The sequence below is a fragment of the Colossoma macropomum genome, unplaced genomic scaffold, assembly GCF_904425465.1.
Source record: "Colossoma macropomum unplaced genomic scaffold, Colossoma_macropomum, whole genome shotgun sequence".
Taxonomy (NCBI): Eukaryota; Metazoa; Chordata; class Actinopteri; order Characiformes; family Serrasalmidae; genus Colossoma; species Colossoma macropomum.
Window position 1 is genome coordinate 32,585,303 of NW_023494801.1, and position 125,513 is coordinate 32,710,815.

Genomic DNA, 125,513 nt, shown 5'->3' on the forward strand with positions numbered 1-125,513 from the left:
GCATGAAAGCGAGACGTGCGAGAGGAATTCCTCCTGAGACTCCTTGAGTGCTGATGAAAAACACATCAGCGTCTGCTCACGTATTGCAAAAATTCCTGCGAAGCTCCTCAGAAACGGTGTCATGAGCACAAGCTGCTGAACGGAATTCCCCAAACCACCACGCAATCTCTAAATTCCTCTGTTTAGGGCTGAATTCGCCGCTCATTCCTCAGTGTACACTCTATTCTCACTCGAGGGAGTCACCTGCAAAACCCAGACACATTAACACACCCATTTAGGAGGGCAGTTGTATTTATTTGGGAAAAACGGAGCTGACACAAATTCTCCCTCAGCCTCAGTCTCGGGCCCTCAGAGTGCTTCAAGAACAAACTTCAGCAGATAGAACAGAGTCATCTGGCAGATTTCTGAAAGCGTGACTTCGCAAGATTTTTCCCTTCCTCACCCTCGCTTCCACCAAGTTTCATTTAGTCTGCGCAATGCTGGGGTGCTCCTAGCACGGCCAGCTAACACTGATCACCCAGAGATGGCCTGATGAGGCTGAAGACGCTGAAGATGGTGGAAATCAAGATCATCAGCCACATCATCAGAGCACTTTTTATTTATAGAAATCACCATGAGATCTCTGTCCTCTTTTAAAGCACACTTAAGACCTGCCACTTAACTCACTCCTTTAGCTGGTGTTTACTTTATAATGTGTACTAAGTATGAGCAAACTAAAAAAATCCAACACACATGCACTATATGGACAAAAGTATTGTGACGCCCCATTCTAAATCCATAGGCATTAATATGGAGTTGGTCCCTCTTTGCAGCTGTAACAGCTTCCACTCTTCTGGGAAGCTTCTACAAGATTTTGGAGAGTCTCTGTGGGAATTTTAGCCCGTTCATCTAGAAGAGCATTTGTGAGGTCAGACACTGATGTTGGACGAGAGAGTCTGGATCACAATCTCCGTTCTAGCTCATCCCAAAGGTGTTCAATCGGGTGGAGGTCAGGGCTCTGAGAGGGCCAGTCAAGTTCTTCCACACCAAACTCACCCAGTCAGGCCTTTATGGAGCTGCTTTGTGCACTGGGGCTCAGTCATGCTGGAACAGGAAAGGTTCTTCCCCAAACTGCTCCCACAAAGCTGGGTGCAAAGAATTGTCCAAATGTCTTGGTGCTGAAGCATTAAGATTTCCCTTCACTGGATCTAAGGGTTCTAGACCAACCCCTGAAAAACAACCCCATATCATCATCCCTCCTCCACCAAACTTTACAGCTGGCACAGTGCAGTCAGGCAGGTAACGTTCTCCTGGCATTCTCCAAACCCAGACTCGTCCATCATACTGACAGATAGAGAAGCGTGATTCATCACTCCACAGAATACGTTTCACGATAATAGCACTTACAGTTGACCGGGGCAGATCTAGCAGGACAGAAATTTCATAAATTGACTGGTGGCAGAGGTGGCATCTTATGACAGTGCTGCATTCCTTTTACACAGTCCAGAGATTCCTTTTGGATTTAAATGATAAACAATATTATGTAAGAGGAGATCGAGAACCTGCAGTGCTTCTAGGAGAGGAAAAGTGAGATATGAAGAACAATCCTAATGGCTCTACAAACGTTCATTTCTGAAGGCTTACCATAGACAGAACTAATTTGAAAACAAAAAACATATAGTAAAGAACCATCGACATAAATGAACAGAGGTGACAGCTGTACAGAAAAATTATGCAAATATGTACATAACATAACATAACACCCATGGATGCCTTTATATACTGAGAACAATACATGTACCAAAAATACAAGCTACTAATTTGGCTTGTAACTAGTGGAGTAATCGAATATGTTCCATACAACTGTGTAACTAAATTGCACAAAAAATCTGTTGCGTGCAACTTACAACATGCAATTAATTGCATGTAAGTTTCACCATGTAAAGCCAGCCTTAGCTTACATGGATATAATGTTGGCCTAACAAAAACACTTTAGCATTTACTGTTAATACAAAACTCTGCAGTTTGATAATACTTTGTGCGCTAATCTGCCAAACCTTCACACTATTAACATTAGTTTATAGGAAGACTTGTGGTAGTCAATTAAATTTAACTGTTTAATTCATTAGATTTATATCAGTAGAGTATAAATGAACTTGACATTTATTTGCACTCTTACTGTGACGCATTCTACGCAGTACAGCTGTGCTCGATACTCTATTTGCTACATGATGCAGCCTGATAAGATGTTCATAATCCAACTAATAACTCAATCGGATGGGTAATCCTGCAAATAATCCGTTAAATAGAAGTATAATATCCGTGTAAACGCCTGTATCTGATTACATTCCCTATCATAAAGTCTAAGTACGTTCTGATCATGTTCGTCACGTCATAGTGAAAGTTTATACCGTTCAACATGGCGGAGCAGAAACTGGTCTGCAGAGGAGACGAAGTTTATGCTCTGATCTTTAAAAGATGGCGGTGGGACGGACGTCCAGCTTATGTGTCTCAGAACACGACGTCTTCCTCTCGGCCTTCTTTAATAAGGACATGTGAAGGACGTTTCCCTGAGTCTGACATCATTTTAAAGCAATTAAAAACACAAGCACTGCTCACTGCTGCTCATCTCACTCTGACTGGACTCACGTGATGCTGGTTGTCATGGTAACGTCCACACTAAGTGGTTCTTTATGCATGCACGTAATTTTGGATCTGATTACTTGTAGTGAGCATGTAAACAGAGATTTTCCATCAGATTGTTGAGTAGAGTGAGAATATAAACACTTTAGTTTTAATCTGTAATCAGAATGTTTTCAATTGGAGAAAATCTCTGCATGTAAACACAGACACTGTTTAGCCTGCCTACCTTCAATTAGCTATAACAACACAGTCCAGCTTGTTGGCGTAGCATTTTTAACTGGAAACATTATGTAGTCACTCAAACATTATAGCACAGACTTGTGCACTATTATTGCTTATTATTTTTATGGGACTTTCTCTGTAAATCTTGTCCATGCTTGCAAGAGTTGCTATGAAAGAACATATTTGTGGGTGGAGCATGAAATCATTAATTGAATCAGCGAGTCTGAACCGAAATCAGGCACTGAGAGGTTGGCCAGCGTCCCACCTCACACCGACGTGCCTGCCTGTGTGCACCGTGAAAGACTCTGAGGAAGGCTGAATAATAAACAATAAACAAAATGTTTTTCTGCTCGTTTCTTCTATTTCCAGGTTTGGATATCAAAAGCTCTCTGTGTTGCTAACAGAGACTGTCAGTGTGAGACTGTCTGCAGCACAAAGGAAACACTACTCGCACATCAAAACGTCCCGTCGTACCAGCCGAATCTCATCTCATATCCTATTTAAAACTGGCTGCACAAGCAGTTTAGAGGCTTTGATTTGATTTCATGTCTTATTATAGGTCTGTAACTATACCTGCATCAGGATTCCACTCGCTTTATTAGTTTATAATTTGTTGATTATCTAGGTATTTTTTTCTTGTTTTCTGCACTGCAATTACTTACATTTGTTTAACTTTTATTTCTTTTCTTGTTCAATGTTTTTATTACTTTTTAATTTTCACCTAAATTTGGGTGGGAAAGTAGACTGAGGCCCAATCCCATTTCAACCTGTATTATGGTCCTTTTCTTCATAACAAGCATAAAAATTTCCTGTTCCACCTTAAATGGTGCAGCAGTTACATTCTGGGGTATCAGGCGTCAGAACTCCATTTAAGGTGGAATGGGAAAATTTGAACAAGAAGCTGGTGAATAACTGACTTCATCTTCACATCACTGAAGAATTAGGGGTGGGCGATAATAAATAACTGTCCCCCCCTTTGAAGGCATATGATGCCCTAAATGTAACTAAAGCCCAGCAGTGAGGAGCTGAACTTTACCCTCCTCTGCTGTCACTGCAGACTGGCAGGGTCGCCTACAGAGCAGCGCTAGCAGCTGTTTATGAAGCAATGTTCTTCTTTATTTGAGGTTTGTTCCATTTCATAGAGGAAGATTTCAACCACCACCCCTTATAATTCAGTTCCGAGTGACAAGATGACACTCGAAAACAAGTGGTAGGGGTAAAAATAAGAAATGGGACTGGGCCTCATTAGGGTGGGAACACACTGGCTACGTTTACATGCAGCCTGGTAATCTGTGAATAATCTGACTAATAGCTAAAACAGAATAGAAAATATTTATATATACACCTTAATCGGAATTGAGTAAACCGACTGAGGCCAATCCGAATTAAACCTCTATCCAATTCAATGAGGTGGGTAATCCTGTAAATATCTGTATCCGATTACATTCCCTATCAGTCATGACAGAAGTCTAGCAAGTTCAACGTGGTGCGTGAAATTGGCCTTTCGGCGAAACAGTTCATGCTTTTGCTTTAACTCAGCAAGCCAGTTCAAAAGCTTCTTCATTTGGAACCTTCATAAGTGGCTTGATTGGTGACTGTACCATCCCTTTGCAGAACACATTTCTTGATGGTGCTTCTATGGATGCCAAACTGGTGGGAGATAACATGGTGCACAGTGCAGAAGCCTAGCTTGTACAAGCCAACAGCAACAAACACTATTACTGGTATTTAAAATCTGGGTAACATGCTGATCAAATACTCATCGCTTACTCTGCCTGGACTCACATGCTTACTGTTGTTTACACTAAATGCATTGGATGCATCAGATTAGATGCAGCGTGCATGTAAATGGAAATTTTCACAAGGTTGCTGAGTTGAGTGTGCATATAAACGGTTCAGTCGTAATCCACAAGCGGAATGAATTAATTCGGACTGGTGAAAATCTCTGCATGTAAACACAGACGCTGAGTGTGAAATTTCTAAACTAATCCAAGGAGGAGCTCAGTAGGGGCCACTCAACAACACTGTCAGACAGACAGGAAGCCTCCTGTTAGAACATACATGTAATGTAAGATAACACGGCTGAAAAGCCCCCCCAAAAACCTCTAATTAAGCATGTAGATGTGTGTTGCGTGTTTTCTTGCAAGGAAAAACAGTTCCGTTAGCTGAAAAGGGCGTTTTATTAGCTAGCTTGTTTTGCTTGAAAATCTTATAATCAGTGCACAACCATCTCAAAATGGGAAATATTAGATCTTTCAACTAGATATAAGTTCATTTCACTTGATAAGATACCATTTTTTGCAATGTATCATTTAAGTGAAACAGTGTATTAATAATAGTGTTCACTCGGGTAAATTTAGTTTTTTAAATATGTTTAGAGACGCAATCAGTAATACATTAATCAGTCTTATCACACTGGACTCAATACAGTACAGATGACCTTTAACATCTTTACCCATATCGCTGTCTAATGATGTGATATAAAAATGTAGGACGATTTCAAGGGCCGCAATAAAATAGGGACCCACAAAGATTGTTTGCGTTGCCACCTCTACTCACTTTACTCATTTTATTAGCTAGCTTGTTTTGCTTGTGTTACGTATTCTATATTAAGGGTGTTTTCACACTTGAGAGTCGGGACGAAGGCCCGAACCAAGGCTCATGTTTGTGTTACATTATATACATTTGATCTGTTTAGTTTTGGTTTCACACTGCAGTTTTATCGAGCACGCTAAAGAACTCTGCATGACGCACCTGTGTCCTGTCGTCATCACCTACATGAGCTGTGTCTCCCTGTACTTAACACTGATTGGTTTGTATAGGAGCATCTGATGTTGGTGTGTTGTCAATTCAGCAGGCGGCCTTTTCCATTTTAATGGAGAAAAAATAATATCCTCTCTCATCCTCTCAGAAAATAAGGTATATACGTTTTGGCTTATTTGTGTTTTTTCAAGTTGACTTTTGACTCTAAATTATAATTAAGTAATCCGTTTCCTCCTGTTCCTGTGAGCAGCTGCAGCTCATTTTTATTTCTCTTCCAGTTCTTTTTCTTCTTCTGTTGTTCAAAAGGTGATGACAGCCCGACTCAACGTCCTATAATTGGTCCGAAAGTCCGAACCATCCAAAAAAGTGGTTTCACCGAACTATGGTTCAGCTTGAGCTGGACCGAAACTGCCTCATTTGGTCGCGCCGATTTTTTCGGTCCGGACTGTGGTCCGAGGCACCTTTCACACCTGCTATTTTGGTTCGGACCAAACTGAAAAGTCCAAAGGTCCAGACCAAACAAGGTACGTGTGAAAGCTCCCTCAAAGAGCACACGCTAGAGCACACGTGTCAGGCTGCAGTCCTTGCGGACCAAAACACTGCAGACTTCAGCACGTCATCAAACACACCTGATTCAGCTCATCAGCTACTTAGCAAGGCCTTCATCAGCTGAATTCAGAGCATTAGATGAGGAAAAACGCTGATTTCCACAGTACTTTTGGCCCGGGAAGGTCCCCAGTTTGACATGCCTGCAGTAGAGAAATTTTGGGGGTGGGGTTTAGAAGGGGCGTATCCTTCTTAGCAGCAGATGTCACTGCAATCCAGCAAGTTTAATAAGTTGTCCCCAGATGAGTATTCTCATTACGAGAACATCTGGCGCCACGAGACTGTGTTCTTTCTTAGTAAAACACTTTCAGCTGAAATTCAATGTATGAAATATTCAGTAATAATAATAATAATTACTACTATTTTTATTATTGCTATTATGAGCTCATTATTGTATCTGATTACCTAAAACTGAGAGTGATCAGTATCCAACAATATACAGTCTCCAAACGGAGCAGTTAGAGGTTTTAATTATTGGGGTTAATTACAGCAGTGGGATGAGTAGGAAACTCTTTCTGAGGCGAATCTGTTTCCTCTATACCTTCTCCTGCCACTCTTTGGGCTTTTGCTGCGTCTGCTATCTTCTCCCTCGTCCTTCAGAAATAAAAGCTTTATCTGTTTCTCCCACAGCCACTAAAGCGTAATTAGCGTAATTGTTTTAATTAAAAGGCCTCGGAGCATTTTCAGACAGTCTGCCATAGCAGATTGAGTCCGCACACCTAAAGTAGGAGCGTCACTGACAATTAGCCAAATGATCCAAAACTGTTCAGGCTTGTAGAGTCGGAAACTGATTTAGTCCATTTACAAGGCTTAAACGTTCTACACAGACATTCTGGCAGCTAATAGAAAATTTTACAGAGCACCATACAGGCCATGTAAGATTCTTACAAACACGTCTCATGCAGTCCGAGGAGGTTACCTTACCAAATGTATCAGCATATATTAGCATTGGTATTGCAATTTGCATTTTATTCTGATTGGTTTTCATACAGTGCAAAAATGGTGCCTTGTCAAGTAAAATTATCTTAAATATAGTCAGTAAATCTAATATTTCTCCTGTTGAGATTGTTGTAAACTCAATATAGGATTATTGCCCTTGTTTCTAGACATTTTTACTTAGTTTTAAGTGATTTCATTAAGTAAAGTTATCTCAAAAATGTACTTGAAACCAGCAAAATGATCTACCAGTATGGTGAGATAATTTAACTTAATAAAATAACCTAAAATACGTAAACGATGTTTCAGAAATAAGCTAAAAAATCTTAGAATCAGTGCACAACCATCTCAAAATGGGAAATATTAGATCTTTCAACTAGATATGAGTTCATTTCACTTGATAAGATACCATTTTTGCAGTGCATGATTAAAGTGAAAACTGTGGTAATAAAAAAGCTCACAGTGTATTAATAATAGTGTTCACTCAGGTAAATTTAGTTTAGGTAATTTAGTCTCATCACACTGGACTCTGAATCTGGAATACAGAACAGGAGATGACCTTTAACATCTTTACCCATATAGCTGCCTAATGATGTGATATAATAATGTAGGACGATTTCAAGGGCCGCATTAAAATAAGGACCCACAAAGATTGGGGTTTTCTTGCATCACCACGTCTACTTGTTTCACTGATTTTCAATCATTTAAGTACGTTTTGAGAGGTTGGATAGTTGATAGCATAACAACTCTTCCCTTAAAGGCACAACCACCCGCCCCACAGCGAGGTGGAAGCCAATGATGTGGCAGAAATCTTGGAGTGGTATCTGGGGTGGCCAGTCAGATTTTAGAGAAGGCACTGGACACCTCAGCCACATGCTTACGAAAAAAAGGTAGTAAACTGTCACTGGTTCTCTCAAGGGTACATCTCAGTACCTTCAGTCAGGGAACATAACTGAACCATAATCCACTGAAATGATATGTTCTAAGCTGTACTGACTCCACACACCCCGTCTCGTCTCCAGGCTTTTATTTTACTGCTCTGTTTTAAAACATTCAGTTATGAAAAGGTACTAATACGAACTTTTCACCTGGAAAAACATATTTAAGGGTCACAATCAGACCTTAAAACCACTGTTGGACCTTTGAGGGAACATTTACATTGTTTGTACCTCGATGAACGAAAAATGTATCTGAACAGAACCTTTATTTCTGACAGTGTAGCCAGATTCTGTGGTCAGCACTAAGGAAGCTAAATCAACATTTCTTTGCAGCAGGACAGTTACATGTAAATGGGTTTCACTCGGTTTGAAAGGTTATGACGTTTAGCCAACTGGCTGTTTCTAAATGTACTCAAAGACAGACTTTTGCACCTAGCAGGCTAGCTGACAGCGAGTGTGTTTACATGCACTCAAAAATCCGATCATAATCAGACTTCTGCAGTTATCTGATTATTCAAATGGTCATGTACACACCATAATCCGATCTAGAAATCTGATTAAGAAATCTGATAAAGAGGCTGGATTTTAGCTCAGTAATCAGATTTCTCAGTGCATGTGCGGAACAGACAGCTGTACCGGAAATAAGCGAGCAGCGTCGCCACGAGACGCAGCAAAACACTTTTGGAGCGATGCTGAAACCAAATACATTCTCAATGAAATTAAGGATCTAAATAATCTTTGTCTTCTAGATGATGTTTGTTCATATTTTCAGGTAAAGTGACTCGATGTTTTTTTAAGGAAAGCCGTAGCTTTTGAGTTTTACATTATGTTTACGTAACGTCTTCTTCTGTGAGTCTATTGGCTGGTTGTAAAGCCAAAATCTGATTACTGTCTGACTCATGTAGACATGGAGTTTCCCCATTATCTGATTACTCAAGTGCATATAAGTGCATACATTACTGACAAAATCTGATTTTCTGAAATTATCGAATCATTCAGTGCATGTAAACACACTCGGGGTTTGCAGATTAATATCAATAATCACTATTCACTAGTTGAACTATAGATCTTAGGTAGGAAGGATGTGGATTACAGTACTTTCAGTTTCCAAATCTGAAGGACACTTAGGGGGTTAAAGGCTGGCATGTAACTTTCATCTTGATCAAAAAATAATCTGACAATATTCTGATAGAAATTTGATACCAATAGGAATATGTAACACAACTAAAACGTAAAAAAGCCATATCAGTGCTGAAAACTCCATTGAATACAGCATGAATTGAAAGATATTGCTTTTATGTTGTTGACACCCATTCAAAATAGGGCTCCTCCACCTCCACAATCCCAATCGCTGGGCCCTAATTTAAAGTATATTTAGATGAGCCATACGAGAGACAGAGAGAGAGAGAGAAGTCGGAAAGGGAGACAGGAAAGGTAGGAGAGAGAGAGAGATTTAAAGCAGGGTTAGCTGAGCTATATACCGTTTGTTTCTTCCTTCTCTGTGTCTCATTTGGTTTCTATACTGTAATTACACGCCTCACAATCCTCCCTGTCTTCTCTCTCTCTCTCTCTTCTCCTCTCTCTCTCTGAATTCATGTATAATTACTTACATAATTATAGTTCTCTCCATCCCACTGTTACAGGACTTTCGGTCTTTGTCTTACCAAAGCTCTCTCTCTCTCTCCATCTTTTTTATCCAAGGGCGTGAGATGTTCCTTGCCATCATTTATTGAAAGGGCCCCAATAGTTCCCCTTCATGTGGATCTCATGTGCCTGGAGGAGTCTGAAATGTATGTGCTCACTCATTTAAGTGCATTGGGCCTTTGTTGTGCGTTTCTTTGCATCTTTATATGTTGGTCGGTGGAACATGTGTGATGGCTTTTTTCCTCCCCATGTAATTTTTATGGAGAGAATTTGCAAATCAAGTCCCAGCAGGTGCAATTAGTATGACTGCCTAGCAACGGAATGTCACTTCAGCAAGATGAGATAAAAGGAGCCCGAGATGCTCAAACTAGGGAGCAACCAAAGGTGCGTGATGAAGTTTGGTGGTCATGAATGCTTGTGCCGAAGGTCGAGTCGTATATGGCCACTTTAATCGTTTAAGCCCTAAGCCAGGGGTCGGCAACATGCGGCTCCGGAGCTGCATGCGGCTCTTTTTCTGTCCTGTTGTGGCTCCACAGCAGAATCAGATTTGTAGGTAAAAATAAAATAATCCTCCTTTACAGTAAAATAAAGCTCTGCTGATCGTTCAACACAGTTTAACAATAAATGGTCTGCTAAACTACTAATTCACCCTTTAACCCTGATGATTGGCGTGCAGACGGCTGGTCACCATAGCAACGCAGACAACAATCTCGCCTAGCTAGAAGCTAACGAAACAGCAACGGAAAAAGATTCAATGTGAACCAATAATTTGGAGACGAATAGACGTATTTGTGTTTATATTCACTCCAGCTGGTTTCCTGATACGTTTAATCTGCAATGAGAAACTGGCAAACACTAAAGTCGCAAGGCTCAGGTCAGCTTCTTGTTCGCCATCTTCTTAGTCGAATTTCCCCGTTCCACCTTAAATGGTGCAGCAGTTGCATTCTGGTGCCTCAGGCATTTAAGGTGGAACAGAAAAATCTGAACAAGATCCCGGCGAATAAGAAGCTCACAAAAATTTGAACGTTGAAAGACATTTTACAAGAATCTGTTCTACTTTTGAGGAAAAGTTTCCTACTGGAGATGCAAGAAAAGCGGCTATAGCTGTTCTAAAGTTTAAGGCAGAGCAAAGTAAGTCTGTTTTCATTTATATTTTTAGTCTATACTAGAACATCAGCCCATACTGAGATATATTTACAGCCAAGATGGAAAAACGTTACTTCAATAACATCAACATAAAATGTTGAGGCTCCCAAGGTGGTTTGATTTTTGGTGAAAGGACAAAATGGCTCTTCTTAACATTCGAGTTGCCGACTCCTGGCCTAGACTTACTAATCAGTTATTGATCTTATAAGGCCTGTCAAGGAAAACTTTCCTGAAACAAGAGTTTGATCTTGTATTTAAACACTGCTAGTTTTAAAATGTAACATTCACTGTCCCGTCCCTACAGTCCATATATGGAGGCTGCAGCCCTATTTGAAGTTTCTGTGATGTCACCAACACATTCACATACATGCACTTATTCATCATACAGCAATATAGCTCCACCCATTTGTGCTGAAGTTATAAGGAGTGTTGCAGTCTGGACTGCATTCTGAATGATGCACAATACAGGGCAACCAGTCAGAACAGAGCTCATTTAAATAAATCAGTTTTACAGGCACAGTAACACACAGCCTGTTTAATTCTAGGGATAAAGAGCGGATGGAAAGTAGTCATGTAAAAATGAATTATTGTTTTTGGTACATAAATCCACACAAATGATCTAAGTGGGTCTCGGGGTGGTGAGGGGGGTAATAAAACGAAAATATGGGTAACATGCTTGTACAAGTATGGGTCCTTTCAGGCTTTGTGTACAATAACTACTGTAAATCACTCAAAATCCAGTATACATGGTTCAGTAACTACAATTAATGTTTCTGTAACTACAATTATTATTCAGTAACTGATCATGAGTTAATGTGTAAGTTCTGTTGCTATGAGAGTGACGAACTGAAGTGTGAACCCACACAGACCGTTATGCCATGTTTACGTTATGATGGGATGGTCAATGGCAAACTGTGTATTCCATAGTTTTCAATTAAGTGATGGAAATTCTGCCACCATCAGCAGCAACAGCAGAATGTTTCATCAAAAGTTAGATTTTCCCAACTTTTGGTGAAATAAACTAGATGTTTTTTGGAAAGAGAGATGCCAAACCTCTCCTTGTTGAAGTCCAGGAGCACCCAATATTACACAACAAAAAACTTGCATGTAGAGAGCATCATTCTGACTTTTTAGACAAATAAAAAACAGTCACCACTGCTAAACTCTCCTCTGATGGTCATCCATTTTTGCCTGTAACACTGGGACCATGGCAACATTTTCATGGCTGCATGCCAGTGAAAGTCAGCAACAAGTCATTTTTTTTCAATAGCAACATGTAAACGCAGCATTAGAGTTTATGGGTTAGGTATTGCGCCAGAAAGCTACTCCAGAGGGATCAGGGGCCGTTTTCCAAAGTACATACTTAACCCCTTTACAGAGTTTCCTTTCCTTGGTGTGTCCTCATCCTAAGGCTTATCATCCAGTAATATCACGGAAACCAATGAAAACTGTTACTATTAAAGGGGAATTCCACTATTTTTTCTAAATGTCTGCATAACTCAGTGGTTGAAATGTAAACAATGTCATTCAGAGGGTTTTGATGCAAAATGGTTCATTTGTAGAGAAACTTACTGACTATTTATTTACAGTGGTAGTGATAGGAACCAGAGGTCCTGATGTATACTGCACAGCTATAGACATTTATTTTATATCCCAAAACCACCAGCTTACACACATCTTCTGAGGTCTTTATATGTAATGTTGATGCTGGAAAAAGGGGAAAAAAAGTTTTCTTTGGGGCTATTTTGTCTCAGAACAACCTTAATGTATCCCTCCACCATCAACAGATTAGAATAAATTGATTAAAATGTTTTAGGCTGAAACTTCACAAAACTGCTGTAAAACAGGGTCTTAGACATCAGGCTGGTTCCTATCACTACCGCTGTGTCTCTGGATTTAAGCATTTTGCATCAAACTACTCTGAATGACTTTGTTTACATCTTAACTATTTAATTAGCAGCATTATTTGAAAAATTGGTGGAGTTCCCCTTTGAGCTATAGGAGTGAGAAATGGAAGTCCACAAATGTTGAAAAGGTAACTTGAAGGTCAAGTGTTCCCCCGTGTAACCCTTGCCTACTGGTTACTTCTTTACACACACACACACACTTCTTATATACATCAGCCTATATGGAGATTATGGAGTTGCAGAGAAATGATAAACCATCCCGAATGATCAGTTTATGAGGTTAAAGCGGGTGTGCTGGAGCAGGAAGTCTCTATAATGTGGAGCACAATTGGGACATGTTGCCCTAGAGCCATACACATGCCTCCTACTAAGCTTTTCATGTTCTGAAGCCTGGCTTTGGTCCTGGAGGAATTCAGTCCAGCACAGTTTGGTGATTTCGTCTCTCAAATACACCAGACTCAACTCAGACATATTTTACTGGGCTTACTGGGCGTGTTTGGAAAGGAAAATCACAAAACTAGGCTGCACTTACATGAGGTCTTAGTTTTCTCAGAGAAGGAACTTGTTCATGCAACTAGGCTATGTTTATGTGGTTCGTGTCACATTCAGGTTGTGAAATGGTTGTGGTCGTTTATTAGCTTGTAATCACCTGGCATCTGTTGTTTTGGCCTCTTTTATGAGCGCTACTGAACACAAATGATCAGAAATAAGTGGTTTTAATTGTAAATTTTTAAGTGATTATCATTAATTAACTGTTTGTACAGCTTTATTACAAGCGATTATTCCCTGTTGTACTGTTTGCTTCTTTTCTCAGCCATAACGAAAACCGTGTCAACATCACTGCTCGGCCAGTTTGCACTGCATCAAAAACTTTGTGTCCTTCTTCATCTGAGTTTGAAGGGTGTTCATGCGGGAAACTTGCTTTTCCAGTAAAACCAAAATCACTAAAACCAGCACAGGAGAGGAACTGGGCTAACTTTGGGCAAGAACTTAGTGTGCTTTAGCTTTACCTTGAAGGAGAATTTCACTGCTTTTTTTTAAAATTTCTATGAAATTCAATCATTTAGATGTAAATAAAGTCATTCAGTTTCAGTGTGAAATGCAGAAAGATCTACTGACAGATATCAGGCGGAGATATAAACCAGAGGTCAAGATGTCTACAACACAAATGCAGCCATTTGCTACTCAGAATCACTAGTGAACCTACACTTGCGTTTGTTTTAATGAAGGTAAAATAGTCGTAAATCAGAAAAAATGGATTTTGCCTTACAACACCCTGCAAGTACCTCTCCACCATAAATGGATTAAAAAAATCTTCAGACGTCTGGTTCCTATCACCACCACACTAAACAACTCTGACTCTGTAAGTTTCTCTAGAATGAAGCATTTCACAGCAAACAAGTCTATTTACATCTTAGGAAGTGAATTATGGTGAAATACTAAAAAAATCAAGGACAAGGTGCTTGTTAATTAGTTCGTGAGTAGAACCACGTATGCTAGATGGGAGAAAAAAAAAAAATGTCCAGAGCAAGGGGTTCCCAGGCGGCAGTTGGGGACTTCCGTCAAAGACCTTTTCATCCTAGTATTTCAGCATACACTGAATAACACATACAAATCTGAAAACACTGCGAAGACTGACTTCACTTCTCCTCAAACCCATAAACTGTTCACTCAGGGTCGTTTATAGTTCAGAAGTCTTCATAAACTCTGAATTACAGCCTTGTTTGAGCAAAGGCCTGTACATCCAAGTCCTGTTAGGAGCTCTCGCCCTCTGGTGGTCACTTTATGTCAGAGATTGAAAATCCTACAGGCTGCAGTAACTGGGTTAGTCTCAAATATTAATCTGCGCTCTTGACAACATTTCACACCATGTAATTTTTTCATGATGGGTAGCCTAAATGTAGTTTAATTTAGGGCACGTTAAAAAAAATGGTTTATTTTGGGAGCAAAAGTCTGCAGGTCCTATTTTGGTCCTATGAGACAATTTTTTTTTTTATTTCAATTTAAGCAATTACAATAAGTAAAACAAAATTGTTACTTATTATTATTATTTATTATTATTATCATTATTATTGTTGTTTGGTTTATTCAGGGATGTGTTTTTTTGTACCAGTTAATGAAAGAGTATGAAGCACAGTTTTTAGGCCTCTTGTGAAGCTACTGTCCATGCTGTGTCCTGTCCAGGTCACAGAGCTACAGTCGTGATGGAGTTAGACCCCTAGGCGTCCCTCCTACCACAACTCCTCCCGGTGGGGTCGGTGCTCTGTTTGTTTTCTGCTGTGTAAATTAGTACTAATTCATTTGCTCAGTAATGACGTGGGAGAAGCTAATTAGGGCTGTTTGTTAATTAGGCTCTAGTGGGTTATGCTAATGAGACCCTGATTCTCCCTTTACACCTCTCTCTGTCTATCCCTCTCCCTATCTCCCTCTTTTCTCTTACTCCTTTCCTCTTCTCTGTCTCTTCCCCTTTTCTCTTACACTTTCATGCAAGTGGATGTCCATATCAGCTAATGTGTCACATTTATTTAATTATTATCTGTTTATTTTAAAATGCCCTACATTTAAGAGAAACGTTTTCCCTCACAACGTTCAGCTTCAATTTGGCCACTGCCGCTTCACGTTACACACCTCCATGCATGTCAGCCCCACATCCAGCACCTCCATGCTGGAACATGTAGAAGCTCTACATTCATGAATTCATAATGTCCACAAAGCTGCCGAACACTCAAAGCAACACATAAGTCACCAACAATATTGCAGACATGAATTATTATTGTTATTATTACTATTTCATGAGTGTTCTCTGACATGCACAGACCTGGCAGATTCATAAACAAGGCACATAAATGAAATATATGACCAAACTGCACTAATTTCCATTTTAATGCAATATTCCATTAGCCTATATCCTGAATCAAAACACTGGCTCATATATTAATCATGGTTTGAATAAAGACAGAGATGAAGACTTTATTCTAAACTACAAATCTCAATATTTATTCCCCTTTGTTATTCCATCCGATTCCATTTCTCGCTTCGTCTGGTGCCGTTTGATGTCATAATGTTCATTTCTTCGCTTCCTCTTTTCCTTTTTCTTTTATGACTGTAAAAAAGAAAAATGAGATTTGAGAGCAAATTAAGGAAAAAGAGAATAAAAAAGAAGGGGCAAGAAGAAAAGAGAGGCGAATCTAAAGTTTCTGAAATGAGGGTGGCCTTCTGAATCAAAACCGCTCACTTCTGGTATCTTTGGATGAGGGATGACGGGGTTAGAGCTGCACAATACATTGTTTGTCAACTATTGTGATATTGGGCTTCTCAAAATTGCTAATATTAAAGCTTTGGTTTTGTGACTGAGGCCTCCATCCAGCCCATAGTTCCAGATGGATTTCTGTGGGTGTTTGAATGAATTAAATCCAATTTTTTAACAGAATAATACAGGTCAATGTTTCACCTTGTGTGACAAAGCCCACGTGCTGATTACTGATAATGAGGTATATTGCAATAGACAAAATAAATGATAGTGTTGCAAAATGTGCACAAGAGCAATGTCACTGTATTTTAGTCAAACACCAGAGATTTTTTTAGAGATGCTGAGCAGCCCTGGTTTCAGAACAGCCCACTACACTGTTACATTATGGTTATTATGCTGCACACAGGATCTAGCACACCCATGTTTTTTCAAAAACAGAATCCACAAAATACCAAACCACAAACACATTATTGCAACTACAAAATTACAAAATTCTGAACATGACATTTCAAACAATATCATGATAATACTACAAACTGTAATAAAAGGTTAGTTAATTATTGTGATGCTAAATGTTTACATATTCCCGTCTACCACATCAGTGGTCTCTGTATCAGTGGGTTCAGGCCTGTACTTTCTGTTCATTTTGATGTCAAGAAACACCATTCACATGGCTTATAATAAAATCTCATTTTCTACTTGCAAACAAATTTGCAATGAATTAAACCTTCAGAATTTGCATTTCTCTGCTCGTTTGAATGAGCTATGAGAAATAATTAACAAAGTTAAAAAATGCTTTTTTCAATTTTGATTTTTGGTGATGAATGCAACTTCTAAGGGTTAAAGAGTAACTCCACCCCAAGACCTTTTTCTTCCATTAACAGCTGAAATGCTCTGCTCTGTAGTAATAAAATAAACCAGACTTGCTTAAAATGTGAGCACATATTTTCAAACTGTAAAAAGTTCATTTTTATCGTGGCCAGTTCCGCCTCTGCAGCGCCCCTCTGGTTCAACTCTGTTATAGGCGCGGATGACAAGTCTTCGTACCGAAGTACCATGACAGATCACAGTATGCAAATCAGTCAAACAAGGTTACCGCCCCCTGATGACACCCTACTCGTGCTGCGCTCATAAATATGAAAACACAGGAGCTGAGAGCGAGGAGATAATCAAACTCACGCACTGAGCTAAAAACCCTCACCTCACAAGGCTGCGATATGGCAGATGTCTGTACCAACTGTAAATAACGCATCATAAACATCTTCATTACAAACTAAGCTTAGATTGACTAAGTGAGAATTCTTGTGAGTCTCCATAAAGCTGCCGGTGTTGCATCCGATTCACGTTTCCCTTCAAAACTCACCCTCAGGCGCCGCACTCACTGAACAGAAATCAACGGCAAGCAATGCTGGAACTACAGAAAGCAAAATGGCTCAGGAAAAGTTAACATTAAATGGCCATTGTTAGTGACTCTGTCAACCTCTCATCCGTACAACCTCTCTCAAACTTTTTTCCCGCTTTTTCCGATTTCCAGTGCTGAGTTTGCGCCCAAGAGTTTGATTTTGAACATGAATTTGAGAGGGAACTGAATCAGATGTAACACTGGTTAGTCCCATGAACAGCTTCCAGAACGCAAGGATTTAGGGCCACTGCAGCAAACCCTGGTTGACCGGTGATGCAGTCTGCGACTTTGATGTCAAACTGAATGAAACTTAGACAGTGTTCAAAGAAATCCACTTTGTTCATTCGGAATTTAGTGCATCTAAGATATCAGGACTTGGGTTATATTGAATACGGACCTGCTGAACAGATACATAGAAGCTGTCGCGGTTTTAGGGAATGTTCTACCATTCGGACACCTCTCCCACTCGCTGTTAATCATTTTCTGGTGCTACGTTAAATCTTCAGCAGCTTGAGTCAGCAGCTCATACTGTTAATGCTCAAGACACACTGTCTGATCAGAAACACCTTCCCTCGTCGAAGATGGAGACGGTTGTGGAGAAAAAGCAGCAACCTTGTAAGACTCTCACTTGCAAAAGTGGTGTTTGATTCTGTGACTCACCATATTTTCTGGTCACTAACGTACGCTAGCTTCCCTCGCAGCCCCACCTAAACCTAAACATCACTGCAGAACCCCTCCCAACATGCCCCTCCCATTTTTGAGCATTTTTCAAAGTTGAGCCTGGGGTGGAGTTACTCCTTAATATACTTCTAGGCAAACTGCAATCTCAGTATGTAACAGTGTAATCATAATATATGTATATTTTTTGGAGCCCTGGATGGGATGTGTGTGTTTTTAGGTTGATCACCTCGGACCTCCAGCCTGCACTCCACCTGGTCCTCTCCTAGTTCGTTTATGGCCTTGCAGATGTACATCCCCCCGTCAAAGAGGCTGGGCTTACGGATGTTCAGAGTCAGCACTCCCTGGTTGTTCTGCATGAGGAACTTGGGATCTGCTCCAATTATCATCTTATTCTTCATCCAAATGATCTTGGGCTGGCCGAGAGAAGATAGATAAAGAGGATAAGCAAAAGTGGATTTAAGGGTTTTTCCTTAATTGACCATTAGCTGCAGTATGGTGCCCTAAGGTTAGATGAATCTATCTACATGCCTAGACACACACACACACACACTTACCCTGGGATAGCCACGGACAGCACAGCTGATAGCAGTGTTGTAGCCTGCAACGACAGACCTGTCCACAAGGGGTGTTATAAACTTGGGAGAGCTGTTCATGTCTCTCTCTTTGAATGGCTGTGGCTTATGTTGAAGACCTAGAGGGAAAATGTAGAGAGTAAAATTTCAGACAAAAACAATCAGTAAAATTACTTAAGTAACGTTTATTACAAAAAAGTGATTCAAGACTATAATGGTAGACGGTAACACTTCACATATGCCACATGCCACACCTGCCGTGACATGTTCATGGTTTGTTTATGGTTGTGTTATTTAGCAGGGTACAAGTGAAGTGTTCCTGACTACTTACAATATAAACAAGGTGTGTGTCTTTGTGCACCAAATAAACCTAAACGTTCACCAACAACAGTCCTATTCGGATGGGATTTATTTTTCATGGGGAGGTGGGGAGATGTGGTGTAACACCAGTTTACCACAGGAAGTCTGTAATATTTATGATCAATTCGCTTTGGATAAGAAATCTCAGCATAAATGACAGAGACGGCAGGGGCTACACAATTTACGCACCACCTTTACTCCAGAAATAACTATAAAACATGTTAAAACATTTATATTAGTCATTATTTCGTTTACCCTAAATATCCATCTTGCTGTCTTTTACCATTTACCAGTTACCATTAGCTTGGGAATTCACAGCCAACAGTCAACTTCATCACAAAAAATCACACTTTATTTTTAAATGTTCTGAGTTGTACACTTGAGGCAGGACAGTAATGTAACATATCAGCTTGATCTGAGCCAGAGAAAACACAAGTCGACTGCCTCAATACTTAAGGAACTACTTAAGGTAAAAATGATTGACATGGTAGGTTTGGACAGGGCTAAAATCACTGAGAAACGCACAAAAAATACAATTATCCCACCTCCTCATGTAAAACTAATCCTATCTGAATAACGCTAATGATACAAGTCAGAGATGGTATGGAAAAAAGGAAAATGTACTGTTCTTTTCCCAAAATATTATGATTAAAATGTTTTGGGGAAAAAGGCCCACATTTTGGACAACATTTCTGAGAATGATTATTCATAAAATCTCTCTTGCATGGCTGAACAGCAGCGCTTTTAGCAAACTTCACTTTGTAACAGCACTGTGAGATTATTAGTTACAGGTGCTGTAAAACAGTGAAGTCTGAGGACAGCATCACATGTATTTGTTTAAATATCACATTTGTCCAAAGAAGTTTTTATAAGTTATTAAATTTGTTAATAAATCACAATTTGTGCATTATTTTTTCCCTTTTACAATCAATGCAGCTGCATAGGAAACAATTATAAATGTTTGCAGAGAAAACTAATGAATTATTACACCAGTAACACACACACACACACACACACACACACACACACACACACACACACACACACACACACACACACACACTACAATCCTGTTCCTGCAGCACTCCTGCCCTGCATATTTCTGGTGTATTTTGGCACAGCTGGTGTTTGTATGCTCTAAAACAGTTGACTGATCTAATCATCTAATCAACAAGCCGTTCTGAAGTTAGTGCATGAGGAGTGCATGTGTAACAACAAGTAAAACAAAAACAGTATAATGTGCAGGGCAGAGATACACCAGGACCATAGTGGGAACCATATTAAGCCCACATGCATCTATGTAACCTGTTTTGCCGATGACGGCCGTGTTCTTGCTGACTCCTGCTTCCTCACTCAAGCCACAGATATTTTCGCTGAAAATGCGGAACATGTATTCATTCCCCATCACCAGGTCAGAAACAGTGCAGCTGGGCCTGCGGTTGTGTTCATATACAGTGAACCACTCCTGCACAAAACCACACACAGAGTTCACTACACAGATCATAACTCATGCAGGGCAGAAACAGTAACAATCAGAGGTGTATATAGGACATAATATTTATTACTTGCAAGCACTAGGCTTCTACATGTCGTCGCTGTCGGGAAAAACTTTGTATTTCTATTTCTATTTTTGTTTTTCATACAAAAAATCATAATTTGAAAACAAGAGCTACCCTTTACATAGTGTTAAAAGTCTTAATGAATGGACCAATAAAAATGCTCCAAAATTACTTATAAAAAATCTTGTTCCATTAACTGTTCTGAAGTTACGAAGGTTTTTTCCTTCTTTTGTAAAGTAACTTTTTTTGGAGTTTTCCTCCTGACAGCGATGATACATAAACTACATACAGAACATGTTAGTATTATACATAGGTACTTATATAAGTATACGTATATAAGTATGTATACGTATATAAGTACCTATACGTATATATATATATATGCATGCACACACACACACACACACAAAATATGGGAGATATTATTGCATATAGGCACATACATATGTATAGCACACAGGGACACAATGTACAGGTACATAATGTAATGTATAGGTAATTATTTATAAATAACACATGACATATCTATGACCCTACATGCTGATAAACTATAAAACCAGTTGTGTCTGTGTGTTTTCTGTCCTGACCTTAGTCTTCTTGTCAGCCTTCTGGACAGTGTATCCAGTGATTTCAGTGTTGCCATTGTCTCTGGGGGGTTTCCATTCCAGGGCAGCATTAAAACCCCAGACATCAGTCACTGTGACAGCTACAGGGGGGCCTGGCTTCTCTGTGTCCATAAGGAGGTGTGTGTGTGTGTGTGTGTGTGTGTGTGTGTGTGTGTGTGTGTGTGTGTGTGTGTGAGAGTGAGTGTGATTTGGGAAAGTGAAAGAGGGAAAAAAAAAAGAGACATCACTACACAGCTAAACATAGACGCAGTGTCCTCATTTTAACCAAGACACAGGTTGCAGTGAGTTAATCGAAAGAGAAGGAGATGCAAAGACTGGGAAGAGAGCATGAGAAGGATGAAAGGAAGGGATAAACACGTTTAGGGGAAGAGAGAGACAGAGAAGTAGAAAGCGGTGTGGGGGGAGTGGGGGGACGGGGTGCACAATGCACAAAGGAGAAAAAAAGAAGACAGTAAAATAGAGAGACGCAAAGATGGAAACAGAGGCAGGTGTATGATTATATACACACATTTCTATCTATCATCACTGCTGAAAACTCTGTATCTCCAAAATTTGTGAAGGAAAAAATATTAACGTGTAATGGAAGTTAATGTTTTCAAATTATGCAAAAAGATAGAAGTCAACAAATTTAGACACTTTTATATATACAGTGCCTTGCAAAAGTATTCAAACCCCTTGAAGTTGTACTCTGTAGCTCTTTAAAAGTGACTGTGAGCCTCTCTGTGGCTTCCCTCACGACTCTCCTTCTAGTTCTGACGTTGAGTTTTAAGGGACAGCCTTGTCTAGGCAGAGCCTGGGCGGTACAACAGCGCTTCCATTTCCTCACAACTGATTCAACAGTGCTCACTGGGATATATAAACACTTGGATGTCATTTAGTAGCCTTTTCTTATTTTGTGCATGTCTATAACTTTATCTCTGATTTCCTTAAAACACTCTTTGGTCTTCATTCATTCATAAACTGGAGGACAGTCCACCAACCAAAAATATCAACCAAAATGTGGACCAACAAAAATCTGTGTTTAAGTGAGTGGACAGTGAGTGGATTAAAAACTTCAGCAGTACTGCTGTGTCTGACACACTCGTACCAGCGCAACACAGACTAACACACCACCACCAAGTCAGTGTCACTACAGTGCTGAGAATGACCCACCACCAAGATAATACCTGGTCTGTGGGTGTCCTGACTATTGAAGAACAGGGTAACAAAGTATGCAGAGAAACAGATGGACTACAGTCTGTAACTGAACTACAAAGTGCTCCTTTTATGGTCAGTGGAGCTGATAAAATGGATAAAGATGTAGATACAAGAAGGTGTACTCAATGAAGCAGCTGGTCAGGGTATATACACACATACACAGACACGCATATACCTACAGAAGGCAAAGGGGGCTGATATGTGAGTGTGCGTGTATTTGGCATTAATCCTAGATGTGCTGCAGGATGCTGGCAGCTCAGTGTGACTAAGTGGCTGTCTGGCTCATCAGAGCGGTTTCAGCGCTCTCATTAGCTCCTCTCCCAGCGGGAAAAGGGAGTAAGGGTCCGTTAATCCTGTCCTAATCCTACCCTACACCCGCAATAATCCCAACCATTCCCTGCGGAATAATCCTCACAGGCACTCCGACCTATCCCACCCACTGCTCTCGCACAAGTGTGACTGTTAGAAGTCAGAAAATTCAGCAGGTGGGAAAACAGACGTTTTAAAAAATGTAAGCGACCATCAAAAAAAAAAAAAATAATAATAATATATCGCCTGCGTTAATAAAACCTGGCCTGACACCAGTCTGTTTAAGTAAATGTTGAAGGAACTTTTGAACTTCACTGTAAAGCCACAACTCGACTGAGTTCAAAGAAAAATCTGTAACCCATATTTTAAGCAGCGGTATGTCAGAGGAGGATCTTTTGAAAAGCTGATTTAGAAACTTGCAAGAGTAGTGAATGAATGACTCTCAGATAGCAAATCCACCTGGTTTGCTATGATCTCTTAATGATTTCTGAACTTAAAAGTCCTACCCACAGCCCAAGACACTTGAGTCTATGCACCTACCAGATACTAATAAGAGAAAATATAATTATTACAGATTATGAAATAAATTATATTGAGTCATACTTATAACCACGTTTGTTTAAAGAACAACACTGCTTAAAAATAATATTTTAAAGAGCGTGATCAATATAATATTTCTCTATCTAAAACTATTTCACTAGATTAAATGACAGGAAATCAGTTAAGTAATCTTTTAATATCTTCATAATGGCAAAATAAGAAATGTTAGATATACACTGACTAGATTTAAGATAACTTCATTTAACAAGATACTGTTTTTGCAGTGCTTTGCTGCGCATGCAGATCTACTGACTTCACACATTCCTGTAGGGTCTTTTAAAATTTTACATTATTGAAGGCAGTGAATGTCTTCATTCCCAACACCACTTACCTACGATTTGGATCTCAATGGTGGCTTTGTCCTCCATGTTCTCTATCTGCACAGACAGTGTGTACTGTCCCGAGTGCTCTCTGGTGGCCTGTCTGATGAAAAGGATGGAGTCCACCTCACTGGTGCGAACGGTGGCCAGTGATGGGTCCATCGGGGCCCCGTCCTTAAACCAGTTCACCACAGGGCGCGGTTTACCCTGAGAGGGAAGAGAAGACACTGAAGGTGAAAACGAGTGGACATACTATATGTCTGAGGCTCCACATGGTGTGCTTTCAGATACTGCTTAACAGTATCTGATGGCACTGGTTACTGTAGTCATGGTTATTGAGGGCTGACCAGCCCACTGCAGGCAGGAGCAGGACAAGGCATGCATGAAGAGAAATCCCACAAATTGATTTATCATATAAAATGGAGCTGTCAGTCTGATGGCCACAGCTGCCCAGCAAAACACCAAAAATAACCATTCTGTGGTTTGATTCTTGCTTTGGTGTTTAACAGGAATAAATAGCGTATGGTGAAGCCTGATGACCATGACTGCTGTGTTATTTCAACAGATAATAAATGTACTTGTGAACAGACCATGTCAAATATTGGATGTCAGTTCATTATGACAAAATTGCACGAGTGGGAGTGGGACAAAATGCTTTGTTGATGGGCGGGAGTGGGACAAACGATTCCGATTTTCTGTGGGAGTTGAATGAAATCTTCTGGGAGTGGGCGGGCAGACCCCCACAGACCTCTAAAAACATAAGACCTGTGACACAGTTAAGCAAAAAGCATTTGTATCATTTCATCCATGTAATGTGAATTTACCCCAACTCTTCTCCTGGAGAACTACTTTCAAAAGGGCTTAAATAGCTGTATCAGGTGAGTCAGATGTGGGACTGTGCAGGCAGGTAGAATTATATGGCATCTCCTTAATTAGCTGGATCAGGTGAGTCAGATGTGGGACTGTGCAGGCAGGTAGATTTATATGGCATCTCCTTAATTAGCTGGATCAGGTGAGTCAGATGTGGGACTGTGCAGGCAGGTAGATTTATATGGCATCTCCTTAATTAGCTGGATCAGGTGAGTCAGATGTGGGACTGTGCAGGCAGGTAGAATTATATGGCATCTCCTTAATTAGCTGGATCAGGTGAGTCAGATGTGGGACTGTGCAGGCAGGTAGAATTATATGGCATCTCCTTAATTAGCTGGATCAGGTGAGTCAGATGTGGGACTGTGCAGGCAGGTAGATTTATATGGGATCTCCTTAATTAGCTGGATCAGGTGAGTCAGATGTGGGACTGTGCAGGCAGGTAGATTTATATGGGATCTCCTTAATTAGCTGGATCAGGTGAGTCAGATGTGGGACTGTGCAGGCAGGTAGATTTATATGGGATCTCCTTAATTAGCTGGATCAGGTGAGTCAGATGTGGGACTGTGCAGGCAGGTAGAATTATATGGCATCTCCTTAATTAGCTGGATCAGGTGAGTCAGATGTGGGACTGTGCAGGCAGGTAGATTTATATGGGATCTCCTTATTAACTGGATCAGGTGAGTCAGATGTGGGACTCCGCAAGGAGGGAGATCTCTATAACAAGGGCCTTTGACAACTATAGGCTCAGGAATGGACAATAAACACAGAACAAAAATCTGAAACTGCATAGAGGTTCAGTACATGAAATGATCAATGTGCTGACCTGGAAGGGAATGAGGAGGTTGACCTTCTCGCCCACCTTCCTGATAAACTTAGTCCTCAGCTGCCGGGGAAGACGAATCTTTGGACGTTCTGGGAAGGAAAATAAGGAAGAACACATAGGGATTATTTTAGATTTTCACACAAGAACATAAATGAATGCATGTACAGGGATTTGTTACACATAGGAGTCCTATGATCAGTTTACAAAGTTATGTTTTGATAAGTGCTATAATCAGAGTTTCAGGCTCACTTGATTGCTAAATTAATTAAATTGCTAAATCAGCTGATTGCTATATCTTTTGTCTTGGATGTTTACCCAATTTTCTTCCCAATTCTGTCATGTCCAATTGCTACCAAGATGGGAGGTGAGGGATAGCATGTACTTCCTCTGAGAGACGTAAAGCTCCACCACATCCTTTAAAACTGCTGCTAACGCAATATCACTGGACAGCTCAACACTAGTGATGTCAGATGAGATCAGTAACGAAATCTGAAATCTTCCCTTGTTTGTTTGTCAAATATTGAAATATATCAAAATTTTACTTTGCTCCCTACGTTATACATCTCAGTCCACATTCAGAGCATTGGAAAGTCTGCTGTCTACGCAGATCGTTCAGTTATCTTACACAGGTACATATTTTACTCATTCTAGTTTTTAAATTAAACATTTTGCCAAATTTAGAATGATCAGATCAGATGTTTGAAAATATCCCTATAGAATGTGATGTCTCAGCAGAGCCTTTAAACATTTTCTGCATTTTAATGTGCATATTTCTTTGAATCTGACAAATATTTGAATGTTGAATTTTATTTTGTAAGCCTCACTCAGCTCGCTTTGAGAGGAACGCTAACTTCCGATTCTATTCTGTCAGCTAACAGATGCCCAGCCCATGTTGGCTAACATCGTGCTGAGTTAGGGAGGGAGAACCATCCTACCCACCCAGGGACAGCAATCTTGGACTGCTAACCACGAATGGCCGTGATATCATCGGGGAACTCACTATGTCCTAACTGAAAATATACTTATATATATATTATTTTTGTATTAAAATATGAGGAACTTGGACAGTTGAGTGTAAGAAAAGAAAAGCAGACCATGTAGTGCTTAAATGTGTCAGCATTTGTTTGTTTTTCAATGATGAACACAATATGCCTGTGGGAGAATGTTCATCCATAGAAGAAATGTTTGTCAGTGCGAATATGGAAGGAAAGAGAGACAGCGAGAGAGAGAGAGAGAGAGAGAGAGAGAGAGAGAGAGAGAGAGAGAGAGAAAGAGAGAGAGAGAGAGAGAGAGAGAGAGAGAGAGAGAGAGAGACTCCCTTACCGGTGATCTCTCTAATGGTAACTCCTTGTTTTATCTCAGCCGGAAGGCTGCGGCCTGCGATATTGACGGCTGTCACCCGGAACACATATTTCTCTCCAATCTGCAGCCCCCGAACACGATACATATTCTTCTCCACTGGGACCTCGTTGGCCTGCACCCACTCACTCCCTAAAACACACACAAACACATGTGCATAAATACATACACATGCATAAACAACCAAACAAATACACTTTTGCATTCACTGAATAAAAATAAAGCATTTTTCCTAAGGGGGCAACATCAGAACCCTCATGTGAAAAACACATCACGCACACAAAAAGCCAAGAGGCTAATGAGCAGAAATGAAGACTGACATTTCACTCCTGTACATATAAATCCTAAGATGGTGGTGACGTCTACTTTCCTATTTATAACCTCCTCAGGCCTGAGGCAAATTACTCAAATGTTATGGTACTGAAGATGCACAGACTGAGGGCAACTGTTTCTATGCAGATTTACTCAAGAATCAGGGCATCACCAGGCTGATGGCCTCTATTGCAAAGTGCTGATAAACGCTGTGTTTTCACATGTAGCTATATTTACCAGGATGTGAAAGGAAAAGGCAGGCCTATCAGGGTGAGAGGTCACATTAAAACAGTCCTAAAGTCCTAAAACAGTCATTGTCATCCATGAGCAATATTTTTAACATGTCTAGGGTGCATGGCTACTTTTTGGCTTAATAGGCTTAGGCTTGATAAATTTCCTATATCAGTGGTCTCAAACTCAATTTACCTACCTCGTCGCCTACAATAGTATTAAAATATCTGAAATATCAGTCAACTTCTGTCTCTGATGCTGATAACTTTCTTAAGCAATTACCTGCTGATACTGATAATAATCCAATATCATTGTGCATCCCCACTCGTTACCAATGCTTTTAATACAACCTCAGCCTCAACGTTTAAACCCCTGCCTCTTAAGTTGAATATTCTAATAAAAAAACTTACTTATTTATCAAATTCATTAGCATTCACACTGACCACATCCTCTGCCACTTAGACATCACGTCCATGACCCACACAAACTCCTGGTTCTCACCTCCTTCAAGGCAGTACTCGATGATGTATCCATCCACCCCACCTGCACCAACCCTGTCTGGGGGGAGCCACTTCAGGGCACACGTGTCATCAGTGATATCATCCACCACCAGCCTGGTTGGCTCACTGGTCGGGGCTGTAAGTGACAGGAGATGGAGGAAAAGAGGAAGAGAAGTGCACTTATTAACTAGGCTTATGGGAGAATAGGGGTTTCTCTGACAATTCGAATGATAATGCTCTAATGACATTGGTCAGATTTGTTAAAGTGTTAAAGCATAAAAAACACAAAAAACGCTGTGGAGCTAAAACACTCTACGTACCAATAGGCATGAAGGGTTTGGAGGTGGCACTGGGCTGGGAGACACCGATGCCATTAACAGCAAACACCCTCATCTCATAGAACACGCCCTCAAGCATCTTCTTTGCCTCATACACGGTCGACTCGTAGATGTCAAAGTTAAGCTTAGTCCATCTCGACGAGCCTTTCTTCTTCCTCTCCATCAGATACCCTAGACACAAGTTCCAAAAGCTTGTACCAAAACCAGATTTTTAACAAATAAAATATATTTTATCACATATGAAGTGTGGAATCACTGTTTTCAATCACATAAAACAAACTCCGCTGCAGACACATGAATACAATTATTTTAACATGTTGGGATTATTTTACAGGTTTCAAATTATTTGCAGGAAGCTGAAACATTAAGAAAATTTTGATGATGAATGGAGATGATTCCATTATAACTGAGAAATCTGTGGAACGGCAAGAATGAACTTACAATAAAATTAACGAGACCTCATTAGCCACATTTACATGCAGCCTAATAATCCGATAATAATCCGACTAATAGCTCAATCAGAATAGAATACGTCCATGTAAACACCTCAATCGGAATAGTCTAGTCCGATTGAGGCCATTCGGAATACAATTTCTATCCGAGTGAACAAGGTAGGTAAACCTCTAAATAATCCATTAAATAGAAGAATAATAACCATGTAAACGCCTGTATCCGATTACATCCCAATCGGAACGTGTAAGTACGTTCTGCGCATGTGCAGTTTATACCGTTCAGCATGGCGGAGCAGAAACTGGTCTGTAGAGGAGACAAAGTTTATGCTCTGATCTGTAAAAGACGGCGGTGGGAGATGGCGTCCAGCTTATGTGTCTCAGAACACGATGTCTTCCTCTCACCGCTTCCTTTATAAGCACATGTGAAGCACGTTTTTCTGAGTCTGACCTCATTTTAAAGCAATTAATAACACAAGCGCGCCAACTGGAAACTCATCTCACGCGGACTGGACCCCACGCGATGTTCGCTGTCATGGTAACGTTTACTCTAAGCACTACTCCACGCATGTGCGTCATTTTGCATCAGATTACTTGTAGTGCGCATGTAAACGAAGAATTTCCATCAAATTGTTGAATAGAGTGTGCATATAAACACCTCAGTCTGAATCTGTAATCGGACTGTATACAATCGGATTGGCAAAAATCTTTGCATGTAAACATAGCCACTGATCCAAAAGCTACTTATCGTAATTTTATGACAAGAAATTACAAATTGATCATTACAATTAATTATTTAATAACTTTTGCTATTTTTCTCTTCATCATAATTTCTTGCTCTTCCCAACATACTTTAAATTCTGAACAAACTTTAGCTGCACGTTTTGGTGCCTGGTTTTTAACCTTCCAATCTAAGGTATGTGCGTTAGTACTGAGAAACATTTACTAACAATACAAGTGATTGTATTGTGATCCAAACTTTTGAATGGTAGTGTATCTACAAATTTGTTCGATTAAAACTGGAATCCGTCTTTCCTCTCTGGGGCTTAAAACATCATCTCTAAGCACTCTGATGATAATTAGATCACCACAGTAGGAAGCTCTGGTGTTTATCTTCTCTTCTAGTGTTTGGTCTGTCAGGTGAAGAAGCTTGCCTTTGAGTGGGGCTCCACCATCAAATTTGGGTGGATCCCACAGGATGGAGGCTGTATCCTCTCCAACTCCGGTGCATCGGACATTCTCTGGGGCATCTGGGACGTCTACATACAACACAACGCAGGAGGGGAGAAGAGAAGACCTGAATGTAAGAACTAAAGGAAATATATACTAAGAAAGTGAGTGAAAGATAGAGAAAGAGAAAAAAGGTAGGGTCAATCAGCCAGGGTTAATGTCTGTAGTTTGCTTCTTTAGTTTTACATTACAGAAACAAAGACAGTGGAAGATAAAAACTGACAAAAGTAAACTGCATTAGCTTTGGGGCTGAAAACTGACATTAATGTATATCACAATAATTTTCTGATATTTCACAAATTATTTTTCCTTCATTCTCTTTATGTGCCACAAGATTTTATCTTATTGCTTCGCCTTCATTTAACCATTCCTTTTGTACAAGCATTCTAATCTATGGGTACTTTAAAAATGTATACAATAGAAAAGACTACACAGAACGTCTCCAGCTGATTAACTACACTTGGAAGTTAATCAACACTTTGACAGATTATAAATGCAGACTCTCAGTCTGGCAAAGAATGCTGGGAAACATGCAAATGAAACAAAAGAAACTGCAATAACAGGAGATCAAAAGAGGGGTAATAACCACTGCACAGCTAAAAATAGTAGCAGCAACCTTCTTCAGCCTTTTTTTGTTCGGACTTCCCTATTTACAGATAACAGTCATATTAGAAATCCCATCTTTAACAATGACCAATCACAGTCCCAGTTTAACCAATAACTATAACTGTGAGGAATCTGCTAAGTGTCATTTCCTCCTTGCCCACCAACACAACTCTAAAACACAAGTGGGGCGCCAACATGCCAGCTTGACATTTTAATTTCCGACAAAACAAACACAGAGAACCCGTGGATGTTAACAGAGTTACATGCCATCTGTGCATATTATAATTAATATATTATCATTTTTTATAATATAGTAACATTAGAACATAGCCCAGATGGTAAAAGTGTGGAAATTGTATTATCATCAGGCAAAATGCAATGTCTGTAATGTACACATGGTACTTTGTAAACGAATGTGTCACATTCATTCACATTATCATCCAAGCTGACACTGTATAGCTAAAAATAGTAGTAGCAGGCTGAATTTCGTCCGCACTTCCATATTTATAGATAACCGTCATATAAGGTCAAAAACCACATAAGCAAGCCTACTAGGAATTACTGAACAACTCACACAGATTGCACAGTGCTAACTGGTGGGGTATAAGCCTTACCTTAGCCTCATAATACTCAGTGTTAAACTAAGAAAACTTCAGACACCCAACATGTCTTGGTTGGTTGACTACATTTGGGGTAACGGGAGGACGTGAATCTGATTTTATGCTGAACTGTATCATCAAGTTAACAATGAAGACTAAAAGCACCACAGTTCCTTACCCACAACCCTGATGTTTAGGTCAGCCTTGTCCTCTCCCGCCGGGTTGGTGACAGTGATGCAGTAAAGGCCTTCATCTCCCCTCTCTGCTCCCTCTATCACAAAGCTGCTCAGGTTCTTCCTGCTCTCCACCCGCACCCGTCCCTCAGTGCTAGTGAGTTCCTGCCCACATCACACGCGCACACACACACACAAAATGGGCATTTCAACACAGTTCAAACACTATATTACATTAACTTTTACAAATTGCAGAGGTATGACTGCCCACTTTTACCACTGGCCAACCCAAAATGACAGTTCAGATTTACTTTATGAGCAAATGCACGAGTGAATAAATCTTTTAAATAAAAAGCCAAAAAAGGAAGAAAAAGAAAACGCACTCATATCATATTAGAAATCCCATTTTTAACCATGACCAACCAAAATCCAGTTTAACCAATTACTATAACTATGAGGCATTTGCTAAGTGTCATTTCCTCCTTAGTCAGCACAACTCTAAAACAGAAGTGCCCAATTTTTAGTCTTGGACACCCGAAGTGCAATGTTTGTGGTGTGAGGAGGTTTCAAATCAAGCTTTTTAAATGTATTTTCTAAAAGTACACTATACTTTGTTACTGACATGCTTTAAAAACACACTTTTAAAAGGAAAATATAATTTGTTATGTATAGTTTAAAAATGTGTTCTCTTACTGTGTGGGAGGGGGGTGGGTTAAGGTAACTTTTTGGCAGGCCAAATCAAACACCCCCATAGGCCACACTTTAGGCAGCCAAGCTCTACAACATTCAGCTACAGTTTTTAGTGCTGAAATAAATCTCATGTTGTATATAAAGTACAAGTCATGCACAAGCACCAACACTGTCAGCATTTTAGAAGATAAATGTGGGAAAGACTGTTATGTGGATTTAAAGATTGGAAGCATATGAACAAGGCTTGTTTTATGCACAAAAGTAGCCCAGCACACTGTCTAACATTAGATAAATACAGTAACTAGTTATCCAAATCTGAACAGGGCAGAGCTGTTAACCAGCTCATTAACAGCAGAAGCATTCAGCAAGAAACTGACAGCTTATTAAAGTCGGTATTTGTTGTTCCTGTGTTTCAGTTTCTCTTCCTGCAGTTTTTCCCCTACTGTAGTGTAGTGTACGATGCTTAGCAATCACCTCAGTTATGGGTTATACTTCGTTTTTCTAACACATTCCCACCCCCTTCAACTGTGGGGGTGTGATTCAGTCCACCTGTAAATTCGTAATGCCCATCCAAAACAGCAGTTCTGGCACCACTACTGCCTTGTACACTGCTCATCAAAAGTTTGGGGATTGCAATAACTTGCAAAAACTGAAGAGGGTCAACTGACAAAAGCTCTACTTTGAGAATACCTTATTGTGATGCCAGCACTCTTCAGAAAATTCAGGTGTTTAAACCACTTTTGGGCTAAAAGAGTTTCAATATGTGCTTTTAACAACTGTCTGATAAGAAAAATGTTTTTAAAAAAAACTTGCTCTTCACACCAGTCACAAGTGCTGCAGCTAAATATACTAAAAAAAATCAGCACATAGCTGTTTTACAGGAACAATGGCTTTGCATGCATTTTGTTTTATTCACTGAAAAAGTAAGAGTGAAAATCAGATATTACTCAAAAAACAAGTCGAAGTCTCCACAAACTTCTGAAAGGCAGTGTACTGGTCTTAGGGCCAGAGTGGGCTGATAAAGTGCTTAGAGTAAGCGAAAGAAACGCAGTGAAATCCGTTAAGTTAGTGCAGGCTGTTCCTGCATAGTGGGTTCCTCACAATAGGCCCTTTCTTCCAACAGACAGTGGGCGCTGGCTCTCCTGTGATCTCCACATCCAGGCGCAGCTTATTGCCAGCAACCACAATAATGGTGTTTTTGTTGACCAAACTGCCAGTGGTGTCCAGGTGGATTTTAGGGGGGTCTAAGGAAGGAGAGGAAGATAGTGGGAGAAAACATCTTGATCATGTTATAGATAAATGTACTGTTACTGTCATGAGAACACATCTGAACACAATTTGAAAGAGCTGCCCAGTACACTGTGTGAGTATTTCATCATAAACGCACAGAATTTTCAACTTACAGATGTTTAAGTTTTTTTATGAGTTATAATAAACTGATAAAATAGGCATTAAATATATATACTTACCCTGACGAGGAACATAATCAATCTTGATTTCTGCAGGAAATCAAAAGAAATCAAGGACAGATACATTAATACCACATAAACTGTTAAACAGCTCTGTGTCTCTATTTAGCTCTTTGTGGGGCCTAAACGAACAATGGGACCAAAGGGGTTAATGAACATCTAGTGGTTGTGATCACATTAGTCTGCTTTTTCACCCTAAAACGTGGTTTGTCATTGCACACGCGCAGACTGAGAGATCCAAATTAAATCAGACTAAGAGTATACATGCACTAGACCTTACTCTAAACTAAGATATCAGAGTATGCTGTTTACATGACCAATTGAATAATCAGATAACTGCAGAAATTCAATTATTTTCGGATTATTAAGTGTATGTAAACTCATCGTTTTACAACAGTTCTGAGAGGTGGTTTTAAACTAGAGCCTATTTTGTGTCAGGGATGCCAACAAGTAAGATCATTGGGCCTCATTCTCCAATATCTTCCTGTGTTTTTTTTTATTATTATTTGTTCTTGAGAAAGGTCTTAAACCACTTAACTGTTCTTATTTGGGATTTAAGAACACGTCATGAATCTGGCATAGACTTTTTCTTAGGACTTTTCTCAAGAACAAATTTAAGAAAACACTTACGAAGATATTGATGAATGGTGCCCAATGTTCTTTTCTGGAACACTGTCTTCTCTATCATTGTCTGGATAGAGAAAAAACTGAAAACACCCATGGACCACTCTGCATCAGCCCAATGTCATATTAAACACTCTAAGCATAATATTGAAAACTGAGAAACATTCATATTATTCAAATATTCAACATTTTGAAAGTTGACATTTTCACATTTCTCTCATGTCATCTTGCAAACTGTGGGCTAGACAGCTGGCTAACAAGCTTAATCCACCTACCTACCTAGCCAAGCCAGCTACACTGACCAACACAATCGCCATACCTTTACTTAATATTATTGATCATTGTTATCAGAGCTGGTCCTGACCTCCCTGGAGCCCTAAGCAAAATTCTACCTGACCCCATGAGCCATGTAAACCATTTGCAACTGCCACACATTCACATTTGACACCCCAGTAGTGCTTCCACTACAATCCTCCCTCCTTTAAACCAGTCTGCTCCATCTGTCAGTCTAAGTAGATCTACACAGAACAGGATGATGTATAAACAAACAATATTTAAGATTACAGATAATACTATTACCACGGTCTTGTTTTAAATTGATGTGCTCCCATGAGGAGTGTGCCATCATGCCCATATACTGTCTGGACTAGACCAGAGGCCATTGCTGCGAGTTCCACTTTGTGTATACACACATGAACACGTGTTTTCGAGTGACGTGGTTATCTTTTCCGAGCTGCTATTTGTAAACACCATTGAACAGCTATATTTCGCTCTCACTTGTTCACTGACTTTAACCTTGGAGAAGAGAGAACACAAGTTTATCTGATAGCTGTTCCCATTGTGATTTTTTTTTTCGTGACCAGATGGATAGTTTCAGTTCAACCTCTCATCTCTGACACAAGGCAGGACCCTTGTGTAATATGCGGGGCCATACACATGTATATTGAGCGTATAAGGCTCTGATTGTTATTAAATATCATTTTGGTCTGCTAGACATAGGAGAATAAGCACAACTGACCTCACGTTCGGCAGGCGCCTCATACTTTTCATGTCCTAGCTCAGGAGAACGAAGAGATACATACTGAGGCCTTTCCTGCCGGCATTTCGCGAAGACCCGCCCTACTCTGCTTCTGACTGGCTAGTTCTTATTGCCTTAGGAGTGAGATGGTTAGGGTAAGAATATCAGGGTCTGAGCCAATCTTATCAGAGGAAGAATTGGTGTGGGTGGGAAAGATGTAGTCCAGCGAAGGTAAACAAGTCTTTCGGAACTTTTGCTGTTGTCAGTCATCTGACCGACTCTCCTTGGATCTGCACAAATTTCATAGGTAACCTATTTTGATCTCAAAACGTTGAATTTCGCCAAAAATTGTTGAGTTTGCATTTTTTGCAATGACCTAACAGGTTAAGAGTGAGATGGTTATGGTAAGAATATCAGGGTCTGAGCCAGTCCATCAGAAGCAGAGTAAGTGTGAGTCGTCGCAGAATACGGGTGGGGAAAAAACGCAGTCCAGAGAAGGTAAACAAGCCTTTCTGAAGTTCTGCTGTTGTCTCTCATCTGACAAACACTCATACAGAAGCAAAGGAAACACCCCACAAAGAGACAAATACACACTAGTGTGTGTGCGTGTGTGTGTGTGTGTGTGTGTGTGTGTGTGTGCACGCGAGTGTGTGTATGCAGTACCTAAGAAATTGAGCTTGGCAGAGAGGGAGAGGGCGTAGCCATCAGGGACGAAGGTGTAGTCTCCTGCATCCTCTGGTTTCACATCATCAATCAGCAGCTTGTGGACCCTGAATGACCGTGACCCAGTGTTACCAAGGCAACAGCAATCTACACAACCTCATGGTTACCTCTGAACGCAATCAAGCTAAAAGTGACAGTTTCCGTGGTGACAAAGATGATACTATAATTCGTTAACTGCAGTTTGAAGGCTGGGAGAAAATAACTATAAAAATATGACTAAGCCACTCACTTAGAAATAGAAGGTTAACAGGGAATGTTTTTTCTAATATAAAGATAATGATATTTGACATACACTGTTTCTTTATATTTGCTATGTAGCTTTGTATGGTATTAACTATAAGACAAAATACAGTACTTATCCTTATTTGCATTGCAACTGTTTATGCATATATACATAAACATGTAAGTAAATCACATAAAATGTACACAAAAATGGCATCTACATTAACCTCTGTCAAATACTGGAACATATAAGGCCATATATCAGATGTTCATATGGGTGATCATGAGTGAATGTGTCAATATCCTTGAGAGTTGATGCATTTACCTGCCGACGTGTGTCATTTTGATGCGCTTCCCAGGAATGACCTCCACTCCATCCTTGAACCACCTGCCAGTTACTTTTTCATCAGACACTTCGCACTTAAACATAGCCTGCTCGGCAGCCTTCACAGTCAGATCCGCTATACTTTGCAGCACCTCCAGTTCTTTATCTGAGGCACAAAGAGAAGAGTGTATCAGTTAGTTTGCATCAGTTCATATAAAGAAATGCTGCTCTTGCAGTAATGTTATTGTAGCATTTGTACCAAAAGTAATTAAAACAGTGTGATAAAAGAGGAAGACAGAGAGCTCAAAGAGAGAGAGAGAGAGAGAGAGAGAGAGAGAGAAAAACAGATAGAAAATGGATAGAAAAGAAATGATGACTGAATAATTGCAGTGAAAATAAAATATTGAAATACAAAAAAAAGTGGAAATCATGGATTAATAAGGTTTTGACATACAACCCTGGGTCCAAAAAAATGGGACACTATGCAACATGTAAATAAAAACAGAATGCAATGATGGGCAACAAAAGACTGGGCAAAGTTGTTCAATACTACAAAAAAACTATTTATGTAAACTGGCAATAGGTCAGTAACATGACTAAAAATAAAAAGAGCAACTTAGAGAGACTTCCAGAAGTAAAGATGGGGAGGGGTTCACCACTCTGTAAAAGACTACGCGGACAAGTAGTGCAATTCAAAAACAGTGTTTCTCAACGTAAAATAACAAGAAGAAAGATTCTGAGAATGTGGAGAAATCTCTGTATGCAAGAAACAAGGCCAGAAACCAGGCCATAAGAAGGACGATCCAGCTTGTTATCAGTGCACAGTTCAAAAGTAAGTATCTGTGATGATACAGGGGTGCATTAGTGCACATGGCATGGGTGACTTGCACATCTTTGAAGGCACCATTAATGCTAAATCATACATATATATGTTTTGGAGCAACATATGCTGCCATCCAGATGACATCTTTTGGGAAGGCCTTGCTTATTTCAGCAAGATAACAACAAACCATATTCTGCACGTATTACAGCAGCATTGCTCCGTATTAAAAGAGTCCAAGTGCTAAACTGGCCTGCCTGCAGTCCAGACCTGTAAACACTAAAACCATTTGACCCCGAACTGTTGAGCAGCCGAAATCCTATATCAAGCAAGAAAGGGAAACAGGTCACTTTCAAAACTACAACAGGTGGTTTCCTCAGTTCCCAAACGCTTACAGAGTGCTGTTATAAAAAGAGGGGAACCAACACAGTGGTAAACACGTCCCTGTCCTAACTTTTTTGAAACAAGTTGATGGCATCAAATTCAAAATGGGCATTTATTTTATAAAAAATAAATAAATAAAACCAATAAAATGTCTTAGTTTTAACATATATTGTCATTGTACTATTTTCAATTACATATAGGGCTTAAATTATCTGCACATCATTACATTTAGAATTTATTAACATTCTGCACATCGTCCCAACTTTTCTGAAAACAGGGTTGCATACAATGAAAAATTAAACTACAGTTCAGCACCTGTAGTGCTTCTACAAACAATGTGACATTATATTACAGACATTTCTCTTTCATTCCACGAGATTTTTACAAAGTACCTTCCACTTCCAGCTCTGCCTTCGACTGCCCACCACTGGTACAGACGCAAAACGTCCCAATATCCTCTTTACTGGCTTCATTGATGATCAACCAGTGTTTTTTTCCATCCTTCTTAAAGCGATACTTCCCATCCCGACTCAGCTCCACCCCGTCCTTCATCCTGCAGAGTGAGAACAACACAGGGATGCAAACCAGAACTAAAACGCAACAATTTATCATTTTCTGCAGTGGTTCAGACCAAGAAAACCAAACTCAAAGTATAAACAAGAATACAAGTATAATTGCAGCACTGGAAACCTCCCTGAACTGCACCTCTCTAGTCTTCCTTCTTTTACATACCTATTTTATACTCTGCTAGTCAAAAGTTTGGGGAAGCCTACTTAACACTTTTAATACAAATGAGCATAATTGCTCTCTCAGTTTTATATGAAAGCCTAAGCAAGCTTATTTAAAAGGATCACACGCATAAATATTTGTGCCAATATTAGTGTCAGGGCTACCTTGGGAATAAAGCCAAAGGTTGTGTATCTTATGTTATCCCTTTGTTGTGCCATCAGCACGTATCAGCACTCAAACCGTTGTTGTCAGACATAACTAAAAAGTGACTGTCAAAAAATCATATTTTAAAAGAAAAAGTCCCCTAACTAGCTTCTCTAGTTTCCAAACGCCCATGCTTTTCTGCTGTTCAAGTCAAAACAGTAGACAATCCAGATATTTTACTGTTGTTTGTAACTTCATTGCATTTGTAGCTCAGTTTCTTTGTTGATTTCATCTGCAGTCTCACCATATGACATTGGCTCCTTCCTCAGACACCTCCACCTCAAACTCCACTCTCTCCCCCACCACCACATGGATGTCATCCAGAAGCTTAGTGATTGTTACTGGAGGCTCTGCAGACAACACACACGCACACTCAGTACCAAAAACTCTTACTCATCCTGCAGGAGGCAGCGCACTCAAGAGAACGCATCATATAATCTTTATTAGCCTTCTTGCTTACTTAAAAGCTCCCAAGTGACGACAGATAGAGCTCACTCTCAATTAACAAACATTACTCACCGGTACTTTGAATTTGAGGCAAATGAGCATTGTTACAATAGTGGAACTCCAACTCTAATTTGCAAATGTAGTTAGTTAAAAGTTAATGTGCATGTGCTTAATGGCGTTTGTTTTTTTTAATGTGGTTTTGAATTCGTACCAAGTACGGTGTAACTGTCAAATTTCACTAGTATTCATACAGACTACCAAAATGTTATGTTAATGCAGCTCTAAACAGACCGTCATGATTCACCTTGAACAAAGACTTCAGTGAAACACTTTTCCTCTCCAATCACGCACTCATATGCAGCATCATCAGACAGTGTGCTTTTGTTGATGATGAGTTTGCGGATACCCCCTATGCTCTCAAACAAGTACCTGGAAAAACAGCACAAAATCAGAAAGACACATTCATACCCTCACCTGAGAGAAAACAATCAGATTTACAGGGCTTGATGTTAACGCTTGTCCTCTGGTCCAGGACAAGCGGAGGGTGAATTTACTTGTCTGAAGTAAATACATAAGGTAAAAAAATGACAAAAACAGGCTAACAATTTTTTTTTCACAAAACAAAAAGGAATGTGTTTTGAGAGGAGTGAACACTTTTAGAGCAATCATTTTAGCATATACCTTAAATTAGTAGATTCCTAGGTGAGTCGCCCACCGAGACGCATGCGAAGCAGTACATACACAAGCACATATGCTTACTTTGCTGAAGGTTTGATCTCTTGTCCATTCTTCAGCCATTTGACCTGCGCATTATGGTCTGCCATCTCCACAGACATCATAATCCTCTTGCCTTTCTCCACTGAATATGCAGGTTCCAGCTTCCGGATAAAGGCTGACATACAGAGAATACCACAGAAAGGCTGACAAATACCATACTATTAAAAGAGCCCATATTTATGTAAAAATCATGGACACCAACCTCTCTTTATCTCTTAGTTAAACAGACTATTTTTGTTACTGCACATTTGAAACTGAAATCGGTTTTCATTGGCCACTCTGTCTTACGACTTGTTCTAAAAGCAGAAAGAGCTGAAATATACAAACCAACTCTTAAGTTTAATTTGTAATCATCAGGTAAAAAATACATTTCAGCTACAAAGTACCTTTGTGTGTCTCTGTGAATGAAATGAGTAAAAATCAAAGGGGAAAAAAAGATACTTGTGGGCAACTGTGTTGTTTAACGTAGTGCTTCTCATGGTGTTAACTTTGGAAAATTGCAAATTAAAAAAAAATTACTACGATCAATCAACTACACATTTTACAGGATGATTTTTCCATAAAATCTCATGGCTCAATGACATCCGATTGTAATCATAAGCTAAAACAAAGTTGCAAGTCTCTTGCTGGCAGATGTGCCAAGAATCGTGCAGCTCTCTGAACCAAGCAGTTAACTTCCCAACCTTTTGTGTCTCAAACATTACATTATAACTAGCCTAAAGGCTGCATGTTGACATGTAGCTTCATTCAGAATGACTGAGCTGAGAAAGAGTTCAGCAAAATCATTGTTTGGTTTATTTATGGCCGATAATTCCACGTTTTCGGTTTTTGGTATCTGTCCTGTATAACACTACTAACTAGCGAAGCAGCTTGCGTTCACAAGATGTGGACTGCAGAACCAATATACCGGTGCTAAGAAACCCTCATCCGCACTGGCATATGAGGTACTAGAGTAATAAACAGAACTGATGTTGGGGTTTTGCTTGTGTGGGTGTCTGGGCCTAGATCTCACCATCACTCTTTTTGGGCTCCACCTTCTTCATCATCTTCAGCCTCTTCAGCATGCCCCTGAGGTCAGTAATGCCGTACTGGAAGGCGATCTTCTCGTAATCACATGGCTTGGCGTTCTTCAGGATCTCCCACACGTCCACCTCAGGCTCTGTGGGCTCCTCCTTCTTCCTCTCTCTGATGAACACACACACAAAAGGCCGGGTGACTTTTAATTGCTTTTTATAATCAGGGACAGGTAGAAACATGTTCAATTAACTCAGTTCCATGTACAATTTCAATGGATTTATACTCTTCTGAGTACTTTCAAAAGACAATCCATTTAGCTACTCAAGTACATTTCAGAAGAAAGGAATCTATTTTTTTTTGGTTCCACACTGGGTTTAGCATTTAGACTAAAAGGATCAACAAAGAGAAGAACAGAGCCTAACAAACTTCAGTTCCTATACTGATAAAATATTGGATGCGCAGAGGTTGTACCTTATACTTTTATTACCCACTCAGGCTGATGTTTTGTAGCCACTTCTACTAGCATCATTCTTTCATTGCAGAACAACACCTGAGGACAGTTTTAGGATCCTCTACCCACCACTTGTTCATAACAGACATCGGTATTAATCACTTTTCAGAAAACATGACCCAGACACTTCAAACGCAAGTAATAGCGGCAAGGAAAATCTCCCCACGATGGCATGAGAAAGCTTCAGAAACAGAATGAGTGCAAAGCCACTGAGCAGAGTAAGAAGTCTCTAACCTTTTTTTGAGGAGGCCACTGAAGTCGAGGTCACCAGCATCCTCCCCAGCATCTCCTCTGCAGGTAGAAGGAGGTGTTATAAGGATCTACAGTGAGACATTTGGATGGTAAAAATTAACCACACTGAACACACAGTAGTACGACGAAAGTGTGACGAAACACTGAACAAAGTTATGAAGGAACATGGCATAAACATGACCTACAAGCCAAACATTTGGAAGCAAGACTAACTTTGTCACAGTAAATAAAATGTATTTTTTATTTTTTTTTAAAGAAATATCATGCAGTAATATGTTTATTAAAACAAAACAAGATGCTTTAACTAAACATTTGGCATCCAATAAGTTGGGTTTCTGAGTTTTACTGTAGCTCTAATTAGATACACCTGATTGACCGCATACAGAAGCTCCTTAAGGTTCTTCAACTCAATTAAGTCATATTAGGAGTGTGGACAGTATTAAAATCTCATCAATGTATAGCCTTATCAACAGAGAGTGCAAAGAGGACTGAAAGATGCAAAGCCCGTACATTACTGGTAAAAGTAAACTGGTAATGTAGTAGGTAACAAACTTCTTCAGGTATACTAAGGCCCCCCTGCAACTACCACTTAGCCCTTAGCCCTCTGTTTTGCGCATCACATCAAGGGTTAGGTGTCACGATTTTTGTTGAGATATAGGGGTAGGGCGAAGTGTTAGGGCTACATGGCCCTTCAGATGGAGGTTTTTCAGAGACTCCAAATGAAGTGTTACAAAAAAAAGAAAACCAGCAAGAAGCTGCGCAAGCGACCAAAGAAACCCACAAATATATTTTCTCCGTAAAAAAATTACGATAACCACTGTGTTATCTTAGTTTAATGTTGTTTCAAGGTATTATGGTCATTTTCTTAATAACAAGCATTAAAAAAACAAAAAAAACCAAAAATCGCTAATAGCATGCTAATGTCTCAGTAGCTAGCTAGCTAACTTTCCCGTTCCACCTTAAATAGTCCAGCAGTTCTGACGCCTGAAGCGGCAGAATGTAACTGCTGCACCATTTAAGGTGGAACAGGAAAATTTGAACAAGAAGCTGGTGAACAGCTTCAGCTTCATATCACTGAAGAATTAGCGATGGGCGATAATAAATAACTGTCTAATACCCCCCTCTTTGAAAGCATGTGATGCCCTAAATGTAACTAAAGTCCAGCAGTGAGGCTGCTGAACTTTTCCCTTCTCTGCTATCACTGAAGACGGGCCGGGTCCCCTACAGAGCAGCGCTAGTAGCCTGTTATTGAAGCAATGTAACTCCGTTCCAAGGGGTTAGGGTTACACTCGAAAACAAGGGGTAGCGGTAAAGAGGAGAAATGGGATTGGGCCTAAATGTCAGTGTACATGCTGTCTCATTAAAGAAGGAAAAATAGTAATTCACACTGTTTTGAACTTCTGTTTTGAAATTCAATAATAACAGTAAATCCTCAAGACTTAGCTGTTGCTACTGAAACATCTCTGCGGATTCAGAGAGGGTCCAAGTGTGACTAAACTGAGCACTTCATGCTCTTCACACCTGAAATAACACGTAAACCACCGCAGGGACGTGCCGCTCCCCAAGCTCTTTCACACCAATGTGAACAAATTAGTGGAAGAAAAAAACAACTACACACGGCAAACGTCACCGTTTCTAAAAGATGATTCATGTATTATGTATGTATTTAAAAGATTAATGTATTACGTAATATCAACAGCCTATGGGATTCAAAAATCTATATAAATGTGGTGTGTTATGTGAAATTATGTTCTATTCATAATTCCATCATCATAAGCTAAAAACACAGTTTTAAGCTCTAATGTTTTATTCATCACAAAAACCGAAAATATTTCTCATCAATTTGCACATTATTACTTTATTTAATATTCTGATTACTGATTTCTATTTTGATTCAATTTACATTTTTTATTTTAGGTTCCATTTTAGTTTTAGTGGTCTATAATAACCAACTCCACTTGTTTTTTCTGATCCTACACTGGCTCCTACTTGGGTTGTTGTTTTAAATAAGTAACAGCAGTTTTAAATTAGCTTTCTTGTGGGCCTTACAGTGAAGAGCCAGACAGTGACACACAGCTAATGAGACAGACAGAGACGCATAGAGACCAAGACATTTATCACCAGATTATAATTAAGGAGGAACACACAGAAACTCACGATCGTTTGAACGCTTCCAGAATGTTTGTTTGCTGCACTTCTTCTACAGCTAAAGGATGAAATCAAGAAGATTCACTAAAGAAACAAGAAGCTGAATCTCAACACAAACTAATTAAAGGTATACTGTGGTGAAAAATGATTCACATAATTATCCCACGAGTAGTTGCTTCTAAAGTTTTTCACTGGAGCTTCAAGGCTTATGTAGCTAACAAGTAATGGAGCAAGTCTCAGGCATGTCATCAGGAAACTGCAAGTGGTGAGTACTCCCTGGGTGGGTAAGATGGCCCTCCTTCTTCCCCATCACTCAGTGCAAACCTAACCAACGTAAGCTTGGGGGGGATGTAACAGAACTGGCAGTTAATGTTCTCCTCTAAACATTGTGAGCTGTTGTGATAGTGGCAGTTTTAAAAGATACAGTGCTGCTTCACGTCTCTTGGAGGAAAGCATGTGCTAGCCTTTCTCCTCTCAGCTTAGAAGAATTGTGTTATTTGGGGAAACCTAGGCCTGCGGGAAGAACTGGCCATGACAAAACTGAGGTGAAAAAAATGGTTGGGTATAAGTTTTCACTGCTTGTAAGCTATATTAACCTCATAGCTTTACTGCAAAAATAAAGAAGCAAACTTCAGATACCAGACAGGTCTGGGCTGATCAACTACGCTTGGGCTAAAGGGGGTAAATTCATATATCTGAATTTCTGCTGAACCATTCCTTAAACTAGTATTTCCACAGATCATGTACGCACATCAAAGATGGCTTTACAGGACAGGAAGAAACCATGTTATATCATCTGTAGGCTTACAGAGCTTAACCGATTAAAATTCAGACTTTACAGACTTTCGGTATTCCAGTGTACCTTCAACAGTGATCTCGAAAGTGCAGCTGTCACACTTATCCTTGGCCGTGACCTCACAGCGGTAACCTCCTGCATCTCCATCAACCACCTTCACAATGGTCATCTCATAGGTGTATATCTGTGAGAGAGAGAGAGAGAAAGAGAGAGAGAGAGAGAGAGAGAGAGACACACTCTCTGTTAGGCTAAACCACACACATATCTGTGCTCATGCCTTTACACACACACACACACACACACACACACACACCTTTTAACTCTTTACTTGCACAGTTGTGTGTATTGCCTTGTACTGTTATTGATGGTGCAATATACCTACAGACGCAAACTGTGCTGAATGCAGTATATTGTGACCAGCAAGACAAACTCCTAATACAGCTTATATTAATTTATAAGATATTCAAATAGTCAAGTTTTTAAAAACTTCAAAAGTAAATTTGAATTTTTTTATATGTAAGTTAGCTTCTCTCTAACATTATACATGATCATATTTAAGAACCATGAGACATCTAAACTCCACCACAGGGCACAGCCTTAGTACATGGAAACCATTGCCGAAAAGTGCTTATAAACATCAGGCTCAAGTTTATTTTACACTCTACTTATAGAGACTTAATGGCATAAAACATTTAACATCATTTAGTGAACTTGTTACATTTGACATCATAACTTACTCTTCACAAACAGCTGTTTTTCATTTTAAATGTATGAAGTGAAATACGATGCGACTAGGCTTGTAAGCTGAGGTGAGGTGACAGACTTAGCTTTGTTCCTCAGTTTCAAGACTCATGTCACCTACTGTGGTCTGGGTTTAAAACAGTATAGTAGCACAATGCCAAGTGGATTCAGTGTATCTGGAGGTGCCTGGTGAACAGCACCTGTAGCCTTAAGAGGCCTATCCTTTTTTTTTTTATCCAAACAATGTCCCACAGATTCAAATATAAAATTTGTCTGGAATGCCCATCTGTAATTCTGATTGTGGTGTATTATCGCACATACTCAAACACACTTAAGAACACCTACCCACTTAACACAAACATACACACCTTGGTGTTCCTGTCATAGGTTTCTTTAAACTGCAGGTGTTTCCCAGCTTTGCTGCCCAAATCCATCCACTTTCCCTTCAGCCACTTCATGACCGGCTTCCTCAGCAGGGTCGACGAGTCCACTTTAGCCACAAAGGTTACGTTTTTCCCTGTTGCCAAAAGAAAGCGATTAGAAATACAGACAGCATTCAGGTGGATTATATTCCCTTGTACTGTCCTTGTATTTCTAACACTTCTTTGTCACACAGTAAACAACAATAACAATACAGGCATTTATAACAAATCACCTTTATTAGAACTTTATTAGACTTATTAGAAACTTTATTAAACTTATTAGAAACTTTAACTTTATTAGAAACCCCTGTCTTTTAACTCCACTTTGCTGGTGTAAAGTTATTGTAGCCCACCTGCTGATGCACAGTTTCTGTCAGCCATCCTCTAATCCTTCATCAGTGGTCAGTTTCTGTCCACAGAAACTGACCACTGTTGGACAGTGGCCCACTCTCAATCCAGTCGTGACACTGAAGTGTGTAAAAACTCCAGTAAAAATTGTGTGTCTGAAACATTTCTACCACCAACACACACAAATCATGTCAGTGCCTGCTGTGCCGAGAATCGACCACTGCCCAAAAATACCCCACCAACACCCCCATGGTTTTTCAGCAAATTATTTTTTCTAATACACATTTCATCTGCTGACCATTAAGCCCTTTATGAACTGAACCAGTTATGTTAGGGCTGGAAAACATACAGCAGATGATCTCTGACCTTTGACTGCCGTTGCACTCTGGGGTCTCTCCACAAAAAGGCCAGTAATTTGTGCCGGTTGAGGCTCCTCCCCTGGTACAGGCTCTGAAGGGCAGGAGCACAGAGGTCATGTGAGAGTCACATTAGCCAATTCCAAAGCATTAAAGTGACAAAACAGGCAAAATATGTTCATCCAAACATTGAAGAGACAGTGCTTTCCACCACGTTATAGAGCGTCCTTTATTAATGATTTTAAAATAAATAAATAAAAATGAGTCATATCCCAGATAACAGTATAGTGACATGATTTATGATTCATGTACACCATACGCCATCAGCTATACGAAGAGAAACTAAATATGACCACCAAGGGCCTGATGAATCTTGAAGATTCAAAAACTAAAAATGCTTAATGAAAAGGCAGACATTTTGTATGGAAATGAAAAACAAGCTCAAATAGGATCTGTATCGGTCTGCACAACTCAATGTCCTCAGGTATTATGCGAATATAGCCTTAAGCATTCAGCTTTTATCCTTTAAATTTCTCCCTTTCCGTATCCTCTGGTTGCGCCCTAGGATGTGAAAGACACTTGCACTCTTTTCCTAAAGAATACGATATTTGCCATGTATATGTCCTAGACAAATACATGCTAAGGGTTTTGTGTGTCTTACCATCCTCAGGCAACTCTGGATCAGAGAGAAAGAGAGAGAGAGTGAGGGAATACATTAGGATCTAATTAAGTTTGACAAAGATAGTAGAGCCTTCTGAACATCTGACCTACTAGAGTTACAAACACACACACACACACACACTTATTCTTCCTGTCCTATTAATATTTCAGAAACAAGACAAATGCACATCAGTAAATTATTTTTTAACTAATTGAGATGACTCAAAACTCAACACAAGGTATACAAATAGATCTTTTTGCCTTTCTTCATGGAGTAAGCATAGGCAAAAGGATCTCTATGTGATTCTACAATGGTTACCAGAATGTAATCATCAAGGTTTTGATGTTACTTCTTAGTTATGGGTTTGGGTTATGTTTGGTTGCAGTGGCTTTTCATGTAAAATTAATTTTGCATTCCCTCCACATGAGCTCAGGAGATGAATGCAGGCTGCTCAGTGGTGCATTAAAGCAATGATTCACTGAAAAGTAAAATTTGCACAATTTCCCCCTTACCCTGTATGTCGTCTATCAGCCAAGACATGTTCGCTTCTTTAGTTTTGTGCTGTAGCTTTGAGGCTAATTTAGCTACTAAGTAACGGAAGTCTATGTGACTCCAAATCTTCTTTGGGTCACATAAACTTCTATTACATCACAAGCTTGTTTCTGTGGCACAAAACATAAGAAGTAAATATCAGACACCAAGTCTTGGCTGACTTCTCGGTGAACCATTGCTGTAACCGACGGACCAATGATAAACGCCTGTTTGTATGAAATGCACACCCACTGGCTACATCAGCAATAGACAGCAGATGTCAGCTGATATCATGCACTTTCATAAAACCTCTTAACACTCCAGTGCTCTTGGCTTTATGGGCCAAGGTTAATGCAATTTGTCAACAAGAAGTCAATATGGATGGTGAAAACCTCTGCTGACCGTGCAAATCTTCTTGAACTGGCTGTAATCTGAGGTCAGGCGTCTCTTGCAACACAATCCAGAAACATGGCTAATAAACAAAATCTGGCTAATATTAGTGCTTTTTATAGTGTAAATCACTGGGAAAATCAGATGGACTACAAAACCTCCAAGATGTCATGGAAATTACTATTTCCTGCAATATATCTGTCAAACCTGAGACTTGAAGACTTGCCATTTGAAGAGTTACATAATGTGCATCATATGTACAGTACCAGTCAAAAGTTTGACATACACTCATCGAAGGGGGTTTCCTTCTTTTACCTCGCAACAGTAAAGACATCAAACATTTATGTAAAAGACATGTTAAACAAATCAGATCTTCTATGTAAGATTATTCAAAAGTAGACCCCTCTGTGTTGATGCTGCTTTGCACATTCTTGGCATTCACGAGCTTCATGTGGAGCCACCCGAGATGCTTTTCCAATAGGACTGAGGATGCATGCATGTTAAGACTTTCTTGCTTTAAAAGCTATTTGTTAGAAGCACACTTAAAAACTTAATTTTGCTTGGGAAATAAAATCCTACACAGGCATCACCTTCATTATTTTGCATCATGTTTGTCTTAGAAATACATTTCAAGCATTTCAGCACAAGATTTTAGATTAAGATAACAAAAAACTTCATATTCAATCAGGCGTTTCCAAATTTTTGACTGGTACTGTAGACCAATGGATCTCAGTCCTGAGGACAATAAAAACTGCATGTTCTAATCCTCACTGCACAGAAATGCAAAGGGCAGGATGTCCTCAGGACTGGGGTTGGGAATGTTTATAATATGTTAGCAAACAAACACTGACAAATCTACAAAATTATTCAAAACCACTGTTATCACATCCTCCCCTCTGTAATGCATCTCCAAAACACAATGCAGTCCACCATTAAAACTTTCATCAACTTCTAACATTATTCTAAATAACCACTGTGACTTTCTGTTGCCATAAACAATTATTTCTTTAACTCCTTAAACTCTAGGCTTGATATTCGCTTATTATTTTGAGAATTCTTATTTGCTAACCACTTCAAATGACTCAGTAACTACTATAAAACTAACATCTTAGTTCAGTGAAAGATATATAAAAGTTATATAAAAAGGTCGGCCTTCGCCAGAGCAATCCATGATTTCGTGAGATGTTTATTTGATGTTTCCGTCTCCATCTGGTCAGTCAGAACCGCTGGGATAGACATGCAGATCCACCTCCAGAGCCAGTGACTGACAGCTCAGAGTGACGAGCGCGCTCACACTCGTGAGCGGCCGTTCAGCATAAACATACCACACAAACGTACAGACATACGCAAACACACGGAACGAGGCATGTTGATCGTTTCTTTTCCTTACCATCGCGCCCCTCATCCTCCTCTGCATGAAAAGAAACAACAACAAGCGGACAGGTCAAGTTAATCAGCAGACAGGAAACGGTTAAATTACACAAAGGAGATTCTGACCTTCGACCTCTTCAGCTGGAAAGAAAAATTGTGCACGAAGCGCAACACGTTTGTGATGACATTCATGTACAGAGGATTTACAAATACCACACAGTACAAACACGGCAGGGTCACTGTGCACAATCTGTGCATCAAACCTACATATACACACTGCACACACACGGAAGCTTTCACATACAACACAGCCACACACACACACACACACAAACACAGAGAAACAAACACACACACACACACAGAGAAACAAACACACACACACACACACACACACACACACACACCACACACACACACACAAAACAGAAACAAACACACACACACACAGAGAAACAAACACACACACACACACACACACACACACACACCCCTTTCCCTTGAGCCTTTGCCACAGGTTAAAAGCCAGTTTACCACAGTTTACCGCAGGATATCTAATGTTTCCGACCAACTCACTGGACATGAAATTTCGGTATAAATGACAGATATGGGATTCACACATAGCCTTTACTCAAAAAAAAAAAGCAGAAAACATGTTAAAACAATTAATTTAGCCGTTATTTGGTTTTCCTAAACCATCTACCTCGTTGTCTTAAGTGTCCGTCACCATTAGCTTGGGAATTCATGGCAAACAGTCAACTTCACCAAACAAAATCAAAAAGCTTTTCTGTGATTTTTTACAGGTTGTGAGTTGTACACTTGAGTTAGGGCAGAACACAAACACCTCGAGCGCCGCCAAACTCCTTTATCACAGGACATAATAGGTCTTTTACCGACACGCTGATTCGCATATTCACACCGATATGGTGCATTCAGATGGGATTAAATAACTGAAAAACTCCAGTAAAAATTACACCACCTTCTCATGTAGAACTAATCCTGTCCGAATAGGGCTAAAGAGACCAAAACCAAGGTTACCATAAAGGGCCCATATCCTATATTTTTCTTCAAGGTCCACTTATGACATTTGTGTGGGTTTATGTACCAAAAAAGTTGTAATTTATTTTTCTACATTATCACTTACTAACTTCTCTTTATCCCTTAGAATTAAACAAGCTCTTTTTGATACTCTGCCTTTAAAACTATATGCCATGCACCTTTCCTCTGTGCCTTGAGGATGGCCACAAGAGGGGGCAGGAAGGAGGGGCCAAAATCCAGAGCATAGAAAAAACAACGCGAGGACAGTGGGGAGAGGATGAGATCTGCTAGGAAGTGGTGGATGGCGCTCAAGTTCCGAGCCCGCCTCCTGGGCACCGCCTTCAGTCCCGCAGTGAGGCCACTTTACTATGCTTCAGATTCAATTCCGGTGGCCAAGCCAAAGAGCTGCAAGGAGCAGAAGCGAGCGAAAGAATGACATGGCTGCTGTCACCCTCAACCCTGTCTCAAGCGTCGTTCCTGATCGCAGGGTAGCACAGGCTGTGGTACAGACCAATACGTGCTCTGTATTGTGCCTCATTAAAAAAAATCAATTCTGGCTCAAACACTTCTACTTCACTGTGAATAGGCAGAGCTAAAGTTTCTATAGACTGAACAGGTAGATTTATGCAAATGCATTGGTTTTCATGACATCATAGCAACAACGAAATTAAAAACCATAGTTTCCATATATGGATCTAATGGACTAGGGACTAAACGTTACTTTAACTTTAACCATGTTGACGCTACAAAAACCTCAAATTTTAATTTCAAACAAGTGAAATTTGTTTTTCTACAATATGGGCCCCCTAATAATATACACTCCTTAGTGATTTAATCAGTATAACAGAGCACAATAATCCACATATAAACCCCTACACACATGCATACACTTTACATCAACTAATTTTTACAAAAGATTTACATTTTAATAGCACTGTCACTGAAGATCAGACCCTTTACAGAACTTTACAGAAGCAAAAAAACTACTTTTAACGGAAGTCAATGGAATCAGACATTTTTCCAAGTCATTTTGTACCATTTCTTTTAGTCCATTCGTCAAGAAATTTACACAAAATGTAAAGGACAACAGGCATTTTCAAATTATGTCTAACACTGAAAAAGGACAAAAATGGACACATTTTGTTTTGACAGCAGCAATATATAAACACCTTTTCACAAAACACAGAAATTCACAAACATTCAACTTCTTCCACTCTCACAAATACATAGAGCACTTTGCAAAAAGGCAGTCTGAGGCAGTGATAAAAACTATCTATCTGGTCAGATGTTTTGTCAATGAAAACATTATATGACATTACTAAATACTAAATGAATAAATACAATTAAATAAACAAATACATAAATGAAGATACACAGTGGAGCTTAACAGGAATGTGCTGTTTTCAGAAAGTTTTTTTTGTTTCCATTTAATTTTATGAAGAACTGAACGGAAAAGCTAGGTATTGAACTTCCTCGAGGAGTGTTTTGGAAATGGTTAAACTAACACATTCATACATAGAACAATCACTATGGATAGCTTATTTGTATTTATTCTAATGCTAGAATACTTACTGCCTGGATAAACAGCTTTAAATAACCTTTTCTGAGACACCTCAGACTTTCGCATAGTACTGTACGTTACTTACAACTTACTCATTTCCTTAAATTATCTCAATTATCACACTCACTGCTCTTATATATCAGTTTCCACCAATTATACGAAAGTAAAAAGGAGAATCAAGAAACAGAAGATTAACTATGCGTGTGTTCAAAGTTATCAAAATATTGCACACTCTTAAAATGAATAACCTTTGAACAATGAAGTTATTTTAAATGTCATTATGTCTTTGCTTGAATTAAATGCATGGACAATCCAGCTACAGTTTCACTCTGACATAAAGAACCAAAGAAAAGAGAAACAGAGAAACAGAGAAGAGACCAAACAAAGTTCCTATTCAGCTGGATCAATTTCATGATTGAATGGCACATGCACTTACTCACCAGCAGGGGGAGCTGCCTCCGCTTTCTTAGGATCTAAAAAAGGTGAACAGATACAATATTGGTAAAGTGGTTGAGATGTTTTATAACCAAAAATAAAATGGAATAGAAAACTATGTTTACTGTATCTTATTTTACATCACTATAGATACACCAAACCCAGATCATCTAGACAATACAGAATATGTCTGAAACTGGCATTACTTGCAATGCAAGTGCATAACAAAATAATAAACAAAATTTGAGATTTCTCTCCAAGCAATAATGCAAGAGACCATGCTCTTAGACTGACCCTTGTAAATATACTGTTGAGGAATAAACAATAAACAGATTTCTCTCAGTGCAAACAGAATAGAAAATATGATTATTTAGGCATTACCAACAGTATTTTAGAGCCCAAGCTCCAGTGAAAAAAAGTCATTTGTATTTAACGCAAAAGAAAACACAAGAAAACACTTGATTTAGACATGGTAATGGCAGAAATAATGTACTTAAAATATAAATATATTTGAGTAAAATGTTAGAGAGCATAAAAAACATACAGCTTATGCTGTATCATATATGGTGCTTTAGCACTGTGGCCTGAAAGCATCTGTTGCTGTACTAAGAACTGACTTGCAGTTTTCCTGATTGGGCCTCATGTATTCTCAGTATGACTTTCTCCTAACTATCGCTTTAAAGTTCACTAATGAGTGTAGACCCCAGCTCCACCTAGTAGTAGGTGTAAATTGCCACCCCACGGAGAGAAAGACCCAGGCTAAAGACCCTCCCCATTTTCCTTAGCCCTCCATTCACCACTTAGCAACTGCTTTTCATCTCTTCATCAGCGTGTGTGGATATGATATGGTCAAAGGATGTGCCTGGGTGACTTCTGGAAGACACCCAATACCATGACAGAGTGGAGGACGCTGTTTTCTACAAATCTCCAAAGCCTTAAATAAACTTAAAAATAAAATGTCATCTTTAGATGTATCTGTGTGGTAAACCTGGGTAGCTTTCAGTGACACTTGTTTTCCTACATTTGCTAAAAGATCAGTCATTTCATTCTGTTACTTTCATAGCTGGTAACAGAGACAGTCTAACAGAATAATAATCAGTGTGACTCCACACGTGAGAGCAAAACGCTTTGTTGTTTAGGTTGTTCAACTGAGACAAATTTAGCAAGTTATGGCTTTATCAACATTACCTATGCAGCAAATTAACACTATTAAATAGATGAAGTAAGCAAACCCACCTCAAGACCAACATAGAAAGCTGATGGGGCTTCAGCATTGCACTGAGTGCAGTAGCATTTGGACAAATACATTTTTTGCCACTTATGTATCCATATAAGGTTGAATCCGGGGCTATTCAATTTTAAGGGGCTAACTAGCCAGCTATGTCAGTGGTTGCGTCCTACTGAAATCACTGTGCATTTTGGGATGCAGTATATCACAAAGATACCTCGGGCTGCATACTGGAATATTTGGCCAGAATAGTACACCTCCGGTTATCTTTGGTGTACTGGGGAAGTTCATGCTGGTCATCTACTGCATACTACCTACTACTTTTGGGCACAATTAGTACATGAGCAGTATGTAGTAGGCTATTTTAAACACAGCTCCAAACCCAGTGTCTCTGTGGGGATTTGAGACACTGCACTTGGCCTTGGCCTCTGGGGTCAGGTTGCTTGACCCTGAGGGTGCAGCCAGCAGTGGCATACTGAAGAGCCAACACCTCTATTTTGGAAAAGGTTTGCCTTTCAAAGTGTATTCTACTAACGGGATCTTAAGCACTGTTGGGTTTGGTTCTCCTGCAGCTCGAGGTCTTGTGGGAGTGGGGAGGGCTACAGTCCCAGCGAGGCGTGAATACTTTCCCCTCCTCCAAGCTTTTAGGACACTGGCACTGTTCCTCCACCCGTAAAAGGAGTTCAAACCGGGTAACTGGACTATACATACACAGATTTTCTGGGCAAACACAACCAGAATAATTTAAAGACAAAATATACATACTGCCACCTTGTACTTCCACTGACTGGACACACCCACCTAAACTATACAGATGTGCAATTACAGACTGTAGCCCATCTGTTGCTACGTAACCAGTCCCCCTCTGTTCCATTCATCATTGGTCAGGTGGTGTTACAAGGAATGGGTTCCTGATAAAGTGGGAAGACTATGTTGAGTGAAGCTGGTAATTCTTTAACCAAATGCACAAAATGATTGAAGGGATGGACAAGTGCAGTTCAGTTTAAGCACCCAGGTCATTTTTTAGTCTTATTCTCTCTCAAGCTACTAATTCAGATCAAGCACCAGGGAAACTGATCTAACCATCATATCCACTCATCACACACACACATGGACGAGAGCGTTAACCATCTAGAAGTTTCTCCACTTCTTATGTGTAGACAGATCTAGTTCCCTCAAAACATCTTGACTTACAAAAGCCAGTTCAGCACAATGAGAACCCCAGGAGACGTGTCTAAATTGGACTGACACTATAAGGCTGCAGACAATGTGACTGGACTGGATTTTGCCTGACCATAAACTCCAGGCTCCTACTACTGCGATATCTCTGGTTACAAGGCGTCAGCACTCTCTTGATCAAGCAACTCATGGCCCGTCTCACATACACCCTCTCTTTTGCCACTGCACTTACACACACACACACACACACACACTATTTACACACCACATTCAGTAATAAATCAAAAAAAAGGAGGCCTTCAAGCCTCTGAGCTGTTGCTAATTAGGTTAATAATAATAACATAGCTATTTATACAGCATTTCAAGGCAGTTATCTCCATCAATTTGTTCTTAAAAGCAGCTTTTTTTTAAAACATATGAGTTACTCATTCCACAGCTATACCAGACTACGCTTCCTGTAGCCTTACAGCCAGTTCAAAGTGTTGAGAATGACATTAATGTGTATCTAACCCTACTCGCCCAGAGTCTCTGAACTCTTTCCTTCATATTCCCTTCTATATGAAAATAATTAATGAGAGTGAGAGTGAGAGACTGAGAGAGCCAGACAGTGAGCAAGAGAGAGAGAGAGAGAGACCATGGTAAGTGTTTTTATCTCAGCCATTTGGAATCATGAGGTGAACGGGTCAGACATCTGGGGTTTTTTTCATCAATATCACTTCAGAAAAGTGCAAACGAGCCCCCGGCTCCCTCAGCTTAACGCCTGCCTGCTCCTAAAACAGTGTGTTCCCCTCTATAATTATCCTTTCACATGAGCTTAGTTTCCACTAGCTTTTCAAAATTTAGTTTTTGTGCTCCCACTTTCAAAGTTTAAAGCAAGACTAGGGGCAGTGCAGGTCCACTCTTTACTGCCCAGCCCTCAATCACCATTCTCTGTGATAAAAAATTGAATAAACGTGGGCTGAAGTTCATTCAAAGTGTAAATACACCACTGATTCATGGATGAGTGGGATACACCCGTTTCCATGGTTATGCTACACCTAGTGGGATACATCTGTTTCCAATGCTACACCCATTTTCATGTTTCTAATATACCTATTATCATGGTTACTCTTCACCCATTTCGATGAAGAACCATACTATTACTGGCTGAATGCTATCTGTCATTCTATTTTCAGATCTTTCTATAAATAGGCCTACAATATGTCATTTTCTCCATATCCTTTTTAGACCCAAACGTGGAGGTTAACGGCGCGTCTTGGTCTTAATATCCATTACTACACTAAAGATGTTACCCTTTCTGATCACCTAACTAGACTGCAATTTTAATGCTCAGAATTAAAAAAAGAAGGTTTTTTAAGAAATAAAGTTACATCCCAATTTCATAGGAGCTTCTGAAAGCATCGGAAGGCTCCACTCAACATCCGACTGTCGATTTAGCCTGAGGCCTTCCTTTAGTTTCTTCAGTTTTGCTGACAAAGCTCTCTCTAACCTCTTAGGAATGTTCATCTCTTGTTAATCTCCTGTGACATTTATTCCTCTGCCCTCCCCAGTGCTCTCTGGTTAAAGTAGCCTAGTTTCACTCACTTGGACACTTTAAAGCTTCTACCAATCGTCTCCAGTTTCAGCTCTCCCTAAAACACATGGACGTTCATCATTCTTCCCAATCAATGGCCAAACCAGCAATTTTATCTTAACACCTCTTTTATTCAGAAGCAAAGCTCAGAAATGATATTTACATAACACTTTTTGACATTCTCTTTATAGACATCGCACTTAAGCTTTTGAAAAACTAAAGAGACTGTTCATCAATAGTTTGGTTACACCCAGCTTTTCAAAATACTCACATCAGTTTTTAATAACCTAACATTAAAGAGAAAGCTATTAAGTATTATGCTACTTGTGTCACTGATCTCTGCAAAAACTGTTAAACTAACATATGGATCAGATAATAAGCAAATATTGCTGTTGTTCATTGTAGAATTTTTAGGTAAAGTATTTCTTTAATTTGCATATTCCTTAAACAATGTCTCTTCCTGCCATCAAAAATATGGGAACGCCTAGTTTTTCAAAACCACCTTTTAGGCCAAAAGAGTTTAGTATGTGCTTTGGTTTGGACAAGAAAACTGACAAATCATTATTTAGGCAAAACCTGCTCTTCTCATCTTTCATGATAACTAAACTTTTTCAGGTAATTTTTCTTACTTGATTGAAAAGTGAGAAACTTCAACTTTAAAGAAGGCAAGGCACCCCTACACTTATGACAGGCAGTGTAACTGGAAAAAATGCTTTATCACGTCCGGCCATCTAGGCTGGATGTGTTAACTGGTGAAGGGGGTCTCTGGGGTGTCTGGCTGTATATTACTTAATGTGTCTGCCTGCACCAGCACATGTGAATGCTGACAGGTGCCCGCCGCATGCCGTCATGTGTGTGAGCTGGTGGCCTGCACGGACCTGCCCTACACAGCATCACACACACATACTCATGTACACACACATCTGACAGGGTGTTTAAAGGCTGATAACACTAATGAGGTTCTCCTTTGTTACAATGCTCAGATTTTAATTCTAAATAATAAAGACTCATGTTTTTTTATATATACATACATATATATATATATATATACATATATATATATATATATATATATATATATATATATATATACATATACACACACACACACACACACACACACGTACGTCAGAATTGGCAATAATTTGTGGGCCACTGTAGTTAAATATGTAATGAGTTTCATATATATATAAAAAACTGCAGGCCTTTTGAGGAGCATGGGTCTGGACGTTACTCTAAATTAAGCTGAATGCCATACTAATGAGAACTTACCTCTGCTGCCCTCTCAGAAGAAAACATGAGATCTACTTCAGTAAGAGGAACTGTAATGTAATACCCGTACAGTCACAACAAATTGAAGATGACAGTTTCCCACCCATTTATATTCTGTAATATATGTGTTTTAATTTAGTTAAGGCCAGCAATAAAAGAATTGTGTGATTTTATATTTATTATTTCTACCCCACTGAAACAACAGAGCAATTTTCTGAAAGGTGCGGGTAGACTTTCAATCCATAGCACATTTGTGCTTGTGAGCAGAAGAGAAATTATTTTATCATGATTCATAATTTTAATTGGAGCAAAGGTTACTGTACTGCGTACAGTCTTTTATTTTTATTTGTTTGTTTATTACATTTGACATGTCATTTTTCGACATTGAAACAAATGGAAACCCTATCAGTTAAGAATGTATATTTTATGTGCAAGTCCTTAAATCACTAAACACTTAATTATATAACTATGTAATTACGTTGAAATAGTACAGCAAAACAACAAAAATAACTGTAGAATTCTAAGGCATATCTGCTATGGTAAACCTGGAAAGCTCCAACATCAGTTCCACCTCAACAAAAGTCTCAATTGGTAACATTCACCAACTGGAGAACGAGACACCCCTCTAAAGGACACAAAGCAAAAAAGTATTTTGCAATCTTCATTCAACTTAAGATCTCTCCCCAGTACTGCTATTTTTAATCCCCTTGCATGTGGCTAACAGCATCCGTGCTTGTGGTGGGATCTGGCTGGGATCCATGTCTTAAATTTCACTCCTTCATGATGACAACACTTAGAGGAAGAACACTCAAGCTGTTCTTCTAGCTATTATTCACCTTCCTTCTGCACACAAACCACAACTACAGACCATTACACATATTATAAATTACAGATCATAAATATACATATATTTTCCTTCCCAAAAATGAAATGAGTGTGGGTTAAAAATGAGGTCATATTTGTGGTTTAACACGGCAGTTATTAATTTACTCTATTTGATGGTGTTTACACTACACTGTCTGAGCCATCGTGAAGTAGGATGTCTATATTTGTACTGTCTATATTTGCAGCGTCTAAGTGTGTAATCTATAGTGTGTTTCATTAGGGTCAGTTTGCTGAAACTGCAATACAGTAATCCATTATAATGAAAGATAATATCAATGAAGCACTTGCCTGTATCCAGTCTATGACTGAAAATGGCTTAAAGAACAGGAAAAAGTCTCATTAATAATCCTTAGCGGCGTAAACATAATGCAATTTGCTATACCTTTCAAATTGAATTAAATACGTTATTATGTACAAAGTTATGTAATTAAATATATTTATGACAAACACTGTATTGACAAGTGTGAGTCCACATTTATGACTTTTTTTTGTTTGTTTCGGTCACAAAAGGTAAAGGTTTTTCACTCTACAAAATACAACTGTACACACAAGAATAACTTTATCAAATTCAGATCATAGTATTATTTCTCCTCTTCTATTTACAATCACAAATGTTATGTGAAATGAAAATTTAGAATCTGCACTTTCCACACAATTTCTCCAATGAGCTACTAGAGAAAAATAATCTAAAATTACAATGTTTTTGTTTTCGCTGGGCATAACTGTAACTATAAAGATCTGTGAAGGTCCTCATCGGTTAAGTCTGTCTCTCTTTGCTACAAGCCCTGATGCTGCTTGAACCTGACATACAGACTGAAATGATTTACTGCACAATGAAGGGCAGGAGAGGACATGATAAAAGGGAATTGTACATTATGGAGGTAAAACAAACGGCGTCAACAGGAGGACAAGAAAAGTACAAATCACAACAAACACCACCAATAAGAACGTCAACTTCCAAATTTCATCAAGCACCAAAGGTGCTCACCTTCAACTGATTGTGATTTGAGGAGTGAATACAAAACTGCCGAAAGCCAAACAAAGGGAGAAGAGCAGGGAGGTGGTGGGGGTACAAAAAAACCATCATAAAACGGAGAAACAGATTATACGCAAAGTAAACTGTTCAGTCTGAAAAGTAGCTGTTGTCTATAACAGCCATTTAGCTATTTGACAGGATGTCTGTCTTCTTTAGCAGTTTTAACATTCAAGTAATTATTTTCTTTTTTCATTGTTGTCATTTATGTCTCCTATTTGCACAATTTTGTGAAGCACTTTATGCTGCATTCACACTTGAAAAGCACTATGCAAAAATTATTAGTATCACATTTATGAGACCCTTCAGTATTTTTGTAAAACTAAGCATGAATAAAATTGAAACTAAAATCAGCAGCATCTGCCAATGTACTGAAACCTATACCCACCATCAGAATTCACAACCAGTGCATCCAGCAAAATCAAACTGACCAACATAAACATATCTGAAGTCCGCTTTCTGAAATATCACACGACGCAATAAAAGGGCCATTAAGATCAGCTGAAGCTGATGGGCAAATTCCAAACTATAACTAAGATGTGCATCTGTCTGTAATTCGTCACGGGTAGATGCATGCCAGCAGAGCCACAGGGATGGCAAAGGCATGAGGTGATGGCACTCTGGAAAAGAGACCGTAAGACACGCTGCTGGCCTTTTCACTGTGCCTGTGTGTGAGCGGGTGAGAGAGAGAAGGAGAAGTAGGGGTCACTGTTGAAAAAGGTAGCAGGTTTCAATATTCTGTTTTACTCCAACCATGCAGCATGCTGCTTCCCAGGGTGTGTATGTGATGATAAGTTTCCATGCTGAGTCATGAGGAAAGCAGGTTAGCACATCCTAGCCTGAGACTGGGCATTAAAACACTGGCCTGTCAAACACAGAGGCAAGACGTTAGACTTTCAGCAGCTCCCTGACACTATGATCCCTTCGTGAGGAGTGCTCACCACACACACACGTGTCTGCTCAGCGAGATGCTCTCGGATGCTACAGCCTTTCAGGGCCAAATACACATACTGGTATATACTGGTATATACACACACTGGGATTGAGAGACTTATTGTTGCACATAAGGGGAGTCTGTTTTGGAAAAAGAGAAAGCTGTAGTTTTCTATATCTAGACAATACAAAAAGTATTAGGAATTAAGTATTAAAGGAATGGTTCGGCAACAAATTAATGTTAGCTACTAGGCTAACAAATACTAGAAGTCAACAGGTCACCTGAGTCTTTTCAGCAAATCTTTCTAATGATTTCTGGCAACACTGGTCTCATAGCTCCAGCAGTAAACTGAAATCTGGGTCCATCCATCTTTGGTAAGAAGAGCATTGAGTAAATATGATTCATGCCCTTGAGATTTCTTTCATCTGGACCCATGCCAAACACACTCCAAATGAAATACATTATGAAACCAGAGGCCACGGACCAATCATGCTGAACTGTGTTCATATCCAATGCAAAGTGTGCAAGAATAGCATCACTGGGTATGAAAACAGTAGACACAATCCTCCAGTGTCCTTGCAATCACACAACAATATCTGTAAATATAAAATCAAAAATCAATATGTTTAATTATTTCTCACTCATAGCTCAATGAAACTGGAGAATTTCTGAGAAAAATGCAGATTGTAAACGTCTAATCCATACCACATATGTGTTAAAATATAGAAAAAAATGAGAATTTGTCATATATTGACATTGAAACAAACAGAAGAACAGGGCTGAATCACTTGTTGGTCTTGAAGAAAGCATTGAAATCTCAGTGCTTTTCAGAAATCATAAGGCATTTGAAAAACACGTTGTGATTGAACCAATTCAGGTTAAAGAGGGCCACCAAGGGGGGTACTAAGTGTCCTTAATTCTAAACATCTAAGAATTAAAGACATCATTATGATATTATGACACTTTTGGCTTTTAAGGCCAAGTCCACCTGCTCTGCAGGCTTATGTTTTTCTGCTCTACATCACTACTAATGATCCTACTAATGATCAAGTCCTTTTGGAGCTGATCAGGTGTTTTAGAGCAAAAAATAAATAAATAAATAAAAATAGGTGGGATATACGACTTAAGCTATTTTGAAAAAAAGAGGTGGTAGGGAAATGAGTAAATATTTCTCTAACACAGCACAGATATGTATGCATTAAAGCAATATATGGGGTCTCCTTCACAGAGACTTACACAGCTTGTGCACAAAATTTCATCATCCAAGGAGTTACTCTAGTCCTGACACCTACAGCACTGTAAACACAGCAGAATTAGAATAATGTTAATAAGACTATAAGGCTGTCCTCCTCTTTCAGCGGGTCCTGAACATCTTATTCTGTGGCATTTCATACTTTACTTAAAATCTATTTATTTCTTTTTTTACTTTTAACTGCTAAAACATTTTGTATGAGAGGCATTTCACTAATATGACTGCTAAGTTTGGGCTAAGTCTCATGACTGATCAGATGCAGGCATTAATACCACTTACGTGAAGTCTGTTGGTGTGACTTTCACTGACGAACCTTTAAATGCCGGAGTGGCCTTTTAAAACCTCCACGTATTAACTTTCATCAGACAATCAATGCCCCCCTTGGTAGCCCTCTCTACCCTGATCGGTTTCAACTGCAATGTCTTGTGATACCTGTAAAACACTCAGCACTTCCTTCAAGACCACCACAGTACTCTGGATGGGTAGTTTCTGAGATCTAGACAGAGTTGCTCATTTTGGCCACTGTTCACCAGTTAAGGGGGTAGTCCTTTGAGGGAAAAAGGCTTTATGAGGCAGGAGTTTTTTGTGAGGGAGGGGTGGAGGCAAGAGATGAACAAGAACGAGATGGCAAGAAAGGAGAAGGAGGTGAAGGGGTGAGATTCCAACCAGCACAGCAGCAGTGATATGATATTGATGATGTCATACTGTCGGACGGCAAAACAGGGTCAGATGTGGGTCATGGGGTTGGGCGAAAAGGAAAAAGTGATGAAGAGAAGATAACTGACAGAGCCATCAGAAAATGACAGCTGCAAGTGGCACACCCAACAAACGTCCAAATAAAGCATTTCCAGCTTTAGCGGTCTGAGCGGAGACCAACAGCTTGTTGGGGCAAAAACAGCTCTTCAGCTCCTGAAGCATTTTTTAATAACTTATGTAGCCCTGAATACAACAACCAAGTTTTATTTGTTCCAAATTTTACAAAGGTTTATGTCATATACTGTTCTAGGATCAGGAATTGTCTGAACAGGAGGTGAGTGCAAAGAGAGACGGAGTGACCCCAGATGTTAGGTAACGTTTTCTACACCTAGCTCACTCCATGCCTCGCTGTTTCAGTTTGTCATTCTCAGCTTTCACGCAGCCATTTAATTTACAGGGACGTGACTTCGCTGAAAAGCAAGAGGCCATATTTCAGAGCCTCTGCCACCCAGGCAATAAATATCTCTGACATTAACGGCAGAGATTTGTAAACATTTGGCTAACTGATGACTTGATCGCTCTGCTGTAAAATATGAGAAAGCTACAAAAATTCAGTGTACTATCAGATTGTGGACTGGTGATAAAGTGAATCAGAACAGGTAAAATCTTTTTCTCATCTACCAAAGAACATCATCAGCCTAACTGATTGACACAATATATACAAATGTAATTCACTTACATAATAATGAAAGCATAATGATATACTGAAACTAAAATGTTGAAATTATGATCTTGATCCTGCCAGAGAAATCAGTCTAAATGTTACATGATACATTATTTAACTGTACTTTAAAATGGTTTGTTTACTACGTTTCACGATAACATTTAAATTTTTGCAAGTATGATTCACATCTGATTTACTTAATGAGTGGAATATTAAGTCGATATAAGCTGAGGTTTGTCACAGCAGAGACTGAGACCCACTTGTCAAAACACACGCATTTAGTTCATTACATGCCCGCTCACTGGTTAACAACAGCTACCTAAATACTGTGTATGTGAGAATGTGAGGGTCGAAAAGACTGACAAACATCTCTGACTTCAGAAGAATTCAGTTTGATCACAAGGAGCTTAGTAGCTAGACGTTATCATCCACAAGCACAGCTGATTCCAAATCCTTTAGGTCTCTATATTTTTTGCCAGTGACTGGAAACCGTACTAAATATAATTAATTCATCACTCAGCCTGAGCCCTATCCCTCAATTCGTAACCGTTGTCAAACCATTCTTTAAGAAACCACACCTTTATCCATCTGATCTCTGCCACTGTCATACCATTTTCCAACCCTCCCTTTCCATTTAAGATTTTGAAGGAGAAAGCTGCCCAACAGTGTGGTTCTTTTAGTCCAGTGTTCATAATACAGAAACATAATACAGAGTCAGCAACAGCTAAAATAGTCAATTATTCACTGTTTGCTTCAGACTGTGGAAATGTCTCTCTTGGGGTACTGCTGGATTTGAGTGCAGCCTTTACGTCAACTAACTATGACATTTTAATGGACAGACTTCATCATCAAAAATCATCACTTTAGACACCCAAGCTCCTGCCTGGTTTAGATCTTACTTGATAGCCTTGCTAGTGTAAATAGGGAGTTTTCTGAGAAGAGAGCAAGCAGAGTCCTACAAGGCTCTGCTGCAGGGCCCTTAGTGTTCTCCTTTTCTTTACAGACCCTGGGCTTGTGTAATTGACAGTGTTGGCTATCACTTTATTGCTGAAGATACACACTTATAAGTATCAGCTCAGCCATATTCAGCAACACAGGTACACATAATGTAACACTGTGTTAAAAGAGATGAAAGTCTGGATGATCAGGAACTTCCTCATGCTAAATTCTGATAAAAAAGATTTTAACCTTGACCTAAATGGTTTCCCTATACAACCAAAAACCACAGTCAAGGGCCGTGATGTAACCCTAGATCCTTATCATTTGGACCCATAAAAGGAGCATCTCTTAGACTACATTTTATCACTTGAAAATCATGTCACAATAAGACATATGCTAACCCTACAAGATGCTGAAAATTTTGTTTCTTTCATTACTTCTAAATTACACTGTGTCACTGATCGGTTGTTCTGCCGACTCTCTAAATCGGCTCCAACTAGTTCAAAACACAACAGTCTGTGTTTCTACTAGTAAAAGAACATCTGAGCATATCACTCAGGTCTTTTTCAGTCCACACTGATGTTTTGTAAATTTTCACATTTACAAGGTCTTGCTTATGATACTTAATAGCCTTAATAGCCAAGCTCCCGCATATCGTACTGATCTGTTGATGCGTTACAGCCCATTAAGACTGCTTCGCTCAGCTGAGGCAGGCTTACAGCAAACTCCTAGGATCACTTACAGCTCTGTTTGTAAAAGATCATTTTCTTATTTAGCTCTTAAACTCTGATTATTTAAAGAATAATAGGAATGCAAGTTCAACAAGTGTTTTAAAATCAGAGTAGAACAAATTTGAGCTAGTTTATGCCTTAGAGTAGTACATTTTCTTAAACCTGTCATATACTTCCAATTCGTGCTACGTCACAGGTGGTAGACATAAATCCATTTGTAAAAACTCAACTAGCTGCAACTAACAGCTAATTGTGCAGCATGTGGTAACGTGAAGATTTTTATATTACTATAATAAATTCTCAATTTCTTAAGGACATAAATGAGCCTAAATGGGAGCAAAAGAACATTACAGAAGAGAATACCATTTATCATGTATAACTAATGCCAGTATAAGATTCTTTTTAGTGAGTCAAAAGTCAGGCAGCACCCAAATATCTGTAAGATGCTTAATATTAGGTTGATGTCATTTTTACCATTTTGTATTGGACAGATGGACGAGAGGGTCATAGATCACTGCTTGTCCACTTCTTCCAATTTTTATTTTTTCTACATCATTCGAATACAGGAGCTGCCCTGAACTTTATACTGTGAGCTGATTTCAAGATGAACAGACCAACAGAAATGCCCCAAAGTTACCTGGAATAAAGTTTCTTTACATTAACTTTCATTGAATGTTAAGAACGTTTTTGCATTCTCCTGTAAAGTTTTTTGGACAGTGACAACATGCTCGCTGAGAGACCTTAATCATTACTCCACAGACCATCAAACAAACATTAATATAAACAGTAAGATGTCAAGGCTGTATATTACTGGGAACAGAACAACGCCCTTACCTGGCTTCTTTGGTTCAGGCATGTTTGTGTTTCATATGCTGACCTCCGTCTCGTCTCCTTCTCTGTCGGTGGCTCAGTCCACTTTTCATTCTCCATCCCTTTTTATCCCCCTCCTTCCCTCCCACTTCACATACTCCCCTTACTCAAGAAAGACAGACGAGGGTGGGCGAGGAGTGAAAGAAACGAGGGAAGGAGAGAGTGACAACGAGTGTCACTTGAGATCTTGAGGGAATCCAAGAGGTCTATGGAAAGAAGGAGTGAAAGAAGGAAGGGGGGAGAGGGAGAGGTGAAGAAGGTTTAAAACAGCAACAGAGACTGAGCCCCAGCAGTGAACTTGTTAATTAGCTGTCTTGTTAGAACAACAGCATAATTAGTCATTAGTTAGCTGACGCAGATGCTGAGTGATATACTGACAGGCTTGTTAAAAGCAACTTAATGTGTGACTGCTGAGAACTCACTGCTGTTCATCAGTGTCTCCCCTCAACAAACAAAACATTATGAACAGGTTCCCATTCAGGATCACATACAAATTTTTACCACAAGCCATATTACAACTTAAATAATTGCTTAGTTACCTTAACATATCATTTATCAAGACAAGCCAGTTTAAAGGGCCCATATAATGGAACATAAAACTTTCCCTTTTTGAGATTAAAAAGTGTTTGTTCTAGTACATAAACACGGTTAAAGTTTCAAAACACACTATTTATTCATCATTCCACACAGTCCATGGAAGCTAAGCTGCAAAAACAGCCCGTTCTGTATTGTGTTTGTCACCAAAACCAACTCATTTGCACATTTCCACCTGGCTATTCAGTCTGGACTTTTTTTTTTAAACAAGGAACAATACAGGGCAGTAGGGCGGCAACTAACAAATATTTTCATTTTTGATTATTCGATTGAATATTTTGTTGAATATTAGAATATTCCCTACGAATATAACATGACTGAAATGGAAAAATCTCAGTTACAATATTCACATTAATAAAACATATACATATTATTAAAATTACAATTATGTTCATTAGACATATTCAAATTTGTTATTGTTACTAATTACTGTTTTTTTGAACTACTGCATACATTATTTTGCTTTTAATTATAAGTTTGATTTATGCTTTAATAAGACCTAATAGATGACCAAACTATTCTTTATCTAAGTAGAAACAATGCTCAGGCAAATTTCTGCATAATGAACTAGTTAAATCGTAAACGAAGTCTTTCAGAGAGGTTTGGTATGAAATACTGTGTTGAACGCTTCGTGCTGCATGAACATAAAATGAAATAAATAGTAAATCTGTTCTTTGTTCTATCTAGTTTGTAACGTTTAACAGCCTGTAAGGTCCTTGCTGGTGTAATTCAATAGAAGCAGAACAGAACAACACAGTCCAATTAGGTTAGTAAGGCGTCTTGTGAAACTTAAATATTATCTAATTCCAAGCCGGCATTTTTTATTTGGAAAATACTGTGCCCTTGAAAACACCATGTGCCCTCACTTTATACCAAACTCTTAGAAATCAATTTTCCATCTAAAAACAGTTAAATTATGAAAAATGCAAAAATGTCATTTTTGTCTAGGAACGTGGATATAATACACCTTTTAAACATATTTAAGGTACATATTTGGACCTTACGCCCATTGATGCGCCTTTAAGGTAGAAAACATTTACATTGCTTTTCTACCTACAGGCAAAAAATTACATGTACAGTAACCTTTTTTTATCTGACAGTGAAGCAAGCTAAGCTGCTATTTCAGTTTTCAAGCCTATCCATCCCTGTCCCACCAGCATCACAGTTCACTGACATCCCCTCTGCAGCCCTCTGTGGAGCTTTGTAATTGTGACCAATCTCCCTCCAGCCGCCAACCCTGACCCCTGGCCCCCTGAAACACTTCGCTCTGATAAAAACTCAGTGCTGTGAGATTCGAGTAGCTTGCAGTTGCTTTAGTTTCTCTGCCCTCCCCTGAATATGTGTGTTGTATTGTGAATTCATTACAGTCTTTGGACATATAAGGCACAAGCAAGCGCTTTGGCTCTCATTGGAAATAAATGTTTAAATTTCCATCTCGCCAAAATCGCTGATTCTCAATGTTAAGTTTTGTGTTTGAGGGCTAGAGTCTTTATTAAATATCATTCAGTAAACTAAGCTGCAGTCTACTCAGAGAAGAAAGGCTCCTAAACTTTAGCCAACTTCGTTATCATGTTGCAACGCATTACACTGGAATTTTATGTTACCGCTGCCACCAGCAGGTGAGACGAAAAACTGCAAGGTATTGGCTGGCGGGCCATTTTTAAAACAATCTGAAACAGAAACCATGGGCTCATGACAACCTGCCCATGGGCCACATTTGGCCCTAAAGCCAGACTTTGGAGACCCCTGCCTTAGACGGTACGAGAGGAAACCATGTATCCATTTTAGATTAAGACTAACCCGATAAGAACAGTCTTGAAAAGGGACTAGTTCAGACGCAACAAACTAAACCACGCAAGGTGTTCGAGGAATTGCTGTGCATTCATTTTTATTTAAATTTGTCTGAAAAATAAAAACAGGCCAAATAGGGTAATATTAGCATGGACTGCACTGTTTGTATGTTGTGTAATCTGTGCATATGTGTAGCATACTGGTATAACGGTTATGAAAATGACCATACATGAAGATTTTCAGGTATTTAAACCACTACTAAATAGAATGATACAGTTATCAATGATGTCTGATTCAAGGGCACTTGATTTCTTTAATCAGCTAAACATAGACATGGCTAAGCATAGAAAACTACACTTTTCCTTTCTTATAGCTAGGATGTGCAACTTGAAATGCAGGTGTCAAGGAAAACAGAGAGATGAGACGTAGAGGGAGACTGTGGGAGAGTATGAAAGGGTAGCAACGTGAAATAAAGGCAGAGGGGACAGCAGAATGAAGAAAAGGGATGAGTAGATTAAGTTGAAATACAAAGAGAATTACTCTAAAACACGTTTGTGACCTTAAATTACCTTTAGAAATAAAATCTTCTTAAATGATAAAAGGCTGCAATTAATTAAAAACCCAAGTAATTGGGTTAAAATACAAAGAGTTACACAGAAAGGAAACCAAGTTTTTGGGCCAGATTCACAAAAATATCTCAGGAAATACACCCTGCTTATTTCAGTTTCTTAACATCAGACTTTGGAAAAAACATGAGATAAACCGTCATTCTCCAGTACATTTCAATACAGCAGTGTACTTCAAAACTACAGTGCTGAATTCATAAGAGTGCAACACGCTTAAAAGCTACAAGAAGTCCCTGTACAGCTTTACAAATAACAAAAATCAAATAAAATAAAATTTGTTCATGAAATACAAGTTATTTTACAGCTAACACTCTCAACTTCTTTCTTAAAGTTTCAATAAGAAGCAGTTTTTCTTAATCTTACACTTTTAAAAAATAATAGGTTCTTCAAGGGTTCTTTAATTAAGACAACAGTTCTATACCAAACACCCAATGAACACTCACATTTGTATGCTTAAAAGTTTCTCTGCATGGTGAACCTGTTCTTCAGACTGATGGATGAAAATGATTGGAACCCTCTTTGGTGCTATATAGAACCACTTTAAAAGAGTTTCTAATCAGAACCATTAAAAAACACATTCTCCATCAATCTGAAGAACCAATGCAAAGAACCGTTTAAGTATGCAGCTAAATGGTTTTTAAGGGTTCACAGCTCTAAATACAACCATACCCCTTACTAAAGAACCCTTGAAGAACCATCCATCCATCATCTAAACCGCTTATCCTTCTGGGTCGCGGTAGGGTGCTGGAGCCTATCCCAGCTGTCATTGGGCGGAAGGCCTCTAAGGCCCGAAACAGACTCCACGCAAGGACGCGAACGCAGACGCTTCGAGCTGAGCAGACGGGGTTTCACGCGTTGTTGCGTTCAAAAATGTGTCACGACGCGTTTTATAACGCATCGCAAGCTGCATTCTGAGCGTTACAGCAAGGGGCGCTATAACGACAGCCAAGCCTGACCGAGCGGTCTGGTACCGCCAGCGTGCTTCTCACCTGCCACAGCAGACGAGCAGCTGAGTCTCATGCAAAGACAGCTTAAAAATATGATTGACTATCGCATTTCCAATCCGAGAGAGGAGGTAAAGCAGCTCACTCTCCTCCACTGTCCACGTTCAGCTGTTGAGGCTGCTGGAATAATAGCAGGTCCCTCTCTAAATGTGTACTCTATCGCCCCCTTCAGTACTGAGTGTTTTAACCTCCACAGCAACGCAAGAACGCGCGGTGAGTTTGTACAGAAGTACCGAGCGCTGTCATTTGTGCGCAAAGTATGTTTCTGGCCTAAAACTGTAGCCAACTTCTAATGAGGGTCAGTAAAATAATAGCTAGGTTAGCTAGCTAACTATCTAGCTAAAACAGACCTGCTTTATCAAAGTCTGATAGCATAAATTAGGCTTACTTTAGAATGTCCATTTAAAAGTAATTAGCGTTAGAGTTGTCTGTATTTGTTTACTGTGTCGAATAAACCGGGATTAAATACGGAGTGGGAGAAAATGAATGCAGCTCCGTTTACGTTAGCTTGCTGGCTAGCTAGCCAGCCAACCCACCTCTTTTCAGCAGCCTCTGAGTGACCGCCACAGCATCGCCCACACTGTCTCTGATCAGGAGAACGACTTTCCCCTCCAAATCGACCGATAACGTAAGTTATTTCACTATATTTGCTGACGTTTCTGAACACTTGGTTGTTTTCCTCCATTTTCGGTGTCGTCTCTTCAGGCGCTGTGAGTGAATTAAACTGAACTCTCCTAACGGCTGAAGCCCAACGGTCACCGCCGATTCAAAATTCAAACTGCCTCCAGCTGCTAATGATTGGCTGTAAAAATGTGACGTATGTACACATGCTAAGGATTAAGCGTTCTGATTGGTCTAAAGTGATGATATTTTAATAGTTAATGTTTTTTTTAAATAGAAATTACATATAATTGTCGTTTATCATTAAATTCAGTCATATTCATTCACAATTAAATTTTAATTTTCTGTTCATTTGTTTAAAGCATAGACTGTATGTGAGGAGCAAACAGAGACATACTGTCCACTGTTATATACAGTCTATAGTTAAACTCCAAGTAGACCACTGCAGTCGTGTCGTCAGTTTGTAGTCATGGCCAGGCTCTTATGGCCATATTAGGAACTCCGGGTCTGAGCTCTATTTCTCTATGGCCAGAATGAATAGGGTTTTCCAAAAATCGCCTCCCTGTGTTCAATAAAAATGTTCAGAACCTGTTACGTTTTGCCCTGTGAACATTCTCTTCTCTAATATCACTGGATCCTCCGAATTACGAGAGCTATAATACTAATATTCCTGCATGTGAGCTAAAGCTACTGCACATCAGTTTGATTCAATCTGTAGTCCTCGTTATGCACATATTAGGAACTCTGAGTCTGAGCTCCATTTCTCTATGTCCAGAATGAATAGGGTTTTCGAAAAATCGCCTCTATCGCCCCCTGTGTTAAATAAAAATGTTCAGAACCCGTTACGTTTTGTCATATGTACATTTTTTCCTGAATACCACTGGATCCACCGAATTATGAGGTCGTAAAGAGCTATAATACTAATATTGCTACATGCAAGCTAAAGCTACTGCGCATCAATTTGACGTCACTAAACTACACAAAACTAAGGCGGGCTGTGGAGGTGCTCTGACGAGCTGTGCTACCTTATTGAAATGTTCTACTGTGGCGAATATTTACAGGTATACCCGTAAATAAAACCTCTACGTATGATATTTTGATAGGCTAAAACAACTTATCAAAAATACTACCCGTGTTGAAACTACGAGGCTAAATTTAGCTTCTTTTTGTCAGCTTCTTGTTTGAACAGACCACTGTAGTTGTGCGTCATTCTGTAGTCCTCGTAATGCCCATATTAGGAACTCCGGGTCTGAGCTCCATTTCTCTATGGCCAGAATGAATAGGGTTTTCGAAAAATCGCCTCTATCGCCCCCTGTGTTAAATAAAAATGTTCAGAACCCAATACGTGTTGTCATATGTACATTTTTCCCTGAATACCACTGGATCCTCCAAATTACGAGGTCGTAAAGAGCTATAATACTAATATTAGCTACATGAGAGCTAAAGCTACTGCGCATCAGTTTGATGTCACTAAACTACATAAATGAAGTAATATAAACTGGCTTTTTAGTTAATAGTTTGATCAGCTTGAAAATATTCTTTAGAAAACATATGGATCAAAGTACATTTAACATTTCAGATATGGATATATAGGTGAAAGGTTAATAGGTTATAAAAGGTTAAAGACTACACAAGTCAGAAGTTTAATCCATCAACGTTTATTTAAAGTCAGAATACATTGATGGTGACGTTCAGTTACAGTGTAGTCAAGCATTATACAAAACAATGAGGGATTAAAAAAGAATAAATATGCAGTTGTGATAGTAAAAAATATAGCAAAGAAAATAAAATATGACAAATTACAACTAATAAGCAGATTAGTAATAATAAATAAATAAAAATCAGTAAGGATAATGAGTAAATAAACTATTGAGTGGGTAAGAACAGAAATATAGTAGAAAACAACACTAAAGCAATAACACCAATGACGAAATGATACATTTATGAAGTAAAAAATAAGAACTTAAGCAAGAAAACAACTAAAATAGGTAATATGAAATAAAATAAAAAATAAAAAACTAAAAGTTATAAAACAAAACATTTGAAAACACTTTATAAAAAAAAAAGCTAAACGTTGTAGCTAGATACAATACGCCTTCAAATACTTCAGGCTGCATTTAAGTTGAGAGGGAGGGCTAAGGGCTGAAGAGCTGGGATGTTTGATAGCCCCCGTTTTTTTTCATTGTAGCTACACATAAAGTCAGTAAGAAGTGAGGCTGAGTATCATTAAATATGAAATCAAACTTTATTGGTCTCACACACAGACATGCAGATGTATAACGTTCAGTGAAATGCTTATATGACTGTCCATAAACATGAAAAACAGAATATAGAGGTGGAAAAAGAATATAAAATGTAAAAAGTATAGGGATATAATAAGACATAGGTTTCGGTGTATGTAAAGTGCAGATGTGTGCATATGTGTGTAAATCAGCAGGAGGTGATAGAATGAAAGGGGTTAGGAACTATTATAAATACTTGAAAATGTAGCAGAATGTATTGTGTGTATGGGTATGGGTGTTGTGTAGTAGTCCAGTTAAATGTGTGTGTGTGTGTGTGTGTGTAGGTAGGTATAAATAGTCCTAGTTGTTGTCCTGGTTGAGGGCCCAAATGGCCTGTGGGATTAAGCTCCTCCTCATTTTCTTGGCGTTGGCCTTCAGGGAGCGGAAGCGTTTCCCTGACCGTAAAAGACAGAAGAGTCCATTGCTGAGGTCTTCTAGAACTAGTGTGCATCTTATTGCACTGATGCTAATAAGACTATATAATTTGACATTTAATAACAAATAATTTTTAATATGCAGTAGTATATTGAAGAAATTTACCTTTAAGTGCTGTAAAGGTATCGAATTTCAATACCCAGCCCAAATGATCAGGCAATTCAGCCCAATCTGTATTTTATTTGGCTGAGTGAAAATTAAATCAGTCTAAATCTGGACAGATCTGTCTTAAAACACACAGAGAGACAAGAGCACAGAATTTAGGAGACTGAAATCAGTAGCATGACACCTACTGTTAAACAAAGACGGAAGAACTTCACAAATGTTGGTGACGTCTGTCTGGACTACAAACAGGTAGAAATGAAGAGTTGCAAATACTGATTGGCTGTGTGAAAGAGAGGTAAATAATCTTTAACAAACCTTCCCAATATATGATGGCTCTGGAAAACACAGTATTCACAACAATATTTGGGGTAAAGTGTAGGCAATACCCACACTCAGGCCAATTCAGGCCTAATTGCCAGCAGCTGTGTTGGATCAGTCAGCCTGATCTGGCAGCCAGTCTCGGTCCAGATTCAGTTTGAGTGACTTGGCCTGATTTAGACTGGCCTGTTGGAGAAAACGATGCATTGCCAACATGCCAGCATAAACCCAGGAGCAGCCTTCATACAGTGTGAGAACTGAGTCAGCTCAGGGCTAATTTTATGTACATTATAATGAACCAGTATCACCTCTTAGAAGGGGCTTTTTATATTGTTTATTTCGTTTACATCACATTATGAACAGGTGTTGCAGCTTCTATGATACCAGCAATTCTACAAACCTTAGTAGATAAAATGATAACTAAATGCATGTAAATATGTACAGTCGTACGTAAAAGTTTAAGTGCCTCGGTTGTTGTTGACTTTCTAAATGAAGACAAATGAACATATCCTCTCACAGAGAACACACTTCACATGTTAATACACAACTATTCTTTATTTGCTGAATTTAACATATGGCAAAATAAAATAAAATGTAAAATATGGCCTATGCAAAAGCTATGCCACATTTTATAATGTAATATATTTAATGTTATTTGTATTATGAAATGTTTCATTCTGATGTTTTTATAAATAGTAATGTGTTTTATATTATTAATGTTAAGCTCAGCAATGTTTGTACAGGCTGTATGTGCGCTGTGTATGTTCACAACGTTTTTTCTTTGCTCCATTGCTTAGACGTGCCATACACAGCATCATGGTACACTTCAAAACTACGTGGCTGAATTCCTGGAATTATAACATGCTGCAAAAGTACAAGTTATAACAGAGATCACTGTAAAGATTACCATATAAAGAACCAATTAAATGTAAAGATCTCATGCATTGTCACTGAAGACCAGGCCAGCGCAGATGAACCGGCCAGTTTGCCTGAATCCGATCTTCACCATCTTTCACCCACATGTTGAACATCATCTGCCAAAGAGCCTCTGAGTGATTCACTACCACCCTCTGCTGTCAGTGGCACTGTAGATTAGAATCTTTTTTTTATTCAGTAGTAGACCAGCTGGGTTTCTATGTATTCATACATTTTATGTAATTTAAATTTAAATCTCATTCAAATAAAAAGGAACTTTCTTAGTCAAACTTTAATACTATATGGAAAAGCATGTAGTAATGCTATACAATATAAAATTAAGATGTTCCTTTTTTGTTTAAAATAAAAATATTACACATTTATGCATACGCACACAAACACACACACACACACACATACATACATATATATATACATATATATGTGTGTGTGTGTGTATGTATACATATATACATATATATGAATACACACATATATATGTGTATACATACTTATATACTTATATACATGTTTCTTATTTTACTTTTTGTCAGTTACAGGTGTTACAGAAGAGTCTCTTAGTCCATGAAGGTATGTGCCATAAAGCCTGAATTTTCAGTTTGCGAACATAAAAAAGCAGAATTGATAGGAACTAGAGGTCGCCATGACTACAACACAAAAAAAACAGCAGTCAGCAAATTCATAACCATTTCATGTAGTAACTTTCTGTGAGGGAGCTTTTAGAGGTGGACGTCTGGTTCCTATCACCACCACTGTGAACAGTTCTGACTCAATTCTGGTAAGTTTTCTCTAGAACAGAGCATTTCACACCAAACCACTCTGAATAACCTTGTTATGTTACCAATTTTATATACCAGTCAAATGTATCTTATTATAATTATAATTTTCTACTTTATTTTGTCATGTGTGGATATATGTATTGCCCTTTCATTTTCATAGGTCCAATATAAATCTGTATGTTTAATTCCTCAAAGATGTAATTGGAGCTGCACATTTACACGATTGTTTAAATGGAAATGTAAAAAAAAAGAAGTCTTAACACCAGAATTAGCCAAGAAATCTTGACAAATCTGCGAAATTCCGCTTACGCTTTATGAAATACCCCCGGCTTTATGAATGTAGTGACCGTTTGCTTTATTAAATGCCTGAATAGCTGAATTCTGAATTAAATATCACGAACTAATAATTTTGGATGTTTTATTTTGCTTTGGTTTTCCAAAATAACTCTACTTCCGTCTAGTACGTGACGTAGTTCCCGTGTACCGTGCGGACAGAATGGCTCCGCTCGGCTCGTCGTTCATGTCGATCGTTTTGATCAGTATTCTCGGGTTTTACACCCAGTTTGGAAACTGTAATAACGGCAGGAGGGTGAGTGGAGATCCGTGATTAACTGTGTGGTAATCCTTAAATTCTTACTGTAACTGAGGCTGAAGTCGGCTTGGCTTCCTATTCAGCAGCTCCTTGTTCGAATTTTTCCGTTCCACCTTAAATGGTGCAGCAGTTACTACAACGCCTCAGCCGTGTGTGTATATATACACACACCGATCAGGCATAACATAATGACCACCTCCTTGTTTCTACGCTCTCTGTCCATTTTATCAGCTCCACTTACTATATAGGTGCACTTTGTAGTTCTACAGTTACAGACTGTAGTCCATCTGTTTCTCTGCATACTTTGTTAGCCCCCTTTTACCCTGTTCTTCAGTGCTCAGGACCCCCATGGACCCTCACAGAGCAGGTACTATTTGGTGGATCATTCTTGGCACTGCAGTAACACTGACGTGGTGGTGGCGTGTTAGTGTGTGTTGTGCTGGTCTGAGTGGATCAGACACAGCAGTGCTGCTGGAGTTTTTGAACACTGTGTCCACTCACTGTCCACTCTATTAGACACTCCTACCTTGTCAGTCCACCTTGTAGATGTAAAGTCAGAGACGATAGCTCATCTGCTGCTGCACAGTTTGTGTTGGTCATCCTCTAGTCCTTCGTCAGTGGTCACAGGATGCTGTTGGCTGGATATTTTTGGTTGGTGGACTATTCTCAGTCCAGCAGTGACACTGAGGTGTTTAAAAACTCCAGCAGCACTGCTGTGTCTGATCCACTCAGACCAGCACAACACACACTAACACGCCACCACCACGTCAGTGTTACTGCAGTGCTGAGAATGATCCACCACCCAAATAGTACCTGCTCTGTGAGGGTCCATGGGGGTCCTGACCACTGAAGAACAGGGTAAAAGGGGGCTAACAAAGTCTGCAGAGAAACAGATGGACTACAGTCTGTAACTGTAGAACTACAAAGTGCACCTATATAGTAAGTGGAGCTGATAAAATGGACAATGAGCGAGTGTCTAAATATTTGTCTGATGTGGATTTTGTTATCTCCTGATAACAATATAATTCCAAAAACATTCAGTATTTCTGCTCTGTTGTTTTTATTTTGGTTCCTTAGCTGAACAGTCTCACGTTGCTCTTCAGAAGTGTGTACCTACTTGTGTGCTGACTGTGTTTTGACTGTGATTCTCCGCAGGTGGTGGACAATGTGGAGTCAGACATAACCGGGTTCTCTGTACCACTGGAGCACTCATTTGAAGTGGGTGAGTAAGAGTTTGATCCAACCAGAGAGAAGCGAAGGTAGAAGAATCGGTTTAGATCTATACAGTAACAGCACATTTATATGTCTCAGAACCAGGACTGAGCAATATGACAGTATTTAGAGTTATAAATTATGTCCCAATATGTCTCAAAAAGCATGTCTGAGTATCTTGTTGATATCGTTATAAACACTTTACAGCTGCATGTTTGGTTACAAAGACAGCAAGGCCCAGTCTCATTTCACCCCTCGCCCCTACCACTTAGCCCTTATTGTTCTGTTTTGGACGTTCACGCTTCAGGGTAGGGTGTCCCGTTTGTTGTTGAGATAGAGGGGTGGGGTGAAGTGTTGGGGCTACATGACCCTCCAAACGGAGGTTTTTCAGACACTCCAAACAAAGTATAATGATGTCTCAGTAGCTAGCTGGCTAAAATTCCTATTCCACCTTAAATGGTGCAGCAGTTCTGCCACCTGAGGTGCCAGAATGTTGCCTTTTAAGGTGGAACAGGACAATTGAAACAAGAAGCTGGTGAGTATCTGACTTCAGCTTCATAACACTGAAGAATTAGGGGTGGGTGATAATAAATAATTGCCCCCCTCTTTGAAGGCATATGATGCCCTAAATGTAACTAAAGCCCAGCAGTGAACTTTACCCTCCTCTGCTATCACTGCAGACTGGCAGGGTCGCCTACAGAGCATCGCTAGTAGCTGTTAATGAAGTGATGCTCTTTTTATTTGATTTCAACCACTCAGTTCCAAGGGGCAAGGGGGACACTGGAGAACAAGGGGATAGGGGTAAAAATAAGAAATAGGATTGGGCCCATAATTATTTTTGTGTTTGGATTTAGTGCAGCTCAGTATATAAAATGTTCAATACAATTATTTGGATTCATAGTTTTTGGGTTTTTTTATTTATTTATTTATTTATTTTTTATGTGGTGCTACTTTGTCTGTTCCAACTTAAAGTCAGAAAAAATAAACATCATGACTTACCGTATACCACGAAAACATTTTCAGGTATGGTGATATTGCATTTTTGCCATATCACCCAGCTCTCCTCTGAACCAAGATGATGAATGGATTTGTTGAGGAACATTAATGGTTAAGAAAAACATCTACCACCTCCACTTCAGACTGTTTGGTGTTTTCCTGCTCTAACACACCTGATTCAGCTCCAGAAAGACTTGATCATTGGCTAATTATGTGACTTGGTTGCTGAAGAACATGAACCTGTGCAGAGCAGGTAGATACAGGACTGGAGCTGGAAAACATCTGGTTGAGAGTAATTGTGATGTATATTTTTCTTCAGATGACGTGCCGAGGTTTCGGGCCCGTGGGAACATACAGCTGAAGGCCGGCAGAGAGAACAGCGTCTTTCTCTCTCAGGCGCTGCTCTCGGAGAAGGACAGGAGCTTACTGAAGGTAACAGAACATAGAATGTGTATATACATACATATAAACGGGACTTAAAGTATTAATTCTGTAAAAAATGAAATGTATACAGTTTTCCCTCCTCTTGATCAGTCAAGACATGTTTGGTGTCTGAAGTTTGCTTCTTTGGTTTTGCGCTAGAGCTACTAGTGTAGCTAACAAGTAATACAACCTTAAGTGTAGTGCTGTTCAAAGGTTTGTAATCAGACATAATTGTTATTTTATTCAATAATAATGTAGATTGAAACAATTCTAATATACTATAATTATCTGTTTGTAGTAATTTCTTATCAAATTCTCAATGATCTAAGACATTCGTAGTTGTTATGAAATCATCTACAACTCTGTTCAGCATTCTTGAGACATCTGGACAATTTTACAACTTCCAAGGAATTTTATGAAACCTGTGTAGTTGTAGAGTCTTTGCATTGTGGCATAATCATGCTATACATGTATCTGCAAATAATTGGTTTTATATTATTGAAGATATATTGGTGAATTCAGACTTTTGAATGCTAGTTTACACCAGTCTGCATAGTGCAACCTGCATGCCTAAACCCTCCACACAGCAGCCTGGGGTTTGATTCTCCGCCCAGGCGAGCAACTACACTATACCGATAAAGAGTCCTTGGGAAAGACTCTTAATGTTGCGTTCACCTACCTTTGTAAATGTATTAAATTTCACGTTGCTCTGGATAAGAGTGTCAGCCAAATACATCAGAATGTAAATGTAAATTTAGGCAGACTTGCCTGAACATGTTGAGCAATCTCAAATAAACTAGTGTTGTTTCTGACTTTGTGACACGCTGTTGTCTATAAACATGGACAAAAGCACAAAACTGAAGAAGCAAACTTCAGACACCAAACATGTCTCGACTGATTGACAGCATTTATAAAAATAAATTAGATTATTCTACAAATTACCACTTTTAAAGACGAGTATGTTGTGTGTTTGGTGAGTTTCCTCTCTGAACTGATGTTTCTGTGGTCAGGACGTGGCGGCCGTGGACGGTCTGTACAGGATCCGAGTACCCAGGGTTTCCCTGCAGGCCGACAGGCAGGCAGACAGACAGTTAGAGGGCTACCTCACCGCCTTCGTCAGAGCTGTAAGTCTACATACCACCTAATTTGTATCAGTACAAGCAGATTTGCAGATGCTGAAGTTTTTTTGTTTTTTTTTTTGTTTTGTTTTTTTAACCCAAATATGTACCAGAGTTCATGACCTGACACTCAATACATTCAAAACATTTTTTACCTTTGATTATCCTTAAAGAGGATAGAACTGAATTCTTTTTTAGTAGAATTTGATGTTTTATGTAAACTTATGTGTTTAAGCTTAAATAAGTACTGTTTGCTTTACGATCCATACAGAAAAGCAGCACATTTACACTAATCCCAGTGTTTAGCCCCACCTATTCACACTGACGTTATAGGAGTGTTTCAGCCTGAACTGTTGTTGGAATGAGGCACAATACAGAGCAGCCAATCAGGACAGACCTCATTTACATACACCAGTCTTAGGCACAGTATCGAAAACAGTCTGTTTGATTCTAAGGTATAAAGAGAGGTTGGAAAATGGTCATGAATTATGTCATGTCTGTGTCAAATGTCATGAGTGAAAAATGTAGAATGTGAGCCCTTTTAAGGAACTGGATATGTTATCTATATACTTTTAATACATATTAAACATTTTAAATAAATATATAAGGATTTCTTTTTAAGTTGAAGTGAACAGCCAGTAGGAAAAATAAGCAACTTCAAATGTAGGTACTCAACTGAACATGTTACAGAATAAAATCTAATTAAGTGCCTTTTTAATGCCTTCCCTCTCCCCCCCCCCAGTGCTCTCTTGTGGAGTCCCACCTCAGTGATGTCATCACTCTGCACACTGACGTCAGCGGCTACCTTATAGGCGTCTCTATAGTAACCGTGCCTAGTGCGTGTCGGGGGGCGGAAGTTGAGGACGAGGTCGACCTGGAAATCTTTAACACGACAATCAGTGTAATGGCACCAGTTAACGCACCAGCGTGAGTAAAACACACACAGAAGTCTTTGCTGTCTTAGAGCTCTTCGTTTTTCTCTCTCCCTGTTTCTTTTTGACACACAGCTCATGCACATCTTTCATATGTGGACATCTATTGATTGATCCAAGTGTCTCATGAAGCAGGTTTAACGCAGATATATCAGCTTCACAAATCCTACTAAACGGGACGGTGTTAAAAACTTTCTCTGTTAATCCAAGTTTAGGTACTCAAGCTGTGATTAATCCTCACATGCACATGACGTTTATCAGAAACGGCCAGTCACATGAAATTTGAATAGGACTTGCTGTTAAAAGGAAAAGGAAAAGGAAACCTATGTTCCACTGTCACCACATTAGTGCCTATTGGAATAATAATTCCATGATATATCATCTGTGCAGTGTAATTTCACAAAGGAAAAGTTAGAAGTCACAAAGAAAAAAAAAGTCACCAGAATCACCACCTCTGTCGTTCCTGATTGGTCCAGGATCCAATCAGTAATCCAGTTTCAGGTTTATTTGTCATTTGCAGGACATGTCAGGACATTAATGCATTGAAATGCTTGTGATGAGGCTCAGGTTATCACTCTACAGCAGGGCAGCATTATATACATACTAAAAACAGTGCAGACAAAACAAAGCAAAACCAAAAAAAAATTTAACTGAAATATAATAAATCTATACAAAATAATACATACACAAAAACATACAGAGACAGGAGGGATGTAAGAAAACTCTCTACTATGTACAAATATATTAGACAAAGGTGTCTGAGAAGAGAGAATATATATATTCTCATGGACCCTCACAGAGCAGGTACTATTTGGGTGGTGGATCATTCTCGGCACTGCAGTAACACTGACGTGGTGGTGGTGTGTTAGTGTGTGTTGTGCTGGTCTGAGTGGATCAGACACAGCAGTGCTGCTGGAGTTTTTGAACACTGTGTCCACTCACTGTCCACTGTATTAGACACTCCTACCTTGTCAGTCCACCTTGTAGATGTAAAGTCAGAGACGATAGCTCATCTGCTGCTGCACAGTTTGTGTTGGTCATCCTCTAGTCCTTCATCAGTGGTCACAGGACGCTGCCCACAGGACGCTGTTGGCTGGATATTTTTGGTTGGTGGACTATTCTCAGTCCAGCAGTGACACTGAGGTGTTTAAAAAGTCCAGCAGCACTGCTGTGTCTGATCCACTCAGACCAGCGCAACACACACTAAAACACCACCACCACAATCCTGCTTCGTGATAGAGGCCCCTGCTCATTAGAGAGCTAAGACTGAGTATCCGTCACAGGTTTTTCTATACTGATACAGAGACCCTCACTTTGATACCGATTCCTGAATGATACATTTTTTTTGTTATAATTTTTTAAATTACGAACTGAGAGAATGAGAGCTGGTGAAAGTAGGTCTGTTTACTGACTTGGATTTCGTTTCCCAGCTCTAAGAAAAGCAAGGAGTTTAGTGTTTTTAATGGGGTTTCCCAGTGCAAGGGTCAGTGCTGCATAATGATGTAAAGCTCTGACCTCAGAAAGATTTGATTTAATTATGATTTTGTAGGAAATGATTCAGTGCATTATTAAATCTTACATTTTACCATGTTTCAATTTGATTCAGTTCTTCTGGTGTAAATCATTTTTAAAAATACACTGAAATGCAACGGGAGGAACTGTTTATGGAGTAGAGGGATATAGACAGTCCAATACAAGACACCATTTTTTTTTGAAAATGGCTAAAGAATTTTATTTTGGCCAAAAATTAGCATGCACTTTCTTTAATAATATTATAATCAAATGTAATCAGTTCTACAGGGAGATTCACTCGAAAGAGGCCCCAAGTATTCTAGGATGAAGCAAGCTGAACCAAAAAAATACGCTACATACCTTGACGGATGTGTAATCGATTGTATTACATTCAATGCTGGATATGATCTCCGTTTTCTGCCAGACACATTTCAACGCGGCGCTCCGTGTTCCTGAACATCGGCAAGCATTAGAGACGTTAAACACGGAGACGGCTGTCCGGCGCCTACCTCATCGCGCCGACGCATGGGCATCCCGGCTTGTTTGAGCTCCATATACTGAGGAGCGCATTGCACGTTGTTTCATTCAGATTGCTTCGTCCAAGCAAGAGTTATTACAGAATATTCGGGGCCTCTTTCGAGTGAATCTCCCTGTAATATTCAGAAATCAATGCATTTGAATCACCGCTTGCAGATGAATGATGCATCTCATTACATCATTTTTACACTAAGTGCAGAGAAGTGGAGCTGATTTAGACTCTTTCCCATGTTCTGTTTCTGTAGTCCAGAGACGGCTCTGTATATTGAAAAAATGGAGCAAGAAATGGACAAGAAGGGAAAACCTCAGGAGCAGAAATCCTTCTTTGCCAAATATGTGAGTATTTGCATCTTTCACAGTGTGAAGAGTCGGTGATGAATATTGAGGAGTAAATGACATCCCAACCTATGTGTTCTGTTCATTTGTCATTCGACCTCCATTTCACCCCATTTTCACGTCATGACTGTTTGCGTTCCTGTCTGTGGAGTTATGACGGATGAACCTGACTGTGTTGGTTTTAGCTTCAGTGTTTGTGTTTGTGCTTTTGTTTTGGCCTCTGTGGTGTCTGTGAGTGTGTGGTTGTTGTGTTTCTTGGCTCTGGTTGGCTGTTGTGCCCTGTGGTCACTTCCTCTTGCCTCAGCTAAAGCCCAGAGCACACTGACCCAACATTCTCCAACAAACATCTACGAGAATAAGTCGTATGTGACTGTTGGGAGTCTCTAGAAAGTTGCCCCATTTTACACTAATGGTGGGCAATACAGCAAACAAGCATTGTGATACTTGAAGGCATTTTCACACTGTATGATATGTGTCGCAATACACACACACACACACACATCCTCTAAACCGCTTATCCTTCTGGGTCGCGGTGTGCGTCACAGTTTTTCATTATTTTTTGATCGGACAGAATCCACCAGCAAAGCGGTAGCGCCACATTAAAAGCGAAGGCTATACAAAACTGAGTGCGGTGATTTTCAAAAATAAGCTTTTCCTCAAATGTAGAACAGTTTCTTGTGAAATTTCTCCCAACGTTTGACTTTTTACGAGGCTGAAGTCGCTTCTCATTCGCCAGCTTCTTGTTCGAATCTTCCCGTTCCACCTTAAATGGTGCCTGAGGTGCCAGTATGTAACTGCAGCACCATTTAAGGTGGAACGGGAAACTTCGAACGAGAAGCTGATGAATGAGAAGCCTCACAACTTTTTAGTGTTTGACAGTTTCTCGTTGCAGATTAAACATATCAGGAAACCTTATAAAGGCTTATAAATGCAAATAAGTCCATTCGTCTCCAAATTATCGATGTTCGCCTTAAATCTTTCTCTTTGCCTTTGCGTTAGCTACTAGCTAGGCGAGATTGTTGTCTGCGTTGACCAGCGGTCTTCGCACCAACCTTCAGTATTAAATGGTTTTTTGATGATGTTTGTGTCATTAGCTTAGCCAACTATCAACATTGCCACATAAATCAAAACCTTTTCTATTATTTTACATGTTTTAATGTTTGAAGTTGTACACTTGATAGGACAGTATATGTTGGGTCACAGAGAACACAAATAAAAGCTTCCTTGAGTGCTTCCATACTTAAAGTTGAACTATGTAAGATTTTATGGTTAAAATTGAAAGGAGTAGCATTATATAGTTGAAATATATGGGCTAATATTTATTGGGTTGCCGTGTAAAGCCTAAAATAATCATCACACCTCTTTACGTATTAACGTCACACGCACAAACTCAAAAAGAAGGTCCGGCTGTTTTCATGTTTAGGTCTCAAATGATCTCAACATCAACATTATCAGATTCATCCCCTGGGGGAAGGGGTCCGAAACACAGCCCATCTTACAAAATGTTTTTACACGTTGCAAATACACATTTCTACCAGAGACGTCGCCAAATCCTTGGATTTTACATAGTGTAGCTTTGAACAAAAACTGAAAACTCGGATATGAGGGAATATTTAAATAAAGATGGATTTTTTGTGGGATTAATATCAATATCTATAAAGATATCTATATCTATAAAGCCAAATCTCAGTAATGTTGGTGCTTGTTGGAGCATGTTCAGCTGGTCTGCACTGAGCTGAAAGCCCAGACTAACTCCCAGTGTCCTCTGTGTGGTTCATCCGGTCATTACTAACCTTCCTGCCCCTGAATGAGCTTGTGTATTAGTGTGTATGTTGTGTGCTGTGCTGCGTGTTGACTCTGTGCTGGTCTGTGCTGTGTTCCAGTGGTATTTGATTCTGGGAGGTGCAGTGTTCCTCATGGCCACCAGTTCAGCACAGCCCCCAGCAGGGGGCGGCAGAGAGCAGAGCTGATTCCCATGCATTTCAAGTACTGAAGTCTCACTATAGCTTATTTGGTTACTGTCACTCCTCTGTTCACTTGTTCACTTCACACTGTGTGTGTGTGTGTGTGTGTGTGTGTGTGTGTGTGTGTGTGTGTGTGTGTGTTCTTAGGGATGGGACGGTATGAACCTTTTACGGTCACAATAATATCAGTGGTCAAAATTAGAATGTACTGAAAATGTTTCAAATACACAGTAAATCATTACTCTACAAGTAACATTGATAGAATTTTTTTATTAAATGAAAAAATTAACAATAATTGTAAAGAATTGTCCGTAAACGTGTTGCTTCAAACAAAAGCTGTAGCCGTAGCTGAAGGGCCTGACTGATATGAAAATATTGTGGCTAATTTTGAGGCAGTAAAAATTCTGATTGCAGATATTGGCCAATGTAATTTTATTATTTTTAAGTTTTAGTTTTACTCTTCAGTAGTTTTAGTTAAAGAAGTGTACTATATTTCAGATAAACAGCAGAATCTCCCAGTCTTAAATAATATAATTACTGGAGCACTAGGAGTGGGCCTACCCCAAATTCCTTATGGTGCTATATTCTGTCAGTGGTGTCTTATTTTCCTTTTTTTATTAGTTCTCTTCATGTGTTGGTATTTTAATGCTAAGGTTTAGGTTTGGATACATTACATACATGCTTTTGTTATTTTAGCCATGTTTAAGCAGGGAAATCGCCCAACTGTGCTGGACACCAGGGGTCGGATTCACTAAAGTGTTTTTTAGAAAGAATATTTTGTGTTTTTTCTTACCTTCATTCTTAAGAAACGAGTTAAATTGGTAATCTTTAAATAACCTAAGAATTCTCTTAATTTTTAAGAATGATTCTAAGAGCGAGTGCCATCCCAGAAAACAATATATGTTCTTAAGCTTATGGCAGACTCACACTTGTCTTCGTTTACACAGCAGGTAAAAGTGGCCCAGATCTTCTTCTTCATATGTGACACAGATGTGTGTCTGTGTGTCAGTGTGATCAGCAAAAACCACTTTTAATCTGACATTTTCAATTCCAATTTAAGGCACTTTCATATGTGGTACTGATCCGATACGTATCCGATATGCACCAATGAGCAGATCGGAGTTCATGTGATTTTGTACGTTAATCCAGCTCAACATTCGTCATAATTTCACACTGAGACTCATAAACATTTAGGTGATGTTTCTGTACAAAATATTAGGAGAGACTCATCAAAACCCTCCGTGTTTGAAGAGATTTTGAAAGAAATGTCCGAACGCGGCCGCAGGAGAACGAGGCTGCAGCGTCAGAGAACAGTTAAAAGACTGGAAGCAAAGTTTAAAGAATTTGAGGAAACAAATCAAAGAAGTGACCGCGCCCTTTTTACGGCTCGAACACATTCTGGGTGATGAGCCCAGCTGTCAGTCAGTGAAGCTTCATGATGGCTCCTGTGATGCTGGTGAAGATGAAGCTGATCCTCTGGGAGCGACTGGCGTTCGTTGGCAGTCGTGAAGCAGCGTGACGCATTGTTCTTTTGAACATGCTGGTCAGTTTAGAAGCTGATCTGTTCAGACTGATGTCACATACAGATCACTTTTAAAAGATATTGTGAGCAGCCAAACAAAAAAATCAGATTTGGTGAGAAAATCAGATTTGGGCCACTTTTACCTTCCGTGTGAACGCAGCCTTAGGCTGTAAGATTTGACAAGGTGAGCATCTAAATTTATCACAGACGCTGCCTCGGCTGCTCCTCATCCTCATCTGTCACTTTCCAAAGAAGATTTTTTTCCTGTTGGCTGTTTCTTCCACCATCACCTCAGTTTTTGTTTGCAGATTTTTTGTAAATGCTCAGTTCCTCCATTCTGCTCCCCTGAGTGGATTAGACTAATAGAAATAACAGTTAATACAAATTAAAAACGTATCACATCATTTATGGGAAGCTGTCAAATGCAACACAGCCTATATATAGAAAACAATCAAGATTTTCTTAATTTTTTTAAGGAAATTATGATTATTTTAAGAGAATATTTGAGAACTTACCAAGTTTTTTTTCCAAGAATGGCGTTTAAGAACATTCTTATGAACTTCATATTGTTTGTCTTAAGAAATTTTGCAGGTTTTTTCCTAAGAAAGCTTTCGTGAATGCGGCCCCTGCTTTCCAGGACCAGAAGTACCTGCTTGGTCTCAGGTTTCCTCCTTATGAATCAGTAATTATTGATGCTGTCCGAGTCATGGGTCTTCCATAAAACCATGGGTACTCAGTATTGGCCAATATTTTCATCCAGTGCATATATCAGCCAGGCTCTAGTAGGCTATTTACTTCCAATGTGGCTATTTTAAGATATTTTTAAGATAATAATCATACAGAGCTGTCAGTATTATTAAAATAATCATTATCATTGGGTTTTATATGCCGGTATATCTTTAAAACCGGTAACCATCCCAGCCCTGTTGTGCTTCTGTGAGAGTGTGTGAGTGTGTGAGTGCACATATGAACTGGGTGGGTCCTCTCGTTGGATTTCACATTCTGCGTCGCTTTGCTTGCTTACGTTTGTTTGTTTGTTTGTTTGTTTGTTTTGGTGTCCTGTTGGGTCATGATCAAATGAACAGTTCTCTCACTGAAGGAAAATCACTGAGTATCGCCAGTAATCCTGAATACTTATGGATAGAAGGGGTGGGCGATATCATCTGTACTGTGAATGTGAGCTTTTCTGACTATATAATGAGTATCGTCTGTATTTAAACACTGACCAGCTGCATGTTTCATTAAAAACAGGGCTACCAATTGGTAAAGGTATCTTAACATTTTGTCAGAAGGTCCAAAAATCTCAAATGTGCCAGGAGACCCAAAGAGCAGAGTTAATCTGGATGTAGTGCAACACAGTAGCTGCGTTCCAAAGCCAAGGCTGCAGCCGAGGTAGTGCAGGTCCTCCGTAGGACTGTCCTATCAAGGCTTCTCCTTAGTAGCCTATTGGTCACACAAATGGAACAGTCCTAACAAGGCTGCGTGGTGACGCCACCAGAGCGGCGCCAAACTCGTGAGGGAGCTGGTGAGAGAAAATGGAGCCCACTGCATTGAGTTTGAAACGGAGGAGACGATGATCTTATGTAGTACGATGAACTACATATCGCTGCTGTCGGGAGAAAACCTTGTATCTCCATTTTTGTTGTTTTTCAGTTTTTGACATAATTTGAAAATGACTGTTGCTCTTTACATTGTGTGTAAATTTCATGATGAATGGACCAAAAGAAACGACCCAAAATGACTTGGAAAAAAATTCTGGTTCCATTGACTTACATTAAAAGTAAAGGAGGTTTTTTCCTCCTCCTGTAAAGTTACCATTTTGAAGATATGAGGTTTTCTTCCGACAACAGTGATACAAATACTTCTAAATAAAATACGACATGTGGACAAATGCTCTAGTCATTTTACATTTTATAAGCCAACAAAGACGAATTCCAGTACGTGAACAGCTTACATTTTAAAACAAGCTCTGCTCCAACGGCTCAGTTTTCCAAAATTTTCGTGTTATTTTTTATTTTTTTCCCTTCATGTCATTTGTGCACAGAGAACTCTGGGTAACCGAAGGCCTGGAAGGAAACATCTGATGCCTCCTTGAAATCACTCCAAATGTAGGCTGCATTTCTAGGCAGTATACGAAGGGTCCTTCACTTTGGAACGGCCTGCTGTGACGTAGTGGCCGAGTAATGCAGCCTAGACTTTGGAACGCAGCTACTATGTGAAACACTGAATAAAGCCCACAGCATCTAATAGCATTTTTAAAATGGTGAAAATGTGTCTGTTACAATTTCTCAAACCAAATATTAAAACATTATGAATCGTGACAGAGTCTTCATTAACAATGATCTCGCCCACCCCAGTCATGACTGTTCATATGACACAAGATCATTCTTACGACCTTCTTTATGTTGCTTACCTCATTCATTTGCCTTCACTGTTCAGTCTCATCGCTCCTTCTTTCTCTCTCCCAGAGGTATAAGGGTACTTGGCGAGAGAGAGAAAAAAAGGAAGGATGACCCTGAAGGTGTTCTGCTCAGGGGAAGCTCCTCACTCGGTTAATCAGACTGCTTGCCAAATCGCTGCACCTAATCTGTGATTCCCTCGGCGTGTTTTAATGATCTTTCCCCCCAATGAAGGCTTTACTGCAGCCAGAAGCTTTGACTTTCTTCTTCTCTCTCTCTTTCTCTTTTTTTCTCCCTCCATCCTGACTAGTGGATGTACATCGTACCCCTCGTTCTGTTCCTGATGATGTCCGGAGCTCAGGATCAGTCTGGAGGCGGAGCTGGTGGCGGATCAGCCAATGGCGGTGGACGATGATTACCATGGTAACAGGAACTCTTGGCTGGCAGTCATCCAGTTGTACATAATAATTTAACTGATACTACATTAACATTGTTAAATGTGCGCATACATGTCATTCATGTGCATTTGTAAAATAAGAATGATGTTAGTTTAATGTAGAACTGCACTGCTAGTTTGTGTTTTTACTACTGATTTATTGAATAAAATTTATTGTAAATTACCTCTCTGTCTATAAATTACTCGTTTTCCTGGGATAAGCCGAGAGTACAGTAAGCTGTATTTATAAGTAGTCATATGATATTTTATTTTCTGCTATGGTCATTTCGTTCTGGTCTTTTTTCTTTATCCAGTAGTGCATTAACACAGTCCACCTTAACCAGTTACAGGGTGTACTACTTATATAACAAAAGTATTGGGACACCCCTCCTAATCATTGAGTTCAGGTGTTTCAGACACACCCATTGCTAACAGGTGGATAAAACTAAGCACATAGTCTTGCAGTCTCAATAGACAGACACTGGCAGTAGAGGGTTGTACTGATGAGCTCAGTGACTGTAAACATGGCACTGTCATAAGATGCCACCTCTTGTGAAAATTCTGTCCTGCTAGATCTGCCCCTGCCAACTGTAAGTGCTATTTTTGTACAATGTGATTGTGAGTGGTGTAAAGCGCTGCCACTGGGCTCTGGAGCAGTGTAAAGGTATTCTGTGGAGTGACCAATCACGCTTCTCTATCTGTCAGTCTGATGGACGAGTCTGGGTTTGGAGAATGCCAGGAGAACATTACCTGCCTGACTGCACTGTGCCAGCTGTGAAGTTTGGTGGAGGAGGGATTATGATATGGGGTTGTTTTTCAGGGGTTGGTCTAGAACCCTTAGGTGTGATGTGTAGGTGTCCCAATACTTTGGCCCACCGTTCCCATATCTGTGCACCCCTTACCTGAAGCATAATAAACATTAGCCCTGTTTTCAGTAATTATTTTTAAAAAACAATCTCCCACTTCAATACGCCACTCTGATGTGCGGCACCCCTTTGTTACATAAGTGACCACTTGTGGGAGGAGGGAACAGTGAAGAGCAGATTATTTAATCAGTTTAGCAAATTCAATGTTATTGTTTTGAAATCCCTGCTGAAACAGGACCATTAAAACCATCACATGCATTTAGAATCAGCCACTAGTCACCTGTTAAACCTGTTAGGATCCTTTACATTGTGATATCAACCCAATAAAAAGCCAAAACGCGTTACAAAACCATCAGGAACCAACAGAATTACAATGGTTTCTATGGGTATTTTCAGGAGGGATATTAAACATTTTAAAGTATTTTTCTGCTGTGGCTTAGAAACAGATTTGTCTGCCATTATTTTTGGGTTTGAAAAGGGTCGCATTGACTTCTAGGTTCAGCCACTGGAGTTGAAACTTGTGTTCACTTTCTCCCTCCAAGGGCTCATCTAACACACTTCACTTGAGCTAATAAAGTGAAGGAGGGGACATGAGGAGGCCAAGGGGACGAGGGCATTTTAAAACCAGTATTGCAACAAGAAGATGGACTCCCAGGGTCCTTAAGCAGTACCCTTATATTCCCTGCTGGACATGGACATTTTAACTCCCTGCGGTTTGGAATCACCCTTAAATAGTCTGACTATCCTGCGTAGTGCATGCAGGATAGTAAGACAATTTTAGGGAGCTACTAGGGAGATAGACCTCTGAAATCGAGTCATGCCCATATTAGGAACTCCAAGTCTAAGCGGGAGAAATGAACAGCTCTTGAACGTTCTTGTTTACCGCAGGGCAGCGATTTCTTAAAATGGCATTCATTTTTGTCATATAGAAATCCAGCTCAGGCCTGGAGTTCTAAATATGGGCATGACGCCAACTACTGAATGACCTCACAACACCACCACATCAGAAGTCTATATCTACTGTAGCTGCGTTCCAAAGCCTGGGCTGCAGCCGAAGCACTGCAGGTCTTCAGTAGGACTGTCCTATGAAGACTCCTCCTTAGTAGCCTATTGGTCACACAAATGGAACAGCACTAACAAGGCTGCGTGGTGACATCACCAGAGCAGCGCCAAACTCATGAGGGCACTGGTGAGAGAAAATGGAGCCCATTGCATTGTGTTAGTTTCTTCACTGAAATGGAGGAGATGTTCTTATGTAGTTCGATAAACTACATATTTACAAATACTTCTAATAAAAAAATGATATATGGACGAATTCTTTAATTAACCAGTGATTTTACACTTTATAAGGTAACGAAGACGAATTCAAGGACGTGAACAACTTACATTTTAAAACAAGCTCTGCTCCAACGGCTTCGTATTCCGCTACTTTCATTGTTTTTCTCCTTGCCGTCGTTTGTGCACAGCAAACTGTGGGTAACCAAAGGCTGGGAAGGAAACATCTGATGCGTCCTTCAAATCACCCAGAACAAAGGCTGCATTTTCTAGGCTGTTTATGAAGGGTCCCTCACTTTGGAACAGCCTTCTATGACGTAGCGGCCGAGAAATGCAGCCTATGTTTTGGAACGCAGATACTGTCAGAGCTGGTTTATGAGGAGTCTGGCCTCTTCCTATTTCCCTTGTTATATCAAAAACAGGACTGCAAAACGCCAGAGGGCGCCCACGAGCGAGTCCTCAATGACTGGGGGAGAATAGATGGCTAAAAATGAAAAGTCAAAATAGTTTCTAATCACTCGCCCAGAACTTTCCCTTAATTTTAGAATTATTTTTATTTCACTAAAAAAGCAAAGAAAACTCACCTGTATGTTTCCTTCTTTCTACAGCAAACAGGTTTTGGGCAGCAGGGCGCTAAAATTACTGATACTGATACTTAAGCTCCTATAACTCGAGTTTAAAACCTCTTAAAAATATAACAGCAGTGTTAAAATGTTTTATGCTGCTCTGTGTTCAGGAAATGATTGTATTTTTTTATATTCAAAAATTTAAGCATCTATAAACTATGATTTTGCTCAAATGCTCCATCTTACCCCATTCATTTTGGACTTGCTCGAGAGCGCCCTCTAGCGTTAGAGAAACCCGGAAGACATTACAGAGTGGAAATTCTCATCTCTACATAGGGATACTGGTGGATCGGGGGCCCTAAGCAACTGCTTATATGTCTGATAGCAAGAAACATCCCAGGATCCTGTGGTTCATAACAGTCCAGAGTGCCAAGTTAAAGCAAACACATGGTAGTGGTTTGGTAAAGGTTTGATTGCACTCCAGCAGTTTAACTGGAATAGTTACACAGTCCACAACTCCTAGAGGCCTAAACTCTGGGAGAGCTCGCCTGGCTGTATTTACTTAGATCCCTTAGGGGAAGAAAGCCTGGCTGCACAGTTTACCTTTGGGCATTTCAACATTTCAGCTCTTTTGTTTCCAACCAAAACCTAACAATAAATAAGAGGATTACTACAATAGTTACAGAGTTTACAGCATGCATGATTCTGAATAAATTAAATAAAAATGAACTAAAAGCGCAGACGTATTTTTTAGTTCACCAAAATCATTTACCCTTCTCTGAAGACCCTGAGGTTCCCCACTGGTGTTTGTACTGCACTCAGTATTTCACAGACAGAATGTCCTAGAGCCTCGTTCAGAGCCTCTGTGCAGCTATCTTTGTCAGCTGTCAGTCACGGGGGGCTTCTATGTGTGTTTGTCTTGGGTCAGTGTGTGTGTGTGTGGCTTTGGCAGTGTGTATAACTGGGTGTTACGAGGCTCATGCTGTAGATCTCTCTGCTGCTGTAAAGCCCTCGACCACACATGGACACCTTCTGTGAAAGACCTGCAGGTCACTGATGGCTGTTACTCTCAGCTCTAATCGCTCACTGTCAGCCTCCTCTCATTCTTGGCCTGGTCATTCTGTCTTAGTGGCTTTTTAAATGCGAGGCACCTCACAGAACAGGCCTGTAACTGACTCACTGACTCGCTCGCGTAAGCCCGGTCCTAAAGAGCCCACAGGAGGAGATCCAGTTAATATCTCTGTAGTCTCTCCTGGACAACAGTGGAGATCAGATGGTAAGACAAATGAGAGTCTGGAGGCCCCATGTCCTTATATTGTTCTTACACTTTATATTTTTCACTTATAATATTTGTGCGATTTAATAAACCAAAAACAGCCATAATTCTTTTCTACGTAACCATTTTATATCTTCCCTTAATCCCATAGAAATAAACAGAGTGTTACATGTACATGGCCTTTATGCTGATTGGCTGTCTTCTATTGTGCCTCATTCAAAAAGCAGTGCAGGCTGAAACACTCCTTATAACTTCAGCCTGAGTGGGTGGAGCTTAACTGCTGTAGGTTGAATATGCAGATATATGTAAATATATATGTAAATGTGTATGTGAATGTGTTGGTTTTTGTGACATCACAAAAACAGTGAATGGTATGTTTTGAAGCTTTAACAGCGTCTACACACTTAAAAAAAGATGGTTCTTCAAGGGTTCTTTAGTAAAGAAAATTGGTTCTGTATAGGCCCATGAACACCCAAAGAACCCTTTGTATCATGAAATGGTCCTTCAGATTGATGGAAAATGTGTTTTATATGGTTCTATATACAACCTTTTTGACAAGGGTTCTACACACTTAAAAAGATGGTTCTTCAAGAGTTCTTTAGTAAAGAAAATGGTTCTATATAGAACCACGAACACTCAAAGAACCCTTTGCATGATTAAAGGATTCTTTGCATCGTGAAAGCGTTCTTCAGATTGATGGATAATGTGCTGTAGGTGGTTCTATGTAGAATCTTTTTAAAAGGGTTTCTTCTATCATAACAAGCTCGACATCAGAACAATAGAGGAACCCTTTTTGATGCTATATAGAACCATTTTCAAAAAGATTCTACATAGAACCATTTACAGCACATTCTCCATCAATCTGAAAAACCGTTTCATGATGCAAAGAACCCTTCAATCATGCTCAGCGTTCTTTGAGTGTTCATGGTTCTATACAGAACTGTTTTCTTTACTAAAGAACCCTTGAAGAACCGTCTTTTTGCAGTGTGTAGGATGAATCAAGCTGTTCTTGTTACTGTACCTTTAAGACTCATATATGTGAATATGTATTATAACTTTTGATAAATTGGCGGAGCTAAACCAGCGAAGGCTGAATTGTTTTAATGTAAATTTGATGGTTTGTGTGACATCACGAAAACAGTGAATTCAAAACAGGCTCATAAAGGACTCGGCCTTTCCTGGACGCTTCAGAACTTTTTTGGCACAGGTGGCAATTTTTTCAGAATGACTGTACCTTTATGAAAACAATGAAGTTGATGAAAGTTAAACATTTCCTTTATTACTCATTACTCATTATCTTTGTGCTGTTTTTGATGAAATACAGGTCAAAGTAGATTTATAACTCACTGCTTTCTGGTTTTGTTTACATTTTACTTTCTGTCCCAACTTTTCTGGAATTGAATTTGTACTTTGTATAAATTATTATCATATAATGATCAGATAATCTTTATTATGACAATAACAATAATAAGTAATATGGATTATCATCACTGTTTATAAATGATAATGATATTATTATAGTTACTAGGTTTGTCTAACTTTATAAACTATATCCTTTATAGAGAAATTAGCAGTAAAATAGATTATTATTATTATTATTATTATTATTAGTTGTAGTATTTTTATTATGACCAGAGGTCATACAAAGACAGATCGTTCCGCTCGTCTCTGTTCTCTCATAAATCTCCCAGCCTGTCAGTAAAGGACCAGCTGTTGTCATGACGACGGATTCCACTCAGGGGCGCCGCTGCCAAGGATGCAGCTGCAGCTCAGAGTGAAGCCATGAAGCGCTCAGAGCTTTACAGAGGAGACTGAGCTTTAGAGCTTTAGAGTCCTCATCCTCACCTCCTCATATGAAGAAAGACTGGAATTTGGCTTCCAAAACATCAATAGTTCATAATGTGTCCGTAGGAGACTGTACACATGCTACATGGCCAAAAGTATGTGGACACCCCTCCTAATTCTTGAGTTCGGGTGTTTCAGCCAGACTTATTGCTAACAGGTGGATAAAGTCAAGCACACAGCCTTGCAGTTTCCATAGACAAACACTGGCAGTAGAATGGGTCGTACTGAAGAGCTCAGAGACCCTAAATGTCATTGCATATTGATGGTTTATGTTTAATGACAAGGGATTTTGATATTGTAACATCTGGCAAAGAGGGAAAAGCAGGAAACATAGGAAGTGCTCTTTTATTGAACCGGCAGCAGTTGAGGGACGTGACACAACCCTCCCTGGACCGATTTAAAACCCCCAACACGCTGCACTACTAATGTCCACTCATTGACAACCATTTACAAGAGATTGTCTCTCTCACTGGGAGTCCAGCGCTTTCCCAGGAGGCTCCATGTGTCCACGGCCAAACTAACCAATAGCAGAACGCTACACAGCCCCCCATTCGAAGGTCCAAACCGCCTTGGGGACCTACAAAGAGTCTGAGCAGAGTCCCTCAGGTGCACAGAGGCACGCTGCACCCCCCTGCCAAGTCTCTTCGCAGCAGGGGTTTCGAAATGTCCACTGCCTCGGCAAAACGAACATGCTGCAGACCACACTCTCTCACGCCAGTCCTCCTTGGGGCAGCCTCCTCTTCCCCAGGGTGCCGGAGTAGAGAGAGAACGAGTGCTGCGTCTTCCTCCCTCACAGCCGTTGCGGTGAGCTGCCCAGGTCCTTCCGGCAGCAGCTTGCCTTCCGCTGCCTTCCTGAAGGCCAGAAATGCCCTGCGTAACCATCGCACTCAGCTCTGCTGTCAGCTCAGAGTATCGCTGGAGAGTTGTGGTTGATGCTACCAGGCTGCCACACTGCTCTGCCAGCAGGGCCTCGCGGCCAGCTGTCTCCAGGTGTCCCTGCCGACCCTTGTCCAGGACTATTTGCTACTACCTCTTTTGCCATCCTCGACCAGGCTCTGGTGTTGGTCCTGGCCACATTGCTGTCATCTTTGTTGCCCATTTGCAGTCTTCGGCAGGGCTCTTCCTTGTTTGCCAATCATCTTTGAGTTTGTGGTGTTGCCATTCTTCTTCAGTCCACTGGGGGAGTGATCCCACTTCTGACACCAAATGTGGCATCTGGCAAAGAAGGAGATACGGGAAACATAGTGCTTTCAGGAAAGGCTATTTTATGGAACTGACAGCATTAACCCCAACACGAAAAAGAGGCCGGGGGTAATGGAGGCTGGCAAGACACACAGGGAGCGTAGAGACACACACACACACACACACATAAAGCCCACCCGCACTGAACCGATTTAATACCCCCAACGTGCTACACTAACATTGTCCACTCAGTAACAACTATTTTCAAGAAAAAGTGTCCGGCGCTTTCCCAGGAGGCTCCGTGCCACCACGGCCAAACAAATCAATATCAGAACACTACAATATATTAATTTAAAAGTGCTCCCACCTCAGAGACACAAAGATGTAGTTTTTATCATATGGCCCATTATGTTTTAGTATGACAAATTGGACAGCTAACTATGGATAAAGGAACTTAACTGCACTAACTTTTCCAGCACTGGTCACTTTTTTGTCACAAATTTTGTATTTCATGTTTTCCACTTTTCCCCGAGTAAAATACAGCCAATCTATTGTCACTATAAAAACTGCCACTGTGTGGATTCCTTGCCAAAGCTTTGGACTCTCAATTCCCAAATGCCGGGAATCGGAGAATCTTGTGTGATTATTCGCCCTCATGGCCTGGCTAGTTGGTTTGGTCCATCACACTAAGATGCCTTTTAAATGCATTTGTTCTGCAGAGCCTGTAGGCTCTATCGTAAAGATGATTACTATGATTGAACCCGCGCTTAATCCATCTTCACTGCTCGCGCACATCACCCTCTCATTCGAAATTCAAAATCTAACAGAAACTCAATGGATAAACCCAACGCTTAAACAAAGTCAGTCAGAGTGAAAATTCTTCACAGTGGTGATATTAAACTGAAGAGCTGAATGCCTCTAAAAGCTCCCCCGTGACTTTTTTACACAAACTGGCTACAAATATGCTGCCACAGGCCTGTTTCATTTATTTTTATTATAGTTTTATGATAAGCTTTTGAACTAAGAAGTATTTTTTGAAACACATTCGGGGGTCCAATGCGCCTTGGAAACACACTGTGATCCGATCACTCAGGAACATATGACCACATAACATTCGCAGCGTGAACACTAAAGCATCTACAATGCGTCCTTGACAGCATCAAAAGGGCTGCCTTATTCAGCCGCACCATCACAGCAGCTGCTTTGACTGGAGGCGCATTCGATACACATGGAAATGCCAAGTGTGAAGGTTCTATACGTCTTTTCTGCCCCTTAAGATCAGATCACTGGAGACAGATGTTAATGCCAAGTGTGAACAGGGCCAAAATCGTGAAAACTTTTCCAGTATTTTACAATCATCAACATTCCATAGAAACTCTGAAGACTCGTGTAGGTTCACTGGTGGTTTTGGATAGTAAATAAAATGTCTATATCTGTGTTGTAGTCATGGCGACCCCTGGTTCCTATCACCACCACTGTAAAGAGATCTGAATCATTTCACACCAAGCCACTCTGAATCACTCAGTTTACATCTCAATGATTGACTTATTCAGTATTTTTGGTGGAATTCCCCTTTAACGTTAAAGCAGCTTACTGAGTTACTGAATATTGTGTTTTTCTGTGAAGGAGTGATTACTGATCACTCACTTTGCATTGTTGTACTTGTCCCCATCGCTCTTCAGAACAAAGTGACGCCGAGGTCAAGCGCTACGATGTAGCACTGCTTTAGATCAAGGGACCCACGGCGAGAGGCAGGAAAGGACTTAGGAGACAGTAGTTACCATGTCAGGCTGGAGGTGTCAGTTAATGTGGAGCTAAGTGAAGGTAGGAGCACATACATAGTACAGACAGTGCAGTGACATCTCGGTTGTTTTGTCCATGTTTCTGAACATTCATTCTAGACCACTAGTTTTCTCCAGTCCTGCAGGCCCACCGTCCCTCACAGTTCCCAGTGCCAACACCAAAGGATGGTGATCCAGCTCATCATAAGACTCTTCAAGAGCTGGATCAGGTGGGTGGGGCAGTGAAGCTCCAGGACTGGACTTGTAAACCACTGCTCTGGGCTAATGAAGAAATCTGTCACCATTACAGACTGCATACATTACATTAAAAGGAAACTCCACCAATTTTTCAAAATTTCTTCGTAATTAAACAGTTAAGATGTAAACAGAGTCATTCAGAGTGGTTTGGTGTGAAACGCTCTGTTGTAGAGAAACTTACAGTCAGAATTGTTCACAGTGGTGGTGATAGGAACCAGACGTCCACCTCTAAAAGCTCCCTCACAGAAAGTTATTACACTAAATGGTTAGGAATACTCAGCCGGATGACACTGTTTAATGGTTGTTTTGTGATAAATTTTGGCCTAAAACATTTATTTTAATCTATTCATGGTGGAGAGATACATGTGGGGTGTTCTAAGGTGAAATAGTCCCCAAAGAAAAGTCTTTTTTTTCAGATTTTCCACCATTTTCCCATCAACATTCCATATAAAACTCAGTAGACTCGTGGAGGTTCACTGGTGGTTTAGGATAGTAAATAAAATGTCTATATCTGTGTTGTAGTCATGGCGACCCCTGGTTCCTATCACCACCACTGTGAAGACATCTGAACCATTTCACAGCAAACCACTCTGAATCACTCTGTTTACATGTTAAACACTGAATTATGCAGAAAACTCCCCTTTAAAGAAGCGAAGGGAACATGTCAGTGTTGTACTATGAAGCCAGGATCCCCGTAATTGCTGTAGGGGAAAAAGCTGACCTCCCCTGAATGTCATTCTATAATTTACACTCTGTGTGTTGCCCCAGTCTAGTCTGCCTTAAGGATGGTGATAAGCACATGGCTGCCCTCTCTAATGCTCCGCTTCTCTGATAAGCTACTATTACAAATTCGGGGTGGGTAACATGATGATATATAAACAACATCACAGTATGCTTTTCCGAGTAGATGATGGGGATGGTCAGCACTGAACAACTGCATGGGTCATAAAAAAATATTAAGAGAAGCTGTTTGGTAACAAGTAACTGATCGAATGTCAGCCCATAATGTCATTATCGTATTTTGTTAATTTATTTTGCCAAATATTAGAGATTCATAGTTTGTATAACCCAGAGGTGGCAACCCAAACGTTAAGAAGAGCCATTTTGTCCTTTCAGCAAAATTCAAACCACCTTGGGAGCCTCAGCATTTTATGTCCATTTTACCATCTTGGCTGTAAATACGCCTCAGTATGTCCTACTAAAGGCTAATAAATATAAAATAAATTACTTTGATCTGCTATAGCCGCTTTTCTCGCATCTCCGGCAGGAAACTTTTCTAAAAGTAGAGCAGTTTCTTATAAAATGTCTCTCAACATTGGATTTTTTACGAGGCTGAAGTCGCTTCTCATTCACCAGCTTCTTCTTTGAATTTTCCCGTTCCACCTTAAAAGGTGCATGAGGGGCCAGAACGTCACTGCTGCACCATTTAAGGTGAAACGAGAAAATTTGAACGAGAAGCTGGAGACCTTTGGTGACTTTTTAGTGTTCGTCAGTTTCTCGTTGCAGAATAAACGTATCAGGAAACCAGCTGGAGTGATTCTAAATGCAAAATAAATCCACTCCAAAATTATCGATGTTCGTCTATCTTGTTGCCTTTTCGTTAGCTACTAACTATGCCAGATTGTTATATGTGTTGCTATGGTGACCAGTAGTCTGCTCTAATCTTCAGGGTTAAAGGGTGAATTAGCAGTTCTAGAGCTTTATTTTACCGTAAAGGAGGATTATTTTAGTTCTCCCTACAAATCTAATTCTGCTGTGGAGCCACAACAGGGCAGTAAAAGAGCCGCATGCAGCTCCGGAGCCACATGTTGCTGACCCCTGGTATAGCCTTTTAAATGTGGCGCTACTGTTTTACTGGTGCATTTTGTTTGTTTCAACTTCTTCACCAACCTAAAAACCTAAAAATCATGATAAATATCATATTATTCACGTGCTGTATCGCCCACCCCTGTTACAAAACGTCCCGAGCAGCATCACTAGCAATTTGCAGAAGAAGTGAGGCAATAAGGGAATAATAAGGGAAATTAATTAAAGTGGCAATATTTACTAATATCAAGTTACCAAAAGTGTGCAGTAAAAACTTCACATACAGTTCTTACACTTTGTTTATAACTACTTTGTAAAAGAAGCTGGCTTTGTTCAGAATAATCCAAGTCGTAAACAGAATCAAACTAAAATAATCTTAAAAATCTCAAAATTGAAAAATAATACGGATTAGGCAATGGGGTGAAATGCGTATGGTGGATGAAATTTGGTACGAGGAACACTTTGTCCCTGCTCATAAATGGCGTGTGGAGGGAACAGGGTGTGATTTAAGTTTGGGGTGATGAAGTGTGGACGAGTCGAAAAATTAATGACAACAAATATCATTTTATTTATGGCCTCGATGGCCTTACGGCTCCTCTCGGGCTCACTTTCTGCCTCCTCAGTCGCCTGCTGGCCGGTTTGATATCTGATCTATTGGACATTCATTCATTTATATCGTTATTACATCCAGGCCGTGACATGAGGGCTTCCGCGGCGTCCAAAGTCAATATGAGCTGGACCTGCTCGTATCGGGGCCGCCGGTCTAGCCAAATTCATCCTTCAGACACAGCAGGGGTGTGCTGGGAATAGGATTATCCAGACCTTAAGTGGCTTTAATGTGACGATGGCTCCCGTCCCCCACGTCCAATTTATCTTACTTTGTGTCTCTGTCCACACGGGGGCTAAAATATTGCACCGTTCTTAGCAAAGCTGCTCTTATTCATGTTGCTTTGGTTACATAACTCGGCGCACAACATGAAAGGCGTGCCGGAGAACAACTCGCTCATTTTCAGAGGAGTGTTTGAAGCACGACAGCGATGTGAGAACAGCATGGGACCCCCAGTGGGCCCCTGGGAGCTCAGAGTAAATCATCCTGTCTCACCTTGGACTTATATATAAGTGCATATATATATAGTCAGTGGATGTTTTAAAGCCATTTAATGTTCTAAAACTGCGTGTCGGATCACTTTTCGGATTGTTTTCGACGAGAAAGCGAGTTGATATCAAAACAAATGTTCTGTTGCAAAGCACTGCGTATGTATTTCTATGGGAATGTGTGTGTGTGCATGTATTTATCTCCTTGTGGGGACTAAATAGAACCTTGATATAATTACAAATTGTTACTCCGATTAAATTATGATGCTCCATTGCACACACTGCATGTCCACGTGCATGGAAATGTGCATGCATGTATTTATCTCTTTGTGGGGACCAAATACCCCCAGAAAACACAAAACACAAACATGTCGCAGTTGTGGGGACATTTGTCAGGTCTTCATCCCTCCAAACTGCATCTTTTGCAGACAAAGTGAAAAACAAAAGCCAAAAGCTGATCATCTGGTTGCTGAGGTTAAGATTAGGGGGGTTAGGTGGAGCACGGCAGCAGCACCCCACAAAGAGCCCAGCACACGCTAGTGTGCATGTGTGTGTGCACATGCAACATAACTGGAGTGTCTTCTTGTGTCAGTTGACTCTTTTAGAGGAACACAAGTTACCAGAGTTTCAGTTGACGGGATTAACCCCCTGGACACCATCGTATCCAAGTACACACACCCATAAACACACATACTCACCCCCCAGCCTCCACCCCCCCCTTTTCCAGAGGGAATAAGAGGAGCCCTGAGGAGGCTGAGGCTCACAGGACACACACTCACCCATCAGTGCAATGCCCAGCGGCACGGCCAGCACCAACGGAGTCATGCCCGAGCTGAAGAAATCAGGTACGATCTCTCCCTCTCTCTCTCCCTCTCTCTCTCTCTCTCTCTCTCTCTCTCTCTCACACTTCCTCATCACCTAGCTCTCCTCACTCTGGAAGTACATTGCCATCTGTGTGCACAGTAGGGGACACACACATGTTCCTCTCACGTGTCCACACCGAGAGAAATGTGCTTTATTTTTCCCTTTTATTCAGTAGAACTGTGAACTAAACCAATGTTTCAGTTACTGAGACGACGGTTAATATTCAAGCTGTAATCTAATCAAACCTGCGTTATGTAATCGTCAATAATTGTTTAGCTATAGAATAGTAAATATATTGTTGCATAATTATGGTGAACAATCCCTTCAAAATCACAGGTTTATTACATACTAAGGCTTATTATTCAGTAATTCATTGACTGATTTTTTGTTTGTTGTAAAGGGACTTAAACAGCTTCATCCAACACTAAGCTGTAAAAATATTGCAAAAGCTGGAAAATTTGCTACTTATGTCCTTTTTTGTCATTTTTCAGTTTTTGAAATAATTTGAAAAAGTCTGTTGGCCTTTACATTGTCTGTAAATTTAATGATGAATGGACCAAAAGAAACGGCTCAAAATGACTTGGAAAAAATTCTGGTTCCTTTGACTTACATTACAAATGATGCACGTTTTTTCCTTCTCCTGTAAAGTTACAGTTTTAGAGATTTTTTCTCTTTTTTTAGAGAGTTTTAGAGATTTTTCCATGTTTCATATCATGCTACTCTTCCACTCTACACTCAAAAAAGGTTCTATATAGTACCAGAAGAAGGGTTATTTCCACCACAGAGCAGAACCGTGTAACCATGCAAAGAACCATGCACTGATTCAGATGATTCTGTGATTCGTCACAGTTGTGTATATAACCACTGCCTTTACTAAAGAACCATTTTTGGGGGTTGAATAAAAAGACAAAAAAACGACAGATAACAGGTACTGCGCTTCATTCCCTCCTGGTTCTTCTCTGTGTTATCCAGCCCTCATCCCCAAACGCTCCAGTGACAGAGGAAACCGGATCATGATGGAAAATGTTTGTGTGCCGTTACTCAAATATGACAAACGATTAATCTCGAACCGTGAAATGTAGATGGTGACGCAACGCAAAAACGTCCCTGAGGAAACCGTACACTTCTGCATGCTGAGAATGCTCTGCATGCTCAATGTACAGCTTCAGTGGTGGGGTGGCACCTATAAGTGTCGCCGTAAAAGATGTAGAGGTGACCATAAAAAGTGACCAAGGGGACGGAGAAGAGAGCCAAAAACTTATACTAGCCTGTTGAAGGAAATCCACTGTGTCTATCACACATATTCATGTTATAAATGCATTATAATACATTTTTCTAAAAAAATAGTACTTTAATTTACTTGAAACTCCAAATCTGTATGTTGGATCAACAGGAATCAAATATATAGAGGCCTCAAAATCACTTGACCATTGGGGCCGTACTTACACGAATTAAATTAATGGTGTTGGGACACAAAGTTTTAATCCAGGTAGTGTTTATTTTAGACAGACCATTCCAGGAGTGTCAAATATTGTTTAAAAAGGCAATTTTTTGAGTTTGAGCAGTTGCTTTTCATTCAGAGTGCCTTTGTACACGTCTGAGTTCACAGTCCATCAGTGCTCACTGACACCGTTGTGAGAACAACAGCCCTAGACTTTGACGTTCCCGCCTCTGCGCTTTACAGAACTCTTAAGCTGCGTTCACATTACAAGCCTCAAATCCGATTTTTTGCTCAGATCTGATCTCTCTGACAGGATGGTTCACACTCGTTTAGGTAAGTGATTCAAATCTGTCATTAATGTGACAAACCGGCGTCCTGAAATGACCCTCATGAGCTCATCCTACTCAGTAACGTCACTTGAATGAATCGCGTGCATCATCAGCACAAACTAACGAGCAGAACGAGCTTCGCTGAGAAGATAATTAACTCTGATCAGCTCTCAGCTTCATTATTAGAGCGAGACGAAGGAGAAAAAGGTGAGATGAGCTGCTTTTCCACCGTTTACAGGCTTTAACTTCTGTTCGGCGCTGCTGCCATGGTAACGCTGAATGATGGAAAAAAGCACATGAATTCCGATCTGAGCGTCAGATTAAGGTTGCATGGACACGAATCAGATACGTATCCAATCTAGGACCACATATGAAAGTGGCTCAGGTCGAATTTGAAAAGATCAGATTTGCGTGTCCACACAGCTCTGAAAACATCAGATCTGGGTGACATTGGGGCAAAAAATTGGATTTGTGCCACTTCAGCCTGGTAATGTGAACGTAGCCTTTGTGTAGTCTGGTTGGAAGTCTTCACAGACTTTACCATTACCACTGATGTTTCGCTAAAAGTGTTTTCTTCTAAACAAATGTGATTTTGTTAAACATTTTATGAAGTAAAAAGAACTCCACAGTTTAACCTAAAGAACACCACAGTTTAACCTAAAGAACACCACAGTTTAACCTAAAGAATGTCACAGTTTAACCTAAAGAACGTCACAGTTTAACCTAAAGAACGTCACAGTTTAACCTAAAGAACTCCACAGTTTGACCTAAAGAACGTCACAGTTTAACCTAAAGAACATCACAGTTTAACCTAAGGAACGTCACAGTTTAACCTAAAGAACATCGCAGTTTAACCTAAAGAACGTCACAGTTTAACCTAAAGAACATCGCAGTTTAACCTAAAGAACGTCACAGTTTAACCTAAAGAACATCACAGTTTAACCTAAAGAACACCACAGTTTAACCTAAAGAACATCACGGTTTAACCTAAAGAACACCACAGTTTAACCTAAAGAACACCACAGTTTAACCTAAAGAACACCACACGTTTAATTACACACTTCTATAACCTAAGAATAGCTCCATTAGTTTGCATTGAAGTCCCTGTAGTTACTGAATAATAAGCCTTTGTATGAAATAAACCTGGATTAAGGGGTTAAATGATCCAAATACTTCAAAGCGCCACTGTGTTACATCAGCTCACTGTCAACTACGGCCAAAATTCATAAACTGGAAGACAGAAATTGTTTTGATGTAATTGTACTCTACTATAGTTTGTAACTGCTGGCAGAGAGCAGCCTGAATGGTTCAGCTCTAATCAGTGTACACACTTAAAAAGATGGTTCTTCAAGGGTTCTTTAGTGAAGAAAATGGTTCTATATAGAACCATGAACACTCAAAGAACGCTTTCCATGATTAAAGGTTTCTTGCATTATGAAAGTGTTCTTCAAATGGATGGAGAATAAGCTGTAGATGGTTCTAAATTGAGCCTTTTTGAAAAGGGTTCTTCTACTGTTACAGTGTCAAGCTTGTAAAAATAGAAGAACCCTTTTGGTGCTATATAGAACCCTCTTCAAAAAGGCTTTATATAGAACCGTTTGTAGCACATTCATGCACATTTTCCATCAATCTGAAGAAACTCTTTCATAATGCAAGAACCCTTTAGTCATGGAAAGGGTTCTTTGAGTGTTCATGGAACAATAGAAGAACTCTTTTTGGTGCTATATAGAACATTTTTCAAAAACGTTCTATGTAGAACCATCTAAAGCACATTCTCCATCAATCTGAGTAACCATTTCACCATGCAAAGAACCCTTTAATTATGCAGAGGGTTCTTTGAGTGTTCATGGTTCTGTATAGAACCAGGTTCTTTACTAAAGAACCCTTTTTAAGTGTGTAGAGTGAAACTAATCACAAAGAAGCACACTCTACTGAGTGACTGCTGAGCAATGAGTGTATTAGTTAGTGTTGGTGTTTGGAGATGGTGGTGGGGGGAGTGTTACTGATGCCTGGCCCCCAGCTATCAAAGATATGTTCATCCACATAGGGGACTGATGACATTTCACAGGAGGAAAGGGCACCTTGGGCATTGCTGGGATTTCGCGGCTCCCCCCAAAGTCCTGCGTAGCGTCCTGGGTGTCAGAGGAAAATAATAATAGTCTTTTCAGAGCAGAGAGGAGTTTAACAGCTGCTGTGTTCAACAAATGGGTATAAATCATGAGGAAAGCCTCGGGAGCTTTAGAGCTTGTCTCCCTCTGTCTCTCTCACATGTTCTATTCCTTTACTGTAGCACATAGAGCTCCTCACTGGGGCTGGACGATATGGCCAAAACATGTATTTCCACAGGACTTGATATAGGCTGTTTTGAACCCTGACGAAAACAGAAGACTTTGGTGTTATTTACGAAATTAATTATTTAACCCTTGTGTGGTGTTGATGTGTTTGTTACTCAGTGGTCTGGTGGACCCATCACATTATTGTTTTATTAAATCAATACAGTCATAACAATTTATGTAAAAATACCAGATGTTTAAACACCACACAAGGGATACGTCTATTAAGCACCTTTATTATTATATTCATTACTAAGTACATTAAGTACCTTTACACATGTTCAGTTTGCTTTTGCTGGGCCTTTATATTATGTTCTATTCAACATGTAACACATTTAACCCCTTAAATGGCCAGGGCTGGAAGTTTTATTACACACCTCTACAACCTAAGAATATTTGCATTGAAGTCCCTGTAGTTACTGAGTAATAAGTCTTAATATGTAATGAGCCTGGGATTTTAAACAGTAGCCATACAACAATATCAGGAATAAAGCTGTGAAGAAGGTTGGGCCTTTACTGACTACAGTCTCCTCTTGTTCCAACTAATAGCCTTACTTTCGCTGCTAATACTGGATTGAGGAACTGAATGGTATGATAATTCTATCAACAACCACAAATGAGCGTTATTGATATCCAAATAATGTTTGATTTTCATCATTATTGTTATCCATTTTTAAACTCGCATTCTCCACATGATTCAGGCCTTCACCATTTCCCGAATCCACTAGCCCAGCTCCACATTGGGGCATTTCCTGTTCACAATCCTGCCTCCATTTCGTCATCCAAACAGTAAATTTTACTCTGCTAGGAATGGCCTCCTCATCACTGTTCATCACATTGGTCACTGTAGAAGTATGCAGGAGTAACCCAGAGTAACCCAGGCTTACTCTTCCTGCACTGAGAGCACATTAGCGGATTTTCCTCTGCTCTGCACTGTGAGAACAGTGGCTGTGCCTGTCTTTTATTGCTGTATGGCCGCTATATTGCGTGCAGTGAAAGCGCCGGAGCTCTATAGTTAGCAGTCATAAATTGCAGAGTTACACAGACTGGAAACACTTGAGCTGCTGTGTGTTTTTACTGCTCTCGTTACACAGCGCAGTGAAACACAAGCGTCCCAGCAGCTCGGCAGGTGTCTTTATGTGAGGGACGCATTTAGACACCACTTGCTTTTATGAATCATTTATAAAATCAACACAAACTCTGCTGCCATAAATTACCTCACTGCTGTCACCATATAGACGCAGATGGCTGAACACGTGGATAGACACACACACAGACAGACACATGCACAGGCAGAAAGCAAGACACACACGCTGGTGTAAATAGATAGATCCCAACAGACAGACAGGTAGAAGTGTTCGGCTTATTGTGTTTGAGTGACCGAGTTGATAGTAAATAGAGTCATCAGTGTGTTATTCACTGTTGATTTTACGATGTGTTTAATGTGCTGTTTGGTCAGGGAGGAGTGTAGATACACCACACCGATCATGTTCTTCTTCAGCTCTGCCTTTACCAGCCAACAGCATCCCTCTTTCTGCCAACACTTCCCTCTCATCAATCATCTCAACGAGTCTCTCTAGCCCCCTTTGGCTGCCTTCATCAGATCCCCGGTTTCAAATCCCCACCCGTCCATTTTTAAACTCTCATTCTCCACATGATTCAGGCTTCCACCACTTCCCATCCCCACTAGTCCAGCTCCACATTTCTTGTTTACAATGCTGCCTCCATTTTGTCATCCAAACAGTAAATTGTACTCTGCTGGGAACGGCCTCCTCATCACTATTCATTCGGTGATCAGGAGTGCTATTGAGAGCTCTACTAAACAGCGTTTTTGTAAGTGACAGATCACATTCCTTCAAATCTGAAGGTTTATCTATAATGAAAGTCTTTTTATTTGGGGCCGTGTCGAAGCTGATAGTAGGGTTTACATTTATACACAGTGCCTGTAGCTAATAACCGGACTAAACTAAAATTCTGGACCAAAAAACCCCAAAGATTTGGCCCAAATTGGTCTGAATCAACTTTGCCTAATTCTGTCTCATGAGCGACACAATGCATTCTGGGTATTCCATGTCCACTTCTATTCTACATGGTATGGTGCATTGTGGGACACCGGTCTATGGTGTCAAATCCAATCCAAAATTCGCAAGTGAGAAAGACCGTTCTCGCGTGTGGAAAACTACTCTTGCGTGTGAAGACAATTACTCATGCGCGGAAAAGCACACTTGCACACAAGGAAAATTAGCCAGAGCGAAATCCCTATTCCCAGTTTTTATATGCTGCAACTGACAGCCAGACAACCACAACACAGTTCCAGAAATCAGCAGTGCCCAATCATATGTCAGGACCCACCCACAACTGTCAAAACTAATTAAACTCTTGCGCGAGCAGAAGCTCAATAGCGAGCAGAAAAAACAGTTTTCCTCGCGTGCCTCCATGTGCGCCTCCTCGCTTGGAAATTTTTAATCTGACACCATACCGGTCCTTCCACTATAGATGCACCAATACAGGAATTCTGGGCTGATGTTGACATCCAATACTTTACATGTACGTATCTTTTTTCCATCTTGGGCACTGGACCAAAGCCATTGTTTTTAATGGATGTACACACACCGGCGCCAACACTCGCATCGACGCTTCTGCTGGCCTCCGTGACTCTGAGCACTGTTCAATTCCTCATCGTGTTGCAGGACACAGTGCAGCCGTTTGCCTTTACTACATTAAACTATATGGAGGCCACAGAGAGCCACAATAGACCGCATGTGGCTTGAAATTCACAGAGAAAGGCACCCAGTCTTTTAGATAGACAAATGCTAATGGTCTGCTATCGTCAGCTAATGTTATTAGCCTAGTCTTTTTCAGCTCATGTTTTTAAGCTCAGTAACAGCTAGCTTGTGAAAAGGTAGTAAACTGATGCCAAGCATAAAGGATGCTGAATATGTTTATTTTATTCAATTTATATGAGTAGAGTGTAAAAAAGAGCTTTAACCTGGCTTTCATCAGCCAGGAGCGGATAGGTTTGAGTAGCTCACACATTTTAGCTGCACTGCTGTAGTGCAGCCAACATCGCCTAAACCAGGGGCTCTTTTACCGCCCTGTTGTGGCTCCACAGCAGAATTAGATTTGTAGGTAAAAATAAAATAATCCTCCTTTACAGTAAAATAAAGCTCTGCTGATCATTATAACACAGTTTTAACACTAAATGGTCTTAAACGCTGGAGTTAATGTAGAACTGCTGCCAAGCTAGTTAGCAGTAGGTACAAAGACAAAGAGGTCGATGATTTAGAGACGAATGGACTCACTGGCGTTTATAATCACTCCAGTTGGTTTTCTGATATGTTTAATCTGCAACAAGAAACTGTCAAACACTAAAAAGTCACGAAGCTGCAGTCAGTTTCTCGTTCGACAGCTTCTTGTTTGAATTTTCACGTTCTACCTTAAATGGTGCAACAGTTAACTACATAGTTAGCTATGTTCTGGTCCCTCAGGCACCGTTTAAGGTGGAACGGGAAAATTCAAACAAGAAGCTGGCGAATGAGGTCAAAAGTTAAGAGTTCTACTTTTATGGGACCAGTTTCCTGCGGGAGATGCGAGAAAAGCAGCTATAGCTGAATAACAATAACAGCAATAACTCTGTTTATGGCCTTGTTGGTCCAGCCACCATGGGTTATGCTCAAGGCTCAGACCACTTCTACAACATCCTCAGTTACAGTGCTTCTCAATGGGAGGACTATATATACTGCTTGTGTCATATAGACACTATGTAGGACTATAGACACTGCTATAGACACTGCTTGTGTGATTGTGATGCTCCTATAGACACTGCTATTGTGCGCACTGTTGACCTAAAGGAAGCACAGTGTCTCTGAAGGTTTCAGTAAAATGGCCCCCCTTTCAGCGAGGTAAACCATCCTGACCTGAATGCTCTCTGAAATTCACAGCTGTCAACGATGTGTTCTCAGTAAGTACAGCTCTGTAGTTCCTATGAGCCACATCATATCTCGTTTCTCGGCCATATCTCAGAAACCGCAGCCTTGTTTGTACATCTGTCCATTTACGCTTTTTTTCCACCTGACCCATGTCAGATCAACAGTGATCAGAGAGGCCGCTGCACAGCGGGTGGCGCTTCACATGTCATCTGGAAGATCAGGGAGGTTGAGGTCGTCTCTGGGACCCTGTGTCCATTCCACTATCAGTTCCACTGCCCCGATCCTGTGGCACAACCTGATCTGCCCCACTCTGCTCACCACGCCTAGACCTGGCGCTGACCGCAACTACTACAGCCAAACTAAACAGTTCGCTTCTGCTCTGTCATGCGGGTCAGGACCATGCACTGAGGTCACTGACCATGGCTGATGGCTAAATCGAGATGGATGTCCAAATGAAGGCTGGTTGAGCAATATTGTTGCTGGGTAGTGCCCATCTATACAACATTAACCCCTCAGTATAATGAGCTGATTTCCAAACCCAGACTAACAGCCTGGGGTAGTGTTCTCAGTTCACCTTCTTCACAGGGTGGCCATTTTACCTATTACATCACATCTAGAGAAGGGCACATCAGTCAAATTTGATATTTTAATAATGCATCCCCCACACAATAAAAAAGAATATATGATAGCTGTATCTTGGTGGATATAGTGTAGTGAGTAATACCTCTGCCCTCCATGCTGCAGACTGGGGTTTCATCCCCTGCTGGGGCAAACATACTATGAGAAACCAATAACCATGGCGTGAAATACAATGGGTCCTGGGGTGTCTGGGACCCCCTAATTAACCTTTTGGACCCCCTGAATGTCTCAAAATCAAAATTCTGTGGGGTCCATGAAAATAATCCCATTATGATGTTATGTTTTCTTAGGGGAAATAGATGCTCAAATTCTCAGAAAGCTTGTTGTTTAGCTTCACCCATAATCGTCAAGCTTCTGTCTTTGATATTAATTAGCTAAAGATGCAGTTCTGATCTGCCTCAGGGTGGCGCTGTAGCAAACTGGTTCACCCAGTTGGTCATTTGTAGTCTAGCAACTGTAAGTTAAGTGACCCTTATTAGTCCCACAACGGGGAAATTTCACCTCCGCATTTTAACCCATCCATGCAGTGAAACACCACATACACACTAGTGAACACACACACACTAGGGGGCAGTGAGCAAACTTGCCTGGACAGCCCTATCCACGGTGCCTGGGAGGCAGTTGGGGGTTAGGTGCTCAAGGGCACTTCAGTCACATACTGTCAGTTCAGGGGATCGAACCAGCGACCTTCTGGTCACAAGGCTGGTTCCCTAACCTCCAGCCCATGACTACCCCCCAAAACTATGCCCAGGATACCTCTGAAAAGTTTTATAATATGCCGCAGCATATCTGTAAATCTGAAAACTTGCCTAATTTCCCAAGAGACTGGAGGAAAGAGCTGCTACTCATTTCTCAAACTGAAGGCCAAACAAGATTTCAGTTAATGTATGGAAGAGCACATGAACAAACCGGAAAACAGCATTTTCAAAAGAATTGTAAGAACAGACGTTTTGTTGCCATTAAAGCTAGCATCAGTGCTGCTATGACAAGAGAGTTGGCAGCCAGTCAATGCTGGAGTAGCCAGCAAACATTGGACACCCCGAATACCAGAGGGTATTTCACACACTGCCAGTAACAGTCTTTGGGCAAGACTCCAAACACTGCCTTATCCTACCCTGCTCTGGATCAGAGTGTCTGCCAAATGCCATACACGTAAATGTCTCGAGCCAAAATATTTAATATGATTTAATATTAATATGAAAGTAATAGTAAAAGTTCCAGTTTCTTGTATTTTGACCATGGTAACTGTTGTACTGTCATAAACTAGGGTGAAGGCTGGCTGATAAAATTGGGTACAAACTAAGTAACTTTGTAAACCATGTTAGAAAATCATATAGTAGCTACCAGTGAGACCACGGTAAACTATGAATCACTCAATAAGAGAATGGTCAGCACTTATGGGAATAAATTACTATAGTCCTATAAATTATTCATATTTCTCTTTTTCACTTTCACAAAATGTATCGCTTGTCACTTTTTAGAAATGCAGTCGCTAAGTGAAAAGGGCCTCAAAAGTCACTAAGTCTAGCGGCTCAGGTGGGGATGAGGCAGGAATATGTTTACCACAGAAGGCTCAATGGTCATATGAGCCTATAATTCATATTCACATTAAATATTTAGGTGTGCAATGGCAGATGTGGTTAGTGGATAGCAGCAGCCAGCGTCCTCTGCTGGCCAAAACAAGCACAACACGAGACGTCTACCTGTCTTCTGTGCTGCCAGGACTTTCCGGTGTGTTTTTAATTCACTGGGACATTTCAGGGGACAGTTCCAGCCAGGACAGGCCACCAAAATGGGGACTATCCCTGGAAAATGGGGACTGTCTCTGGAAAATGAGGACGTCAGGTCACCCTAGCAGAGAAGAGGTGTAGCTTGCAGAGGCCACAGCATACATACCTCCAAAATCATCACTCTGTGCATCAGGCCAACACTGATTGGCTATCCGGTGGCAGTGGGGGGCGGGATGCGACCCAAATAACACTCAGACTAAACTAGAACTAGTGCAAAATTGAATGTAGCTGTTCGACCCACCTTAAAAACATTATAAAAAACAGTGAAGTAAATAGAGAAGGAGGAAAACATTCAAAACACTGCCCCTAGTGGACACTTTCTAGTTAATTGGGTGCATGTTGGTAGACGCCTACTCGAACGTCAGTGCACGATGTCGCACATGTCCACAGATGACACAGAGGTATAAATCAGTCTTAACCCAAAGATCAGCTTTGGCCACTTTTACACAGTTTCTGGAGAAAAGCATGCAGACCAGTCAAATCTAAGTGTTCTAAATGTTCATGTTATCGTCGTACTGGGGACATCTAATCCCCCCCAAAGGGCTAAATACTTTCCCACTAAGGCAGAGATGTACAGACAGAAGTAAAGTGCTAATAACAGATAGAGTGACCTGTCATCAAATAAAGATGACCTTCACAACCTCTCCTCCATCCTAATCCCCTCTCCCTCTCTCTGTGGACCTCCTTTATAGTGCGAGTTTGTGTAACCTGACTCTAGAGCTCAGCGTGTTCCTCTGTGTTCTCCTACATGCCACGATTATCATCTCATTATCCACTATTTGTAGACACTAAATGGACCCTGTAATGACTCAGTGGCATTAATCTAGCTATTATGGTCTGTGTGGCTTGACAGCAGCTGCCGGTGTTCCACAATCCTGCCGGTATTTCCAAGCAAGTCATATATAATGTTTAAAGCAGCGTGATGTATGTTTCATATGAGCTGCCTTTTATTTTGGCTTTGAACCGTCATGATGGCCAGGGTTATGTAATGACCCCCTGTTTGTGAACGCTGCTCGTGTGTGTGTGTGTATATGTGTGTGTATAAGAGAGAGAGAGAGATGTTACACCAGCTAGACAGGTGTGTGGGGACCCTCAGTGTGGCGGGTGGCAGTATTTCATGCTCACGCGTGGTCAGAGCACCTGTCCCCTGAGAGCTCTGTGTCAGCAGAGCCACTGCAGGCTCTGACAGAGCGGCCTGTCAAGAAGAAGCATTACATCGAGAACACCCCTTCCCTGTCCAAGGCCAGCCCCGTCAGATCAAGTGACACGCTCAAACGCTCTCGTTTTTACCTTCTGAAGGGGACGACGGGCCGAGACGTCAGGAAGTCTGAGGCTTTCCCCGTGGTTGGCACCCTGCGGTGGTGTGAGTAGTTCTTCAGAGAAACGTCTTGAGAGCTTGTCCCTCGGCCTTCTCTCAGAACTCTAAAAACAAACGCAGCATCTTTTAGTTTCCGGTCTTCCCGTTTAGCCCAAACATAGCGTAGGCATGAAGTCCGAACCGACCCCTTTCCCGACCCTCAGACCCAATCCGACCGTGCCCCCACTGGTACTGCTAAATTTGAACGCGGTGACGAGCGGATTACTGCAAACACAGAAAATGTGGTGCTGGGATAAAATGATATCTTGCACATCTGTAATGCACTAACAGTGTTTATTATCAGTATATTTTTGTGGAATTACATCGTGGCAGAGAACAGCATCCACCCTCCTCTGATCAGCCGTTGCAGAAATGCTTAACACACTTAGTTGTGAGTTTAATGAGCAAGAGGAAAGATCCACCAGTCCAACACACCCCTCATCATCCATGGTGTGATTGCGCCTGTACTGTAACTACACCCCCGGTTTCATTCATGGATGCGCTCACCCACTCATCAAACTCCAGCTGTTTCTGAATGCCAGACTATAACATCAAACAGAGAGAATGATAAAGAGTTCATGAGGAACAATGCACAAAGCTACATAGACACATTCCTTTAAACTAAAACGAATCTACTACATAAAATTTACTTATTAGAAAACAAACCAGAGCCCAACCGAAGGCCGGTGTTGTACATGAAAAATGTCTGGTGTCTGAAGTTTGCTTCTTTAGCTTTTGAGATGGTGGCTAACATAGTTAGCGAGTAACAGAAGATAATAGTTTATAAGGTAGCACTGCGCAAACTGCATGTAGAGGTTCAGTAATTTCTAATATACTTGCTGACAGTGTATGATATATTGATATCTATAGTGTTGCACCGATACCGATACTGCATTTAAGTGCCAGTATCGGTGCTGATACCGATACAGTACCGATACGTATGACCGATACAACGAAGCAATTTCTGACGTGCGCTATTAGACAGAACCGAACACGTCGGCGGTTTGGGACGATAAGCAGCCGTAAAAAGCTCATGGCAGAATCTGTAACGGCGGTTTTTGGTGTGAAAAACACGCTAACGGAGCCTCTTACCTGAACAGCTGAGCTGCTTCTCTCAGTAATCACTCGACTGCCGCTGTCTGGTCACTTACAGTCTGAGTTAATGTTATTTTGAGAGCGGAAGGAACCGCTGGACTCTCGCCATAATGATAGCATTTAGCCTCAATTTAGCCTTTAGCATAGCAGCCCACTAGCCAGGCCTGTGCGTCCACTAGCCCCGCCTGCGGTGTGCCTCCGTCGGTTTAATGTATCACTCGGCAGCGGGGTCTCGCGGCCCGTCGCTTCAACCAAGAAAAAACACTGAAAGTAACTGATACTAACAGCGAGAACGACGGTGATATTCACTGAACCGACGCTCAGAGATGCAGCACGTCTGAACAAGACGCTCATATGAGACAAATAACTCGAGAAACTTGGATGTGAAACAACATTCAGCTCCGTTTTTGAGCCTGAGAAGCTGCTGTGTGCTGATATGTAAACACCACAGGTTTATCTGTTTACTGTTCAGTTCTGTTTTTAACTGTTTTACACAGTAAAGATATTTTACCTTTACTTAAGTTGAACATAGTTCTTATTAATAATAATATAATATAATATAATGTAAATACTAAATATATATAAATACAGTAAATAGACAAAAATAAGTTTTGTTAAGTATCTAATAAATATAATCCAACAAGTAAACACCATCTAGCCAATCTGAGTGTGTTTTATTTGTGATGCAGAACATAGATTTTACCAAAATAAAATATGTAATTGTATAAATATCAGGACGTGAGTTAAGTCAGATAGTTAGTATCGGTACTTGATATCGGCTGATACTAAAGGATCAGGTACCGGTATCTAAAGGGAAAACATGGTATGGGTGCATCTCTAGATATCTGTAAACAAATACTAATGTATAAACAATATTCAGTCCTGAAGTTTGCTGCTACTACTGTACTGTACTGTACTCTACTCACTGTAATGTACTTTTTATTCACTGACGGACGGATTTTTGGCTGAATTATTACTTTAACATGTTTTGTTCAGGGCGTAGTACAGAAATATTCATTGGATGGTGAGTGATCAGTTTTCATTCTCTCCCTGTTATCCAGGGATATGTTAACACTGAGACGTGCCTCGTTAGTGTATACGTCTTATATTTATAGAAGGAAAGTGATGGAGAGGAGGGGGACGAGTGAAGACAAATGAGCAGTTGAAAAATGACACGTTGTTCTGCCTGGTCGAGCGCTAAACCTCGCATCGCTGTGGTCCCAACGAGGGGAGTCTGACACGTCTGCATTAGTGGCTTCACCTCTCATTTTACAGTGTTATAAATGGCCTCAGTGTGCTGATAATGTACTGATAATATCGCAGCGCTGGGACATTATTCATGTTATCACAGCCTTTCACTCCTGATTGATCTTTGGGCTGGATTTACGAAAGATTTCCGAGGAAATTCATAAGAATGGACCTCATTCACTGACCGGTCTTGAGAAGACATTTCTTCTTAAAACCCAATTATGCAGTTTTCACAAATATTTGGGATTTGTTCAGTCCACTAACTGGCCACTTTATTAGAAACACTTGCTTTGTGCTTCCACTCACTGGCCACTTTATTAGAAACACCCACCTTGTGCTTCTATTTATTGGCCACTTTATTAGAAACACCTACCCTGTGCTTCCACTCACTGGCCACTTTATTAGAAACACCTACCTTGGACTTCCACTCACTGGCCACTTTATTAGAAATATCTATATACAGACGTATAGACACACTCATATGTCCACTATATAGGGGTATAATCACTGACTGTTACACATCTCTACCCCCCCACCCCATTCATCACTGGTCAGTTTCTGACCACAGCACCACTGACCAGTAATCATTTGGCTAGCGGAGCATTCTCAGCACAGTAGTGACGGTGTGTGTAGTGCTGGTACGAGTGTATCAGGTACACGTCAGTGTGACAGTGAAACTGACCATTTAAGAACTAGAAGATGGAACTGCATGGACGTGTGTGTGTATAAACAGTGCTGATGTTGACGGACGCTGCAGTGATTCTTCACCTCATCCGCCGCTTTTCTGAGAACGTTCGTGAGTGAAGCTCCTTATAGCCGCGAAGCTGGTAGCAATGCAAACGGGTTCTGAAATAACAGCAGCAGAAACAAAGTGTTTTCTCAGAAACACCTGTCAGTGTCTTTGACGTGTGTGTGTGCAGTAAAGGTTAAGTTTAGGCACCGAAGGCCCCGAGGAGGTGATCTGTGACCTCAGGCATGAGTAAACTCCATGAATCAGTGCTAACAATGACAGAGCCACATTGCCCACATAGCGGGTTAGATTTATCACCCCCGACAGGCACAGGAAGGGAGAGTGTGGAGGTTATGTCACACGGAGGGTCACAGGGGTCGAGAGGCGGAAGCACACAGAGGTCCCTGAGCACCGTGAACTTGGCATGTACACTGTACTTCACCTTTAACCTTTAGCAGTCGAGAGTTATTGTTGTGGTTTTATTTTTACACCATTTCAGTGTAACAGCATTCATGTAATTACACAGCTACATTTACACTCATTATCGACAGGCTCTGCACTTCTGATCATTTCCTGTTTGGGTGAAGGATAGTTTAGCAAAACAAGACTGACCACTAGGGCCGTATCTGATCAACTGATTAACCGTTAACCATTTTGTCATTCAAATTTCTGAATTGTGTGCAGGAAAGCAGGGTCACTAAATAATCCTACTAAAAAATAAAGCACAAAGCTAAAAATAATGGTGTTTGGCATCTCTTTACAAGAAGACGACAGCATAATTACATCGATACACCATATCGAAGGCAAACATCCACAGTTAACCCCTTAAAATCCCAGCCTTTTTACATACTAAGGCTTATTATTCAGTAAGTACAGGGAATTCAATGCAAACTGGTTTAGCTATTCTTATGTTATACACTGTTAGAAATAAAGGTTCTGTTCAGGTACATTTTTGGTTCCTCAAGGTACAAAAAATATAAATGTTCCCTCAAAGGTACAACAGTGGTTTTAAGGTCTGATTGTGACCCTTAAATAAGTTTTTCCAGGTGAAAAGTTCGTATTTGTACCTTTTCATAACTGAATGTTTTAAAACAGAACAGTAAAATAAAAGCCTGGAGACGAGACGGGGTGTGTGGAGTCAGTACAGCTTAGAACATATCATTTCAGTGGATTATGGTTCAGTTATGTTCCCTGACTAAAGGTACTGAGATGGACCCTTGAGGGAACCACCCCAGTGACAAGAGGGGAACTCAACACAATCAACACATTTGTTCACTGTTTTCTCTCTGATTTCTCTCCTCAACAGGAAGAAAAGCCTCAAAGGCTGCAATCGCTACTGGTAAATATCACACATGGACACAAGTCGCACACTGCAGAACAAAAGTGTGGAAGCTAGCGGTGATTTTTTTTAAGTGTGAAAAACATTTTAAGTCAGAAACCAACAATGGAGAACAGGGGTGGTGTGGAGATGCATGAGGAAGTGGATTAAGGTTCTGTTATTATTAAGTGGGTTGACATTTTAACTGTAGAAACCTAGAAATCTTTTTTAACCAAGCGGTTTGATTGATTACGCCTGGTCTTTGGACTAAACTGCAGTCCCTATGTGAACCACCATTGGAAATTCTTTGTAGTCTAGACTTAGGCTTAATTTGGGTTTGAGAACCTGGCCCCTGATGTAAGGCCCAATCCCATTTCTTATTTTTACCCCTACCCCTTGTTTTCGAGCGTCATCTTGCCCCTTGGAACTGAGTTACAAGGGGTAGTGGTTGAAATCGTCCCTCTGAAGTGGGACCCTCAAATAAAAAGAGCATTACTTCATTAACAGCTACCAGCGCTGCTCTGTAGGCGACCCTGCCAGTCTGCAGTGACAGCAGAGGAGGGTAAAGTTCAGCTCCTCACTGCTGGGCTTTAGTTACATTTAGGGAATCATATGGCTTCAAAGAGGGGGGCAATTATTTATTATCGCCCACCCCTAATTCTTCAGTGATATGAAGCTGAAGTCAGATATTCACCAGCTTCTTGTTCGAATTTTTTCTGTTCCACCTTAAATGGAGCAGCAGTTACATTCTGGCACTTCAGGCGTCAGAACTGCTGGACTATTTAAGGTGGAACTGGAAAGTTAGCTAGTTAGCTACCGAGACATTAGCATAGTACTAATGATTTTTTATGCTTATTATGAAGAAAAGGACAAAAATACACTGAAACAACATTAAACTAAGATAATACAACAGTTATAGCAACTTTTTAACTGAGAAAATCCTCACATTTGTGGGTTTCTTTGGTCGCTTATGCTCCATCTTGCCGGTTTTTCCTTTTTTCTCATAACACTCAGTTTGGAGTCTCTGAAAAACCTCATTTCGGAGGGCCATGTAGCCCTAACACTCCGCCCTACCCCTCTATCTCAACAAAAATCGGAGGGTTAAGGGCTGAGTGGTAGGGCCGAGGGCTGAAATGGGATTGGGCCTAACTCTCCTGAACCTACTGGAGCATCTGAATGTAGGATTCATGTGGATCTGATTAGAGCTGCAGTAAAACTCTGCAGGACTCCCTTCAACAAATCATATTTCCATGTTGCTTCCAAACCTCTGGCCTATTGTGTAAACCTAAGTATGTAATAGCATGTCCACATGAAAGAGCCTCAAGCGCATTACATAGGTTAAGTCTTAGCGTGGAGCTATTTTCTGACGGGGCAGTAGACTTTGCACATGGACACCCGACACTCTCGGGTGTAAAAGGACCACGCACCATTTAAAGATAACCGCCTGCCCTCCTGCCTGCGTGATAATTACGATCGCCACTTTCTGAAGGTGAGCTCTACAGCTGCCTTGCCTCCTTACTCACTCTCTCAGCAGTGCAAATGACTTTTACACGCTGTTTCTGCGAGGCTAATCAGGGGATTAACCTCCCTGTGGAGTCACAGGACTTTGGGCTTCATTTGGACAGGTGGACTCATTTACACTGGATTATCTGATCGCAGTATAGAATGTAACGACTCTCTTCCTCTCTCTTCTCTCTCTCTCTCTCTGTTTCTCTTCGTCTCCATCACAGAGGAGCTGCCTCCATATGAGCCCGACATTCCTGAGCCCACCACCAGGGCAGAGCTGATGAAATGTATGTCAGGGTTTTTGGCTCTTTGTCACTGGGGGGGGAAAGAGGTGGTCCGGCTTTTGAAGTGGAGTCCTCTCGTAGCCTTTTTGTTCATGTGAAAGAACCACATGATGTGACCTTGCCTTCGCCTGCTTTATCAGAAATGAAGTGGGCAGTCTGGACGTTAAATGTCCTTCAACTGCAAACTAATTCAGTTATTAATTTTAAGGCTCAGTATCTATACTTAATTATTCAGTAACTAATATAGGAAATGTATAGTAACTAATGAGGAAATGAATTGAGGACCCTCATCGGACCCTTGCTGTTAAAGCAGTACAATATCCTTATATGGAGAGACGTTGTGTCTTTGGTTTAGGTCTTCTCTCTCTCTCTTTCTCTTAGACTGGATGTCTCTCTCCCTGGATGACAGGACTGCTCAGAAGCTGCTGTGGCTCTCTGAGGGGGGTGCCAAAGTGTCCCGCATGTCAGAGGAGGTGTGTCCTGTCCTGGACAGACCTGAAAGATATGAACACTCCCCACAGGTGTGTTTTTGCCCATTAAAATACTGGTTCGGCTTCTTTCACAAATAATATTTTTTTCTGGTTAAGTATAGGATTTCACATTCCACACTACAATATACACAGTATTCACTTAAACCCTTCCTTCCACCTACTGGCCACTTTATTAGAAACACCTACCTTTTGTTTCCACTCACTGGCCACTTTATTAGAAACACTTACTTTTTGTCTCCACCAACTGACCATTTTATTAGAAACACCTACCTTGTGCTTCCACTAACTGGCCACTTTATTAGAAACACCTACCTTGTGCTTCCACTCACTGGCCGCATTATTAGAAACACCTACCTTGTGCTTCCACTAACTGGCCACTTTATTAGAAACACCTACCTTATGCTTCCACTAACTGGCCACTTTATTAGAAACACCTACCTTGTGCTTCCACTCACTGGCCGCATTATTAGAAACACCTACCTTGTGCTTCCATTCATTGGCCACTTTATTAGAAACACCTACCTTGTGCTTCCACTAACTGGCCACTTTATTAGAAACACCAACCTTGTGCTTCCACTCACTGGCCGCATTATTAGAAACACCTACCTTGTGCTTCCACTCACTGGCCGCATTATTAGAAACACCTACCTTGGACTTCCACTCACTGGCCGCATTATTAGAAACACCTACCTTCTACTTCCACTCACTGGCCACTTTATTAGAAACACCTACCTTGTGCTTCCACTAACTGGCCACTTTATTAGAAACACCAACCTTGTGCTTCCACTCACTGGCCGCATTATTAGAAACACCTACCTTGTGCTTCCACTCACTGGCCGCATTATTAGAAACACCTACCTTCTACTTCCACTCACTGGCCACTTTATTAGAAACATCTACCTTTTGCTTCCGCTCACTGGCCACTTTATCAGAAACAAGTACTTTTTGCTTCCACTCTCTGGCCACTTTATTAGAAACACCTACCTTGGACTTCCACTCACTGGCCGCATTATTAGAAACACCTACCTTCTACTTCCACTCACTGGCCACTTTATTAGAAACACCTACCTTGTGCTTCCACTAACTGGCCACTTTATTAGAAACACCAACCTTGTGCTTCCACTCACTGGCCGCATTATTAGAAACACCTACCTTGTGCTTCCACTCACTGGCCGCATTATTAGAAACACCTACCTTCTACTTCCACTCACTGGCCACTTTATTAGAAACATCTACCTTTTGCTTCCGCTCACTGGCCACTTTATCAGAAACAAGTACTTTTTGCTTCCACTCTCTGGCCACTTTATTAGAAACACCTACATTGTGCTTCCACTCACTGGCCACTGGCCAAGAGCAGCTCAACGGTCAGAACTGGCCACTGTTGGAGAGCTAGAGTGTGGCTAATGCAAACTGTACTTCGACAGATGGGCTACAGTCTCTAACCGTGCACTAGCAGGATAGAATGTGTAGAATGTATAAAAAGCCTAAAATACTGGAACATTTCTAGTCCCTCAGGAACCACTGACTGAATACATCATTTTCCTCTCTGCTCTCCTGCAGGTTCTGTGTAAGGAGGGTCTGCTGGGCTGCCGTGGGTACTGGGAGGTGGACTATGAGGGCTGGGTGGTGATTGGGGTGGTGAGCGAGAGCGCAGGGAGAAAGGCTAAGGACGGCCCCTGCGGCCTGGGAGAGAACGACATGTCGTGGGGAGTCGGCTGGGCAGGCTCCTGCTACCACGTCTGGCATGATGGGGAGAACGTGGAGATCCAGGGAAGCTTATCCAACACCATCGGCATCTACCTGGACCAGCCTGCCGGCATACTGTGCTTCTATATGGTGGAGAAAACGGAGGGAGGGGCCAAAGAGGTCCGGCTGCTGCACCAGTTCAAAACCACCTTCAAGGAAATGGTGTTCCCAGGCTTCTGGGTCGGCCGCAAGTCCTACTGCGTGATCATGAAGAAGGATCAGTAAGAGAATAAGGAGGGAGGAGGAATGGAAGAGGGTGGGTGTGAAGAGAGTGGAGAGAGAGGAATGATGGGTGGGAAAGCGGGGTGGGGAGGGGGTCCGGGTCATTCATTTGACTCACCTTAAGGTGTTGAAAGCAATAGAATGGGGAAAATAATCAAACTTAGACAGGTTTGGGGTCTGAAATTTGCTTCTTTAGTTTTACACTGGAGCTCTGAGGCTAATGTAGCTAACAATTAATGAAAGTTTATATGGTTCTTTAAGGGTTCTTTAGTAGAGAAAATGGTTGTATATAGAACCACGAACACTCAGAGAACCCTTTGCAAGATTAACAGGTTCTCTGCATGGTGAAAGTGTTCTTCAGATCGATGGAGAATGTGTTGTATATGGTTCTATATGGGACCTTTTGAAAAAAATGGCTCTATATAGCACCAAAAAGGGTTCTTCTATTGTTACAATATCAAGCTTGTTACCATAGAAGAACCCATCTTGTTGCTATATATAGAACGCTTTTCAAAAAGGTTCTACATAGAACTGTTTATAGCTTTCTACATCAATCTGAAGAACGCTTTCAGGATGCAAAGAACCTGTAAATCTTGCAAAGGGTTCTTTGAGTGTTTGTGGTTCTATATACAACCTCAACAATAGCAGAACCCTTTATGGTGATATATAGAACCATCTAGGCAGGCTCCTGCTACCATGTCTGGCATGATGGGGAGAACGTGGAGATCCAGAGAAGCTTCTCCAACACCACTGGCATCTACCTGGACCAGCCACACATTAATGGAAAAAGGGTTGTATATGGTTCTATATAGAACCTTTTTGAAAAGGGCTCTATAAAGCACCAAAAAGGGTTCTTCTACTGTAACAAGCTTGACATCGTAACAATAGCAGAACCCTTTTTGGTGCATAGAACCATCTACAGCACATTCTCCATCAATCTGAAGAACGTTTAACCATACAAAGAGTGTTCATGGTTCTACATAGAACCATTTTCTCTACTAAAGAACCCTTGAAGAACCATCTTTTTAAGACTGCAATATCTGGACATCGCTCAGTGCAGAGTGCAGCTGAAGGTGGATCAGATACATGAACCTGGCCACAGCTCTTGGGGAACAAGGGCGGTATAAAAAGGCCAGAGGAAGCAGATCAAGACTGTTGTATTTATGAGGCGGAATGATATTTGAAGCTTAGCTTAGAAACCTTTTTAATCTTTGTAGGATTCATGTTTTTCCCTATAGTACGGGAGATGCGCGTGATAGAGGAGTTACGATGAGAAACCTTATAAAAGTGCTTCATTAACTTCAGTAGCAGCTGAGGTGCCCCAGGATCCTGCATACTGAGAAGAGTTATTGTGTTCAAATATTTTACTTCTGTAAAGTATTTCTGTTGATATTTGTGAGTTGTTATTGCATTTTTTGGGGGGGGCCTAAATCATTTTATATGCCATGTGTTGTTGTATGTGATATTTGAGTAGTGACCATAAAACTTTATGATTATAATAAAGTGGTTAATCTATGTCTATGTTGTGTCGTGTACCACCCTGTTTTTTGCTCACGGTCCAATCATAGGCTTTGCCTTTACGTAAGTTTCGATGTCTGAAACTCAACTCTGCCACAACTCTACCCCACACTTAACCCCTTTTTTCAGATGAATATAAGGGGGTGAAAACTTCAGCTCCTCAAGCTCTTAACCTAAACAACTTACACGAGTTCATGCGAATATTGGTTACTGAATGGACTAACGAAACAATGAATCTGCAGCTTAAAGGGAAATTCCACAGACTTTTAATTGTTCTTTTCCTATTTCTGTGTAAATAAGGTGTAAACAAAGTCATTCAGAGTGGTTTGATGCAAAATACTTAATTCTAGAGAAACTTTCTGAGTCGGAATTGTTCACAGTGGTGGTGATAGGAACCAGACATCCGCCTCTGAAAGCTCCCTCACAGGAAGCCATCACGCGAAACAGTTACCAATACGCCGCCTGATGCCTGAGACATTGAGTGTGTTTACATGTAAACAGTAATCCATTATGCAAATGGTCGTGTAAACAGCACACTCCGATTTCTTAGATCGGAGTACGGTCTAGAAATCCGATTAAGAAATCTGATAAAGAGAGCTGGGTTTTAGCTCAGTATTCAGATTTCTCAGTGAATCTAAACTCTCACTCTGATTTCTTTCATATTCCTCAGTCTGAGCGTGTGCGAAAACAGACGGTGGGACCGGAAATAAGTGAGCAGTGTTACCGCGAGACGCAGCGAAACGCAGCAAAAAGCGACGCTGAAGCCAAAAACACGCTTGATGAAATGGATTTAATTATTCTTCATCTTCTAAATGATGTGTGTTCATATTTTCAGGTAAAGTGGAGCGAAGTTTGAGTTTTACGTTACGTTTACGTCACGTCTTCTTCTGTGAGTTTATTGGCTGGTTGTAAAGCAGAAATCTGATCTGTCTGACTCACGTAGACCCAGAGTTTCCCCATTATCTGATTACTCAAGTACATGTAAACATGTTGATCGGGTTACTGACAAAGTCTGATTTTCTGCAGTTATCGGATTATTAGGTGTATGTAAACACACACACTCACTGTTTTATGATGGCTTTTGAAACTCAAAAATTCAGTTCAAGGTGGAGAGGTGCATGCAGGGGGTGAAAAAGCAAAACAGTACCAGAAGAAAATTTTTATAGATTCAGCACTGTTTACCACTGGTCACCACTGGTCAGGTTGGATAGCAAATAAAACGGCTACACCTGTGCTGCTGACATTACAACCCCTGGTTCTTATCACCACCACTGGAAAGAAAATCTGACTCAGCAGCTGTTAACTAGTGTTAGCCCACTCATCACCGTCCTCTACAGCCCAAGTGCAGCCTTTTGATTTCACATGATTAATACTACATTGTTCTCAGAACTGGGGACTTAAATCAGTGCACACTCTGTCTTCCTTATTACAGCTGACTTTGTTTATGTGGTGATTATCAAGCACTTAAGGAGTTGAGTGAAGCATGTTAAAGCAGAAATTTCAGTGCAGGAGGTCCCCAGCACTGGAATACTGGCTTGAGATTAAAATGGGTGGAATTCCATAAATAGATTTAATGATCTGTAGTGCAAAGACAAATTTGACTACAACTGTTACACAGCTTTAGCTAAGTTGATTGTAAAGCTGTAGAGCTGCATGAAGGCCCAGTTTGTTCTAAGGCAAAATAGTATCCTAAGAGAAGTTGTGAGGACTTGTAGGTTCACTGGTGGTTTTGGATAGTAAATAAAATGACTATATTTGTATTGTAGTCATGGCGACC

General features: G+C 40.3%; 3 protein-coding genes across 6 annotated transcripts; 2 read left to right on the forward strand and 1 right to left on the reverse strand.

Moving 5' to 3' along the window:
• Positions 1 to 15,646: 15,646 nt before the first annotated feature.
• mybpc2a (myosin binding protein Ca) lies at positions 15,647 to 65,549 on the reverse strand. 3 transcript variants are annotated; one of them, XM_036589680.1, is made up of 30 exons: positions 65,441 to 65,542; positions 52,166 to 52,198; positions 49,146 to 49,166; positions 46,835 to 46,849; positions 46,184 to 46,267; positions 45,416 to 45,564; positions 44,373 to 44,490; positions 43,520 to 43,568; positions 41,345 to 41,401; positions 40,595 to 40,767; positions 39,565 to 39,697; positions 39,110 to 39,234; positions 38,603 to 38,708; positions 37,818 to 37,978; positions 36,222 to 36,387; positions 35,615 to 35,721; positions 33,310 to 33,339; positions 32,942 to 33,084; positions 31,156 to 31,315; positions 29,697 to 29,801; positions 28,076 to 28,264; positions 27,757 to 27,891; positions 26,677 to 26,844; positions 25,354 to 25,442; positions 23,672 to 23,867; positions 21,196 to 21,335; positions 20,355 to 20,514; positions 18,672 to 18,808; positions 18,344 to 18,530; positions 15,647 to 15,887 (listed from the first exon to the last, which is right to left on the reverse strand). In XM_036589680.1, exons 1-30 carry the CDS (start codon positions 65,460 to 65,462, stop codon positions 15,850 to 15,852), a joined length of 3,396 nt encoding a protein of 1,131 aa, XP_036445573.1. In that variant the 5' UTR covers positions 65,463 to 65,542; the 3' UTR covers positions 15,647 to 15,849. The 3 variants fall into 3 exon arrangements, with proteins under 3 accessions (XP_036445573.1, XP_036445574.1, XP_036445575.1); XM_036589681.1 differs by lacking the exon at positions 49,146 to 49,166 and having other exon boundaries at positions 15,850 to 15,887; positions 65,441 to 65,549; XM_036589682.1 differs by lacking the exons at positions 46,835 to 46,849; positions 49,146 to 49,166 and having other exon boundaries at positions 15,850 to 15,887; positions 65,441 to 65,549.
• A 9,890-nt stretch (positions 65,550 to 75,439) lies between these two features.
• On the forward strand, positions 75,440 to 89,130 carry emc10 (ER membrane protein complex subunit 10). Of its 2 annotated transcripts, XM_036590256.1 has the most exons (8): positions 75,440 to 75,556; positions 76,715 to 76,781; positions 78,087 to 78,199; positions 79,201 to 79,314; positions 80,051 to 80,235; positions 82,535 to 82,625; positions 84,509 to 84,611; positions 88,821 to 89,130. In XM_036590256.1, the coding sequence occupies exons 1-7, from the start codon at positions 75,464 to 75,466 to the stop codon at positions 84,593 to 84,595; spliced, it is 750 nt and encodes a 249-aa protein (XP_036446149.1). In that variant the 5' UTR covers positions 75,440 to 75,463; the 3' UTR covers positions 84,596 to 84,611; positions 88,821 to 89,130. The 2 variants fall into 2 exon arrangements, with proteins under 2 accessions (XP_036446149.1, XP_036446148.1); XM_036590255.1 differs by lacking the exon at positions 84,509 to 84,611.
• Positions 89,131 to 101,638: 12,508 nt separating this feature from the next.
• zgc:195001 (uncharacterized protein LOC567531 homolog) lies at positions 101,639 to 122,515 on the forward strand. Its single transcript, XM_036590318.1, has 5 exons — positions 101,639 to 101,741; positions 117,958 to 117,990; positions 119,700 to 119,762; positions 120,141 to 120,280; positions 121,811 to 122,515. The coding sequence occupies exons 1-5, from the start codon at positions 101,687 to 101,689 to the stop codon at positions 122,219 to 122,221; spliced, it is 702 nt and encodes a 233-aa protein (XP_036446211.1). The 5' UTR covers positions 101,639 to 101,686; the 3' UTR covers positions 122,222 to 122,515.
• The last annotated feature ends 2,998 nt before the right edge of the window (positions 122,516 to 125,513 follow it).

Coding starts and splice junctions, on each gene's coding strand:
- mybpc2a (XM_036589680.1), bottom strand. CDS start 65,462: ATGCCTGAACCAAAGAAGCCAG. Junction 31,316..32,941: donor GTTGGAAGAAAGGGCCTATT/GTGAGGAACCCA, acceptor TGATGTGGGCAG/GAACTCACTAGCACTGAGGG. Junction 15,888..18,343: donor GTGCAGGCTGGAGGTCCGAG/GTGATCAACCTA, acceptor TCTTTTTTACAG/TCATAAAAGAAAAAGGAAAA.
- emc10 (XM_036590255.1), top strand. CDS start 75,464: ATGGCTCCGCTCGGCTCGTCGTTCATGTCGATCGTTTTGATCAGTATT. Junction 76,782..78,086: donor GGAGCACTCATTTGAAGTGG/GTGAGTAAGAGT, acceptor ATTTTTCTTCAG/ATGACGTGCCGAGGTTTCGG. Junction 78,200..79,200: donor AGGACAGGAGCTTACTGAAG/GTAACAGAACAT, acceptor TTCTGTGGTCAG/GACGTGGCGGCCGTGGACGG.
- zgc:195001 (XM_036590318.1), top strand. CDS start 101,687: ATGCCCAGCGGCACGGCCAGCACCAACGGAGTCATGCCCGAGCTGAAG. Junction 101,742..117,957: donor GCCCGAGCTGAAGAAATCAG/GTACGATCTCTC, acceptor TCTCCTCAACAG/GAAGAAAAGCCTCAAAGGCT. Junction 117,991..119,699: donor AAAGGCTGCAATCGCTACTG/GTAAATATCACA, acceptor TCTCCATCACAG/AGGAGCTGCCTCCATATGAG.